The sequence below is a fragment of the Hyperolius riggenbachi genome, chromosome 3, assembly GCF_040937935.1.
Source record: "Hyperolius riggenbachi isolate aHypRig1 chromosome 3, aHypRig1.pri, whole genome shotgun sequence".
NCBI lineage: Eukaryota > Metazoa > Chordata > Amphibia > Anura > Hyperoliidae > Hyperolius > Hyperolius riggenbachi.
The window spans coordinates 75,578,435-75,709,211 of NC_090648.1; the positions used below are offsets into that span (position 1 = coordinate 75,578,435).

Sequence of the window (130,777 nt, forward strand, 5' to 3'; positions counted from 1 at the left end):
GAAGAGGCTATAGATCCAACTGGAAACTTTGATTTTTCTATGATCCCAGCTTATATAGCATCGGTCAAGGAAGCAATCTCATGGGAAGAGTCTGAAGATACAGCAGTTACAGTGGGCAAATATTATCCTCATTTGCAAAAAGTGGGCCCATCTTTTCCCATGATGCCTGAAATTAAGAGTTTAATGTTTGAAGAATGGGAAAAGACAGAGAATAAACAAAGTCTCAATAATAAGTTATCAAAAATGTATCCTCTTCCGGAGGAAGACACGAAATCTTTAAACAACGCTCCTCTTGTGGACTCTTCACTGTCGGATTTAATAAAACATGTTACCTTACCCATGGATGATCCTGTGGCATTTAAAGATCCCCTTGATAGAAGAATTGACTCAGATTTAAAGTGACTCTGTAACAAAAATTACAACGTTTTTTCTACCATCCTACAAGTTCCTAAACTTATTCTAATGTGTTGTGGCTTACTGCAGCACTTTATACTATCACTGTCTCTGTAATAAATCAATGTATCTTTCCTCTGTCAGACTTGTCGGCCTGTGTCTGGAAGGCTGCCAAGTTCTTCAGTGTTGAACTGTTCCTCTATGCACACTCCAGTGTGTGTTTTATTTACATAAGCCAGCAGCTTCTCTGCTATCTTATCAGTTATAGAAGAGAGCTGGATAAAAATCCTCTTCTGGAGGCTGTGAAAGGAGCTGGTCTGTCACATACTGAGGAATTAACGACATAGGCAGAGCTGTCTGCAGGAAGCCTGTAATGTTCAGTGCATGAGAGAAGCTGGGGACAGAAGGTAAACACACACAAGTGATCTCTTGAGATTCAGAAGTAAGGCTGTATACAGCCTGCTTGTGTATGGATGTATTTTCTATGTGTGGACATGCTGTACATCAACCTACTTCCTGTTTTGGTGGCCATTTTGTTTGTTTATAAACAAACTTTTTAAAACAGTTTTTGACTACTTTTAATGCGCCGGGGAGCGGTGAAATTGTGACAGAGGGTAATAGGAGATGTCCCCTAACGCACTGGTATGTTTACTTTTGTGCGATTTTAACAATACAGATTCTCTTTAAAGAAGCTATATCTTCTTGCAGGTGGTTCAGCAAAGCCTGCTATAGCACTAACATCCATTGCAAGAGCTGTTAAGAGCTGGACTGCTAATATTGAAGACGCTATAAAAGCTAAAGTGGATCCTGATCAGATTATCTCGGCCCTAGATGATTTAAGAATTACGACAGACTTTATGAGTGAAGCCGCCATTGATACGGTTAGACTAGCGTCTAGGTCAATTCTTACTTCTGTTACCGCAAGAAGATCCCTCTGGCTGAAGCACTGGTCAGCAGATATTTCTTCCAAACAGAATTGGGTGAAAATACCTTATGATGACAAACTATTATTCGGTGAGAAGATGGATGCAGCTATTCGCAAAAAAACAGGAGGAAAGTCAGGTATGTTGCCTCAAGATCGAAAGTTCAGAAAACAAAACTTCACTCAGAGGACGCAGCAATCAAGCAATTTCAGAGATGCTAGAGCCTATCGGCCAGGACGCCAGTACCGAAAAAATTGGAAGAGCTCACAGTCTACTTTGGCAAAGTCAGTCAAGGCAGCTTCCACTGCCTCTCAGTCACAACAAAGGTCCTTTTGAGGCGTTGTCCACTCATGTCGGTCAGGTGGGGGCGAGGTTAGCTCAAAGATACCAAAGCCAGAACCAAAAAGAATATTTCTTTTCCAGTATGTGAAAACTTTAGTGGAACAGAGGGTCGTGGAAGCAGTTCCCTCGAAACAGCAATATCAGGGAGTCTATTCTCCCATTTTTCTAGTAAGAAAGAAGACAGGGGACTGGAGACCAGTCATAGATTTGAAAAAATTGAATCATCATATTCTACTAGAAAAATTCAAAATGGATTCCTTACATTCCATAATATCATCCATTCAACCAAACGACTTTATGATATCCATAGACCTCAAGGACGCTTATCTCCATATCCCAATACACAGACAATTTCGAAAATTTCTCAGGTTTCATTTTGCGGACATCCATTTCCAATTCACAGCCCTACCTTTTGGTCTTTCCACATCTCCCCGTACCTTCACAAAGGTGCTTCAAGAAACTATTGTAATCCTGAGAAAGGCCCATATAAAAATGTATCATTATCTGGACGATATATTGATACTGGCACAGTCAGAAATTGTTCTACTTTGTCACAGAGATCAAGCCCTAAATCTTCTTCAAGACATGGGATGGATAATCAACTGGAACAAGAGTCTTTTAGTTCCGGTCAGATCTATGGTCTACTTAGGAGCACAATTCAACACAATACTGAACACAGTATCCCTGACTCAGGAGAAAGTACTCAAGATAAAAACTTTTGTTTCAACGATATTAGATCACGCTTATGTCTCGGCCAGGACTTGTTTAAGATTGATAGGCTTGATGACATCATCAATTCCCATGGTGAAGTGGAGTCACTGGCACAGTCGTCAGTTTCAGCTAAACTTCCTCCAGCAATGGAACAAAACGTCATATACTCAGCTAATATTGATTCCCGACAAAGTCAAGAACGATCTGCAATGGTGGATGTCCTCAAAGAATCTTCTGAACTGCCACTCTCTCTTGGAACCAACTTGGTTGATAGTGACAACGGATGCCAGCAAAACAGGTTGGGGATCCCATTTCAACAATCTGTCAGCTTAGGGCAGATGGTCCAGTTACCAGTCTCGAGACTCATCAAACCTTTTAGAACTTCGAGCTATTAATTTAGCCCTTCAAGCTTTTGCTCCACATCTCCAGAAAAAATCAGTGTGGATACAATCGGACAATCAAACGGCAGTGTCGTACATCAGACGCCAGAGAGGTACACACAGTTCTCTTCTGATGGAGGAACTGAATATGATAATGAGATGGGTAGAAGTCAATCTTCAAGATTTAAAGGCAACGTATATTCCAGGGGTTCGAAATCTAACAGCAGATTTCCTTTCCAGACATCCGATGAACAACAACGAGTGGTCTTTGAATCCACAGGCGTTCAATCTGATCACCAAACGGTATGGAAAGCCAATTCTGGATCTGTTTGCCTCACAGGAGAACAACAAAACCAGCAGGTTTTATTCCAGATACCGGAACGGAGGCAGTGGATGCTCTGATACAGCCTTGGCTGCAGGGCCTTCTATATGCCTTTCCTCCAGTACCTCTCATCCACAAATTTCTTCGCAAGCTAGGGAAGGAAAAAGCAACAGTGATTGCCCTGATTCCTTACTGGCCCAAAAGGGTTTGGTTCCCTCTCTTACTCCAGATGACTGTAGGATTTCCGTGGTTGCTGCCACTGTCTCAGGATCTCTTATGTCAGAGACAAATCTACCATCCACATCCAGAGAAGCTTCATTTGAAAGTTTGGCTGCTGAGAGGTCGAGATTAGTACAATTAGGTTGTTCGGAATCCGTGATCAATACATTATTAAAGTCAAGAAAATTGTCAACTAACTCAGCCTATTCTGGAGTCTGGAAAAAGTTTGAAGATTTCGCAATTGCCACACAATTTAATCCATCTACTCCTTCAGTGGTGAATATTCTAAGTTTTTTGCAAGCCGGTTTAGAATTAGGCTTAGGTTATAATACTCTGAAGTCACAGATATCTGCCTCATCAGTGTCCACAGGAGTCAGGTGGTCGCAATACCCTTTAGTCCAGCAATTCCTGAAAGCAAGTCTGAAGTTGCGTCCTCCTAAAAAGACGTTGTTCCCAAAGTGGGATTTGACCATTGTATTAGATTTTCTATCTACAGACACCTTTGCAAACTCCTCGACTTGTACTGTGTGGAATATTACGCATAAAACTGTGTTCCTGGTGGCAATTACGTCAGCAGCAAGAGTGTCTGAAATGTAAGATGTAAGGAGCCTTTTTTGACTTTGTTTGAAGATAGAGTCCTGTTGCATCCTATGGCACGTTTTCTGCCGAAAGCGGTCACTACATTCCACATCATTTCAGAGTGGACTTTACCTTCTATTCCAAGGAATCAGCAGTCACAAGATCCTAATCCTCTAGATCTGGTCGCGGTGATTAAAACTTACCTGGAAGCTACAAAATCCTTTAGGAAAACAGATCATTTGTTTGTACTTCCTTCTGGAGCAAAAAAAGGACAAGCAGCCTCAGCAAGAACAATTGCTACCTGGATTAACCACCCTGGCGTTCTATTAAGATCGCCAGGGCAGCTGCGGGGGGGTTTTTTTAAAATAAAAAAAAAACTATTTCATGCAGCCAACTGAAAGTTGGCTGCATGAAAGCCCACTAGAGGGCGCTCCGGAGGCGTTCTTCCGATCGCCTCCGGCGCCCAGAATAAACAAGGAAGGCCGCAATGAGCGGCCTTCCTTGTTTTGCTTAGATCGTCGCCATAGCGACGAGCGGAGTGACGTCATGGACGTCAGCCGACGTCCTGACGTCAGACGCCTCTGATCCAGCCCTTAGCGCTGGCCGGAACTTTTTGTTCCGGCTACGCTGGGCTCAGGCGGCTGGGGGGACCCTCTTTCGCCGCTGCTCGCGGCGGATCGCCGCAGAGCGGCGGCGATCGGGCAGCACACGCGGCTGGCAAAGTGCCGACTGCGTGTGCTGCTCTTTATTTGAAGAAAATCGGCCCAGCAGGGCCTGAGCGGCAGCCTCCGGCGGTGATGGACGAGCTGAGCTCGTCCATACCGCCCGGCTGGTTAAAAAGACTATTCAAAGGGCTTACAAGGCTAGTGGCTATGTTGTGCCCGAATGCACTACTGCCCATTCTACTAGAGGCATTGCCTCTTCATGGGCTTCCTTTGCGTGTGTCTCGGCGGCTACAATATGTAGAACTGCAAATTGGTCATCAAAACACACGTTTATAGACCATTACCGAGTTGACCCAACAGTATTGTCTTCTGCTACTTTTGCAAAGTCTGTTATTGTATCTGCTACTAATGAATAAGTAAAGTGTGTTTCCCTCCCTTGCAAATTGTGGCGAGTTATTTCCCAATTAGTATGCTGCCATGATGGCACCTGGAAATTAGGAAAATGTAATACTCACCTTCGTTAATTTTCCTTTCCTGGTGCCTATTCATGGCAGCATAGGGCATTTCCCTCCCATTTTTTCCTTCGGGAGGACGATATATACTATAAGATTAAAGGGGGACACACGCTAAGACAGCTATATAGTTAATCTGTCCTATGGGGTAAGGGGGCGGGGCTTACCCCAATTAGTATGCTGCCATGAATAGGCACCAGAAAAGGAAAATTACCGAAGGTGAGTATTAAATTTTCCCAATTTAGGAATTTAGGAATTTAGTAGGAGGAGTTAAAGTTAGGCACCTCCATGGGAAGGTTAGGGTTAGATATTAGGTGAAGGGGTTAAGGTTAGACACTTTAACCAGAGGGTTAAGGTTAGGATAGGTGCAGGGTAGGCCAACAGTTTAGTAATAGAGTCTTATCTAATGCGGTGCTCATGTACTCAAAAATCTTATTTATTGAATTATTGATAATATTATTTAAAGGGAAGGTTCAGGGACTGTTTTAAAAAAATAAAAATCCGCATCCACTTACCTGGGGCTTCCTCCAGCCCGTGGCAGGCAGGAGGTGCCCTCGGCGCCGCTCCGCAGGCTCCCGGTGGTCTCCGGTGGCCGACCCGGCGGCCAGGTCGGGCTTCTTCTGCGTACTACGCAGTACAGCCCGGAGGACGTCCGATGACGTCAGCGCGCCGCCGTGAGGCGCATTTTGGAACGCAGAAGAAGCCCGACCTGGCCGCCGGCCTGGCCAGGTCGGGTCGGCCACCGGAGACCATCGGGAGCCTGCGGAGCGGCGCCGAGGGCACCTCCTGCCTGCCATGGGCTGGAGGAAGCCCCAGGTAAGTGGATGCGGATTTTTATTTTTTTTCAACAGTCCTTGAACCTTCCCTTTAAGAACCAAAAGTTGAGACTGTGTATTTAAAATGACCCTTAGCAGAATGAAAAAAATGCCATACTGAACTTACCTGGGGCTTCTTACAGCCCCCCATAGTCAGTGAGGTCCCTTGGCCTCCTCTGGGCTCCCTCCATTCTCCTGCCTGTGGCTTCGTTAGCGTGTGACTTGGTCAGGAGTCGTGCGCATCTGCGTATGCCCGGCCATCTCAGCCGTGCGCCCATCACTGTGAGTGTTCTGTGCATGTGTGGTTCTCGAAACAAATGAACCACTCGTGTGCAGAATGTGAGTGGTACAGGACTGAGACGGGCGTGTGGACAGGCCGCACATGAGCAGTTGCGCACGACTCCCGATCAGTCGCACGCTAACGGAGCTGCCAGCGGGAGAACGGAAGGAGCCCAAAGGAAGCAAAGGTACCTCACGGACTACGGGGGGCTGGAGGAAGCCCCGGGTAAGTTCAGTTTGGCATTTTTTACTTCTGCTAAGGGTCCCTTTAAAGGGGGCGCCACATGTATTAAAACTTTATGGGTAAAGGATTGTCATATTTTATTTTTAATATGGCTTCAGAGCAGCTATAAAGATTGCTGAGTATGTTTGTACTGGTGTGAAAGGCATCCAGCAATGGATATAATATCTAGACTCCAGCAATGCTGCGCAGCCATAATGTAGCCCATTGTGATTCATTCATTACTGCTTCCTTCCTATAGAGAGGTGTTGGAAACTTTTCCTGTCAGCAGTTTGTTCAACTGAAAACTGCCTTGTAAAAAATGGCACGCTATCTTAATAACGCCTTTCTATGAGCGTAGTGGTGAAGTCAATGGGAAGCACTCTTATCCCTTTACAGGCGCAGTGCAGTATGGAAGGCTCTCTGGGGAACTGCTGGCAGGAAAAGCTTTCATAACATTACAATATATTATCGCCACCCCTCTTTCCTGTTTTACTGCTTTGACTGATGTCTGTCGCCCAATGCATCTCCTGTTTCCTATGCAGAATTATGACATACACACTTATATTACATAACTGGAACTCGTTCCTCTTTGTAAACCTTGACAGTGTGCTCTGCTGTGAGGTACACTTGACAATTGTCCTGGCCAAGGCAGGTGCTTCCATACGGGCAAACTGGTCAATTGTCTAGGGCCTCAGAGCCTGTGGGGGCCCCCATGCCTCCCCTGAGTGTCTCCTTACTGAATCGCTTTGGGAGTGGGGGATGAGGCACATACCAAATGTCACCTTTACAGGGGTGTCACCTTGGGGTTCATGAAGTGTGCACAGCAGAGCATCATATCTCACCTGCCCAGCCAGTTCACTGCTGAGGACATTTTTCCATCTCCATGGCTCCCTGCAGTGGCTTCTGTGTCCTTGTGACCCTTTGGCTTGTTAGGTCAGTGTATACATGCCTGCAGGGAACAGAGAAGAGGCCCTAGTGGTGAGACACAGGAGGCTGAAACGTGCTAAGAAAAGAAGAATGAGAAGACAACACAGTGTAGGACAGTTAAAGGAGTACTGTAGGGGGTAGGGGGGAAAACAGTTGAACTTACCTGGGGCTTCTAAGGGTCCTCCGCAGATGTCCTGTGCCTGCACAGCCACTCACCGATTCCCCCAGTCACCGCCTCTGGTTCACTTCCAGAATTTGCGACTTTAAAGTCGGAAAACCACTGTGCCTGTGTGGCCGTGTCCTCGCTCCCGCTGATGTCACCAGGAGCATACTGCACAGGCGCAGACTGTACTGGGCACAGGACGTCTGCAGAGGAACGTTAGAAGCCCCAGGTAAGTAACACTTTTTCCCCCTACCGACCAGTACTCCTTTAAGTTATGATGCTCTCCTGTGCACTCTACATTGTTGGGGAGGGGGAGACCAAGACTACTCCAATACCCCCATCTGGCAGGGTATGGGGTGGAGTGGGGATAGAAAGGCCACCTAACACCTCTATATGGGGGTACAAAGTCCTTCTAATACTGCTCTTTGGGGTGTTGGAAAGGTACCGTGTTCATTTTCAGTTAAATCCTGCTCTGGCCACTTGCTGCACTTTAGCTGAAAATGTCCACTTGATACACTTTAGGGAAGGGGGAGGATTTTTACTCCTGAAAGTCCGAGCTGATTTGTTGATCATTTTCAGAAATATATAAAGGTGCCTATTAATGATCCAATTTCCCGGATAATGGATAGTCCAATGGAGGGGAAAATGATACGCAATCCAATCAGACCAAAACAATTGTTCTGAAATTTGGATAGATGGTACCTTGATCTGATCAATGGTATGGCCGATCATTCGGAAGATTGTACCATAAGGCCCAGTTAACATGGGCTTTCTGCAGCCCCAAGTTTAGCCGATGCTAAACGATTTTATGCAAATGAGCAAAGAAGCACTTGGCATCAGTTCCCATAGTTCAGGGGGACATACCGTGTTTCCCCGAAGGTAGGACATCCCCTTAAAGTAAGACCTATCCCATATTTTGAGCATGCACGAAATATAAGCCCTAGCCCTAAAATAAGCCCTAATGGCTGTGGAAGTCCCGTCCATCTGCCCTCCTCCTTCCCCCACGGCCACTTTACCTCTTGATGACCCCCTCCTTCAGAAAGACGCATCCCCGCTGTCCACTGTCCGACATACCAGTAATTCAATTTAATTCAGAAGATAAAGTAGCGGTGGGGGAATCAGCAGTTTACCGCTGATCTGCGGCTTGAATTACCGGTATGTCGGGAAGTGTAGAACGAGGATGCGTCTTTATGGAGGAGGGGGGCATCAGAAGGTAAACTGGCGGTGGGGAAATGGGGATCTTGCTACCCAAAATATTTAAGACCTCCCCGAAAATAAGACCTAGCACATATTTTGGATGAGAAATTAATATAAGACTGCATCTTATTTTCGGGGAAACACGGTAGAAGTGCTGCGCTCAGCCGAACCTGAATGTTGTACGTAACACCCAGGATAAACTGAGACGATGGGTGTTGACAGGATTGAACACAGCATTTATGTGAACTCAATGGACAGCACTTGAACAACATCTTTAGTCCTGTCAGGTGATCTCTGCCAGAATGTATGGTTATAGAGAGTTCTGAAGCCAGTGCAAAAATATGTCTGTTCTACCAGAATGGGGGGAGAATTCCACATAGATAATAAGCCTAGGCTAAACATTACTGGGAGGGCGGAACTACATTCAATATATAGCAATATATAGATATAGGAAGTGTTTCTGAAAATTACTGTGAAAGTAGGTATCCTAAATAATTTACTGCATTCTCCTATGTCGGTGTATGAATTCAGCTCTTTACCAGAAGGTACTGACAGAGAAGGTCCGGCCATTGGTTGATGATCTGAAGTTCAAGCACATCTGGATTATGTAACAAAAATATGATCTTAAAAATTAAGTGCAGCAAAAAATTGGTCGTCAGGCTGATAACCATCATATGAGGAGTTCACAAGGCTGGGCAAATACACAGTGCAAAATGTAAAGGGTCCTGGGCTCAAAAGTCACAGAAAGTCAGTGGCTAACACAACATCCCAAAATAAACAAGATTGTTGGTGCCACATATCCAACAGGCATGTGGGTTAAATTCCTCTGCCAGCATCAAGGCCAATTTCCTAGAGGGGTCCCAACTCTAGGCGAGGGGCTTAACCTCTTTGGTTTGCGGTTATGACGATTCAGGCTTGGGGGGGGGGGGCGGGGGAAACAAGCCAGGAGCGTTAACCCCGATCATATTTTGTGGTAGAAGCTGGCAGAACTGTGCAGAGCATAGTGCATTTTCACTCACCTCCTGGGGGATCCAGATGCCGGCAGCCATTCTCCTTCCTATCCTCCGAGTCTCTGCATGCCTCAGGTGAGATCGCCATTTGCCGTCATGACGACAGTCTGCGATTTCACTACAGGGTTACAGCGCTGCCCGAAGGGCAGAGGGAAAACTGCAGCATTGGATCCCAGAGAGGTGAGTGAGTGCTGGGGCTGCTGCAGATCTCTGTGCGGTGTGATTTTTTTACCAGTTTTAGGGACTAAAACAATATTTTGTCAGAACTGAAATAAACCAGTTGCTGTCAGTTATATATCAGCAGCTGTCAGTTACAACTGAATGTGCAAGGTAATGTCCATGTTTCCTTATGGCTCAAGTGGGTGATATTACAGTTTGCTGACCAGGAAGCTGTTATGGGCTAATGGCCATTTTTAAAATGGAGGACGGAGAATCCCATTGATCACAGTGGACAAATGGGACGCAGGAGAGGAGAAAGAGATTGAGGAGTAGACTACACAGGAGGTAAGTATGACCTGTGTATGGCTATTTTGACTTTTTATTTTCAGTTCAGGTTCTCTTTAAATTGTGCTCAGTAAAACTAGTGCACCTGAATATGCCTGGGGAGAGGAAAAAAACTCAAAAATAAGGTTTTAGAGTTCCTAGTCCAAGCCCTGACTTCCATTCCATTAAGACGTTGTGGCTAGACCTTAAATAAGCAGTTTCGAGTTGTAGACCCTACAGTGTGGTTGAATTCTGAAGAAAAAAAAAATAACCCTCAATAATGCCAGAAACCGATTTCCTGTTTCAGAAGCATCTGACTGCACTTGTTGCTGCCAAAGGTAGTATTCATTTGGAGGTTTGGAGAAATATTTCACAGGGTTTTTGTGGATGTTGGTCAACTTTTTTCGTTCACTAAATCTAATGATTATTTAAAAATGTTGCATTGTGCTCACTTAGGTTATCTTTTGTATTGTGCTCTATTTATTGTATTTATTTTTGGGGTGGGATCAGAAGGACAAATAGATTTTCAGAAGACTGTATATAGAAGTGATTATTATGAGCACAGGACCATAGAGAGCTAATACTGTAATTGAGGGAGGGCCCTTCGGGCCCCTCTGGCCCAAGAGCCTCGATGCGGTGGCTACCTCTGCACCCCCTATTGCTACGCCCTTGCAGAAGACACTTGGTAGCCAGCAACCAGAAGATACACAGGGCTGACAGCCAGATGACACTTGGTGGCCGACAGCCAGAAGACACTTGGTGGCCGACAGCCAGATGACACTTGGTGGCCGACAGCCAGAAGACACTTGGTGGCCGACAGCCAGAAGACACACAGGGCTGACAGCCAGATGACACTTGGTGGCTAGCAACCAGAAGACACACAGGGCTGACAGCCAGAAGACACTTGGTGGCCAGCAACCAGAAGACACACGGGGCTGACAGCCAGATGACACTTGGTGGCCGACAGCCAGAAGACACTTGGTGGCCGACAGCCAGATGACACTTGGTGGCCGACAACCAGAAGACACTTGGTGGCCGACAGCCAGAAGACACTTGGTGGCCGACAGCCAGATGACACTTGGTGGCCGACAGCCAGAAGACACTTGGTGGCCAGCAACCAGAAGACACACAGGGCTGACAGCCAGAAGACACTTGGTGGGCAGCAACCAGAAGACATTTGGTGGTCGACAGCCAGAAGATACATGGTGGGTGGTGGCAAGCAGCCAGAAAGCGCTTAGTGACCAGTGAACTGCATATGGGAGGCTCAGCTGCCTGACAAGCTTGCAACTCTGTGTGAAAGAGGCCTTAATCAGTTCCTTTTTTTTTGCCCCACAACTTGCAAAGAGACTATTATTTTTGTTTAATTCAGCAGAAGAATGACTGTCTGGGGAACAATTTGATTTGGAAAGATCACTCCCACTTCATCATCACAAGAATATGTGACTGTGGTCATTCCCTCCCACTGATCATGCTGAAAGATGGTCATGCACATCAGGACATCAACCTCTGGGAAATTAACAGTGAACTGAGCTGTGGTTTACATAGACCTTCTTGAAAACCAGGGAATTATTATCACAACACACCCAAAGTTACAGATTGCTCAGCAACCTCATGGTGAACCAGAACTCCTAGGAGTACCACTGCTGAATATGCCATGCACTGGTGAGCATCAACCAATCCAAAACCGTCTGCATGCATGTTGGATTATTGTGGCTCTGTACAATTAACAAGCTGACACATCATTGCATTCCAGGGGTGCTGAAGGTGTGTTTAGCTTTCAGGAACATCAAAGGATGATTTGCATACTCAGCAGTGATGCATTGTGGGACACCTCATATGCTCACACCAACCTAAATAATCATAAACTCTTTTAGTTTGCGACCACGTTCCCATTCATACACAAGTGTATGATCTGTTTCAGCTTACTGCACATGCGTGGCATTACTCACACAGGCACAGTCCGGCCACACCCATGCATGGTGGGACAGCCACCACAACATTTATGACAAGCTCTTGTCGGATATGTTCAGAGGGTCTGTGTGATGATTTGCTCAGCTGCCTGTGCAGGCAGGCAGCCTTTTGACCATTGTTTAGGTTTGCATGCTGCAGGACTCTGGAAAGAAGAGCTTCTGTCAGTTTTGCAGCTTGTGCTTGCAGAGGAATTTGCATACGTTGTCATGCAAATTGCCTGGCCACATTTATTGGAGGCGTGTACTATAAGTACTATGTCTTTCTCACAATGCTTCGCTGGTCATAAGGATTTCGTCCTATGTAACACTCCTGGTGGGGTGTCAGCCTTACTCTCTGTTTGAAGATCAGCTTAGAGTAATTCCTGGAAACTGTGCTAGGCAGATTTCCCTAGTGCAGTTAGGATTGTTTATCTGTTTTGTTTGTCTGTTGCAATTGTCCTGTCCCAGCGGTGGTCGATAGGAAGTCGTTCTGATCTCTGTTCTTGGAGCATAGCTGGTGCAGCGGTTGCTACCAGTTATCTCTTCTGTTCTGCCTCTCTGGATCGCGCTAGCCACTTTTCGCTAGCGCTGTGGATCCTTCTGTTCTGTCTCCTGGGATCGCGCTAGCCACTTTTCGCTAGCGCTGTGGATCCTTCTGTTCTATCTCCTGGGATCGCGCTAGCCACTTTTCGCTAGTGCTGTGGATCCTTCTGTTCTGCTACTCTGTACCTGGATCGCGCTAGCCACTTTTCGCTAGTGCTGTGGATCCTATCTCTCGCTTGTCCCTGTTTTCATGTGTCTGTCTTGTCTGCTACGACCGCTTGCTGGAGGCTCAGTGAGGTGACCGTTAAGCAAGCGTTCGCGTCCTCTGTTTCATGTTTGTCTGTCGATGGTTAGTTAGGCGTGCTTGTCTCTATTGTGCTTATCACGCGGAGACCGCGCATAACCGCGTGCACTGTTGCGAATGAGTGCGGTGTTCGCGGTTAGCTAGCGTTTGTTATTATCCACATCTTCTCATTGTATTATTTGCTGTGCCTTTGCTACCCTCGTATTCTATTCTGATCTGCCTTGTGTCACGTCTGGCGATCGCACCTCTCGCGATCGCGTTCCTATTTCATATCTGCTGTTGTGTGTGCGCGGTCGCGGGGTGGCGACTGGATTGGCGCACACACATACAACCTGTCCCTTTGCTCGTTCTCATTCGCAATCGCCTCTCTTGCGATTGCGTTCTGCACTTCGTACAATTCCTGTCTGGCATTTGTGGAGGTACAGAGGATTGGTTCCTCTGCACTCCCCAGCGCCATCTGCCGACAGGAATTTCCCTCTACAGGTGCGTAGCATCTTTTGCTGGGTGCCTGCAATTACACGCTTGTGGAGGATTTCCGCCGTGTCAGCGCACGCGTTGTGCGCTGATCACGGAGAAAGTTCCACAAACGTTACAGTATGACCAGCCCAACCCAAAACCCCAGTGTAGACGGAATTTCTGATTTGTACAATTTTGTCGAGTTTGGGTCCTGTGTCTTTAAGAGCTTTAAAAGGCTAAATTCAGAGACCAAGACGGAATTTCTTTTTGAATGCGTGAGGTTTTGTCTGAATCCCACCTTTCAGATTTCTGATCCGTCCACGTCGGCTCTTCTTTTTGCCTATGTGCTCTTAAAAGACAATTTGTTCACCTGGGCATATGATCTGTTAAAAATCAATTCCTGGAATGATAATCTGTATCAGTTTCTTGCAGTGATATTCTCTCACTGGTTTAAACTGCCTGGCTTGCCATCTGCTCTGATTGAGTGTGTAGCTGCTGATAGGTCAGCTGATCTTTCCCTTCCATGCAAAACCTTTCAGTATGACAATCAGTTCAATGTGTCTGTTGCCACTTCAGGTTTTAAACAGCAGACATGCAAAGTTGCAAAAAAGGGAAAAACTAAAAAGCGCAAGCATCTGAATAAAACACTCCCTAATGATGTGTATGATGATGTTGCTCAATCTCCAGGTTTTTTGCCCCAATCCAAAGCTTATGTGGATCCTGCTGTAGGTAGGATCGCACACTATATTAAAGCAGTTAAAAAATCTGTTCTTGTTCCTGAACTCCACCCCTATGGAGATTATCTGGATACTGGCCTGTTTGAACCCCCATTTGCTTCCTGGGATGTTGGGGCCTTGCTGGAGGAATTCGATTTTGATTGGAAAGCCTTTTGCGATTTTTACATCGCAAAAAGCGAAGATGTCTTGAATGCTTGTCTTGATTCTATGTACCTTCTGATTGATTCCGATGAATGTGACAAGGATGATGTGGATCTGGTGATCTATGTATGGCAAACGATTTTGGATGAGTTGCACACACACCAACCAATTGATTCCAATAAAGAGACATCGTTGTCGGATGATTGTTCCTGCCTTTCTGGGGTAAAGCATGAGAGTCTTGACTTTGTGCAACCTGAAATGAATGAGTATGCCGCTGTGGTTGATTCCTGTGCGAATCCTGAAGGATTCTCTCCTGACAGTGTGCAGTTTGAATCTGTGCGATCTGATGCCTGTTTCTCGGATGTTCCTGCAGATTGTGATCGGCATGAGTCTGCCGGTTTCCTCAAGGATGTGTGGGATCCTTTGTCATTTAGAAACAGATCTTTGAGATCTTCCGTCTGTGACCCTGCTATGGGGAAAGTTTCTCGACTGTGCAGCGTCAAAAGTAAAATTAATATGCCTAATAAAGTTTATCCTGTTGATGTCGCTATTTCTTCTGCAAATGATTCCCTGTCTCACCCTGTTCTCACCTGTAAGGGCCCGTTGCCTGGAGACAGTTGCTCCAGTGTTTCGGTCCTAGATGCCTTGCAGTCTGCTCCGCAGATCGCGGAGGTTTGCGCTATGGAAGCATCCGTTTCACAACCTAAAGTGAATTTTGATTCGCAGGTTTTGCGTTCTGATTCCTCGGATTCGACATTGTTAGCCGAATCTAAGAGTGAGACAGCGCTTCGGTTTTGCGAATCTGATGCTGAACCTTCTTTGCCTTATTCAGAGATGCTTTCTCTGAGCCTGCCCTGTACCATGAATAACAAAATGATGTCCAATCACACTGACATTTGGGAGTCCCTTTCTTGCTTTGAAGAAAGTTCTGACTCTCCACCCTGTACTCTGGATGAGTCAATATTGCCTTGTAGAATATCTCCTGCCCTGCCCCTAGAGGCTCGTCTAGGTATTGCTGCTATTTTTACCTGTCTTTCTGCAGTTTTGGAGTTGCAAGCTAGTTTGACTGCTACGCAGAATTCTGGGTGCAGCGAGATTAAAGTTAGGGAGTCAGTGTGTGGTCCAGTGAATATTCCTGTACGTTCCACTCATGATGATGAAATTCAGTCTCAGTTTATGGTGGAACCTTCCCTGGGACATCTGCCCTGTTCTCAAAATAAAGTTCCAGTTTTGCCTTGTAACATGGATAGTACAGAATCCTTCTTAGAAAACTTGAAAAATGATGTTCCTGAGGTTTTGTTTGATGTTCTGGAGGTCTCCGAGTTCCTCCCAAAGGGTGCAGAACTTGTAGGAGATGTCTCCTGCCCCCCAAGTCCTTCTGAGGTGTTATCCTCTTCCGTAGGCATTGCTGCCTTGCTGGCTACCTTTTCAGCTCTGATGGAGCTTCACTCATATGTAGTCAATGATGATATAATTGTCACAGAAATTTCTGAATTTGTATCCGAGTCTTCTTTTGAAAGTCCAGTGCCTGTGACCTCCACTCATGATGATTCTCTGTCCGGTACTGGTTTTGGTCTTGTCGTGCCGGACTCTGAGGTTGGCAGTTCCCCGACATGTCCTGAGGTTTCTCCTGTGCTGGTGTACCCCAGTGTGCTCTGTGACCCAGAAAGCCCAAGTGTGCCTCGGTTACCAGCGTACTCAGATGCTTCCTCGGTGGAGACATGCTCTGATATGGCCTGCCTGCTTGCATGCCCAGAAGTGGTCCCTGAAAGTCTTGATCTTGATGGGTGTCCTCGTAATTCTGAATCCGGAATTGTCATTGGTTCCATGGGGGTTCTTGGTAATTCTCCATGTGAGCCTGGTGATTGTTCTGCCCTCTTGGGATCTCTGTGGAGCTTCAAAAGGTTCTGGGAGATTCCGGGAGAAATTTTGCTTGGTACCCTGGATAAGATCAACGGTGGCTTTTTGTTGTAAGGGACACTTCGAACAGGTATTGTGGCAGGTTTGGTATTTTCGGACGCTCCTTGGAAGGTGGTGGGTATTGTCTGGAGGGTGTCGATGGCTTCTTCTCTGGCGTTCACAGTCCTGATGGGTGTTATACTGAGACTGGTAGTACTGATGGGCATGTTTCGGTGGCTTCTGTTTCCGATGAGGTCGGTTTCGGGTGGACTGACTCTGGAATTGAACCTTGTCGGGCTGCCCCGACCTTCATGAGTCTTTAGTTTGAGTCTGTTGCTAATAGCAGTTTTCAGGGTCATCTGGAATTCGACCCTGGAGGGGGGGGGGGGGGTACTGTGATGATTTGCTCAGCTGCCTGTGCAGGCAGGCAGCCTTTTGACCATTGTGTAGGTTTGCATGCTGCAGGACTCTGGAAAGAAGAGCTTCTGTCAGTTTTGCAGCTTGTGCTTGCAGAGGAATTTGCATACGTTGTCATGCAAATTGCCTGGCCACATTCATTGGAGGCGTGTACTATAAGTACTATGTCTTTCCCACAATGCTTCGCTGGTCATAAGGATTTCGTCCTATGTAACACTCCTGGTGGGGTGTCAGCCTTACTCTCTGTTTGAAGATCAGCTTAGAGTAATTCCTGGAAACTGTGCTAGGCAGATTTCCCTAGTGCAGTTAGGATTGTTTATCTGTTTTGTTTGTCTGTTGCGATTGTCCTGTCCCAGCGGTGGTCGATAGGAAGTCGTTCTGATCTCTGTTCTTGGAGCATAGCTGGTGCAGCGGTTGCTACCAGCTATCTCTTCTGCTCTGCCTCTCTGGATCGCGCTAGCCACTTTTCGCTAGCGCTGTGGATCCTTCTGTTCTGTCTCCTGGGATCGCGCTAGCCACTTTTCGCTAGCGCTGTGGATCCTTCTGTTCTATCTCCTGGGATCGCGCTAGCCACTTTTAGCTAGTGCTGTGGATCCTTCTGTTCTGCTACTCTGTACCTGGATCGCGCTAGCCACTTTTCGCTAGTGCTGTGGATCCTATCTCTCGCTTGTCCCTGTTTTCGTGTGTCTGTCTTGTCTGCTACGACCGCTTGCTGGAGGCTCAGTGAGGTAACCGTTAAGCAAGCGTTCGCGTCCTCTGTTTCATGTTTGTCTGTCGATGGTTAGTTAGGCGTGCTTGTCTCTATTGTGCTTATCACGTGGAGACCGCGCATAACCGCGTGAACTGTTGCGAATGAGTGCGGTGTTCGCAGTTAGCTAGCGTTTGTTATTTTCCGCATCTTCTCATTGTATTATTTGCTGTGCCTTTGCTACCCTGGTATTCTATTCTGATCTGCCTTGTGTCACGTCTGGCGATCGCACCTCTCGCGATCGCGTTCCTATTTCATATCTGCTGTTGTGTGTGCGCGGTCGCAGGGTGGCGACTGGATTGGCGCACACACATACAACCTGTCCCTTTGCTCGTTCTCATTTGCAATCGCCTCTCTTGCGATTGCATTCTGCGCTTCGTACAATTCCTGTCTGGCATTTGTGGAGGTACAGAGAATTGGTTCCTCTGCACTCCCCAGCGCCATCTGCCGACAGGAATTTCCCTCTACAGGTGCGTAGCATCTTTTGCTGGGTGCCTGCAATCACACGCTTGTGGAGGATTTCCGCCGTGTCAGCGCACGCGTTGTGCGCTGATCACGGAGAAAGTTCCACAAACGTTACAGTCTGTTTCCATGGTAATGCGCAATATACCACACAATACCAAAGCAAAACACGCATTTCTGCGGTAATGGCATTGGCGCTACCGGGTCACCAGGTGGTGCTCCACCATCTGTAGTAACAGTAAAATTGCTGTGTTGTCCCTGCGCATGACAACTTTACACAGTTTACTGCATCTGGCTGCTTGGCCATTGTTTTATTTACTTTTCTCTTGACTTTTCTCCCAGGAGATACTCATCTTCTTTACAAAATAACTTTTTGGGTCTTGATAACTGAAATAATAGTAAAAGGTAGGTATAAAGGTACATCAAATCCACCTCGAGAATTTTCTTGCTGTCTGGGGACTTAAAGTACACATGAACTGAAAAAAAAAGTGCTTGTTTACAGACAGGCCCGGTTCTAGAATTTTTGCTGCCTGAAGCAATACAAGTGTGTGTGCAAATCCGGACAGGAGAGGAGAGGCACACATTAGCAGATAGCAAACAAATGCTTTCAACAGTGGGGGGGAGGGGGGGGAGATAGGACACTGTGCTTAAAATAGTATAGAAAAGTCCCAGTTCTTCACAAATCTTCACACCTTTCCCTGGATAAATATGGGCAGAGATAAGGGGGGGGGGGGGGGGTATGGCGGCTTTTATAGCTATTAGAAACCAGGAAGAACTGCAGGAAAATAAATGGCGCTTGGTTTCCTTTGAGACCTGATTTTTGCACTAGGACAATGCGTTTCACAGCATAAAGGCTACTTCATCAGGTCAGTAGAGTGCCTGCACCAGTATTAGTGAAGCCTTAGATTTAACATAGATCTTACTGTGTCAGGGCAAATTTAATTCACTCATTTTGAGTGTCTCCTACCTCGCATGTTTCAGTCAGTTACCCTAATAAGAGTTATATTGTAAGTTTATGGTTTTTTATAAAGCACTACAAGCATTTTGTCTGGAACGGCAACCAGTGAAATCCTCATGAGGCTGAGTGGGGACTGTTCTACCCCACATGCACAGAGAGTGGTTGCTGGACTAGCAACAAAGACTTGTGAGTATCCTAATATCTTATTACCTTCCTAACCCACTTAACCCTACTACACCAGAATCTACACCATGAGGAGGTGGACTAGTCCAAAACCTGCCAGATCTGTCCGATTTTAACTGCCTTCTGCAAGTGACAGCAACCTAGGTAAAAAGTAATTTAGATTGCATTTTGCTCAGGGAGAAATTTACATTTTATACCATATGTACTGTATGTATTTTACCATTTTTTTCGTGATAGCTGTCTGGTGTGCCAAGACGGACTATTTCTTCCTCAAAGAGGGTCTTATATGCCAAATGCAGTGAGCCCCCAACTTACGAATGCCCACCTATACGCAGGGACGGTTATAGCTACAATGGGGCTCTGGGGCAAAAGGAACTTGGGGGCCCTTCTAGCACAGCTCCACCCCCCACAGCAAATTCACCACCCTTGGCCCCCGAGCTGGATGCCATGCCCCAATCCACCCCACCTTCCAGTCACATAATATCATTATGTGTCCATCATATGTCCTCAAATGCATTATTCCTCTTCTCTTTTACCCTACAAATGCAGAGTATACACATAGTAGTCTTATCTAATGCAGGCAGGAGACAGGAGGCAGCACCGAGCTCTATGCTCTGGACTTCATTTCTACCTCATTCCCTGCAGGCATGAATAGAGGGACACGTTGGGGGGCCCCTACAAGCTCTGGGGCCCTGGGGCAATTGCTCCCTTTGCCTCTATGGAAGTGCCGGCCCTGCCTATACAAACCACTGACCTGCCGTGATGTCGGGGACTCCCTACGTTGTCCCTCTACCCCTTGTGTCCCCTCTGCTCTGCGTGTATAGTTACAAGCAGCAGTAGCACCGGCTCTCCTGATCCATCGGCTCCAGCAGCGATTACAGACCTCTCCTCTCCCACACTGCTCCTCTAGTGCTGGCATCTACTGATAATGCGATCAGCAGAAGTCGGCACTAGGGAAGCTGTGAGGGAGAGGAGAGGTCTGGGAAGAGACACAAGGGGCAGCGGAGGGCACACATGGGGGACAGAAAGAAACACATTGGGGACAGAAGGACACACATGGGGGACAGATTTATTTATTTATTTATTGTATTTATAAAGCGCCAACATATTACGCAGCGCTGACAGATAGACACACATGGGGACACATGAGGTACATGGGGGACACGGTAATAATTGGGGGAGAACATCTACAAGATGCTCCTGGACCAAGGACATACCAGTTCTAGTATATTATTTATTTTCTCTCTGTTTTTTGTCCTCTAAACGTAGGTATGGCTTATACGGTACATAGATGACATTCTCTGATATGGTGAGTTGACGGCCTCCTAAAGCCAAGCACCCACTTTACCGTCATTGATGGTGTACCACAAATCCACTGTCTATATATCAGTGGAGGCGAACTACAAATACTTGCATGCCTTTACCCATGGCGCTCGCTGGAAATCCTAGTATCTCAGCAGCTGGAGGTTTCCGGGTTACCAGTCCTTGCTTTATAGCGAAACCACAAAGAGCTTAAATAAGTCCCAGATGTTAGAGAAGAGCCATGATAGTGGGGAGTCACTCAGTGTTATTGAAAGTGAAATCAGCTCTTCCCAGGCTACTCAAATTAGATCAGACTGAAGGGGCCGTTTGGACAGGAAATTCCTCAGCAGATGTCTGTGTGTAATGCAGCGGCGGAAGAAATGCCTTATACAGTAAAGAGCAGACAGATCTTCTTCATACAGTCGCTGTTTCCGCCCTCACTGGAGCTCTCACCATGGAACTGGCAATGCGGCACCTCTGCCTGTTCCTGCACCTATGCGGCTTTCTTTATACAGGTGGGATGAATTATACATGCATTATTGCTCTATGCTTTGTAGTTGATGCTGTGGCTGGAAGTTCTGGGACTGGAGGTGCTTGTGGGGGGTGATGGGGCTGCCAGCAGAGAGAGATGCATCAGGATGCAGGGAGCCCATCTACAACTATTCTAGTTATGACAGAGCTGAGTCTCCCACTGAATTCTAATGTTTTTGAGATATCAGAGGATTGCTGGAGTGGGGCTCTTGGCACTGTCAGTCCCGCCTTCTGCTGCTCTCTCTGCATTTTATGTACTTTTTTATGTTTTTTGTTAACACTTTTAAAATTTTTTTTAGCTAATCATAAGATATTATACACGTCTTTACTGAAAAACTTACAAGTATCCAAAGAAGGTCCACACAGGTCCGCACACCACTTTAACACAAACGTTTTACTAATTCTTCTTAAGTTGGCCACACACCATACAATTTCTTAAATATCTTTTCAATTCAAGAATTGCAATCAATTTTTCTGGCTGATTGTAACATTCCAAAAATCTGACCAATGTACCACACACGTGTACACTCGCGTTCAATTTTTTTTCCTAATTATGAAAAAAATGATTGAAAACCCAGAAAAAATTGCTTAGGTCTGCACATCAAGAAATTGTCAATCTACCACACACCATTCAATTTTCATACAAATTGGTCAGAAAAATCCAACACTTCTGATCTTCTTTTATCGAAGGAAAATGGGAAATTCAATCAGATTTCTCAAACGAATGAAAAAAAAAGATTTTGATTTTTTGGGGACAACCGATTGTTTTTATCAAATTGCCGTAAAATTGGATCATTTTATTGTATAGCATGTAGCCACCTTTAGAATACTTGGATATACAGTGGTGTAGTGGTTAGTGCTCTTGCCTTGCTGTGCTGGAATCCCAGTTTGAATCCCAGCCAGGGCACTATCTGCATGGAGTTTGTATGCTCTCCCCGTGTCTCTGTGTGTTTCCTCTGGGCACTCAAGTTTCCTCCCGTATCTCTAAAACATGCAGATAAGTTAATTGGCGTCCCCCTAAATTGGCCCTAGACTATGATACATGCACAATATAGACATATGACTATGGTAGGGATTAGATTGTGAGCTCCTCTGAGGGGCAGTTACATGAAAATATACTCTGTACAGCACTGCAGAAGATGTTGGAGCTACTGTATATAAATACTAAAAGATAATTACTATTTACTGAAGAACTCACATCAGTCACTGTGCCCCAGAAGAGCTGTCAGTCTTCCGCTCCTTCCACAGGCTACATCCAGCCTGACTCGGAAAACTCTTTTTCTGAGGTTTCTCACAGAAGATGTTTTCTCACCTCTTGTAAAGTGTACCCGAGGTGACATTTGACATGTTGAGATCAGCATGTGTATGTACAACAGGAAGCCTATTAATAAATAGCCTGTGTTTCTTTTTATTCTTTTTCTGTCTGAAAGAGTGAAACTAACTTCAGGCATGCAAGTGACAGCTTCTCTCTTCTTGGATCTTTGTGGACTATAGTAACCATCACTAAATCACTGATAAGGAATTACAGCCATAAAACCTTTTCCTGCAGAGAACAACTTTTAATAACAGGGTATAGATAAAAATGGTCAATAGTTCATGTATTTTAGCTCTGGGACAATTAATAGACTGGCATTGAGCAGAGAGAATAAAACATAAAATAAAACATTGAAACTACTTTGTAAAAGTTTAAACATAAAATAAAACCATGGGATATGTAAAGCAAAATAAACACTCATTTTTAGGAGTAGGATAGATAGTTTATTTTTTACCTTGGGCTCACTTTAAATATGAACTTTTCAGCATCTAGCAAGCGAAAGAGTACTGAAGAGGGGCTCAAACCTATTGCTTGACCCACTGAGTTGTGCTCCCATTTTTGCCTGAGGAAGCTGGGTCACGCCCGCGAAACGCGTTGCATTTGTGGAGTTGAATAAATTATTTGTAATTTCTGTTTTATCAAGACTCAAGTTAGTTTTCTTTTTTTGTAAGAGGGAGGTGAGTCCACCTTAACATCCCCCTCTGCTTTTAAGCGGTTTTTAAAACGTTTTACTCTACTCTGGCGCCTCTGTATACTGAGGTTTTACTGAAGAGGGGGCTGGGAAAAAAGGGCGCAGGCAGCTATTGGACAAAAAGGGCACCACCATTCACTCCCATAATAATTATCGTTTAATGGGCGCCGAACAGGAAAAAAGGGCGCCGGAGATAAATAACGTTTTACAAACGGCGCCCGGAGATTTTTAATGTTTTATAACTGTGCTTGTAATGATTTACGTTTAGAAAATGCACCCGTGACGAAGAACTTTTATAAAAATATTAAACATATTTAACCTATTTAACTAAAACATTATTTAACATTTTATTCCTAAGAGCCAGTTCAGACTGTCAGCGTTTGTAGAACGCGTATAAATTAAAAAAGACGCAAGTTGAAAAACACCTGCGTTTTTCTTGCGTTCAAACGGGTTTTCTATTTGCGTTTTGCACACACACGTGACCCAGGAAAAAAAAAAGAATTATGGGAACCGCAGATAGGATGCATGTGTTCCCCATCAGGTCCGCTCTATGACAAGAGCGGTGATTGGTTCTTTTTTAGTCCAGGGGTGGGATTGGATCATGCCTATGGGTGTGGGTATATAAGAGACACTTCGTGTTGATATTGTTGTCAGACAGTCATCACTTGATAAAGGAGCTGCGCTCCAAAACGTTGTGTATACATGACTGAAGCTGAATAAATATTAAAGAGCATATGAAGACGGTGCTGACTGCTTTTCTTCACTGTTGACAGGATTGGTTATCCTTACAGCCTGGCACGTCACCTGTAATTGTCGGGGTGCATAACTACACTTGAACATATGGGAACCGCAGAGGGAAACGTACGCTAAAAACGCAATAGTACGCGTTTTTGATACGCGTCCATAGACTTTCATTGCGTCCGTTTCTATGCATGACGCACAGAACTGCGTGCAGCAATCCGGATGAGAAACGTTAATAGCCGTTTCTATGTGGAAAGTCTGCCTGTACGCAATCTGGAAAAACGGCTAAGAACGCACATAGTCTGAACAGGCCCTTACTGTTTGTAAAACATTATTATTCACAAAATAAAGCGATCACTAAGGGGGGTGGCTAGGGTTAGGCACCACCAGGGGGGTCTTAGGTTTAGGCACCACTAGAGGGGGTCTTAGGTTTAGCCACCACCAGGGGAGTCTTAGGTTTAGGCACCACCCCCTGTCTTAGGTTTAGGCACCACCAGGGGGGTCTTAGGTTTAGGCACCACCAGGGGGGTCTTAGGTTTAGGCACCACCAGGGGGGTCTAGGGGTTAGGGATAGGTACAGGGAGGGTTCAGTGTGAGAGTAGGGTTAGGTATAGTTTTAGTAAAATTTTAGTAATACTTACTGTTTTACAGCACTTATTACGAACGTAATTATATCATCATTTGGCTAGTGTTGGCTCTGCCCACTTTTCCTAACCCTAACACACAATTACTTAATGACCAAGTATGTGAGCTTTGCGGTCTTTGGCATCAATAATTTGCAATGAAATAAAATTAATCTGATTGAAAGTAGCTCCACCCCTTTTCTGAATTTGAACCCAAATCACCCAATGGCCAACTGTACCAGGTACAGGTGATTAACAGTGCAATAATGGCAGCAATTAAATATTCCCCTTACAAATCAATAGGTGGATTGTGATTGGCTTTTATAGGCTTCACCCACTTTTCTGAATATTAATCTCAGTCACCCAGTGACCAACTGTGCAAAGTTTGAGAACCCTACCATTAATAGTGAGGAAGGGCTGCAGTTTACATTTTCCCAGTAAAATTTGTATTTGTCTCCGCCCACTTATAACTCGGCGTTGCCCGCTTATGTATTTGGCTGGTGTTGGCTGTGCCCACTTTTCTAACCCTCACACACAATAAATCAATTACTCAATTACCAAGTTTGTGAGCTTTGCAGTGTTTGGCATCAATAATTTGAATTGGAATGAAACAAATATAATTGGCTGTTTGTGGCTCCACCCCCTTTCTGAAATTGAACCCTAGTCACCCAATGATCAACTGTAGCAGGTTTGAGGCTTGTGCCATTAACAGTGCAAGCATGGCAGCAATGTAAATATTCCCCTTGAAAATCAATAGGTTAATTTTGATTGGCTTTTATAGACTCCACCCACTTTTCTGAATATTAATCCCAGTCACCCAGTAACCAACTGTGCAAAGTTTGAGAACCCTACCATTTATAGTGTAAGAATGGCTGCTGTTTACATTTTCCCAGTAAAATATGTATTTGTCTCCGCCCACTTATGACCCGGCGTTGCCCGCTTATGTATTTGACTGGTGTTGGCTGTGCCCACTTTTCTAACCCTCACACACAATTAATCAATAACTCAATTACCAAGTTTGTGAGCTTTGCGGTGTTTGGCATCAATAATGTGCATTGAAATGAAACAAATTTAATTGGCTGTTTGTGGCTCCACCCCCTTTCTGAAATTAAACCCTAGTCACCCAATGATCAACTGTACCAGGTTTGAGGCTTGTGCCATTAACAGTGCAAGATTGGCAGCAATGTAAATATTCCCCTTGAAAATCAATAGGTTAATTTTGATTGGCTTTTATAGACTCGACCCACCGTTCTGAATATTAATCCCAGTCACCCAGCGACCAACTGTGCAAAGTTTGAGAACCCTGCCATTAACAGTGTAAGAATGGCTGCTGTTTACATTTTCCAGTGAAATTTGTATTTGTCTCCACCCCCTTTTTGGTTATGGGAATAAAAAGTATCCTATACTTTATTCCAGGTAATGTACTATGTGTGTGCCAAATTTCATTCAAATCCGTTCAGCCATTTTTGTGTGATCGAGTAACAAACATCCAAACATCCAAACATCTAAACATCCAAACATCCGAACTTTCCCATTTATTATATTAGTAGGATTATAAACAATATTTTCAGATTTTATTATAAGAAGAAACCATAAATGAAGGTTCATCACAATAATATACAATTATAACGATTAAACATGTATTATCGTTTTTTTTAATAAACGTAATTATAAGTTTCACTTTTGAAACAGAGAAGATGAATGTTTTCACTATTGCCCATTTCATACACATTATTTAATGATTTATAGATTTGTAAAACATTATTTGTACACTAAATACAAAACAATATTATCATTTACACCCCGCGCCCTTTTTTCCCCGACGCCCTTTTTGTACGTACGCACTGAAGAGTACTGAAATGTAAATCAGAAAAGTAACATCAAACTTAAAACTCTACAGCTTTTTGTATATATGTTTTAATAGAACATTATATTAATTATGCATAGCAAAAATATTTTAGTGAAGTAAGTAAAATTATAGTTTTTTTCAAAATAAAAAGGAAACTATCAGATCCATCAAACATTCCCTAGTGATGCTCATAAGCGGCCGGTTTCGACTTCGAGTGGTTTCGAGTACGACTTCATGCGTAATTTCAACCGTAATTGCAAATTACAAATCGAATCACCATTTTCATTCGAATTCCATTACGAGTCGGAATAACACGTTGTAGCCATAATTATGAGTCGAAATTACGGCTATATAAATAATTTGTGGTTAATAACAAATAGCAAAGCCTCGATACGTGCTAAAAACACCAAATGTGCAGGGTATGTTAAGGAGGAGAGGGGAAAGAAGAGGAAAAACATTTCTGAAAATGGCCTTGTAGTTTTTTAGAAAATTGATGTTAAAGTTAGAGGAAAAAAGTTGCTATTTAAAGGGACTCCGAGCTCATATTAAAATAGAAAATGGTACTCACCTGGGGCTTTCTACAGCCCAGTGTAGTTAGGGACATCCCACGGCGGCCTCCTGGCTCTTCTCCCATCACCTCTTCCGAAATCACTAGCCGGGCGACACTGGCCCCGAGTGTTGGGCTCCTCTTCCTTAATCGACATGCCTGACGTCACCACGCCGGCCGCCTTGCGTCATCACGGCGGCCGGCGTGACACTACGGCACATGCGCGGTTTAATCGTCCCTTTAAATGCAGTAAATTGTTAGATAATGTATCAACATGTACATAAATTCATGTTTTCTTAAATATATTCAGAGTGTGGAAAATTAAAAAAAAAATTATGTGAGGGCCCCCCTCCCTCCTTTCACCCATTGTCCCCCATGCAGGCTGGGATAGCCAGAATGTGGAGCCCCAGCTGCGTGGGGCTTCCCACGCCGAGCTATACTAGCCCATATGGTCGATGGTATAATATTAACCAAAAGGGTATCTCAGCGCGCTCCACACTCTATCACTGAACCTGTATCCCCCTGTGGGTATGCTGCAAAGGTTCATATATCACAACCAACATAAAATTTAGAAATTGAATCAGAGTAAACCTGTGCTGCCTCACAGTCCACTAGACACAAAAGCGTCCCAAATTGCATAAACTTGTTTCACTTCCGTTTTCAGTCCAATGCACCTCAAAGAAAGACAAAGGGAAAATTTCATCGCATAGACTATAAGTCCAGAATATCGTCCACCAACGATCACCGTGTTATGTTTAGTGGGGACCACCACCTTCTCATAATCGTGCCCCCACCACCTCTAAGGACCGTGCTCACCTTGTATCCCGGCTGCCCAGGCCACAGACAGCAACAAAAGCCTATGTGCACGGTCTTGGTATACCCAGAGATTCTTCCACTGGCACTGTCGGCCCCTCCACACCATTCAAAGACAGCCACTGGAACTGAATGATAAACATGAGAAGAATCAAGCAAGTCAGATAAAAAAGACATGCTCGATACTTCTAATGTTTTTCATAATACAGTGATCATTTCTGGCATTGGGATCCCTCCAGATAAATATTTTTTAAAGCAGCCTACGCGATGATTTGTTTTTTGTCTTTTAATCTTGTATGAGGCATATTGCAAGAAATAAGGAGCGAGAAGTCCTATGGTTGTTGGAGTCTCATGCTGTTTCAGCTGTCTGTGGGGTCTAGGCAGCCATAATTAGAGGTGAGAGTGGTTCGCAGAGGTGGTGGAACACAAAGTGGTTATACTTTAAAGGACATCACACGGGCCATAGTTGGTGGAAGATATTCTGGCCTTATAGTCTATGTGATCAAATTTTCCCTTTGTGTTTCTTTGAGGTGCATTGGACTCTGAAGACGGAAGTGGAAGGAAACTTGCAAGTTTATGCAATTTGGGATGCTTTTGTGTCTAGTGGATTGTGAAGCAGCACAGGTTTACTCTCAGGGGCGTAGCAATAGGGGGTGCAGAGGTTGCGACCGCATCGGGGCCCTTGGGCCAGAGGGGCCCTGAGGGGCCCTTGCTCAACTGCAGAATTAGCTCTCTATTGGTCCTGTTCTCATAATAATCACTTCTATAGATACTTTGAATAGTGGTAATCATTAACAAGCTGTTTCCCATCCCCTTCTTGCACCTCTGACACTGTAGTTGCCATTGGCAGGTTTTGGTGCGCTGTATCAATTGCTCTGTATAGAGTGCTTGGGGGGGCCCCATTGTAAAACTTGCATCGGGGCCCACAGCTCCTTAGCTACGCCACTGTTTACTCTAGTCGATGGTATGGGTCGGCTCTAAAGGAGGGGGGCGTCCAAGCCTTCCCCTCCCTCCCGGAGCCCTTGTCCAATCCATGGACAAGGGGCTCTTCCTCTTCCCCAATCCCCAACTCCGATGCCCCATAAGGAGGTAGGGGTCGATGATGCCCTGGGAAGGAGGGGGGGGGTCATGGTGGGGTCATGGTGACATCTGGGAGTCTCCTTTAAGAAGGGGGGAAGAGGACCAGGAGGGCTGGTATAGTTCAGGGTGCTAAGCCCCACGCGGGCTCGGGAGGGGGGACCCCACGTCATTTTTGTTTTATTTGCCCACACTATGGACATATATATATATATATATATATATATATATATATATATATATATATATATATATATATATATATATATATATGAAAAAATGAATACATTTAAGTATAAAATTGCATTTCCTTGGTTACGAATGAGGCTTGCAATTACGGCTAGCACTCTGGAATTATGGTCTGAATGCAGATACAATTGTGGCTGCATTCGAAACTGCCATTTGTAATTGTGGCAGATAACAAATAACAATTTTGACACACACGCAAAGCAGCTAATATTTGTGGAGTAAAGACTTTTCATTGTATGCTGTACAAGAGTTCAGGTCCACTTTAAGAAATTTAACCATGTGATGATTGCTATTAGGATCTGTAGTTCTGCTGTACTTCACAGTAACCAGCTGGTCAGGAAGGTGGACCATGAATAAGGTTTGGCAGTAGGCCAGCGGATTACTCATTCTGAGACTGTAACATATCAGGAACTCAGAAGGTGGTTTCCTAATTTGTCAACAGCTCCCCCACCTTCCCCCTGTGACCAGCAGTGCACCGTGGGGGGCAGGGGGCGGTGCAGACTTCCAAGAGCTGCAACATACAGAGAGGGGCCATGTCTGGGGAAACAATTCTACAGTGAAATTTGTATGTCTCTAAATAAATAATCTTTTTAGTCTTTCCACAATAAATCAATAAAATAAAATTAGCTGGAAAAAAATGCTATACATTCCCTGTATGCATTCTTTATTGAACAAATTAACAAGCTAATTGGTGAATTGCTATATTTGACGGCAAGACAAATTTAAAGGACAACTGAAGCGAGAAGAATATGGAAGCTGCCAATATTTATTTCCTTTTAAATAATATTATTATTATTATTATTTATTGTATTTATAAAGCGCCAACATATTACGCAGCGCTGAACATTAATTTAGGTTACAGACAATATTTAGGGGTGACATACAGCAATATGACAATACAGGAATACAAGAAAACCAGATCACACAGCACAGTATTAGTACAAGGTAATGCTTAGTCACTGGATGAAGCATGGAGATTAGGCAAGTTAGGTTCACTCAAATGCATGGCATGGGTTCACAGTAATGGAGGTGCCAGATCAGGTAGGACACAAAAGGAGGAGGACCCTGCCCAAAGGCTTACAATCTAGAGGGAGAGGTAAGGACACGAAGGGTAGGGGACCAGAGTTCAGCTGTAGGTTTAGAGCACTTGTGAGGGGTAATAGGCCAGAGTGAAAAGGTGAGTTTTGAGGGCTTTCTTAAAGATGTTGAAGGAGGGGGCTGCCCTAATGGGTGGAGGTAGGGAGTTCCATAGTGTTGGAGCAGCTCTTGAGAAGTCCTGGAGGCGTGCATGGGACTGGGTGATGCGGGGGGCGGTTAGGCGAAGTTCATTGGAAGAGCGGAGTGAGCGGCTAGGTGTGTACCTCTGAGTAAGATCGGAAATGTAGGTTGGACAGGTTTTGTGGACAGATTTGTAGGTCAGACACAGTATCTTGAATCTGATTCTGGACTGGATAGGAAGCCAGTGGAGGGATTCTAGGAGGGGATCTGCCATGGTGGAGCGATGGGAGCAGTGGATAATTCTGGCTGCCGCATTCATGATGGACTGCAGTGGGGCTGTTCGGGTCATAGGGAGACCAGACAGCAGGGCATTGCAGTAGTCAAGGTGGGAAATTATGAGGGCATGGATGAGGAGTTTGGTGGTGGCAGAGGTCAGGAAAGGGCGAATCTTACAGATGTTACGAAGGTGGAAGTTGCAGGACTTTGTGAGGTTTTGGATGTGGGAAGTGAAGGAGAGTGCGGAGTCCAGGGTGACACCCAGACAGCGGGCTTGAGAGGTAGGGCGAATGGTAGTGTGGTTAACAGTGACATGCACATCTGGGAGGTTCGTGGATGGCCGGGGTGGGAAGATCATAAATTCCGTTTTGTCTAGATTTAGTTTCAGGAACCTAGCAGACATCCAGGAGGAGATGGCGGATAGGCAGGAGGAGACCTTGTCCATGGTAGTGGTGGATATGTCAGGGGTGTGGAGGTAGATCTGGGTGTCATCTGCAGACAGATGGTAGTTAAAACCCATGGAGGAGATAACCTTGCCAATGGAGGATGTGTATAGGGTGAACAGTAGGGGGCCAAGGACCGAACCTTGGGGGACTCCCACCGAGAGGTGGTTGGGGGTGGACGAGGACTCAATGAAGGTGGTCGTGAAGGAGCGGTTGGAGAGGTAGGATGAAAGCCAGGACAGGGCGAGATCGTGAATGCCCAAGGACTGGAGGGACTGGAGGAGTAGGGGATGATCTACTGTGTCAAAAGCTGCTGACAGGTCAAGGAGGAGGAGAATGGAGTATTTACCTTCAGCTTTAGCTAAGGCAAGGTCGTTGACCACTTTGGTGAGAGCAGTTTCGGTTGAGTGGGCAGGCCGAAATCCAGATTGGAGTGGGTCTAGCAGTGAGTTAGCATTGAGGTACTGGGTCAGGCGTTTGTGAACCAGACGCTCAAGGAGTTTTGAGGCAAAGGGGAGGAGGGAGATAGGACGGTAGTTGGAGGGTAGCGAGGGGTCGAGTGAGGGTTTCTTGAGCAGGGGTAGTACCATGGCCTGCTTGAAGTCTGTGGGGAAGGTGCCTGTGGATAGGGAGAGGTTGAACAGGGTAGTGAGGACTGGGGCCAATTCCGTGAAGTGAGGCTGGAGTAAATCTGAAGGGATGGGGTCAAGGGGGGAAGTAGTGGTATGGGAAGTCTGCAGTAGGTGGTTGACTTCCTCGGTGGTAGTAGGAGTGAAGGATGTGAGGGGAGGATAGGGTGGAGGAGGAGCTGGTTGGGAGGGGGTGGGAGGTGAAGATTGGAGATTGGATATTTCCTGGCGGATGGAGACAATTTTGTTGGTGAAGTGGGTGGCTAAATCTGTGGCAGAGAGGGAGGAAACGGAGGGTGGGGGGGGGGGGTGTGGGTTTAAGCAGGGAGTTGAAGGTGGCAAAAAGACGAGCAGTTGCCTGCCAGCCCTGCTGATCTATTTGGCTGCAGTAATGTCTAAATCACACCAGAAACAAGCATGCAGCTAATCTTGTTGGATCTGACAATAATGTCAGAAACACATGATCTGCATATGCTTGTTCAGGGTCGATGGCTGAAAGTATTAGAGGCAGAGGATCAGCAGGACAGCCAGGCAACTGGTATTGCTTAAAAGGAAATACATATGGAAGCCACCATATCCCTCTCACTTCAGGTGTCCTTTAAAGTACCCCTGAACTGAGTTAAATAAAATGACTGAAGACCATGGAGGGCAAGATTACCTTTGAAGTGTCCTGATGCTGCTCGTTGTCCTCAGGGTCCCCCCGGCTCCCAGATGGTTTTCACGTTTGATGGAATCCTCCAGTCGAATATGAAAACCGGGAAGCTCCCCCAAGCTTGAAGCTCATGCTGCGCACTTCAGAATAGCTTTGTGTGCAGGAATGGATTAAGATGTAATGGCAAGATAGTTGATCTGGGCCCCCCTTGTAGTCATTTTTGGTAAGCTGAAGTGGAGAGCGTTTGAAGAAGGTAGCTGGTGGGCCTCTTGACAACCACTAGGCCCCAGGCACCCACCTAGGTTGCTTGGTGGATGATCCTGCTCTGTCTGCGCCGCTCAGAGGAACTTCCATGTGGCGTGGGAGCTAAGGGGACCGGGAAAGAGGGTTAACCCCCTAGGTGGTCAGTGAGCAGAGGCAACACACTTCTACAAAGACAATCTAGTCCCTACCCATGGGTTCCAGTGCCGGGGTCCTTTGACTTTGAGCTATTATTGTGAAATGAAGGAGGTCTCCAAAGAACCTCATTCTAGTTCATTACAAACAATCTGAGTGCAAGCATATGACCTTCCACTAATGCTGGGTACACCCATTGTGACTTCCCGCTCGATCCGCGGGATCGACCAGGATCGATTCGATTATTTCCGACATGTTCGATCGGGTTTTGATCAATACAGCCGCCGATTTTACTTATCATGCAAAATCGACGGCTGTATCGATCGAAACCCGATCGAACATGGATAATGGAAATAATCGATCGATCCGCGAAATCGCAACGTTTGTACCCAGCATAACAGATTGGCTGCAGTGACTCCAGGAACACCTGACTGACTGAACCATTGTAGAAATAATCATGTACACCACTAGATACTACATGGACAAATCCTGCTAATTTGCATAAGTCTCCTGGCAGTCCAATGAGCAGTGCCAAACACTGCCGGATAAATTGGGAGTTTAATGATGCATGAAGGCTACGGTCTGCCTGGAATGGGTGTGAACATTCCTATAATAACAAAACCGGAATTCCAAATGCACATCAAGTTCTGTTATCTTGGTATACTAATCTTTTTATCTGTGCTGTGTTTCTCCTGAGCCTCTCAGTAACCACAGGGTGTTAATCTACACCCTTATGAGAAATGCAGTCATACATGAGGGTGTAGCTCTTTTTCCTGGGATAGGAGTTCTGCCACTGAGCTCTTTATAACCTGGTGAGCAGCACAGTGGTGTAGTGGTTAGTGCTTTTGCCTTGCAGCCAGGGTTGCCACCTCATCCCTTTGAATACCGACACATCTAAGTTATACAGGGTCTGGGGCTACTCACACATAATCAGTGTCTAAACTGCATCTAACTAACCACAAGGCATGTATAATTCATATGCGACAATATTTAAAGGGATGAGGTGGCAACCCTGCTTGCAGTACTGGGTTCTCAGTTCAAATCCCAGCCAGGGTAATATCTGCATGGAGTCTGTATGTTTTCCGTGTCTGTGTAGGTTTCCTCCAGGCATTGTGGTTTCCCCCCACATCCCGAAAACAGAACAGAACTTCAGAAAATGCAATTGGCTTCCCCCTAAATTGGCCCTAGACTACAATACATACACTACACCATTTTTCTCCGAGGCCCGGGGGGGGGGGGAGGTGCGGGTTATTGCGCGCGCGACCTAGTGGACAGTGTCGTGCGCAGCGGGTTACGGGGGGGAGGGGCTGGGGTGCCGCAGCATAGCTAGCATTGTTGCCTCAGTATAGGGAGTTTAGTTGCCCCAGTATGGCTAGTATAGTTACCCCAGTGTAGCTAGTATAGTGCCCCAGTATAGCTAGTATTGTGACCAGTATAGCTAGTATAGTCCCAGTATGGGTCGGTAGTGCCCCAGCATGGCTAGTATAGTGCCCCAGCATGGCTAGTATAGTGCCCCAGCATGGCTAGTATAGTGCCCCAGCATGGCTAGTATAGTGCCCAGCATGGCTAGTATAGTGCCCAGCATGGCTAGTATAGTGCCCAGCATGGCTAGTATAGTGCCCAGCATGGCTAGTATAGTGCCCAGCTATAGCTAGTATAGTGCCAGCATGGCTAGTATAGTGCCCAGCATGGCTAGTATAGTGCCCAGCATGGCTAGTATAGTGCCCAGCTATAGCTAGTATAGTGCCCAGCATGGCTTGTATAGTGCCCAGCATGGCTAGTATAGTGCCCAGCTATGGCTAGTATAGTGCCCAGCTATGGCTAGTATAGTGCCCAGCTATGGCTAGTATAGTGCCCAGCATGGCTAGTATAGTGCCCAGCTATAGCTAGTATAGTGCCCCAGCATGGCTAGTATAGTGCCCAGTATCTGTAGGTGGTGCCGCCGCTTCTGTTACCTTATGTGCGGGCGGGCGGCCGCTTCCGGATTCCCCCATGTGCCGCTCTCCTTCATGCATGATGAAGTACTATCTCCTCCTATAACAGCAGCGCGTCTTGCGTCTGCTGTAAGGAGGGAAGGAGGCGGGGCAGCGGCTTCCTGTAGCGGCGATATGCATCGCCGCTACCATGGGAACCGCTGCCCCGCCTCCTTCCCTCCTTACAGCAGACGCAAGACGCGCTGCTGTTATAGGAGGAGATAGTACTGCATGAATGAGAGCGTCGCATGGGGAATCCGGAAGCGGCCGCCCGCTCATAAAGTAACAGAAGCGGCGGCCGCAGGTGGGAGGGGCAAGATGACAGACCCGCCGCGGCCCAGCTGGAAACTGCCAACGGACCGGCAGTGGGCCGCGGCCCGGTGGTTGGGGATCCCTGCACTACACCATATAGACATATAACTATGGTAGGGGACTAGATTGTGAGCCCCTCTGAGGGACAGTTAGTGACAAGACAATATACTCTGTACAGCTCTGTGGAAGGTGGCGGTGGTATATAAATACTCAATAATAATAAAAATAATAGTAACCTGGTGAGTGCTGGAATCCAGTCAGGGCAGCTCCCAGTAACAGACTGCCTTGATGGTTACTTTAGCTATCAGGAGGCAAATAGCAGGAGTGGGTTTAGGGGCAATGGGGCCCTCACGTATTAGCATTGTATTTACATTCTGCATAGACACAGTATTTGCCGTTACCAGTCAGATTGTTACTCAATGGACCAGTGGTGTAGCAATAGGGGAGTGCAGAGGCTGCAGCTGCACAGGGGCCGCTAAACCTGTGGTGCCCACATGAGGCCCTCCTCCAGTTACTGCATTAGCTTATGTGCTTTAAATAGTGGTAATCATTAAAGGGGCACTATGGCGAAAAATTGTAAAATGTAAAATATGTGCAAACCTAGACAAATAAGAAGTATATTTTTTCCAGAGTAAAATGAGCCATAAATTACTTTTCTCCTATGTTGCTGTCACTTACAGTAGGTAGTAGAAATCTGACAGAAGTGACAGGTTTTGGACTAGTCCATCTCTCCATAAGGGACTCTCAGCAAGGCGTTTATTCTTTATAAAGATATTCCCTAAAAAGGTTTTAAACAATGATGCTGGCCATCTTCCCCGCTTGCTACACAGTTTTTGGGCAGTTGGACAGAGCAACTGCCATTTACTAAGTGCTTTTGAAAATAAATAAATCCCTGAGAATCCACTATGAAGAGATGGACTAGTCCAAAACCTGTCACTTCTGTCAGATTTCTACTACCTACTGTAAGTGACAGTAACATAGGAGAAAAGTAATTTATGGCTCATTTTACTCTGGAAAAAAAGTACTTGCACATCTTTTAAATTTATAATATATACATAGTGCCCCTTTAACAAATAATTGTTTTTTCTCTGCTCATATCTATCTTACATGGATTGTTTTATGTGATTATTCTACATATTGTGCTGGAAAAGGGGCCCACTGTAGCATTTGCATAGGGGCCCATGGCTCTGTAGCTATGTCACTGCAATGGACTTATTGTTGAGGTGAGGACTGAATGCATCGTGTAGCTGCAGCCAGCAACAGGCAGACATCCGGGCACATTGCCCAAGGTCATTACAACAGATCTTTGGTCCCCTTCGTGAAACAGTGTTAAAGAGAACCTGAACTGAAAATAAAAAGTCAAATCAACCATACACAGGTCATACTTGCCTCCTGTGTAGTCTACTCCTCAATCTCTTTCTGCTCTCCTGCGTCCCATTTGTCCACTATGATCAATGGAATTCTCCGTCCTCCATTTTAAAAATGGCCATTACCCCCTAACAGCTTTCTGATCAGCACACTGTTAAACTGTAATATCGCCCACTTGAGCCATAGGGAAACATGGACATTACCTTGCACATTCAGTTGTAACTGACAGCTGCTGATGCTGATATATAACTGACAGCAACTGGTATATTCCAGTTCTGACAAAATATTGTCAGAACTAGAAGGGATCACTGTAAGAAGAAAATAGTGAGCTTCTGAGAGGAACTGACGGTGAGGGTAGTATGTAATATTCATTTGCAGCTACGTCATGTGTTTATTTTAAATAATTTTACTCACTTCAGGTTCCCTTTAAGAAATCAAAAACCAGAAACTCAACTAAGGAGAAGGAAGGATCTGGGACCTATAGAGCCGTCCTGTTCCTCCTATGGTCCCCGCGTTCCACCGCTGTCTCTCCCATTAGCAGTCTCTGACTGATAGGCCGGAGACTGCTCACTTCCGCCTCTGCTAGAGGCTTCTGCAATCTACAGGAGCCCGAGTGCTGTTAAAGTCGGCAGCTCCAAACGGCGCAAGCGCGGGACACTTTTCGCGCACTGCACATGCACAGAGTGGCCGTCTTCAGGAGCACTCAGGGTCCTGAAGATTGCGGAGGATTTCCGCAGTGTCAGTGCACGTCTTGTGCGCTGATCACGGAGAGAATTCCACAATTGTTACATTGACGAAACCTCTCGCAGTCAGGGATGCTAATGGGAGAGCCAGTGCTGGAACGGGGGCTGTAGGAGGAAAGGGAAGGCTCTATAGGACCCAGAGCCTTCCCCCTCCTTAGGTGAGGATCTGTTTTTTGTTTTTATTCAGGCTTCAGACTCACTTTAAAGCAAACCTGAACTGAGAATGAAAAAAAAGTAAACATGCATACCTCCTACTTATCTCCCGTGCAGTCTACTCATCAATTTCTCTCTCCTCTCCTGTTTCCTGTTTGTCCTCTGTGATCAGTGGAATTCTCGGTCCTCCATTTTGAAAATGGCCAACAGCTTCTCTGGGTCAGCACACTGCTAAACTGTAACATCGCCTACTTGAGCCATAGGGAAACACGGACATTACCTTGCTCATCAGCTGTCCTTTCAGTTATAATTGACAGCAACTGATATATAACTGACAGCAACTGATATATTTCAGTTCTGGCAAAATATTGTCAGAACTGGAAGGAATGCTTGTTAGAAGAAAATTGTGAGCTTCTGGGAGGAACTGATGGTGAGGAAAGTATGTAATATTCTTTTTCAGGTACATCATGTGTTTATTTTAAAGAGAACCCGAGGTGGGTTTCTGACATCAATATTAGGACACAGAGGCACATTCTGCATACAATGCTCAGCCTCTGTGTCCTTACAGTGTGCCCCCAGTCCCCTCTGTGCTCTGCTGTCCCCCAATATAAAAACCACCAGGCTAGCGACACGCAGATTGTCGCTAGCCAGCTGTTTTACCTAAAGCTTCCTCCAATCGGCTTATGGAGGTGGGGCGGGAAGGGACACAGGCGGGGAGCGGCGCTATAGAGGAGGCGGGGGAGCGGCAGTGAGTGGCAGCCTGAATGTAAAGCCAACTAGCAACAATCTGCATGTCGCTAGTGATAGTATGCAGAATGTGCTCTGTGTCCTAATATTGATTAATATTGATTGCAGAAACCCACCTTGGGTTCCCTTTAAATAATTTTGCTCAGGTCAGGTTCACTTTAATTTTTTTTTTTTGGGGGGGGGGGGTTTCTGTATGCATACCTAACTGTTTCAAAAAGGCTGTCAGGTAGGAGTGGGAAGCTCAGTACCTGTACCTATGTACTGATTTCCTCATTCCTAAACTGAACTCCATCCATCATATTGGTTACAAAGACAGGGAGTTACATGGTGAATGAACACAGAAAAGATAAAAAGGCAGTGTACACATTACAGTCACCCCCTACTCCCCCCTTGCTTCTCGGCCCCATGGCTGCTCCCATTGTTGCTGTTACACCCCTATGCAAACCAAATGCTTTGATCCCGAAGGCTGTTTTTATTTGTTGTACTACTCAAACTAGTAAAGCCAAAAGTTCAGAGCGACAGTCAGCAGACAGTTTGAACTGCAAGAGATGGGTCATATTATTCCAAATAACTAAACTGGACTCATTATGACCCAACCATGACACCAAAATAAGGAGCATACTGTCTAAAGAAGCTTGTTAGAGCACTTGGGGCCTGATTGATATACAGGGATCACCAGCACTGAGGACTAGCAATAGTCTAATGCATGAGCATTCATTTAATTCTAATCATAAAAAAGTGCCAAGTGAAAATGATCTTTCCCTGCAATACAAAAACAACTCAATTGAATGTCTGTTTACTGTTTCGACATTATTTGTAATCATCCAGTTAGTGAATTTAAAGTGTACCAGAGACGAGTTAAAAGTATACATACCTGGAGCTTCCTCGAGCCCCATCGGCACGGATTGCTCCCACTCCGCCATCCTCAGTCTTCTCCAGCTCTGGTACCGGGTCCCGTAACTTTGGCCAGTCGCGGCCAGTCTGAGCGTGTGCAGTAGTATTCTCCTTCGGAGAGAGACAGAGGGAGCGCACTGCGCTTGCTCAGACTGGCTGCGACTGGCTGAGGTTACGGGACCCGGTACCGGTGATACAGAAGGTGGAGGACGGCGGCGTGGGAGCGATCCGTGCGGATAGGGATGGAGGAAGCCCAAGGCATGTATAAAGCTTTTAACTTAACTCGTCTCTGGTTTACTTTAAGTGTGCGAGGTATTGGCCTTTAGGCTAGTTATACACCAGGACGTTGCGTTTAGGGGACGTTATAGGGCACATAACATGCCCCTAACGCAACGCCTGGTGCTCTCTGGTGTGGACGTCGGAGTGAGCCGCGTTGTGCAGCTCACTCTGGCATCCGTGATGCCGTGATGCGTACTCTTGGACGCATGCGGCATCACGTGGTCCCGCCCGGCCAATCGCCGCACAGAGTGGCCGCTCCAGGAAGTAAACACTGCACGTCACTGAGTGCAGTGAATACTAATTAGCCATGTGCCCGGCCGCTCTCCCCTCCTCCCCAACATGACTGAGCATGTGCAAACAGTCTAACGCAGCTTAGCCGCGGAGAACGCACAGCATGCAGCACTTTGCTGCGTTACAATGTAACGCAACGTGGGCAGTGTGAACAGCCCACTTGTGTTACATTGCTGTGCGTTGGGGGAGCGTTACAGGCTGCACTAAAGTGCACCTGTAACGTCCCTGTGTGCAAGAAGCCTTAATCAATTAACTTTTTCTCCAGAGCTTTCTTCTAGGTGCTTTTTAATTCTACTCGTTATCAATAAAATGCCTTTTAAGCCAACGGCAAGAAAATATTCAAAATAATTTTCTGACAGTATTTTTTTAACCTCTTCCTGTCCACTTAACGTAGTATGGTGGCGGGACAGCGGCTCTCTCAGGTCTAAGCGACGCCATATGGCGCCATCTCGCGAGGAGCAAGATTTGACGGGAGCTCACATTTACACAAGCCCTAGCTCCTGTTACTGTAAACAGCGGGCCCCAGCGATCAACCTGCCAGCTGCTAATCAGGGCTGGCAAGCTGTTTTTTCCATAATATATAATTAAAGTATTCATATAGCGCTGACATCTTACGCAGCGCTGTACAGAGTATAGTCTTGTCATTTAACTGTCCCTCGGAGTGGCTCACAATCTAATACCTGCCATAGACATATGTCTATGTATGTATAGTGTAGTGCATGTATCGTAGTGTAGGGCCAATTTAGGGAGGAGAGGGGATACAAAAACTTTTTTTTGCAAAAAAAGAGAAGAAAAGGAGGTAAAATTCATTTGGGAGCTAAGCTAAGTTGTTGGGAGCTAAGTTGTGAAGTGCCGAATTGTAAACAATGGCCTGTCGCTGGGGGTTATAAATCTCTGGGGCTCAAGTGGTTAACTATTTTTCAGGAGAAGATAAAAATAATCTCCTAAATAAGTATATTGTTTTATAAAAATAATGAGGGCAGGTGAGCACTAAACTTAAAGGATACCCGAAGTGACGTGACATGATGAGATAGACATGGGTATGTACAGTGCCTAACACACAAATAACTATGCTGTGTTCCTTTTTTTCGGTCTCAGCCTTAAATATCAGGTATGTAAGTGGCTGACTCAGTCCTGACTCAGACAGGAAGTGACTACAGTGTAACCCTTATTGATAAGAAATTCCCTTTTTTTATCTCATTCTTGCTCTCAGAAGCCATTTTCTGCTAGGGTTTTATAGTTGGAATTTCTTATCAGTGAGGGTCACACTGTAGTCACTTCCTGTCTGAGTCAGGGCTGAGTCAGCCACTTACATACCTGATATTTAACTATTTCAGGCAGAGAAAGAAAAAAAGCAACACAGCATAGTTATTTGTGTGCTAGGCACTGTGCATACAACTGTCTATCTCATCATGTCACATGTCACTTTGGGTATCCTTTAACTAATAAGTCATTTTAACAGCCATTTCTGCATATTTTTTTATTTTTATAATGTTATTTTTCATATGTTTCTAATATTTTTAATATTTATTGTTCTTATTATTATTATTGATTTATAAATAGCCAACGTATTCCGTGGCGCTGTACAAAGTGAGAGACAAACATGGGGTACAAAATAATACAGACAATGGTAAACACCACCACTGGTAACAAAATACAGAATCAGTAATCACAGTGACGAAAGTAGCATGATGAATAAATACAAAAAATCTATAACAAATTCCAAGAAACGAAAGGTGAGAGAGCCCTGCCCTTGTGAGCTTACAATCTAAATATTTAAAATTAAAAAAGGAAAACATGCACTTGTCTGTACAGCCCCCCTGAACTCTTTTTCCAATGGACAACAATCATGAAACTATTGTATGCCTCTGTACATGAGAAGGACCTGATTGTTTTTCCTTATGCTTTTTATGAGCATTTTTTTTTACTTTTTCACTGCTAAATCTGTCTGTTTTCACAGGCATTTTTAGTAAAGTCACCTGAAACCGCATGGACCAGGATGACAGAGACTGCCACCTTAACTATATTCTCATGGTTAAGGAGCCTCTGGTCATCTGTGAACAGAAGGAGAGGGGGGTGCTGCCCAGGGGCGTGGCTAGCTCCAAAGATCAGTGGCACGTGCCCCGGATCTATTCTGGGGTGCCCCGGATGTCCCCCAGGCAGAGTTAGCTGTGGTTCCTCAATGTCAGGCATGCTGGGAGCTGTGGTGCATCAATCCGGGGTATGCTGGGTGCTGTGGTGCCTCTATGTGGGCATACTGGGTGCTGTGGTGCCTTTATGGGGGTATGCAGGGAGCTGTGGTTCTTCTCTGGGGGCATGCTGGGAGTTGTGGTGCCTTAATAGGTGGCCCGTGATAGCATGGGAGGAGGTCCACTAGAAGGTCAGGGAATGCTATACGGGCACTGCCAGACAACCTGGCAGCAGGCAACCTGCCCAGCAGAAAGCCAGACCAGCCAGCAGCACAGAAGCGAGGTAACTATGTCTAGTTATGTTTAAGTGACACTGCCTATTTAAGTGATATGCTGCTTTATTTTATTTTATGTATTAATGGAGAGGGGGCATCATCCAACATTTTAATGGGCAGACCTACTTACACTGCTGTTAAGTTCATGTAAATTTGGCTCCACCCATTACTGCACCCACATTCTGGGGTATGGTCACACCTATTTTTGGCTGGAGTGCCCAAAAGTGCCCAGGATCTAGGATCCTAGCAATGCCCCTGGTGCTGCCAATTTGTTGTATTCAGTAATCACAGATGCAGAATAGCTGGAACTAGGTTTATTCACAAGCTTCAGCAGCTCTCAACATAATGCAGTACTTTCCTCCAAGTCTCCAGCATGCATAACACAGGAACCAGCAATCTTCTGCAACAGTCTAGAGCAAGGGTGTCAAACTCAAATACAAAGTGGGCTGAAATCGAACACCGGGACCTAGACATGGGCCTAGATGTCTACTGCTCACCCTCCTCCCGTATAAATCTCCCAGGTGACTAATGGTCCCCTCCAACCCCTATACAGTTCCCTGATGTCTAGTGGTCCTCCATCCCTAGGCATTTACTGCCAATATAGCTACCCCGGTGGTCTAGAGTGGGCCAAACATAATGTAAAGTGGGGAAATTTAATGGTTTCGAGGGTCAGATTCGACCCGCGGGACGGAGTGTGATATTTATGGTCTAGAACAGGGCTCCCCAACCCCCCCCCCCCCCCCCCGGCCACCGGAAATGGTGACACAGGAGGACGCACCGGTGGACAGGTTAGAATGCTGCTGCATTGGTCATCCTGAGATTGGCTGCATTGGTCATCCTGAGATTGGCTGCATTGGTCATCCTGAGATCGAACACTGCCACTCGAGCAAAATATACTGTCTGGTGCAATCAACCAAAAACAACCAGAAAGATCAGTTTTGGACAAAAATGGATCAGCATCATTTGCTGCATCGGTTTCTAGCAGACTCATTCAAATGGTCGGCTGTAGATTGACTAAAAAAATCCATTAGTGTATGGCTACCTTTAGAAACCGAATTATGCCTTGCATGTTTTTTTGCCTCTCCCCACACATAAATATGCATTCGATGTGATGGCCAATGTAAATTATTGTGTGGGTTAACATCGAATGTGTTTATCACATGAAGAAAATAAACCTTCTTCAAAAAGGGGATACCCCTACAAGGAACTTTATAGACCCCATGGTGGTGCTGTGAACCATAGAAGGCACACATTGCCCAAAAAAAAGAAGAATCTTCTTATTTTTGGGCAACATGTGCCTTTTATGGTCCATGGTATAACCATGGGGGGTCTATGAAATTCCTTGTAGCGGTATCCCATTTTTTCAAAAGTGAAATAGCAGAGAAATGTGTCAGACTTCATTCTGATTGAATTTCGGCTGAAATGTCCTCACATAAATTACCAGGGCATTACACAATGTAATACACAGAGATCTGAGTCTTGTGTTCTGCATGGAACTTGATGAAAACATTTGTTACTTACAAGACTCAAAACTAGACGGGCTTCTTCTTTCTATTCCTAGTCTATAAATGGAAGAATCAGATGGGTATGGCTGACTTAGAAAGTTCTTCTTTCAGTTTCATGTTTGTATCTATAGCAGGGGTGTAACAATAGGGGATGGAGCCCTTGCACCCATGGAGGGGGGGGCCCAGGGCCCCTCTAGGGTCCGCTCATGGCTGTTTTGGGGGGCTCTCCTCTCAGCGTGCTCCCCTCCTGCATCAATCACTGGCGGTAGCAGAGGCAGCAGCAATACATACCTCCATTCACCGCGGAGGTCTCCGATTTCTAAGTGCTTCACGCTACTTCCTGTTAAACAGGAAGTAGCGTGAAGCACTTAGAGATCGGAGACCTCTGCGGTGGATGGAGGTATGTATCCTGCCTGCCGCCGCTGCTGCCAGTGATAGATGCTGGAGGGGAGCGCTGAGAGGATAGTCTGAGGTGAGGGGGGGGGGCAGGGAACTGTCCCCCCTCCCCGCCGATGTGCAGTGCTTTCCCCTTATGCTGCGACCCCTCCTACCCCCCAAAACTGCCCTGAGCGGGCACCCAGGGGAGCATCCAAATTCTTGCAGGGGCCCAGTGACTTCTAGTTACTCCCCTGATCTATAGTTAGAAATTATTATTGACTAGCTGGTGGCCCGCTATGCTTTGTGAGACAGGAGTGCACCATCCAATCACAAGACAAGCTTTTCTCCTGGTGGACTCAAGCATCACAGCTGCAGCCTTAGAGTGCACTCCGTGGTCAGTCAGGATCTTTAGGGAGCCTTGCCCAAAGACTCTTACTAATTTTTATACTGGCTTGAGCCTGTAATGATCGCTGCTGCAGCAGGTGTTGCTGGAAATAGTAGTGCTGCAGCTCAGGCAGTTCTGATATCTTTCCATGCAAGCTGCATAGCTTTGTCTGTCTTTCCCTGCTGTCAGCTTGTGACTGATTATCATTCACCTGTGTGGGAATCTGCATGTCTGCTCCCATTGGATGACCTCAGTATAAAGATCTGCTTCCTGCAGGGTTTCCTTGGGTTTTCATAGCTTCAGTTTAAGCCTGTCTTGCTGTCGCTTCGCCCCTGATCGTGTTTCTTGTTCTAAAGATACTTTGCTGGTTTTGCATCATATATTGGTTCATTGCCAATATATATGCATACCAGCACGTTTATTATTTTCCTTGTATTCGTGTTACGTTGATACATCAGTGTCGCTGATATATACGTACACGAACTGTTTATATCCTGTGTTCAGTTAGTCAGTTTTCCAGCACGTTTTGGTAGTTTGCGCGTACCGTGATCACCCGTGCTGAGGTAGTTACCCTGCTCCTGGTTCTGTTTGTGGATTGCGTTCATCTCTGCGAAGAGATAACGAATCCTTCTGAATCCTGTTCTGTTTGTGGATTGCGTTCATCTCTGCGAAGAGATATCGAATCCTTCTGAATCCTGTTCCTGGTCCTGTTTGTGGATTGCGTTCATCTCTGCGAAGAGATAGCGAATCCTTCTGAGTCCTGTTCCCTGTATTACTCCAGTCTTAGTCAGCGTTCCTGCTTATGTCATATATCGGTTCATTGCCGATATATACAGATGTTAGTCAGACGTTACAAATAGTTTCATTGATAGCTGTAATTGTAATACGCTAGGAAAACATACTTATTGTATATTTGTCTGTGTTACGTTCATCTATCTTGATCCTGCTATTTCCTGACTATCCTGTCCTGTCTTTGTGAGGCACGCCATCGCCGCAACGCATTGGCTGCCTCATTCCAGTCTGTGTTATTGTGGACGCTTGCTGTCACTAAGTAGTGGCTAGTTAAGCAAGCGTTCATTCTGTTTACCTGTCCTGATCTCCTCAGTTCTGGTTTATGCGCTCAGCGCTACTTTGCGCTGAGACGTTATAACGAAAGCATTGTTTGTGGCTGTCAGATCTGCACCGGCTCTGTGCGCCACAATCTCCTATTGGAGTCAGTCCTCCCCTCCACTATACTAGGGATAGCCTGTTTCCTTGTGCTAGTGTGTGTACCTCCTTCACGTCAGCTCATGCGTTGCATGCTGACTGTGGAGAATACACCACCAAGCTTAACATTATGAAAACCCCATTACCAATCCCCATTGTGGGGGGGATTCCCAGAAAGTATGACACTGTTAATTATGGTTCCTGTTCCTTTAAGAAATTTGAAGAACTTAGCTCTGAAACAGAAAATGAGTTTTTCTCTGAATGTGCCAGGTTCCTGGCCAATCCTGATCTCCAAGCGACTCCTGTTTCAACCTGGGCACTCCAACTAAGTTATATTTTGTTTAAAGGGGAATTATTCCAGTGGGCATTTGATGTTCTCAATCATTCCGATTTGAAAGAGAGACCGCTGGAATTTCTAGCGTTTGTGATCCATAACTGGTTGCGCATAGATCCATTGCCTTTTCCTCTTAATGAACTCCTGGCAGCAGGCCAATCAGCTACTCCTTCAATTGCTTGCAAAAATGTTCAGCAAGCAGAAAGTGTTACTGATAATTTTCCTGCAGCCTTGAATAAATCACCAAAAACAGCAGGGTCTAAGGCAAAACGCAAACGTTCTAAGAAACGTGTCCGATCTGCAGAGTCGTTATCCTTAGCGACTGAGACCTATAATGAGATTCTGCCATTAACGGATAATGAAATGCAATTGTCTTTCAGGGGAGTTAAATGGACTTATGAAACTACTAATGAACTTTCCTCCCTGGCTAGGGAAAATAAAGATTTTTGTTTAAAAGAATTATCTGAGTATGATTATGAGGAGATATTACAGAGTATTGAACAAATCAACTTATTTGTGAAGCAAGGAAAGTTTGCATACACTACAGTTCAGCACTTGCTACAGGTATTGGAGATTCTTAGGAATAAGGAATCTGCCAATCACCTGCTAATTAACCCAATATATGTCCCTGCTACAATCATATCTGCAAACCATGATCTGCCTGTTAAGTATGCTTGGAATCCTCCATTTGAGAAAGGAGAGATGGAAGCTCTGGTCAATGAATGGAAGAATGATTCAAGTTCATTTTGTCAATTTTACAGTGCAAAAAGTGAATTAGTATTGAATGCATGCATTAAGTCTGCCTATAACCTAATAAAAACTGGTGTGTGTGGGTATGACTTTGTGGCTCCATTGATTGATGTGTGGGAACTGATTTTGGATGATTTTTATGTGACTCCGAATTCGCAAATTTGGCGTTCTGACCCGCCTGCTTCAGCACCTTTGGCTGATTCAGCAAGTGATTCGGAGCTCTTTTTGTGTGAAATTGAAGTTCCTGCAATTCCACCCTGTACCATGGATAACTCAGTGTTACTTACCAGTAAAACAGAAGCCACTGATACATTCTTAACCTTGCCCTGCGCAAATTTCTCAGCAGAGAATCCAGAGGTCCTGCTGACTTCCGAGTCCAGCCTAGCCAGTACTCATGACTCTTTGTTCAGTGAAACAGACACCAGAAAAATCTTGCCTGCCTCTGCAAACACTTCTGCAGAAATTACCTGTGTTAATCAAGTTCAACTCCTGTCTGATCCAGCAGATGCCAATAGATGCACTACATCAGTTTCCGAGTCCCAGCAATCCTGTCTAGAAACCTCAGAACCCCAGCATCTGAATTTTCCAATTTTACAAATGAATGGTGATTCAGATGCGCAAACATTGTGTCTTGATCTTCCTGTTTCTACACCTCGCTCTAGTTTCGTGAATAGCTCAGAGCATCTGCTATGTGAACCTGAAATCGCAGAATTATTACCTTGTTCAGAAAATATTCCAGTAAATTTTCCCTGTATCGTAAATAGCGCAGAGCATCTGCTATGTGAACCTGAAATCGCAGAATTATTACCTTGTTCAGAAAATGTTCCAATAAATTTGCCCTGTACCATGAATTGTGCAGTAGATCTCTCCAATGAAACTCAGGTCACAGAATCATTATGCTGTCCAGCAGGTGCTTCCATGGTTTTGCCCTGCAATATGGACTGTTCAGTGATCCTGTCCAGTGAAGCTGTGGTCGCAGAGTCTTATGCTTCACCCAGTACTTTGGATACTTCAAACCCTCTAGCAGAGGAGTCTGAGGCACTGCTTACCTCAGTTGGTGTTGCAGTAATATTCACTTGTCTAGCAGCTGTTTTGGAATTACAGTCTGCTCTAATAAAACTTGATGAATTTCTGCCCAGCAAAGCAGAAGCCATTGAAATATTGTCCTCGTCAGCAAGTGTGTTAGATACCTTGCCCTGTACACAGTCTGATTTAACCAATGTTGTTGAGTCCCTCTCCAGTGTTGTAACAGCCGAGGAACTCCAGCCCTGTCCTCTGAATGTTTCAGAAGTCTTGCCCTGTAACATGGATAATTCTGATTCTCTGGTCAAAATAATAGAAATCTCAGAATTTCAGTCCGGTCTGATGAGTGTTCCTGAAACCCAGCCCTGTATCCTGAAAGATTCTGGTTCTCTGGCCGCTGTGGCAGAGGTTCCAGAGTCCCCTTCCTGTCCAGGGAATTCCTCAGTTTTGCCTAGTCCAGTGGGGGCTGCTGCAATACTGACTTGTTCTGCAGCGCCTCATGAGCTCCAATCCAGTGTATTAGATGAGTCTCTGTCCAGTCCAGAGGTAGTTGTGGAGTCCCTATCTGGTTCAGTGCATACATCAGAAGATTTGTCCTGTCTTGTTAGTGCCCCTGAATCTGATTTGTTACTGACTTTGCTGGAATCAGCGACATCTAAGTCTGATCCTGCATTCTCGTGTAAAAGTCCAGTAGTTGCGAAGTCTAGTCATGATGATTTTTTTTTGGCCAGTCCTGGTTTTGGTCCTGTCTTGGCTGACCCTAAGGCTCACAGTTCCTTGACATACCCAGAGGTTTCTCTTGTGCCAGTGTGCCCAGATGTTCTTTGTGTGCCAGAATGCCCAAGTGTGTCTAAGGTGTTAGCGTGCTCTGATGCTTCCTTAGTGGGAACATGTTCTGATGTTGCCAGTCTGCCTGCATGCCCAGAGATGGTTCTGGTCCCTGAAAGCCCTGATCTTGATGTTTGTCCTTGTGGCCCTGACTCAGGAATTGCCCTAGGTTCCATAGGGGTTCTTGATAGTTCTCCATGTGAGCCTAAGGGGCGTTCTGACCTATGGGGATCTCTTTGGAGCTTCAAGGTGTTCTGGGAGGTCTCTGAGAAAACTTGTCCTGGTGCCTTGGACTGGTTCAACAGTGGGTTTTGTGTTGGTAAAGACAGTCCCGGTGGGCATTGCAAAGGCTTTGGCGTTTTTGAACGGTTCCTGGAAGGCGGTGGGTATCGCTCAGGGAGTTTCGGAGGGCTTTATTCTGGAAATCATGGTTCTGATGGGTGTCACACTGGGGCTTGTAGTACTGATGGGCATGGTTCTGTAGGTTCTGGTTCTGATGGGTCCAGTCTTGTGGGGACTGATTCTGGAATTCGGTCTTGCCGGGCTGTCCCGGTCATCATGAATTATCAGTCAGACTGTTTTGTTGGGAATTTCAGTTTTGAAAAGCGTCTGGAATCCGCTTTTAAGGGCGGGGGTACTGTAATGATCGCTGCTGCAGCAGGTGTTGCTGGAAATAGTAGTGCTGCAGCTCAGGCAGTTCTGATATCTTTCCATGCAAGCTGCATAGCTTTGTCTGTCTTTCCCTGCTGTCAGCTTGTGACTGATTATCATTCACCTGTGTGGGAATCTGCATGTCTGCTCCCATTGGATGACCTCAGTATAAAGATCTGCTTCCTGCAGGGTTTCCTTGGGTTTTCATAGCTTCAGTTTAAGCCTGTCTTGCTGTCGCTTCGGCCCCCGATCGTGTTTCTTGTTCTAAAGATACTTTGCTGGTTTTGCATCATATATTGGTTCATTGCCAATATATATGCATACCAGCACGTTTATTATTTTCCTTGTATTCGTGTTACGTTGATACATCAGTGTCGCTGATATATACGTACACGAACTGTTTATATCCTGTGTTCAGTTAGTCAGTTTTCCAGCACGTTTTGGTAGTTTGCGCGTACCGTGATCACCCGTGCTGAGGTAGTTACCCTGCTCCTGGTTCTGTTTGTGGATTGCGTTCATCTCTGCGAAGAGATAACGAATCCTTCTGAATCCTGTTCTGTTTGTGGATTGTGTTCATCTCTGCGAAGAGATATCGAATCCTTCTGAATCCTGTTCCTGGTCCTGTTTGTGGATTGCGTTCATCTCTGCGAAGAGATAGCGAATCCTTCTGAGTCCTGTTCCCTGTATTACTCCAGTCTTAGTCAGCGTTCCTGCTTATGTCATATATCGGTTCATTGCCGATATATACATATGTTAGTCAGACGTTACAAATAGTTTCATTGATAGCTGTAATTGTAATACGCTAGGAAAACATACTTATTGTATATTTGTCTGTGTTACGTTCATCTATCTTGATCCTGCTATTTCCTGACTATCCTGTCCTGTCTTTGTGAGGCACGCCATCGCCGCAACGCATTGGCTGCCTCATTCCAGTCTGTGTTATTGTGGACGCTTGCTGTCACTAAGTAGTGGCTAGTTAAGCACGCGTTCATTCTGTTTACCTGTCCTGATCTCCTCAGTTCTGGTTTATGCGCTCAGCGCTACTTTGCGCTGAGACGTTATAACGAAAGCATTGTTTGTGGCTGTCAGATCTGCACCGGCTCTGTGCGCCACAATCTCCTATTGGAGTCAGTCCTCCCCTCCACTATACTAGGGATAGCCTCTTTCCTTGTGCTAGTGTGTGTACCTCCTTCACGTCAGCTCATGCGTTGCATGCTGACTGTGGAGAATACACCACCAAGCCTTACAGAGCCAGAATCAGAACCCTGGTGAAGGGCTCAAATCCTTCATCAAAAGTAACAGCCTTACCCTAATTAGCACCCAGGGCAATTACAGAAGGGTGAGAGGGTGGACTGACACACTCACACATAAAGCTGACACCTTGGAAATTATTATTATTATAGATAACTAGCTATTTAGACCACCTGTTAAATAATGGACGCTAGGGCTGTGACACGACCACAGTGTGCACGTGACGTGCGCACACCCGGCTGCGCTCCCCAACGGCTACACGTGCACATTAGGTAAAAACACACGAACACAGGAATAGGATGATGACACGGGGACAGAGGGGTTTTGTTATATATGATACTGAAGTAGCTGAGGCAAAATAGGAAGAATCCTGGTCCTGCTTAACCTCCTATGTTCCTGACTCAAGCTTGAGGTAAAAAAAGGATGCTGGGAGCGGTAATCCAAGGCCTGGGTCAGGGTAGCCGCCGGGAGGTGCAGAGAGAGCAGCGGTGCGTTGTGTATAGCTCACCTCCCTGGGATCTGGATGCTCGCTGCCCAACTTCTTCCAGTCCTCAGAAGCTCTCAAGCCCTTGGGTAAAATTGCCGTTTGTCACATGACAACAGACAGCCAAGCCATCTCACCATAGGGCAAAAACAGAAACAGAAACCGAGAGCCTCAATGGTGTAGTACGTACTACTCAGGAATGAAAAAAAGTGGTGACTGAAATATACTCACAAAGATGGATCATCATACAGGCGACCACTAAAAATACAGATGGGGATCAAAATCCTATCCCTCCACCAAGGGTGGACAATATAGGACATCGAGTTCGATGGCACAGAGGCGCCATTTAGAATAAAATGTATGCACCTAGAGCCTCCGGTTACACTGGACAAACAAATGCTCCACAACATTGCCCAAGGTAGTGGGTACGCCTCCGAAACGCGTCGCATGTGGAGTTATTGTAGTGGTTTTTTTTTCACAAATAAAGAAATGCTGTTTGAAATTACACATGTGGTGTATTGACTGTTGGAGGTAAGTCCACCACTATCTCCACTTTTAAATGGAATTTAGATGTTTTTATTCTGATTGGCGCCTCTGTACCATCGATCTGCATCACTATAAGGGTAGAGTGCAACTCGAAGGACAGGAGGGAGAATTGCGTAATTCGGCCGCCATAAAAATTTGCTCAACATTTTCCACGACATTATCCTGCCCAGGTTTGTGATTGTTGGACATTGAGGGGTTGACTGAAAACCGTACCTCATGAATTATTTCATGCTACTTACTAACTCAAAATGAATCTGTCGTAACTCATAATTTACATCGGCTTATCTCTCCTTGGCCCCATTCAATCAACTTTTCTCCTGAGATTTCTTCAAGAAGATAAGTTTTTATCTTAGCTAAAAAAAATATATATTTTTAGATAAGATAAAAACTTAGCCTCCTGACAATTTAAAAAGTACTTAAAGGTAAATAAAGAAGTAATATCAAACATAATTTAAAGAGAATCTGTACTCTAAAATTCTTACAATAAAAAGCATACCATTCTATTCATTATATTCTCCTGGGCCCCTCTTTGCCATTTCCGCCGCTCCTCACCACGATCCTGGCTTGCCAGTTTTAGGCAGTGTTTACAAACAAAAAACATGGCCGCTAACCAGGAAGTGATGTTTGTGTGTATATCTATCTATCTATGTAACGATAGGTGTTAGTAAATAACAGAGTTCTAATTATTTGGTGATCTGCAGTATCACCAATAATGCAGATACTATATCTGATTATATGGTGATCTGCAGAATCACCAATAATAAAAATATAGCAAACACTAAGGTAAAAACGTGACCTTAGTCACCACGTAATTGCACTGAGTGTAGTGCTTGGTGCAAACAGGAATTTACTGATAGTATCTCAGCAGTAAGCTCACCAGCGGAGCTGGAGGTTACAGATAGCTGCATGGAGAACACCTCACCAGTGACAAGGGCTCACTAGTGAGAGAGAGAGTGGTCAGACAGATCGAGTTGGCAACAGACGGTCAGATAAGGTACAAAATCGACAGACAGAATCAGAGTTAGGTTCAGGCAAAAAGGGTCGGTAACAAGATCAGAAGGTCAAAGGTACAGAATCGATAAGCAAAGAATGGTCAGGACAGGCAAGAGTCATACACAGGTAATATCACAATAATCAGTTATTATTACAGCTATCAAAGAGTCTGAGCACTAACACGAGGTATTCGCAACAGCAGACAAGTTGCGAGTGAAAGTCCAGTGCTTAAGAAGCCAAGGTGACCATGCGGCACGCCCCCCGATGCCCAGCCATCCGGAGCGGTGGTCGCGTCCTATGACGTGACGCGACCCGCGGGTCAGGTGATGCGCCTCTTCGCCACATAAAGGTCGCATCGATGAGCGCGCGCACACGCTAAAGCGACATTGTGGGCAACAGAAAGACCTGTCCTCGGCGTGCTAGACGCCCGAGGTATGGGAGTACCGCTAGGCAGGGAGGCAGAGGCAGCTGCAGTAGCAGTACAGTTCGCCGCAGCTGCCCTATTGATATTTATTACAATCTATCTATCTATCTATCTATCTATCTATCTATCTAGCTATCTAGCTATCTAGCTATCTATATATATCATGTTACAGTATACTACAAGTCTTTATTACATAGTTCTGCACTCCAGTCTCTCACAGTTCTCAGCGTGTGACAGCCTGACAGGCTCAGAGAAGCTCTGTCTGTGACTCATACACACAGCATACAGAGCCTGCAGGGGACGTGTATAACATCTCCCTATCACAACAGAGAGCACATTCCTAGCTGCCTCCACAAAGCCTGACAAGGAAAAGAAGATTAGATAATTTACAGAGATATTACAGAGACAGTGCAACTAGAAAAGGCTGCAGTAAGACAGACCACATTAGGACAGGTATAGTAACTTATAGAAGAAATAAGGCTGAAAATTTTGTTACAGTCTCTTTAAGTAATTTCTTGCTTGTTTTAGCATAAAAGAGGTTTTAAAATATGTTTTACTGATAAGATGTGAAAACTTATCCTGTGAGAAGAGAAATATTAATTGTCACAGGAGCCCTGTTGGTCAGACCGCAAATGGCCTTCCAAACGGTGCCAGCGCACGGATCGTGCGAACTCTGGTCGCAGTCAATGCGCAGGAACCGTTGGGACAAACCGCAGACAAACCAGAAGGGAGCCTGTGAGATATGGGTAATTACAACCCACACACGATTCCAGGGTATCTGCCACCACCACTGGTATGGGCCAGTGGACCCGATTTACTGACTGACTGGTCCTGCGAATAAAAATGGTTAAAACACGCTGTATTCTGTCTAGCCAACAACAACAATAGTAACGTCTCTTCAGAGGTCTGGTTCAGTGGTGTGCGTGCTGAATAGTAGGGAAGCTAGAACAACAACTGACGATAGCGTCGGTTTATTGGAAGCAATATAAATAATTAATATATACAGACAATTATTAAAATCAACAATTATTAACACAGTAATAGCCAGTATAAAAAATAAAAGGGAGAAAATACTTAGGGTTTGTGGAAATATGTCCTTTTGTGGGAAAATCATCAAGTCCAAGCAAAACGGTTTCAAGTTCTCAAAGTTCTTTGTTCCAGAGTAAAGTTCAGCAAGATTTAAAATCCAAACAAAATGGAGGATGTCCTTTGTTTCAATTCAGACAAGATGGCCACCACTCGTTCCTCACGGTGGCCGGGTGTTCAGGAAGATGGGAAATAGAGGAACAATTTGCCCGGGCAGCAGATTCACTTTTAATGGAGCTGAGTTCAAAGGCGGGCTTCCAGAGTCAGCCCCCAGGCCGGACTATGGTAATCACATCTGGGGCAGGGGCCTCCACAAGCCACATAATCCTGACATTTCTCTAGACCGACCTACGTGGCCGGCACACAAATAATAATTACATATTATCGATCCCTAGAACCTACCGATTAATATGATATCAGACATGGCTAGTGCAGCGGATCAGGTTCCTGAGAAGATTCATACCTGGGTTGTAGGGGCCCCGGGCCCCTCTCGACTGGTATCAAGAGATTCAGCATGACCCTACGGATCCAATGATACCGCTCTCATAACTACCCTATTTATTGTATTCTGTAAATGGGCAAAAGATTATATAGTACATTCATTTCTTCCTGGTAAGGCTGGAGCCAGGGTGTCTGGTATCCAGCTGTGCCTAGCTTCCAGGGATCCCTCTGTATGAAAAGGACCACCAAATGGAGGTAATTGAGACAAACATCCTCTTGGACACAGGCCTGGCCCAGGCTCATTAGCATATCAAAAGAGCCATCCTGCAGTTAAGCTGATGCTATCTCTCTGCTGAGAAAAGACTCAGCTGCTCCTACACAATCAATCCATTCTAGTGATCTGAAGCGCAATCGATGCAGAGAATCGAGTGCGATCGCGTTTTCTTCACGGGCGGTTCCAGGACGCGTCTGCGGCCCCGCAACCGTCCGTGACAGCCCCCCCTCTTGTCTGTGGCTTAGCCACACACCCGCAAGATGTGTGGCGGCGCCGCTAACCTGGCGGACGGGTCTCGGGTTGCCGGTACGGCGGGGAACCCGTTGGAGCCAGCGGCTCGGTTCCCCTGGACAGGTCGCGGTCGGCTACACTCAGGCTTGACCCGAATTGGACCAATCCGGGCAGGGCATTTGCGCCACTGCGTTCGGATGGGGCGTCTGCCAGGACTGCTGACAAGTTACGGGCAGTGGTTTGGGTAGGTCAGCAGCCAGCCCACGCAGGGGTTCCCTGCGAAGCGGCTGTGGACCTAAGGGAACCCCGTGGGAATCCCTGGACCTCCCCCGCTCCTGACAGACGGCACATGCTTTGCAGTATTTGGCTACATCCCTGTTCATCCCGGGCCAATAAAACTGTTTCCGAATACAGGCAAGTGTCTTGCGGACACCCGAGTGCCCTGTCAGAGGATTAGCATGTGCGGATTTCAGCACATGTCCCCTGAACGCACTCCGGACCACAAGCCATTTGGTATTCGCATGTGATCCACCGGTAGGGGGATGTACAGACTCGCTGTACAGTCTCCCACCTTCCCAGTACACCTTGAAAGCGGCCCCGTCTGCAAGGGACTCAGAGGCTTGCTGCCTGAGCACCTCCAGGCTTGGGTCGCTTTGTAGTGCTGCTGTGAGGACGCTGTCAGTTTCAGCCAACTTGCTCATGTCACACGAGGCCAGTGGCTGAAAGGTCTCATCCCTGCGGTCAGAGGAGGGGGAGGAGGCCGGAACCCCCTCCACTGGTTCTGAGCTCGGGTTCTGAGCGGTACAGCTGCGCGGTACTGCTAGCACAGGTACACCTTCAGAAGGGCACAGACGGGCATTACTCAAATCATCGTTGCATGCATTAATGACATTGACGGGTATAGACATTTTTTCATTACAGACAGGTTGTACAGTAAACTCAGGTACAGTTACATCATCATCACAACAGACAGTCTGTACATCAAACTCAGGTGCCTTTGAAGCAGGCACTATTGAACCAGGTACCCTTGAACTGGGCACATTCAACCCACCTCCCCCTGGTGCTCCCCCCAAGTGTATAAAGTACCTGGTGGTGGGTGGAGAGTCCGTCTCCTTCCGTGAGCGACAAGGCGGTTGTGGCAGGTTCGTAGTAGGACACAAGCTTGCCCAAATCAGTCCCCAGCAACACAGGGACTGGGAGATCCTTCACAACCCCAACAACCCTTTCTTGGACCCCTCCTCCCCAATCCAGCTTCACTCTCGCGTGGGCTATGTGAAAAAGGGTGCCCTCTACTCCAGTAAGGGCAAGGGATCGGCGGGAGCTGATGCTCTCCTTTGGCACAAGGTGTGAGTGAACTAACGTGATGTCAGCTCCGGTGTCCCGGAATCCGGTGACAACTTTGTCGTTCACTCTAACAAGTTGCTGCTGGTCGGTTTGGTTGCGGATTTCCCTTCCGCGGGCAAACAGGACAAAATCTGATGATCCAGGCTGTGGTTCGCTGGCTGGTTGCCTCTGCGGTGGGTGAGATACAGGTGCTGCAGGTGCTGGTGGTGTCTGTCTCCACTCCGGACAGTCGAATTTCATGTGTCCGGGCTGGCGGCAGTAGTGACAGGTGACCTCTCCAGGGGCTGCAGGCCTGGGTGCAGCAGCTGCGCTGAGTGGCCTCGGTGGCTGATGGCTCACCGGGGCAGGAGAGTCTGCCAGAGTATTGGACTGACCTCCCCTCCAGCTGGATGGTGCGGTTCTGCGTGCATCGGACACCAGGGTAGTTGCAAAGGTCTCAGCGAGGTCTGCAGCAAAGGTCCCAACCGCTGCCTAACACTGTCACAGGAGCCCTGGTGGTCAGACCGCAAATGGCCTTCCAAACGGTGCCAGCGCACGGATCGTGCGAACTCTGGTCGCAGTCAATGCGCAGGAACCGATGGGACAAACCGCAGACAAACCAGAAGGGAGCCTGTGAGATATGGGTAATTACAACCCACACACGATTCCAGGGTATCTGCCACCACCACTGGTATGGGCCAGTGGACCCGATTTACTGACTGACTGGTCCTGCGAATAAAAACGGTTAAAACACGCTGTATTATGTCTAGCCAACAACAACAATAGTAACGTCTCTTCAGAGGTCTGGTTCAGTGGTGTGCGTGCTGAATAGTAGGGAAGCTAGAACAACAACTGACGATAGCGTCGGTTTATTGGAAGCAATATAAATAATTAATATATACAGACAATTATTAAAATCAACAATTATTAAAACAGTAATAGCCAGTATAAAAAATAAAAGGGAGAAAATACTTAGGGTTTGTGGAAATATGTCCTTTTGTGGGAAAATCATCAAGTCCAAGCAAAACGGTTTCAAGTTCTCAAAGTTCTTTGTTCCAGAGTAAAGTTCAGCAAGATTTAAAATCCAAACAAAATGGAGGATGTCCTTTGTTTCAATTCAGACAAGATGGCCACCACTCGTTCCTCACGGTGGCCGGGTGTTCAGGAAGATGGGAAATGGAGGAACAATTTGCCCGGGCAGCTCATTCACTTTTAATGGAGCTGAGTTCAGAGGCGGGCTTCCAGAGTCGGCCCCCAGGCCGGACTATGGTAATCACATCTGGGGCAGGGGCCTCCACAAGCCACATAATCCTGACATTTCTCTAGACCGACCTACGTGGCCGGCACACAAATAATAATTACATATTATCGATCCCTAGAACCTACCGATTAATATGATATCAGACATGGCTAGTGCAGCGGATCAGGTTCCTGAGAAGATTCATACCTGGGTTGTAGGGGCCCCGGGCCCCTCTCGACTGGTATCAAGAGATTCAGCATGACCCTACGGATCCAATGATACCGCTCTCATAACTACCCTATTTATTGTATTCTGTAAATGGGCAAAAGATTATATAGTACATTCATTTCTTCCTGGTAAGGCTGGAGCCAGGGTGTCTGGTATCCAGCTGTACCTAGCTTCCTGGGATCCCCCTGTATGAAAAGGACCACCAAATGGAGGTAATTGAGACAAACATCCTCTTGGACACAGGCCTGGCCCAGGCTCATTAGCATATCAACAGAGCCATCCGGCAGTTAAGCTGATGCCATCTCTCTGCTGAGAAAAGACTCAGCTGCTCCTACACAATCAATCCATTCTAGTGATCTGAAGCGCAATCGATGCAGAGAATCGAGTGCGATCGCGTTTTCTTCACGGGCGGTTCCAGGACGCGTCTGCGGCCCCGCAACCGTCCGTGACATTAATTAGATCAGAGGCCCATGTTTGTTTACCTAACTGTAAGGATCCGCTCAGCTGGCTGCACAGGCAGACAGCTGTTTGACCATTCCTTGTGTCTGAGGGATGCAGGTCTCTGGATAAAAGTCCTGGCTTTGACTTGCAAGTTCCAGACCTGCTCTGCTGCTGAGGGATTTGCATACATTGGTTATGCAAATCATCTAGCTGCTGGCAGTATAAAGGTTGGGATCACCCACAATCCTTGGCTGGTCATTCCTTCAGGGTTTGTTGTAAACACTCCTAGAGTGTCAGCCATGCTATTTCTTGTTAAAGTTATCTTAGAGTAATTCTTGGAACTGTACTAGGCAGTTCCTAGTGCAGTTAGATTGCATATCTGTTTTGTCTGTCTGTTGCGATTGTCCTGTCCCAGCGGTGGTCGACAGTAAATCGTTCTGTTTGTCTGGGTGCTAACCGGGTCAGCGGTTGCTACCGGTAGCCCCTTCTGATCTGTCTTGCCTGGATCGCACAAGCCTTGCGCTAGTGCTGTGGATCCTTCTGTTCTGTTTTCCTGGATCACACTAGCCTCTAGCGGTAGTGCTGTAGATCCTTCTGATCTGTCTTGCCTGGATCGCACTGGCCTTGCGCTAGTGCTGTGGATCCTTCTGTTCTGTTTTCCTGGATCGCACTAGCCTTGTGCAAGTGCTGTGGATCCTTCTGTTCTGTTTTCTTGGAGTATAGCTGGAGCAGTGGTTGCTACCTGCTATCTCATCTGCCTATCTTGCTTGGATCGCACTAGCCCCTAGCGGTAGCGGCTGTGGATCCTTCCTAGCTTATTCCTGTTTTCCGTTTGTCTGTCTTGTCTGATACGAACGGTTGCTGTAGGCTCGGTGGGCTAACTGTTAAGCAAGCGCTCGCGTTCTCTGTTTCGTGTTTGTCTGTCGGTGGTTAGTTAGGCGTGCTTTTCTCTGTTGTGCTTAACACGAGGAGACCTCGCTGTAAATGCGTTCGCTGTTGCGAATGAGTGCGGTGTTCGCGTTTAGTTAGCGTTTGTTATTTTCCTTATCTTCTCATTGTATGATTTGCTGTGCCTTTGCTACTCTCGTCCTCTGTCTTCCTTAAGCCTTGTGTCACCTCTAGCAATCGCCTCTCTCGCGATTGCGTTCCTACTTTGTTTCTGCTGATGTGTGTTCACTGTCGCTGGGTCGCGACTAGATTGGTGAACACACATTCATCCTGTACCTGTGCTCTTTCTCTTTAAGGGCTGTTCAGGCCCGCATTGTCTTGATCTGTACAATCCCCATCTGGCATATGTGGCCGTGCAGCGGTTGTACTCGTCTGCACTCCACAGCACCATCTGCCAGTGGGAATTGCACTCTACTGGTGCTTGCACCAAAGCTGGGTTCCCCCCTTCATACGCTTGTGGAGGTTTTCTGCCGTGTCAGCGCACGCCTGGTGCGCTGATCACAGCGATTATTCCGCAAACGTTACACTAACTAATTAGCTCTTCTTCTTTGTTGTCATTTTAGCCTTCCCATAACCAACATTTAGAAACCATCAGCAATACTGTGCGCATTGCCTTTTCAAGGGAAATTTCAACACATTGTCAAGATACAAAAGCAAACACAAACATTTCTCAACACTTTCCACAAAATCATCCTGCTGACTGTGACTTTATGACTAATGGATCACAGTACACAAAATGAAAGAGATCATGAGATAAAGGAACTACGGTGGGATCCGAATGTTTGTTAATCGTCAGGATTTTCCTGTATAAATCGTTGGTTGTTACAATATAAAATGTCAGTTAAATATAGCATATAGGAGACCCACACAGTGATATTTGAGACGTAAAATGAAGTTTATTGGATTTACAGAAAGTGTTCAATAATTGTTTAAACACAGTTAGGCAGGTGCATAAATTTGGGCACTGTTGTCATTTTATTGATTCCAAAACCTTTAGAACTAATTATTAAAACTCAAATTGGCTTGGTAAGCTCAGTGGCGTACGTACAAAAAGGGCGCCTGGACAAAAAGGGCGCGGGGTGTAAACGCTAATTAACAATTAATTTTTATAAAAATAGTGTGCTATATTTCGTTTACAAATAATGTTTAACAAATTTATAAATCATTAAATAATGTTTATGAAATCGGAAATTGTGAAAACGTTAATCTTCCCTGTTTCAAAAGTTAAACTTATAATTACGTTTATTAAAAAAACAATAATATATGTTTAATTGTTATAATTGTATATTATTGTGAATAACCTTCATTTATGGTTTGTTCTTATAATAAAATCTGAAAATATTCTTTATAACGATGATATAAATATAACTACGTTCATAATAAGTGTTGTAAAACATTAGTAATTATTACTAAAATTTTACTAAAACTATACCTAAGCCTACTCTTACACAGAACCCTCCCTGTACCTATCCCTAACCCCTAGACCCCCCTGTTGGTGCCTAAACCTAAGACCCCCCGGTTGGTGCCTAAACCTAAGACCCCCCTGTTGGTGCCTAAACCTAAGACCCCCCGGTTGGTGCCTAAACCTAAGACCCCCCTGTTGGTGCCTAAACCTAAGACCCCCCTGTTGGTGCCTAAACCTAAGACCCCCCCTGTTGGTGCCTAAGTAACCCTCCCTGTACCTACCCCTAACCCCTAGACCCCCCTGTTGGTGCCTAAACCTAAGACCCCCCTGTTGGTGCCTAAACCTAAGACCCCCCTGTTGGTGCCTAAACCTAAGACCCCCCTGTTGGTGCCTAAGTAACCCTCCCTGTACCTACCCCTAACCCCTAGACCCCCCTGTTGGTGCCTAAACCTAAGACCCCCCTGTTGGTGCCTAAACCTAAGACCCCCCTGTTGGTGCCTAAACCTAAGACCCCCCTGTTGGTGCCTAAACCTAAGACTGCCTAAACCTAAGACCCCCCTGGTGGTGCCCAAACCTTAGACCCCCCTGTTGGTGCCTAAACCTAAGACCCCCCTGTTGGTGCCTAAACCTAAGACCCCCCTGTTGGTGCCTAAACCTAAGACCCCCCCTGTTGGTGCCTAAACCTAAGACCCCCCCCCTGTTGGTGCCTAAGTAACCCTCCCCGTACCTACCCCTAACCCCTAGACCCCCCTGTTGGTGCCTAAACCTAAGACCCCCCTGTTGGTGCCTAAACCTAAGACCCCCCTGTTGGTGCCTAAACCTAAGACCCCCCTGGTGGTGCCTAAACCTAAGACCCCCCTGTTGGTGCCTAAACCTAAGACCCCCCTGTTGGTGCCTAAACCTAAGACCCCCCTGTTGGTGCCTAAACCTAAGACCTCCCTGTTGGTGCCTAAACCTAAGACCCCCCCCTGTTGGTGCCTAAGTAACCCTCCCTGTACCTACCCCTAACCCCTAGACCCCCCTGTTGGTGCCTAAACCTAAGACCCCCCTGGTGGTGCCTAAACCTAAGACCCCCCTGTTGGTGCCTAAACTTAAGACCCCCCTGGTGGTGCCTAAACCTAAGACCCCCCTTTATTATGTGGATAATAATGTTTTACTAATTGTGGATGCAAAAAATATTTAGCAATTTACGTTACGTACTGATCGCTTTATTTTGTGAATAATAATGTTTTAGAAACAGTAAGGGATAAAACTTTAAATAATGTTTTAATTAGTTAAATAAGATAAATATGTTTAGTACTTTTATAAATGTTATTCGGCACAGGTGCATTTTATAAACGTAAATCACCATAAGCACACTTATAAATCATTAAAAATCTCCTGGCGCCGTTTGTAAACGTTATTTATGTCCTGCGCCCTTTTCTCCGGCTCGGCGCCCATTAAACGTTATTTATTATGAGAGTGAATGGCGGCGCCCTTTTTGTCCACTAGCGGCCTGCGCCCTTTTTTCCCGCTTCTAGCTCAGTGACCCCCAACCTACATACACAGGTGAGTGGAATCCATGCGTCCTCAACTTTGACAAGATTACCAGTCCCTGCACTGGCCACATGACCCCACAGCATGATGGAACCACCACCATATCTTACTGTAGGTAGCAGGTGCTTTTCTTGGAATGCTGTGTTCTTTTTCCTTCATACATAACGCCCCTTGTTATTCCCAAATAACTCAATTTTAGTTTCATCAGTCCACAGCATCTTATTCCAAAATGAAGCTGGCTTGTCCAAATGTGCTTTAGCATACCTTAAAGACTCAGTTTGTGCTGTGGGCGGAGAAAGGCTTCCTCTGCACCACTCTCGCTTACAGCATCTCCTTGTGTAAAGTGCACGGAATGGTTGAACGATGCACAGTGACTCCAAATGCAGCAAGATGATGTTGTAGGTCTTTGGTGCTGGTCTGTGTGTTGACTCTGACTGTTCTCACCATTCGTCGCTTCAGTTTATCCAAGATTTTTCTTGGTCTGACACTTCGAGCCTTATCTTGAACTGAGGCTGTGATCTTCCATTTCCTCAATATGTTCTTAACTTTGGAAACAGACACCTGAAATCTCTGAGACAGCTTTTAGTTTATTTCCCCTAAACCATGATGGTGAACAATCTTTGTCTTCAGGTCATTTGAGAGTTGTTTTGAGACCCCCATGTTGCCACTCTTTAGAGAAAATTAAAATAGGAGGGAAACTTACAATTGACCCCCTTAAATAAACTTTTTCATAATGTTTCACATGGATTCACCTGTGTATGTAGGTCAGGGGTTACTGAGCTTACCAAGCTTACCAAGCCATTTTGCGTTCCAATAATTAGTTCTAAAGGTTTTGGAATCAATAAAATGACAAATTTATGCACCTGCCTAATTTTATTTAAACAATTATTGCACACTCTGTAAATCCAATAAACTTCATTTCACTTCTCAAATATCACTGTGTTTGTCTCCTATATGATATATTTAACTGACATTTTTTATCGTAACAACCAACGATTTATACAGGAAAATCATGACGATTAACAAGGTTTGCCCAAACATTCGCATCCCACTGTATTAAGTTTCACAACACAGAACTTTTCAGTCCTCTCTTTGCTAATAAAATAGTAACTTTTTGTAGCCAATATTACAACTGTAAGAGAGTTTTATAATAATAACATGAAGAGCTGTAGTCCTGGCCACAGAGAGTCAATGTCTCAGCAGCACAGAGAGGAGCTGGTCACTAGCTGGAGAACACCCGCTCTGCTGTCAGCTCCATGTTTTCTAGAGGGTTTTCTGGGTCACATGATTGACTTTTCCAAAAAGCAATTTCCCTGGAATGATTGCACCATTGTGTGAGTGAGGCCCTTCTTCCATCACTGAGGAAGCACGCAATTGCGGAATGCACGAGTGAAAGTGCAGCGGGTGGTTGGTAGTGTGCGGCTCAGCTTCTCCCTGGGTAAGTGGCGCTCTGGTGACTCATTCGTGCATCTAAATCTTTTTGACACTCCTCTCTTATTTTGCGTTACGGTCAGGCTGAGCAATATTGACAGGCTGTATGTAGTGAGTTTTGACTATATACTGTATTTACTGAGTGTTGATTGGGCATTAGCGGTCTGTCACCAGGTTTATTGACTTATATTATTATCATTGAACTTGCACAGTGAGAAACATGGCAGCGCTTTCAAACAAAACTTATACCTGAATGATTTATCTGCATTGATGTGCAGAGCTCCAGAAACTGGACTACATCACACACCTAGCACTCACTACAGGCAAAAAGGGGGGGGGGGGGGGTGAACTTATACCTGAGTGATTTATCTGCATTGATGTGCAGACCCCAACAACTGGACTACATCACACACCTAGCACTCACTACAGGCGAAAAGGGGGGGTGAACTTATACCTAAGTGATTTATCTGCATTGATGTGCGGACCCCAACAACAGGACTACATCACACTCCTAGCACTCACTACAGGCGAAAAGGGGGGGGGGTGAACTTATACCTGAATGATTTATCTGCATTGATGTGCGGACCCCAACAACTGGACTACATCACACACCCAGCACTCACTACAGGCAAAAAGGGGGGGGTGAACTTATACCTGAATAATTTATCTGCATTGATGTGCGGACCCCAACAACAGGACTACATCACACTCCTAGCACTCACTACAGGCGAAAAGGGGGGTGAACTTATACCTGAATGATTTATCTGCATTGATGTGCAGAGCCTAATTCCGGAGGGGCTTTGCATTGCCTCTGTAGCCTTGCAGTTCGGATGCATTCTTGAGCCCGGTCACTTATCTGTCTGTTTTATATTATTATCAATTGATTGTATCACATATTGTCGCATTCTATTACCATCTGCTACTCCAGTGTTTTTAACACCACCTCCAGCCATAGTATAATGCCCTATTCAGCTTTACTAAGCATAAAATAACTGGGAAGCTGGATTAGGACATTAATCAATCACCAGCCCCGTAATTATCTTAAAAACCAAAACTACAGTTCAGTTATTGGATTCTTACTGCAGTATGTTTAAAGTGGGATAAAACTCTGACATATCATTCAATGAAAATGTGTTTTTTCCCTCCACTTTTCCTTACCCATTCAGTTATCATATTTGCTTCTGTGCACAAGTAATATTGTCCACAAATTAGAAATTCCCAAAGTACAGTTTATCTGCTCTGCACACTGTCATTGCACTTTATTGCAAGGCTGCTGTATTTATATATTAAAATCTATCTAATGATCACTTCTTAGCTCTTTCTGCTTCTTGGCTCAGTACAGCTTAGTTTCAATGTTTACTAAATGTATCTGACAAAGGAATGTAAACAAAAGATAACATTATCACCTTTTTGGTGCTGCCCACTGAAGCAAGGAGCTTTCCACTGAAGAACAAAGTTCTGTGTTTAACTGTTTGAATGCTGCTCTGCTAGAATTTTTTTTGTGTGTGTGGTGGTAGATTTTATGCTATAAATAATCTTTTAGTGCAAAGAGTAAATTGACTTTTTCACCTTGTGTATTTTTGTATGATTGCAGGCCGGGCCCAGGAGTGCCAGGTGCAGGTCGCCAGGGAACAGGAATTTGTGCCATTCGGCGAATGGGTTCTACTGAACTGCACTTACACCTGCTCAAGGCCCGGATGGGAGTCCAGACTACAGAAGAGGAACACTCAGTATGGAAGCAACTGGGTGTCAACTGAAGTCCTGGTGAATGACTGGGAGACATCAGGTATTGTTTGCCTGGCAGATAACGATGACGGGACATTACAGAAATCCACTGTGACGGTGGAAGCCTATGGTAAGTGGTGTCATGTTTATCTACTCACTATACGCCCTCCTGATTATAATTCCTTACACAGAATTAGACCAGATTATCACTATATCCGTCAGCACTATTTAAAATGGAACTCCGGGTAAAATACTAAATAATACAATACAATAACATGTGTTTCTCCCACTCAAAGTGCATAGATACCGTATGTCTCAGATCAATACAGGGTTGCAGGCTGGACTGTGTTACAGGGAAATAGTCAGATGTTTATAAATGCCACACTTACCAGGTGACTTTTCAGTTTGGACTAAAATGCTTTTTAGGGATGGAGATGTCCTGATTAGGTGGCATTGAGTTCCAAAGTGTAGGGGCAGCATGGCTGAAAGCTCTGTCTACAGAAGTTTTGAGGCGGACTCTGGGGGTGACCCATTTATTAGATCCTTTTGATAACTAAGATTGTGTGTGTGTGTGTTTGGGAAGGGGGGGGGGTGGGTGATGCAGTTGCAACAAGTTCTTCAGGTACCCAGGGCCCAGATTGCGCAAGATTGTGCAAGGATTTGAATGTCAATAAGATAATCTTAAAGTGGACCCATATTAAAGATATAAGATTTCAGAAATAAAATCTATTTTCTAAATTATAATAATAAACAGCAACCTTTTTTCAGCTGCATGATGACAAATATAAGATATTTTACATTTATTGGAGGAACCCCTCCCTTCCTTTCGTATTGATGAATACGGCAGACTGGTGGAGGAGATAAAAAACAAAAACAAAACACAGGCTGCTACTGATGATGTCACAGGGGAGGTGATCTCAGCTTGTCTGAGATTTCACATAGACCAGGGGTGACCATTAGGTAGATCGCGATCTACCGGTAGATCGCAAAGGCCTTTATGGTAGATCCCGACCCCACTACATTTTCAATTCTGTATATACATGTGTGCTCCTAAAATTGTACATAGGTAGATCACTTTGACTTGCTAATTTTTAAAAGTAGCTCACAAGCCGAAAAAGTGTGGGCACCTCTGACATAGATGATGCCCCTGTGAGGGAGGGTAGCTGATGACAAACACACCCATGATCTAAAACCTCCTACTAAGCTTAGAAGTAATGGCTGCCACCTGTATAACCCTAGTTATGAAAAGAGAAGGGTGAAAAGCATGAACTGAAATGCTCATAGGCCTAAAGGAGTGTTTATTTATCTTTGTATGTGTCAGAGTGGTGCAACTAAATATTTTGAATTAAAAAAAATGTTTGGTTTTGGGTCCGCTTTAAACAGAACTTTACCTAAGATAGTAATAGTAGTAGTAGTAAAGGGAAAAATGAGTCAATACTTTGCAACGTGAGAAGTTAAAAATAGAAGTTAGATCAAGAAATGACTGATATTCGCCATGCAATTCATTCCTGTTGCTTGATCCAATGTGATCTTGTGAGTAATCATCCTTACTACTGACAGACAAGAAAGAAAAAAAACAGTACCAATTGGGATTATCAGTTAACCTCCTTGCCGGTTATCCCGAGCTCAGCTCGGGGTAACCTGCGCAGGAGGATTTCTCAGGCCCCACTGGGACGATTTGCATAATTTTTTCCCCTACACACAGCTAGCACTTTGCTAGCTGCATGTAGTACGTGATCGCCGCCGCTACCCGCCGATTCGCCGCTACGCGCCGAGCCGCCCCCACCCCCCCGCCCCAGACCCCTGCGCAGCCTGGCCAATCAGTGCCAGGCAGCGCTGAGGGGTGGATCGGGATTCCCTATGACGCCCCGTCGCCATGGTGACTGGGGAAGCCCTGCAGGAAATCCCGTTCTGAACGAGATTTCCTGCTTACTCTGATCGCCGGAGCCGATCGGAGTGGGTGGGGGGATGCCGCCGCTCAGCGAGCCCTGGGCTCGCTACATGATTTAAAAAATTAATAAATAAAAAACAAGTGCTGCGCTGCCTCCTTGCCGGCGGGAATTAGACCGGCAAGGAGGTTAAAGAGGAACTTCAGCCTAAACAAACATACTGTCATTAAAGGCCCATACACACGTCGGATTTTTCCGAACGACGGGTCGTTTGAACGTCCCGTCGTTCAGTCGTCCGCACGCCAAATCGGGAGCAGGGAGCATGAGACACAGTTCCAACTGTCCTGTGTCCTGAGCACCTTGCTAGGCAACGTGAATAACCACATAGGAAATCCCATCATGCTTTGCACAGCATCAGGGAAAAAAAGCCTGGAAAGTTTTATTTGATGGGTGGAGCTTAGCTAAAAATGCAGCTAAAAATGATGCTTTGGTAAGAAAAACAAAGTTCTGATGCTGTGAAACTGTTAAAGAAACACCAGGCCTTTCAGTTCTGCTGAGTAGATTTTTAGTCCGGAGGTTCACTTTAACACACCCACTAACAATGTGATAGGCTAAAAGGTATATATATATATATATATATATATATATATATATATATATATATATATATATACAGGGGCGTTTCTAGGGTCCTTGGAGATCAGTGGCACCTGTGGGCACCAGCGGCAAAAAATGGGCGTGGCCATGAGGTGAGTGGGCGTGGCCATGGGTGGGGCCAAATGTACATGAACTTAGCAGCGGTGTAAGCTACGGATAACGGGCCTGCCCATCGAAATATTGGACGGAGCCCCCTGTCTTTTATTTAGATCATTTACAATCAGTATAGGCATAGATCAAAGATGTATACGCACATACAATTTTGATTGGTCAATCACTGACCCCCAATTTTCCCACCCCCGTGCAGTAAGTGGGCCAACAGACAATGAATTTTATGAACAGAGCTAAAATTGGCTAATCAAAATTGTATGTGTGTACCAGGCTTTACAGCTAATACTGTACATACTGAAAGTAGCAGGGATCAGCATACAATACAGCTGGTTTACAATCAATAAAGGCACAGAGTAACACCTTACACTGTACACACTGGAGGTAAATCAGCACACAGTGCAAGCACTAGAGAACAGTGTATACTGTACATACTGTAGGCAGCAGAATTCAGCACACTGCAGCTAGCGTGCCAAAAATATGACGATCACGTTGTGCGGCGTGCTTATCGCGCCGCACCAAAAAATTGGTGGGCCATGGACCAGAATATAGGTGTGGTAACGGGTGGAGACAAATTTACATGAACCTAGCAATGGTGGGACATCAGATTAGGACAGTGGTGGCGAACCTTTTGGAGGCCGAGTGCCCAAACTGCAACCCAAAAGTCACTTATCTATCGCAAAGTGGCAACAGCAATTTAAACTAAATACTGTACAAACGTTTTAACTCATACATGAACATTATGGAAAATCCAAGTTGAAAATAAACTGTGAAGATAAACAATTTCATCCATCCTACTCCTAAAAAATGTATTCAATTTTTTAGAACCTCCCAGTTTTATTTTCTGTTTTAAAACGCTAAAAAAGTAGGTTTAATGCTATTGTCTCATATGATAAGGATTCAGCTTTTCCCATAGTCTCGCAGTTAGCAATCATGTGACCCCCAACAAGACATATTCAGCAATCATGAGGCCCCCAACAAATCATGAGGCCCCCAACAAGACAAATTCAGCAATCATGAGGCCTCCAACAAATCATGAGGCCCCCAACAAGACAAATTCAGCAATCATGAGGCCCCCAACAAGACAAATTCAGCAATCATGAGGCCCCCAACAAATCATGAGGCCCCCAACAAGACAAATTCAGCAATCATGAGGCCCCCAACAAGACAAATTCAGCAGTCATGAGGCACATAAATAGACAGCATTTCACATAAATAGGCAGAATGCCCCCTTAATATGGTAGCCCCCCAAGTTAGGTAGTGAGTGACAGGGACCCCCAGGTTAGCTAGTGAGTGACAGGCGCCTCCAGTTAGGTAGTGAGTGACAGGGACCCCGATAGTGAGTGACAGGGAGCACCTTTAGGTAGTGAGTGAGTGCCAGGGGAGCCCCTTTAGGCAGTGAGTGAGTGACAGGAAGCCCCTTTAGGCAGTGAGTGCGTGCCAGGGAGCCCCTTTAGGCAGTGAGTGCGTGCCAGGGAGCCCCTTTAGGGAGTGAGTGACAGGGAGCCCCTTTAGGGAGTGTGTGAGTGACAGGGAGCCCCTTTAGGGAGTGAGTGAGTGACAGGGAGCCCCTTTAGGGAGTGAGTGAGTGACAGGGAGCCCCTTTAGGGAGTGAGTGAGTGACAGGGAGCCCCTTTAGGGAGTGAGTGCGTGCCAGGGAGCCCCTTTAGTGAGTGAGTGAGTGACAGGGAGCCCCTTTAGGGAGTGAGTGACAGGGAGCCCCTTTAGGGAGTGAGTGAGTGCCAGGGAGCCCCTTTGGGGAGTGAGTGAGTGCCAGGGGAGCCCCTTTAGGGAGTGAGTGAGTGACAGGGAGCCCCTTTAGGGAGTGAGTGAGTTTAAGGGAGCCCCTTTAGGGAGTGAGTGAGTGACAGGGAGCCCCTTTAGGGAGTGAGTGAGTGACAGGGAGCCCCTTTAGGTAGTGAGTGAGTGCCAGGGAGCCCCTTTAGTGAGTGAGTGAGTGCCAGGGAGCCCCTTTAACGAGTGAGTGAGTGACAGGGAGCCCCTTTAGGGAGTGAGTGAGTGACAGGGAGCCCCTTTAGGCAGTGAGTGAGTGACAGGGAGCCCCTTTAGTGAGTGAGTGAGTGACAGGGAGCCCCTTTAGGGAGTGAGTGAGTGACAGGGAGCCCCTTTAGTGAGTGAGTGAGTGACAGGGAGGCCCCCCCTCTAGCCGCCGCCGCCGCCGCTTCCCCCCTACCTCTCAGCAGACCTCAGGATCAGCGGCGACCCGACCAGATGTTCGAGCGGGCGCTGGACGCACCCGCTCGATATGCGGAAGTGATGTCACTTCCGCATATCATTGCGGGCGCTTGGGCCTAGCGCCCGCACGATTGGTCGCCGGCTCGCCGCCTGATCCTGAGGTCTGAGACTGTCAGTGACGCGGCGGCTGGAGGGAGCCGCTGAGTCTGACAGAGGGGGCGGCCGGGCGGAGATCCGTGGCACCCCAGGACAGATTGGGGGCACGTGCCCCCCTAAAACAGGGCTAGCGACGCCCCTGTATATATATATATATATATTTACTAAAAGTATACAATTCTACCTATACAGGCCATGTGTTCTCTGAAAGGGTGTTGCTAGCCCCAAAGATCAGTGGCACGTGCCCTGGATCTATTCTGGGGTGCCCCGGATGTCCTCCAGGCAGAGTCAGCTGTGGTTCCTCAATGACGGGCATGCTGGGAGCTGTGGTGCATCAATCAGGGATATGCTGGGAGCTGTGGTGCATCAATTAGGGGTATGCTGGGTGCTGTGGTGCATCAATCAGGGGTATGCTGGGAGCTGTGGTGCATCAATCAGGGGTATGCTGGGTGCTGTGGTGCCTCTATTTGGGCATACTGGGTGCTGTGGTGTCATGCTGGGCACTGTGATGCCTTTATTGGGGCCTGCAGGGATCTGTGGTTCTTCTATGGGGGCATTCTGGGAGTTGTGGTGCCTCATTGAAAGGCCAGTGGGAGCATGGGAAGGGTTCCACTAAAGGGTCAGGGAATGCTATGGGGGGACTGACAGATAACCTGGGGACAGGCCAGTCCATCCAGCAGGAAGCCAGACCAGCCAGCACAGAAGTCAGGTCACTCTGCCTAGTTGTGTTTTAATGACACTGTCTATTTATGTGATATGCTGTATTTTTGGGTTATTTTTGTATTAATGGAGAGGGGGCGTCATCCAACATTTTGCTGGGCAGGCCTAATTAGACCGCTGTAAAGTTCATGTAAATGTGGCTCCACCCATGACCACACCCATACTCTGGTGCATGGCCACACCCATTTTCTGGCTGAAGTGCCCAATGGTCCCCCGGATCTCTTAGGATCCTATCAACACCCCAAGTTCTCTGTAAGTTACTGGTAATCTTAAGCTGGCCATACACTGATCAATATTTTCTATGCATATCTGGACGATTTGATCATTTTCTGCAAGAGATCCACGATTGATTGATTTTCGGGCAAAATCAATTCATTCGGTCGTTTGCAATGGTTGGAAGATATTGCTCAGTGGTTGGTCAGGAGCACAGCAATCCTCACTATAATGTTATATGAGTCCAGCAAGGGCCTCAATCTTCTGCTACCTAAAAGAAGATGATTGCTCGGGGGGGGGGGGGGGGGATGGGGGGGTGTTCTGATGGGGGCTCTGTATAGCTCCCACAGTGTGATGTCATGACCATGGTTCCAACAGCTTGCTGTCTGTGAACCTCGTTGCATTGTGGGAAATAACAGCTTTTTCCAACTGCCAAGCAAGCAATATCTACCTCTATGCATAGAACTCTCAGTAACGAACACTCCATACAGATCACCTGGCAGAAGATGTCACCACCAGTGCTAAATTGCAGAGTGTAAATCAGGGAGAGGAAAGACTGACTAAATAATATATAAATGGATATTGTAAAAAAAAAAAAAAAAAAATCAACTTTAGCCATTATTTTCACTATAGTTCTTCTTTAACCCATTCGCGTTCCGTCGTTTTCACTTGAGCAATGTTCACCTCCCATTGATTAGCCTATAACTTTATCACTACTTATCACAATGAACTGATCTATATCTTGTTTTTTCCGCCACCAATTAGGCTTTCTTTGGGGGGTACATTTTGCTAAGAGCCACTTTACTGTAAATGTATTTTAACAGGAAGAATAAGAAAAAAATGGAAAAAAAATCATTATTTCTCAGTTTTCAGCCATTATAGTTTTAAAATACTACATGCTTCCATAATTAAAACTCACGTATTGTATTTGCCCATATGTCCCGGTTATTACACCGTTAAAATTACATCCCTATCACAATGTATGGCGTATGGTGGAAATAAAGGTGCATTTTTTCCGTTTTCCATCTATCACTATTTACAAGTTTAAAATAAAAAAATTATAGAAATATTTCATCTTTACATTGATATTTAAAAAGTTTAGACCCTTTGGTAAATATTTACATGTTTTTGTTTTTTGTTTATTATAATGTTTATTTTTTTATATTATACATTTTATTTGGGTATTTTTGGGAGGGTGGGATGTAAACAATAGTTTTATAATGTAAATGTGTGTTTAGTTTTATTTTTTTTACTTTTAGTTGTAGTTTTACTTTTTGGCCACAAGATGGCGGCCATGAGTTTGTTTACATGACGTCACTCTAAGCGTAACATACGCTTAGAGAGACGCATGGGGGAGGCAACAGCCAGAAAAAGCGCAGCTTCCGAGGGAAGCTGTCGCTTTTTCAGCGGGGGAGAGGAATCAGTGATCGGGCACCATAGCCCGATTCACTGATTGCCTGGCTAACGAACTGCGGGCCGGGAGCACGCGTGCACGCGCGTGATCGGCCGCGGGAGCGCGCATGGTTCCTGGACGTAGAAACTACATCCAGGAACTAAAATAGGTTAAGGGATACCGGAAGTGACATGATGAGATAGACGTGTATGTACAGTGCCTAGCACACAAATAACTATGCTGTGTTCCTTTTTTTCTTTCTCTGCCTGAAAGAGTTAAATATCAGGTATGTAAGTGGCTGACTCAGTCCTGACTCAGATAGGAAGTGACTACAGTGTGACCCTCACTGATAAGAAATTCCAACTATAAAACACTTTCCTAGCAGAAAATGGCCTCTGAGAGCAAGAAAGAGATAAAAAGGGGAATTTCTTATCAGTGAGGGTCACACTGTAGTCACTTCCTGTCTGAGTCAGGACCTGATATTTAGCTCTTTCAGGCAGAGAAAGAAAGAAAGGAACACAGCATAGTTATTTGTGTGCTGTGCACTGTACATACCCATGTCTATCTCATCTTGTCACATGTCACTTCGGACATCCTTTAATAAATTATGGCCATCAGAGTGCTACATCAGAATTCTACAAACCAATATAGGTGGATGCCCTGCACTTTGAAATTGATGGAGCAGCTGTGCAGAGTGGTAAAACATGTGAGCGGGAAGGGATGGACATGTGACCTAGCAGACCGTTCTGGATAATTCTCACTTATGAGACCACTAGGTAGCAATGGCTGGTCAGACAGTTCTCCAGTGGGACATACAGGTGTCAGCAATATTCTGGGGCCATAAACACACTGAAAACGCATACACAGATGGCTCTGCTAATTTTACAGACATGCTTTGAAGGCTTTGATGTACGCTTATAAACCAGAAGTCACAAGGCTGCGGCTCTCACATGCAAATATCTCTTCTGCCTCCAATATTTCATAGAAAAAAGGTTCTCTACAGTCTCAAAATTGTTAGAGAAAAATTAAAGTATTTACTTTTTTTCCCCCAAATGCCTGGCTGTATGACTGTCTTTTTGTAGACGCAAAGGAATTATTTATTACTATTATTGATTTATAAAGTGGCAACATATCCCATGGTGCTGTATAAAGTAAGAAACAAACATGGGGTACATAATAATATAGACACGGGTATACACCAAATATAGACACTGGTACAAAATACGGAATTGGTAAGAAGTGAGTGAATAAACTAACATGATGAATTAAATGTATAAAAAGTGCAAGAAACAAAAGGGATGTGAGAGCCCTGCCCTTGCAAGCTTACAATCTAAAGGAATACGGGGAAAGGGGGGGGGGGGGGGGGCATTAGGTGGAGTAGTATACAGGATTTATACCTAGAGGCAGTGTATGTTTTAGGTTACAGCAGAGTCACCGTTATCCAGAATCCAAGCAACCGGAGGTCTCAACTAACCGGCATGCCTGATAATGGGGACCTTTTTTAGGGGTTTGGAGGAGTTTAAAATACTCACCGAGCCTCCAGCAATGTCTTGTAGTCTATTGTGAAAACAGGTATATGGAAAAAACGGTATCTCAGGTCTATGATTACCTGTACACTGGCCGGTGCCTAGCCTCAGCTGGACTTCTCATACAGCTCATGCAACATCAAAATCAAAAAAGAGACGGCACACCACTGGCTCTGCAAAACTTGCTGTGTATTAAGCGAACAAACACTACATGTTACGGATCAGCGATCCTTCATCAGGTGTATAACAGCAGTAAAATGTGTAAAAACCAGTATAAATACACAATCAAGTGTGGATAGCCACACCCTTAACAGCTCCACCCACATAACATTAACCCCTTAGTCCATAGTGCACAATTTAATACTGTGGTTTAGCACAAGTGTGAACACAAACGGTCATATGGCACTCCAAATTGGCTACCAAATAAAACATCAATATGAAACTGACCATGCTTATGGCACTTCCTCTCAAGGACTGCCACAGAACAACCTGTGAAAAAAACATGGGATTAAAACGTATGCATAAACCAGCCACATGTTATATTATTGACAACAAGCTAAAAGGAATATACTGTAACAGCACATCCTATATGACACATGTTACAAGAAACATTTTAGAGGCAGTCTTTCATTCATGCCTCTGGGGGTTACCACATCCATATCATAGATCCACCTCGCTTCCCTTTGTTTTAGTAATTTCTCAGAGTTTCCCCCTCTCTTGGGTATGGCTAAAGCCTCTAACAGACACCACCTTAATTGTGCAGCGTTGTGGCCTGCTGCAAAAAAGTGTCTGGCCACTGAAGTGTCATAACTTTTCCGCTCTCCTTCCGCATATCTAGTGATGGCTCTTTTGTGCTCTTGTATGTGGTCCTGACTGTTCTGGTGGTTTCCCCTACATACATGAGTCCGCACGGGCACTTCAGCCCGTACACTACCCATGTAGTGGAACAGTAATGCCTACCCTTGATGGGGACGTCACGGCCTGTGTGCGGGTGTCCAATTCTGTCACCCTTAATGATGCCACTGCACACATTGCAGTTTAGGCATGGGTAAGTCCCCGCCCTCCCTGTTGTTATGTTGGTATCATTGGGGGCAGTGTCAGTGCGTCTCACCCTGTCGTATACAGTCCTGCCTCTTCTTATAGAAAAAAGGGGTTCATCGCAAAACAAAGAGCCTAACTCCCCATCATTCCTCAACATTGGCCAGAACCTCCGTACAGTCTTCTTAATCAACTCAGTGTTTTTGCCCAAATTAATGACAAAAGGGACACCTTTCTGATGTTTAGTGTGAACAGTGCTTTCTAGCAGAGCAGACCTGCTTATTTCTCCAACTTCCTTGTTGACCACTGCAAGTTGGTGTGGATTATACCCTTTCTGTACAAATTTTGAGGTCAACACTTGACCAGCATTGGAGTAATCTTCATCTTTAGTGCAAATACGTCTGGCCCTGAGGAACTGCCCCCTTGGTATGGCTTTTACCACATGTCTGGGATGGTGACTATCAGAACGCAATAAATTATTGCGGTCTGTAGGCTTTCGAAACAACTTAGTAACAAATCGACGATTGGAAATTCTAAGAGACACAGCCAAAAAATGTATAGCGTCCCTAGACACCTCAAGGGAAAATTTAATTGTAGGATGAACCGCGTTAGCCTCACTCACCATCTCATGGAGCAGTTCCTCAGGGCCCCTCCATAGGAGTAGTACATCATCAACGAAACGGAAATATTGATATATATATCCACTGAATTTTGGATTGCATAAAAACATGGTGCGCTCCAATGATTCCATGAATATATTAGCAAGCAGTTATTTGAATGAGGGTTTTAAACAGCTACAGAACGAAACGCATTATACTAAATGTGACAGCGATCCAACCCCAACAGTAAAAGCAAAAGTGGACTTACTATTGTCCACAGCTGTTGAGGATGGAGTGATTGATAATAAGCTGGCTAAGGGTTTGACAGTAGAACATCCCAGTATACCTTTGCTATACCTGTTACCTAAAATTCACAAACAGCTCGTAGACCCCCCTGGACGACCCATTGTGTTCAGTAGGGGGTCTGCGTTATATCCACTAGCAGGTTTTTTGGATACTCATTTACAAACGGTGGTCAGTTCATTCCCCCACTGCCTAAAAGATACCACTGATCTATTGGTGAGATTTGAGGCCTTACATGAGGTGCCAACTGACATCATTTTTTGCAGCCTAGACATTCAGAGCCTCTTTACGGCAATACCACAGGATGAGGCTATTGCTGTCATTGAGGACAGGTTACTTGAGTCCAGTCTCTCTAATGGGATGGTATATTTTTTGCTTGATTGTTTGGAACTTATCCTCAAATCTAATTACTTTAAATTACACAATGATTTTTACATACAACGCCAAAGGGCAAGCATGGGATCCCCGGCTGCTCCCTCTATTGCTAAAATATTCGTGGAATCATTGGAGCGCACCATGTTTTTATGCAATCCAAAATTCAGTGGATATATATATCAATATTTCCGTTTCGTTGATGATGTACTACTCCTATGGAGGGGCCCTGAGGAACTGCTCCATGAGATGGTGAGTGAGGCTAACGCAGTTCATCCTACGATTAAATTTTCCCTTGAGGTGTCTAGGGACGCTATAACATTTTTTGGATGTGTCTCTTAGAATTTCCAATCGTCGATTTGTTACTAAGTTGTTTCGAAAGCCTACAGACCGCAATAATTTATTGCGTTCTGATAGTCACCATCCCAGACATGTGGTAAAAGCCATACCAAGGGGGCAGTTCCTCAGGGCCAGACGTATTTGCACTAAAGATGAAGATTACTCCAATGCTGGTCAAGTGTTGACCTCAAAATTTGTACAGAAAGGGTATAATCCACACCAACTTGCAGTGGTCAACAAGGAAGTTGGAGAAATAAGCAGGTCTGCTCTGCTAGAAAGCACTGTTCACACTAAACATCAGAAAGGTGTCCCTTTTGTCATTAATTTGGGCAAAAACACTGAGTTGATTAAGAAGACTGTACGGAGGTTCTGGCCAATGTTGAGGAATGATGGGGAGTTAGGCTCTTTGTTTTGCGATGAACCCCTTTTTTCTATAAGAAGAGGCAGGACTGTATACGACAGGGTGAGACGCACTGACACTGCCCCCAATGATACCAACATAACAACAGGGAGGGCGGGGACTTACCCATGCCTAAACTGCAATGTGTGCAGTGGCATCATTAAGGGTGACAGAATTGGACACCCGCACACAGGCCGTGACGTCCCCATCAAGGGTAGGCATTACTGTTCCACTACATGGGTAGTGTACGGGCTGAAGTGCCCGTGCGGACTCATGTATGTAGGGGAAACCACCAGAACAGTCAGGACCCGCATACAAGAGCACAAAAGAGCCATCACCAGATATGCGGAAGGAGAGCGGAAAAGTTATGACACTTCAGTGGCCAGACACTTTTTTGCAGCAGGCCACAACGCTGCACAATTAAGGTGGTGTGTGTTAGAGGCTTTAGCCATACCCAAGAGAGGGGGAAACTCTGAGAAATTACTAAAACAAAGGGAAGCGAGGTGGATCTATGATATGGATGTGGTAACCCCCAGAGGCATGAATGAAAGACTGCCTCTAAAATGTTTCTTGTAACATGTGTCATATATGATGTGCTGTTACAGTATATTCCTTTTAGCTTGTTGTCAGTAATATAACATGTGGCTGGTTTATGCATACGTTTTTATCCCATGTTTTTTTCACAGGTTGTTCTGTGGCAGTCCTTGAGAGGAAGTGCCATAAGCATGGTCAGTTTCATATTGATGTTTTATTTGGTAGCCAATTTGGAGTGCCATATGACCGTTTGTGTTCACACTTGTGCTAAACCACAGTATTAAATTGTGCACTATGGACTAAGGGGTTAATGTTATGTGGGTGGAGCTGTTAAGGGTGTGGCTATCCACACTTGATTGTGTATTTATACTGGTTTTTACACATTTTACTGCTGTTATACACCTGATGAAGGATCGCTGATCCGTAACATGTAGTGTTTGTTCGCTTAATACACAGCAAGTTTTGCAGAGCCAGTGGTGTGCCGTCTCTTTTTTGATTTTGATGTCTTGTAGTCTCCCTGCAGCTCCTAGTGGCTTTCCGGTGCAGTGCAATGAAGCCTATGTGTCACCTGACCCAATGTGGGTCAGGTGACCCGCCAGCTTACGTGCATGGAGGATGCCTGAAAGCCAGCAGGAGCCCGCTAGGAGCTGCAGGGAGACTATAGCACATCCCTGTAGGCTTGGTGAGTATTTCTCGGGGGGGTTGTGCTTTTTTTGGCCAGCAAGCACGTGTCCAGCATCAGGCGATCCCTGCCGAGGACTGGGCTGCATCTAGTAAGGAGTAAAAATTGGCCAGAGCTTGAAGGGGAGATGCCCTATTGCGTATTCATCTTTTATCTCTCCAAACTGATGCATTATGGGAGTAACTTTTTACTTGTCGTGTGAAGCTGAATTCTTGCTAATACCATCTGCCTAAGGGAGGTAAAATTATACTTGGCTTAACTTTTTCTTTTGGACGAGGGCACTACAAAAAACTGGTAATGGTTCTCTGTGACTTAACTGGGTGCCCTGTAACACCCCTTACTCACAAGTACTCCCATAGAGCGACACAGTCATGAAAATACTTTTATGGAATTTTTTTTGAGCATAGTAAAATTGTTTTTTTTTTTTAGATGTGCAGGCCCACTCTTGAAAGGTAAAAAAAAATAAATGAATAAAAAATGCAACGCTTATGGCCATATTTTTATTACACCGCACAAATCATTCTTCATGATATGACCCTGCGCCGTGGTGAGGCGACAAGGTCATATGCATAAGCCCACCCCTGTTCAGTGACTGCTGGGCAGGAAGTACGCCAAAGGTATTCCTGTCGGACTGCGCATGCGCACTGTGATGCACCATGCTCTGGCGCTTACACTTACTGCGTTGCCCATAGACTTCCCTCACCCTAAGCACTGTGCGTTTAGCGTGGTGGCTGCAGTACTGCGCTACAGCCCTTGCGTCGGATTGGATACTTCTGGTGCACTGCATCAGACTGCATTAGGTGTGAAAGTCTCCATAGACTCTTGTGGCCCCTTGCGGTCAGCCTAGGTTCACACTTGGTCCGGAAACGTATCCGTGGCTCCGTTTTTTGGCCGATCCGTGGCTCCATTTTTTGGCCCGGATCAAAAATGAAGCCATGGATAACAGTGTTAAAAATAGCAGCTCTCTTCACTTGGATCAGTCTGTGATCAGGAGGACCCGTTTTCAAAACCCGAACAGACGGTCCGGATTTGCAAAATTTTCACTGACCCCGGATACACGGAGGGGTAGTGAAAATGAATGGGAAAACGGATCCCCCTCTACACAGGCAGTTTTGGACACAGAAACGGATCAGTTTCTGTGTCACAGCCTGTGGGTGAGAGGGGTCCGGAAGCCAGAACGAGGGTGGCAGCGGGCAGCGGGGTTGTCCTTCCCCGCTCCCTCTCCAGCTAGTTTCAAATGTAACAATCATTTAAAATCAGTATAACGTAGCAGGCGGCGAGTGGGGAACTTACTTTCTTGCATCCCACTGCCTGCCGCGTCACTTCCTGTAATGCCGCCCTCTGTTGTTCATTGGACGGCATTGCAGGAAGTGATGTGGTGAGCGGTGGAGCACAAGGAAGTAAGTTCCCTGCTCGCTGCCTGCTATATTATATTGATTTTAAATGATTTTTAAATTATTGAAACTAGCTGGAGGGGGAGCGGGGAAGGAGGGACCCAGGTGAGGGACAGGGGGGGACCGACCCCCCTCCCCACCATTTCCCCCGCTGCCCCCCTTCCTGTCTGCTCTCTTCCAGCATGGCCACCCCCCACCCACGGCCAGGGCTGGGGACGTTTCCACAGACTGGAAACGTCCCTGGAAAAAAAAAGGCCTTTTCTCTCAAAACAGAGAAAAAAAAGATGGTTTACAAAAACGGATTCATTTTAAAAGGATCCATTCTGCAGGGGACAAGTGTGGACCTAGCCTAAAATAAGGCAATGCACCACAAAACCAGTCAATGGTAGAGCAGGCCCACCATTTGAAAAAACGTGGGTGCTCGACAAAGTGGCCAGGCAATACAAGTAACAAAGTTTGTCAGCACACCACTTTCGCAAGTTAAAGCACACTTTTATTGTGCCCAATCCACAAGTAGTCCAACTACTACTGGATTTGTAGATTGGGCACAATATAGAGGAAACCCACATTAAAAATGCATGCCAAAAATGTGTCTCATTAAAAAAAAAAAAAACTTAAATTTTACCTCTTCTTTATACATTTAAAAGTTTAACAGAGGCTTTTTACCCTACTTTCTACGCCTGCCCCACAGCAAAAATTTCAGGCAGATAAGGGCTGATGTAATTATTATATTGCACACACCCCATGCTTTCATCAGCATGGGGTGGGGGACATAGGACACTATGCTTCAAAGAATTGAAGAGTAGTCACAGATGCTATCTTCACACCTCCCCCTGGACAATTAACGGGCAGCTAGAAGGGGAGGGGTGAACATGGCAGCTCCTATAGCTATTAGAAACCAAGAAAAAACAAGTGTCGCTGAATGCATTTGTATGCCCAGCTATAGTGATACCGGTAATTGTTCTAGAGCTGTCTGTATGTTTAAGTGAACTTCAAAAGTCCATAAAAGATTAGACTGGAATCACAGACTCTCCCGATGTGCTTGTCCCCATTACCCTTACTGAATTAATTGCAAAACTTCCAAGAAACGGCCAGCACATCTAAAAAGTATGTTCAAAAAAGATCCTTAAAAGTCCTTCTTTTTACCAAAGGTTTCTAAAGGCCATAAATGGCACAAGTAAGCAGAGTCTCGTAAAGAAAAAATAAAGTATAATAGTTCTTTTTATGGAGCAGTGGATCAGCTGTTAGTAACGGCTATTATGCTTTCTTTTGTTTATGAGACTTCAGTCGCTTGTGCTATTTATAGCCTTTGGAAAAAAAACTTTTTGTCATGGAAAGACTTTTATGGAATTTGTTTGACTATAACAAAAATATTTTTTTGATGTGCAAGCCCATTCTTGGAATTTTTTTTTAATTAAAATGCAATGTGGCAAAAGAAAATGCAGAGGTAATCCCCACTTCCTGCAGATTTTGAATGTAGAATATAAAATACAGCACAGAAGAACTCAACTGGTGGTCATGTGATGGCCACAAACCAGTTTCTCCCACACCTCTTCTGGCATTGGAGGTATGAGTATAGGAATAGCCTTCTAATAACCTCTATGAAGCCATATGGGCAAGTCAGGGACATCCATGTGCGATTATTGGAGGTGTTGGAAAAGGACAAGAAAGCTTTTGAACTTAAAGGACCTCTATCGTGAAAATCTTAAAATATAAAATATATGTAAACATATACAATTAAGAAGTGAGTTTCTTCCAGAGTAAAATGAGCCATAAATTACTTTTCCCCTATCTTGCTGTCACTTACAGTAGGTAGTAGAAATCTGACAGAACCAACAGGTTTTGGACTAGTCCATCACATCATGGGGGGTTCACATGGATTTTCTTATTTTCAAAATGCACTTCGTGAATGGCAGTTGCTCCGTCCAACTGCCAAAAAAAGTGTACGGTGAGCAGGGAGGATGGCCAGCATCTTTATATAAATCTTTTCCAGGGAGTGTCTTTATAAAGAATAAAGGCCATGCTGAGAATCCCCTATGGAGAGATGGACTAGCCCAAAACCTGTCGGTAATGTCAGATTTCTACTACCTACTGTAAATACCAGCAACATAGGAGAAAAGTAATTTTTGGCTCATTTTACTCTGGAAAAAAACATACTTTTTATTTGTATGTGTTTTAAATTTTAAGATTTTCGCGACAATTTCTCTTTAAAGGCAACTGTAACCTCTTAAAACAAGTTAGATACCTAAAAGAAGGAAAGGCTCTGGATCCCTTAGAGCCTTCCTGTTCCACTCTGTATTCCTTTGTTCCACCGCAGGGCCCCCATTCAAATCTCCCACTAGCTGCATCTTCTGGGCTCCTCGGAAGTATTCAAGTCTACAAGTACTTCCGAAGACATGTGGCTCCGTACTGAGCGCATGTCCTGTGGCCTTGAGAGTAGACCCAAAGACCTCTTCGTCATTAAAGTCAGAGGCTGGAATGGGGGCCTGGCAGTGGAATGAGATACCATAGAGCCTTCCATCCTCTTAGGTGAGTATCCATCTTCTTTTTTGGGGGGGAGGGGGTGGTTACAGTTGTCCTTTAAGATTAAAGAATGGAAAAGTAATTTTTGAAGTTAACATTTAGTTTTGAACTTGGTACATAATTTAAAGTTACCACATGCTTTTCTTCTGGGAATTCAGCTTTTAGGCTCCCTGCACACTGCATGCGATTCCGATTTTTAATCGTTTTTTACATGTGATTCCGATTTCGATTTTTAATTGAAAATAATTGGAATCGAAATTGCAAATCGGATTTGCAGTGTGCAGGGAGCCTAAATCAGTTCTGAACATGGATAGTAAAAAATAAGCCGCTGTATTTTGATATCTCACTGTACATGTATGTAGTAAGGAATTAATTAAAAGTTAAGTGCATTCATGTATTTTAGCTCTACCGGTAAAAGTGACTATTGACATAGATGAGGAACTGGAGGAAGGACCGATACACGAAGTCACCTGCACTGTGTACGATGTGGCTCCTGTGGACAAACTCAAGATTAGCGCAATGAAAGGCTCGAGAGTCATCGACTTTGCAACATACGAAGCAGACACAAGAAGAGGCAAAAACACTCTGGCTGAGTCCTTATCTTTCACAGTAAGCCGCAGAGACAATTTACAGGACTTCTACTGTCAGGCCACTCTAGAGCTGGAGACAGTGGAGGACAACATAGTGCAATCCGACAGCATCAGTGTGAAGACATACGGTGAGTACAACTAAAGTATTGTTTCTCATATCTATTATATGGCATAAACTTAGGAAAGTTAGTGACACCAGGCAGAGGTGAAAGCAAGGTCATCATAAAAGGGGATGCAGTTCTATTCAGCCTCGGGTTATTTTGGTGCAAGCGTTGACCTCTTATCAGTTGCACAGATGTCTGCCGTCTGAATGTCAGCAGGTCAATATTACAAATTATGGGAATTAATGAGACCAGGGGAGGTTTGGGTTGAGGGGCTTAAGGCTGAGAGTCCCGAGTTATCTTAAAGTGATCCTGAACTGAAGCTCAGGATCAACATCAGATACTTACCTTAAAGGGAACATAAAGCATTTTAAAAAAGCAAGTTTAACTTACCTGGGGCTTCTACCAGCCCCCTGCAGCCGCCCTGTGCCGGCACCGTGACAAACCAATCTTCCAGTCCCCCGTTGCGGCTCAGTTTAACTTCTGCCGACTGGCCGCGTGTCCTCATTCGTGCACCAGTCGGCAAGAGAGCGTCCTAGGCAGGCTTAGTACGAGGTTTTCTCTTACTGCGCCTTCACAGGATGCTCTCACCGATGAGAGCGTGAACAAGTACGCGCATGGCGAGGGCCAAGTAGTCGCAGATCAGTCGGCAGAAACAAAACTGGGCCTCAGGGGGAACAGGAGGATCGGTTTGGAATGGCACATGCACAGGATGCCACAGGTCAGTTAAACTTGCTTTTTTTTATAATGCTTTAGGTTCCCTTTAAGAGAGGGAAGCCTCAGGATTCCCTTTAAGAGAGGGAAGCCCTGCAGCTGGATCCAGAGAAGACTGGAAGCAAGCTGTAGTACAGTACCCAGCACATTTAACCCATGAAAAGCATACCTTGTCTACCACTTTGCTTGTGCACACAATTTATATACACTTTTCAACCTTGATTGCTAGTAGAACCCACCTGGTTCAGTTTTGAGTTTAGTTGAGCTATGGTGATAGTAAGACAGTAAGAGATGAATTTTGTCTTTTACCACCATACCCACTGATGGCCATGGTGTACGTAAAGGGAAGTGAGCACTATTTAAAACAAAAACAAAAAAAACCTTGTCAAACAAACTTCCCCTTAAGGGAGATTTGTAATCTCTGTGGGCCTTTGGGCGTGCAGCAGGTATTTAATTACCTATGTGGATGCCTCCATTTTCTACCCAATAATAATGTTTTCAAATAAGAGCTAGAAATGATTAATATAGTATAAAAAATTGAAAAAATACACCTTTATTTCCAAATAAAATATGGTCACCATACATTGTACTAGAAACATAATTTATATGTTGTAATAACTAGGACAAATTAGCAAATAAAATATGTAGGTTTTATTAACAGTATAACCTTCTAATTTTCAAACTATAATGGCTAAAAACTGAGACATAGTGACTTTTTTCAATTTTTTTCTAATTCCCTTTAAAATGCATAGAAAATAATTCTTTATAAAACAATTCTTAGCAAAAAGTACCACCCAAAGAAAGCCTAGTTTGTCCCACAAAAGTAATATAGAGATCATTTGGTGTGATAAGTAGCAATAAAATTATTGGTGAATGAATGGAAGGAGTGAAAATTGTGAAAATTCCTCTGGTTTTTAACTGGAAATAGCCTGTGGTAGGGAAGTGGTTAAAATGAGGCTCTTGAAAGATTCTCTGATGGAGGTCAACGCCTAAATCTAATGTGCAGAGTATCTGAAGTTATGAAGAGAGGAAAATCAGCCTAAACGCAATAAATAGCAGAATTCTAAATGAACGTCTGTATACAGACTTCTGTATTCGTTTTGAAAGGATGACCACCTTAACAACGTAATTATGCTTGAAAAGATATTTATTCAGTATAACATGACTAGGGATGGGTCAATGAGATGCAAATCAATTCAAGTATGAATTAATTATGCATATTTTGTATGTAGTTACATTAGGTTTAATGTCGTTTCACTCCTGCTGGTAGATGTCCATATGAAAAAGTACCCCACAGCCCTGAAAAGTACAGCAAGAACAAAAAACACTAGGGGGAAGTCCCTGCCCTTTCAAGCTTACAATCTAGAGGGGATAAAACTTAAAGATGTCTTCTTTGTGTACGAAAACTGCAGCTGTTATGATAGAAAGAAGCACAACATTGGATGTAATGTACAGGAATGTTGAAGAAATTATAGCTAGGCGTATATTGAAAAAGGGCGCATGGAAAAAAGGGCGCGGGATGTAGCCGAATTTATAAGGTATAATGTAAAACAATGTTTTCCCTTAGTTGCGTTGTAAACGAAAATATAGTGCTGTATCGCTGTAATGAGCGTATATTAAACGACAAAATACCGTCTATAACAACAACCGTATTCTGTAGTAAAACGTCAAATCACGTGTATAACATAAAGGTATTGTTGAATGAAACGTGAAATAGCGTGTATAACAACAAGCGGATAGTGTATTAAAACTTCAAATAGCGTCTATAATAAAAACGATATTTGCACTGCTATTAAGCATAGTAATAGAATAGTAGATTTTAAAGGTATTTCACAGCAATTATACCAAACTGTAAGCTCACACAGATCTCTCCTTCTCCCTATCCCTAACACCTAGACCCCCCCTTTGTATTAATACACATAATGTAATAAATTGTATATATTACCCACTTAACATCTCAGTCGTTTTCAGCTTATGCATCCAAGCAATGTTCACCTCCCATTCATTAGCCTATAACTTTATCACTACTTATCACAATGAACTGATCTATATCTTGTTTTTTCCGCCACAAATTAGGCTTTCTTTGGGGGGTACATTTTGCTAAGAGCCACTTTACTGTAAATGCATTTTAACAGGAAGAATAAGAAAAAAAATGAAAAAATTCATTATTTGTCAGTTTTCGGCCATTATAGTTTTAAAATAATACATGCCTCCATAATTAAAACCCACGTATTGTTATTGCCCATTTGTCACGGTTATTTCACCATTTAAATTATGTCCCTATCACAATGTATCGCGACAATATTTTATTTGGAAATAAAAGAGCATTTTTTCCGTTTTGCATACATCACTATTTACAAGCTTATAAAAAAAAAATAGAGAGAAATATTTCATCTTTACATAGATATTTAAAAAGTTTAGACCCTTAGGTAAATATTTATGTGTTTTTTTTTATAGTAATGTTTTTTTTTGTTTTTTTTTATTAAACATTTTATGTGGGCATTTTTGGGAGGGTGGGTTTTAAAAGTGTTTTATTTGGGGAAATATAGATGTATTGTAATGTTTTTGGGCATTTACTTGTAGTTTTACTTTTTGGCCACAAGATGGCAATCTCGATTTTTTTTACATGACGTCACTCTAAGCGTACAATGTACGCTTAGAGGGACACAGCTTCAGAAAGAGCGAAGCTTCCGAGAGAAGCTGTCGCTTTTTCAGCGGGGGAGAGGAATCAATGATCGGGCTCCCTAGCCCGATACATTGATTCCGTGGCTACCGACTCCGCGGCCGGGAGTGCGCGTGCACGCGCGCGATCGGCCGCGGGAGCGCGCCTGTCCTCCTTGACGTTTTTATATACGTCAAGGAGGACAAAGTGGTTACACATATTGTGCTGTAACTTTATCTAACCTTACTCTCATACACAGCCCTCCCTGTACCTATCCCTAACCCCTAGACCCCCCTGGTGGTGCCTAACTCTAACCACCCCCCTCGTGGTGCCTAAACCTATGACCCCCCTGGTGGTGCCTAAACCTAAGGCCCCCCCTGGTGGTGCCTAAAACTAACCCCCCTGCTGGTGCCTAAACCTATGACCGCCCCTGGTGGTGCCTTAAACTAACTAACCCCCTGGTGGTGCCTAAACCTAAGACCCCCCTGCTGGTGCCTAAACCTAAGACTTCCCTGGTGGTGCCTAAACCTAAGACCCCCTAGTGGTGCCTAAACCTAAGACCCCCCTGCTGGTGCCTAAACCTAAAACCCCCCTGCTGGTGCCTAAACCTAAGACCACCCTGATGGTGCCTAAAACTAACCAGGGGGTGGTGTCTAAACCTAAGACCCCCCTGGTGGCGCCTAACCCTAATCACCCCATAGTGCTGTATATTGCACTGTAACTATACATAACCCTCCCTATACCTATCCCTAACCCCTAGACCCCCCTGGTAGTGCCTAACGCTAACCAATAATTTGTATATTTGTAATACATTAAATAGTCTTAAAATTACGTATATAATATTCATATTATAAATACATAAAATGATATATCACGTAAGCATTAAAAAAAATCTTAAAATAATAGTAATATTAAAAACGATATTTTACTAACTATAATCAACGCATTATAAGTGTAAAAAACGTTAATACCAAGTACGTACCAAACGGTATTTATACATTGGTATGAGGTTCAAAACGGTATTTATACATTGGGTATTTAAGCATTATATGTATGTAAACGACTTTTAAATGTTAAAAGTAGTGTAAACGAACATTTACTTGTTACAGTCCTGTAAGCGCTTCTATAAACGAAATTTAAAAACTAAAAAATAAGTATAACACAACATCAAAACGAACTTGTAAACGAACTTGTACACGATATTTCTTATAAACCTTAATCTGTTAATAGTAGTGTAAACGAACATTTACTTGTAACAGTCCTGTAAGCGAAATTTAAAAACGGAAAATTAAGTTATAGCTCCTATAAGCGAGATTTAAAAACGAAAAAATAAGTATAACACACAGTCAAAACGATCTTGTAAACAATGTTTGTTATAACCTTTTTGTATAAACGAAAACTTTTGATAAAACGTTCCTTGTAACCGCTATTTCTCGGGCGCCTTTTTTTCCTGTGGGGCGCCCAATAGCCAATATTTTGTATTGCAGTCTATGGCGGCGCCCTTTTAGTCCACTACAGCTGTGCGCCCTTTTTTCCCTGCCCCATAGCTAGACCCACGGAATTCCTCATCAAATAATGAAATCAATATTTATATATTGCAGACTTGCAATTAGTATAGTCCTATGAGTTAGTTGGTAGGGCTTCTTTCCTGTAGCTTAAAGAGAATCTGTATTGTTAAAATCGCACAAAAGTAAACATACCAGTGCGTTAGGGGACATCTCCTATTACCCTCTGTCACAATTTCGCCGCTCCTCGCCGCATTAAAAGTGGTTAAAAACAGTTTTAAAAAGTTTGTTTATAAACAAACAAAATGGCCACCAAAACAGGAAGTAGGTTGATGTACAGTATGTCCACACATAGAAAATACATTCATACACAAGCAGGCTGTATACACCTTTCCTTTTGAATCTCAAGAGATCATTTGTGTGTTTCTTTCCCCCTGCAGCTATCTTCCACTGAAGTGTCAGGCTGTTTCTTCCTGCAGAGTGCAGACAGCTCTGACTGTATGTAATTCCTCAGTATGTGAAAGCCCAGCCAGCTCAGAGGAGGATTTATCCAGCTTATAAAAGATAAGAGAGAAGAGAGAAGCTGCTCTAATCTAAATAATACACAGGCAGTGTGCAGAGAGGGGCCTGGAGGAGGGAGATGCATCACAGAACCACAACACTGAAGAACTTGGCAGCCTTCCAGACACAGGCTGACAAGTCTGACAAGAGAGAGATAAGTTGATTTATTACAGAGATGGTGATAGTAGAACGTGCTGCAGTAAGCCAGAACACCTTAGAATAGCTTTTGGAACTTGTAGGATGATAAAAAACAGGATGCAATTTTTGTTACGGAGTCTCTTTAAACTAAATGCCATTTAACCTTGGGTTTTTCTCATGTATCTCTTGATCTGCTGATATTGTCAACTGATATTGTCAACTTACTGCTGCTTCTGTTCTGTACACTTATGTTATACATACCTAATACTTCCTATTCTGCTATGTCTGACACAATAACGTTTTGTACTGTTTTGCATAAGATTCATTAAACTTTAATAGTGACATGAATATTTATTGTTTGGCTTCTTTATTAAATCTATACTTTTGAAACCTTATTTGTTTCAATTTATTCCTCAGCTCAGCCGGCTGTTCCATCCATCTCAGTCACACCTGACGTTGTCAAAGAAGGTGAATCCTTAACCTTAAGATGTCAGTCGGATGGATTACCTGAACCAGAATACAGCTGGGATGTTCCCCTCAGAGCTAATGTGACTTACTCACAAGATAGAAGTGAAGTCATCATACCCAAAACCACTTCGGCCCACAACGGCACTTACACGTGTATGGCCAAGAACCAATATGGACGAACTCGGGCACAAGAGACCATAAACATTCATGAACAACCACATGGTGAGTGGTGGCATGAACAATCTCTTCTGCAATGTCACGGCATAGCCAGGTGGTGTGAGTCAATGAGGGGGGGGGGGGATATTTTTGGTGTAAATACACTGAGAACTTGAGTCCAAAATGGCTTCACTGTGGTTGGTGAACCAAGTCACCAATGAATGAATACTAATGAAATTAGTATTTAGGGTAAGGTTCGGAGTAAGTCTACATGTCTTAAAAATGTATTTGTTTCAATTTGTTCCTCAGCTCCTCCAAAGGTTCCCCACATCTCAGCCACACCTGGTGTTGTTGTTAAAGAAGGCGAATACTTAACTTTAACCTGTGGGTCGGACGGAATCCCGGAACCAGAATACACATGGGCTCTTCCAGCCAGTGCTCAAGTGACTTTCTCAAAGGATAAAAGTCAAGTCATCGTACCCAAAACCACTTCGGCCCACAAGGGGACTTATGAGTGTGTGGCCAAAAACCAATATGGACGAACTCAGGCTCAAGAGACCATACAGATTATAGGAAAATCAAATGGTAAGCAGTGGTCTGAATTAGCTCTTCTGCTATGTCCATAATATCTTGCGTTTCAGAGTTGCCACAATGCTTAATGAAGTAGTCGGCCATTGTTGCATTGGGTAAAAAATGGGGAGCATTCCCCTGAAGGTAAGCATTGCTTGTAGGTAAACCTCGGCAGTTGCCTAGGGCCTGGAGAGAGTCTAGGGGCCTGGTGAATGCTAGACCCCACTAAATCTAACTAAAAAAAGCCAGGTGACCATCACCAGTAAAACTGCTATCTTGCCTAGGGCCCCATTTCATCTTACTCTTTTTCTGCTTGTCACTATTCCCCCCCCCCCTTAATCCTTCCACCCTCCACCCACCCCCCCCCCCCCATCCCGCCCCGATGGCCCACACTATTTACAAACTTCCCTTAGGGGCGGTTCATTTTATATATTTTATAAAATCAGTGCTCAGGTTTGCTTTAAGTCCTGTAATTTGAAAGGTGAGGACTCCATGGATCTGACTTGTTTTTACGCACATCTGACAGATGCTCCATTGCATCAAGATTTGGGGAATTTGGACAACATGATTCATAAGACCAGACCGACCATCATAATAAAATACACATTTATTGCATCGGATACAAAGAACAGCAGAGTGTATTGATGATGTGAATTGGTTGCTACTGCTCTGGGTACATTTGGAAAAGTGTGATCACAATTTGCAGCAAATAGTGATAACTGGAGACCTAATCGTGAAAAAAAGTATGCGTTGGTGAAAGAATGCACAATATGCACATCATGTGTACACAGCAAACTAGTACCACCATAAATGTCAAACACCAAATCCAAAAAAATACAAAGCCATAACTCCGAACTGTCACTTTTTTGGAGGGACTGTCCCTCTTTGGGAGCCCTGTCCCTCTGCTCTGTCCCTCTTTCTTCCTCATTTGTCCCTCTTTCAGGACTTTGTCCCTCTTTCTATGTATATACTGTATATATATATATATATATATATATATATATATATATATATATATATATATATATATATATATATATATGTTTCTACAAAAAAATGTGTTTGACTCTAAACTTTATTCTTATCCTTTAAATTGATATGTTACTAATTTTAAAATGTTAATATGAAGGAAAATTAACCAGGATAGGGAGGACGGACCAGTGTGCTTTGAAATATAAAACAACATATTTTTCTTATGAAATCTTTTTGGTATGCGTGACTAGGGGTGTTCTGAGGGCTTGATCAGGTGTGTGGCAGGGGCATGGTTTAAAGGATTTATCAGGCAAAAATAGCCCAAATGGGCTTTACTCACCTGGGGCTTTCTCCAGCCCCTTGCAGCCAACTGTCCCACGGCGACCGATCCGCTCCCCGCCACTGTCCAGTGTCCATATTCAGGCCGACCACGGGGTCGGCCTTACTGCGGCTGCACTAAGCGCCGCTGTAAATCACGGCCACGTCGGCCGAGGCAAACTGTGCAGGTGCAGTAGTTCTGCACCTGCGCAGTTAGCCGCAGCCCACGTGGCCGTGATTGACAGCAGCGCTTTGCGCAGCTGCAGTAAGGCCGACCCCGTGGTCGGAAGACCTGCACAGCGGCGGGCCCCAGGTGAGTAAAGCCCATTTGGTCTATTTTTGCCTGATAACTCCTTTAAGTGTCCCTCTTTCTCGTCTCAAAAAGTTGGGAGTTATGCAAAGCACAATATAATATATTTACAACCAGGCAAAGTACAAATATCAGCAGGCGAGTCAGGAAAATAAATCAGGTCAAAGTCTGGTAGGCAGAGAGACAGGGAACAGGAAAGGACCGAGAACTCAGTAACACCAGGTCGTTCCAAATACTTTGGCAGATTGGGGAGGGTAAAGTCCAGTACGCACACTAGATGAAACTAGAATCCAGATTGTGTCCCTCTTGGCTGCTCAGCCAACGATCCACCATGGCCAAGAACAATGTTCACTCCACTTACCCCGCCCACCTCATGATGTCACGTCCACACGCTCTGCCCCCTGCATAGAAATAGATCACTGTCAGCCTGCAGACAGTGCATGTGTGCATGTGACAATGCATCTGTCAGCCTCGACCCAACCCTGTTGCACTAAGGATTGAGTACCGATCTCTGACGAACAAGGCAGTCCTTAAAAATGCACCAGTAAGACACAATTAGCATAATTCATGATAAGTACAGTCTGCCATGTTTGCTGTCAGACTAAATTACAGTATGTGTGATTTAATATACAGTGGGGTGCGAAAGTTTGGGCAACCTTGTTAATCTTCATGATTTTCCTGTATAAATTGTTGGTTCTTTTAATAAAAACTGTCAGTTAAATATATCATATAGGAGACACACACAGTGATATTTGAGAAGGGAAATAAAGTTTATTGGATTTACAGAAAGTGCACAATAATTGTTTAAATAAAATTAGGCAGGTGCATAAATGTGGTCACTGTTGTCATTTTGTTGATTCCAAAACCTTTAGAACTAATTACTGGAACTCAAATTGGCTTGGTAAGCTCAGTGACCCCTGACCTACATACACAGGTGAATCCAATTGTGAGAAAGAGTATTTAAGGGGGTAAATTGTAAGTTTGCCTCCTCTTTGAATTTTCTCTGAAGAGTAGCAACGTGGGGGTCTCAAAATAACTCTCAAATGACCTGAAGACAAAGATTGTTCACCATCATGGTTCATGGGAAGAATACAGAAAGCTGTCTCAGAGATTTCAGCTGTCTGTTTCCACAGTTAAGAACATATTGAGGAAATGGAAGGCCACAGGCTATATAAATAATATATATATATTATATATATATTTTTATACATGTATAATGTATAATGTAATATATTTATTATATAATTATTCTTATAAATTATCTAACTCTGTATGATTTCTAAAATCCTGGGTGATATTACAACCACCCAAGTTGAAAGGGCTCCATTTGTCACCTAAAATGCTACTGTGTAGAGCAAACTCGCCAGGTCTTTGTTGGCGATAACAACATGTTAATTATCGCTTCCTTCCTCCCCCTTTTTTTTTAATGAATACACTTCATTCAGTTTACCGACACAAACAACGTTTTCATTACCGCACTATTACCGCACGGTAAAACATGCGTAAAACATGCGTTAAATGTTATGAATCCACTATCAACAACATACCATGCGGTAATTTACTGCTTGGGCGATAACGCTTGCGGTAATGCTTTATGAATCGAGGCCATTGTGTCTCAAGCAGAGAGAAATAAAAAAAGGGGATGCATGGCAGTGACTCCAAGACAGATAACTAGAGATTAAGGATCGTGGGGGGGGGGGAGGCTGGGGCGCCTCTTAGTAGCAATCAGTGTATGACAGCTGGGGTGGGAGGGATGGAGGGGCGCACTTTGATTTCTCAGCCTTGGGTGCTGGAGGACCTTGTCCCGGCTTTATTCCCAAATACACCACATTCAGTATAGAAAATGATGAAGCTTGTGCAATGGCAAACTGTCCAGCAAATGACCAGGTTTCAACCCGAATAGGGAACATCCCTCTTAATTTGCATAATAGGGGTTTAACAGTAGTCCCCACTACCCCTGTGACCTGCTCTTCCCCCCATTCCACATTCTTCCCTCCAGCGCACCCTCAATATATAGAGCAGCACAGTCGAGCCACATATTATACATAACATTTACATAATATTTACCTGCTCCAGTGCCGGTCAGGATTTCCCCTATCTTCCATTCAGCCACATGCTGTGCTGCACACCTGTGTCCCGCTCTCCATCCATGTCACGTGACCTGAAAGCTGGAGGCAGTTATGCAGGGAAGAAAAGAGGGGTTGCAACCCAGCCCTGGAGTAGGCAAACATTGCACTGCTCCGGTACACAACTCTGCAATATGGGGACAGGGTGCCTGGAGGGGCTTGGGGGATGTGGGGTGGAGTTGCCACCTACTCTCAAGTGGGGTTATATGTACTAGTAGCCAGACCCATTATAAAGGTGGAATCATCAATCAAAAAGAGCTGGCACATCAAAAGTGAATCTTTATTAGTTCCATATAAAACATTTAGCCAACGTTTTGGAGCCACGTAGGGCCCCTTTGTCAAGGCACAATTTGCTTGAGGGCAAGAATATGTCTGTCACTGTACACAAGCTTCTGTAGGGTTAATGGGAGAAGACTCCCCTAGACACTCGCGCACAGCGATGTGTACTCAGCCGGTGGCAGCAGCCATGTGGAGGGAGCAATAAGATTTTCAAAGGGGGCTTGCGTTTGTAGTTATGCCCGTTGTATAAAGTTGCAGAAGAGTGACAAAAAATAACCAGCATAACGTTTCGGACCAAACTCCCCTTCCTCAGACTGGCCTGAAATGTAGCACCGGTCCTTTTTTCTTACTTTGCTGCAGCGTCATGCAATACAAATGGATTCCCCTATCTCAGTTTTACCCTGGTTACCTGCTGGTCTGCTTGATGGTTTTCAGGTTGAGATGGATTGCCCTTTAAGACTGGAGCAGCTCTCCTTGGTGCTAAGCAATTCATTTTAGGCCTGAAACCCACTACAAATAGCTAATCATAATCGCTAGCGTTTTTAAAGAGTAACTGTTAGGCTAGAAATGTAAAATTAAATCTCTATTCTCCTGTGTTAAACAGTTAGGAAGGTAGCCAAAAAGGCAATACTGAAGTTAAAAATCAATCTTACTTTTTGTGGGCTGAATAATAATCTTCATTTTCCCCAAGCTCCTAAGGACGACGCAAGCCGCACATAAGAAGTTGCAGAGCATGCTGGAAGGTGTTTTTTTTCTCTCTGCTTAGCTCCGTTCCTCCCCTTCATTTCCCTATTCCTCCCTAATTCATTGCTGCAGCCTGATTGGCTGCTTCCTCTATCCCTCCCGGTTTCCCCACCACGCTTCTGTCCATCTCTTATTGATCCTCCTAGGGTTGCCAGGCATGCAGGGCTGGATTTGTTAGAAGACCCCCAGATGTCCGCAGCTGCCCCTTTACAATCTGCCTGGCTTTGAAGCAGCAGGGTCACTCAGCCGCAGCCCGCACCCCTCCCACCGGGAGATCAGACCAGATGCTGTCCCCTGTCCGCTCTCTCCCACCCCCTCCACCCCCCAGCAAGAGCCTGTGCGATTATCTTCTCCTCCCATAGACAGGTGTGGGTGTCTTCCCCCCCAGGCCCCCACCCCCGGGCAGAAACAGGTGCGGATGTCTTCTCACCTGAAAAAGTAAACACTGAGAGAGAGGCCGGAGAGTGCATCTCCAGCTTCCAGCGCCGCCACCGCAGTTTCCTCTGTCAGTCGCCGCCGTGCATCTCTCTCTCTCCTGCTGGCGTCCCTCACATGTGACTCGCTGGAAAGTTACCGGCGAGTCACATGATAGGAATCACCAGCAGGAGAGAGAGAGAAGCACGGCTGACAGAGGAAACTGCGGTGGCGGCGCTGGAAGCTGGAGATGCACTCTTCGGCCTCTCTCTCTCTCTCTCAGTGTTTGCTTTTACAGGTAAGAAGACATCCGCACCTGTTTCTGCCCGGGGGTGGGGGCCTGGGGGGGAAGGCACCCACACCTGTTTATGGGGGAGAAGATAATCGCACAGGCTCTTGGCGGGGGTGGGGGGGGAAGAGCTGACAGGGGACAGCATCTGGTCTGCGGTTGAGTGACCCTGCTGCTTCCAAGCCAGGCAGATTGTAAAGGGGCAGCTGCGGACATCTGGGGGTCTTCTAACAAGTCAATATAATCTGTATATTTACAGCATCTGACAGCCTGTACTGAAGGGGCGGGTGACTTCAGCTTGGTGGGAGTGTCCGAGGGCTGGGAGTTGGGAGGGCTAATGCATACTAAATCAGGGGGATGAGTGGAAGCAGGGTAAGGGAGGATATTACATCACGACTGGCTTCAGACACAGACAGTCAAAGATGAAACCTGTCAGGAACTGTTGCACCTTCAACCGATACCTGTCAGGAACTGTCAGAAACATAAATCTCTGTATATACTATATAAAAATCACTAAAATCAAAACGTGGACAGTGTAATGCATATGTTATGTAAGTACAGCCAGTATTTATCTACTGATATATGTGTTTCTTTTCTCTGAGACCTTATACCTAACAGCTCCTCTTTAATGAGTGTTTTGTAGGTGATTTCATGAGCGTTTTCTGGCGATTTTGGTAGCGATTTTAAAAAGTGTAAGCATTTAGCCAGCGATTGTGTAGCTATTAGCGTTTTTAATTCTGATTGGTCCTTTCAATTAGTTTGAATTTTTTTACAGTGTGCAGTAATTTAAAAACGCTAGCAAAATCCCTCTGTGTAGGCTTTGACGAGCGATTACGTCAGCGTTTATATACTTTACATTGCCAAAACGCTAATGCTAAAAATGCTTCATGTCCTGCGATTGCGATTTTGGAAATCGCAATCGCTCCTTCCATTAACATTAGCTGAGCGTTTTACGGAAATCACTAGCGTTTTTAATCGCTCCCTAAACGCTCAAAAAAAATCGCTCCAGTGGGTTCCAGCCCTTACTGTCTTTACAAATAGGCTTCATCAACATGTGTGCCCAACTGAGCTAAGCATACACAGCTACTGAGAGTAATGCACTGCCACCTGATGTCTGGATGTGGAATTGTAGTTAAAGAGAACCCGAGGTGGGTTTGAAGAATGTTATCTGTATACAGAGGCTGGATCTGCCTATACAGCCCAGCCTCTGTTGCTATCCCAAACCCCCCTAAGCTCCCCCTGCACTCTGCAATCCCTCACAAATCACAGCCACGCTGCTGACAAACAGCTTGTCAGAGCTGGCTGTGTTTATCTCTATAATGTCAGTCTGCTGCTCTCCCCACCTCCTGCAGAACTCCAGTCCCCGCCTGCATCCCTTCCCTCCCTGCTGATTGGAGGGAAGGGACGGGGGCAGGGACCCAAGATATGCAGGAGGTGGGGGAGCAGCTGAGACTGACACTACAGATGTAAACACAGCCTCAGAGCACGGCTGTGATTTATGAGGGATTGCAGAGTGCAGGGGGACCTTAGTGGGGTTTGGGATAGCAACAGAGGCTGGGCTGTATAGGCAGATCCAGCCTCTGTATGCAGATAACATTTTTTAAACACACCTCGGGTTCTCTTTAATATAATATCCATGAAAATAATAATAATAATTTGTCATTGCTTTTTTGTCTCTGCAGGTGTAGGCGTTGCTAAGCCAACAGCACTCCTCCTTTCTTCTGTCTTGACGGCCATTTTGTTTTTCTTTTGAGGCCCAGAAACTACCTCAGCAGCAAGTAAAGGATTAAGAAATTCTACCAAAGAAATATTATTTCTTCTGAGCAGATGAATCTATTTAAATGGAAAGTAAAAATGTCTTTGTTAATGTGGGAGAGGGGAATATTCTGTACATGCTGGACATAATTTCATGTCACCCCTGGACTAACTTATGTAAACATGAAGAGTCTGGGAACTCTGTCTGCTTGCTCTGCTTACATGATGTCTTGTCCTCCATCATGGCCTTGGCCCCGCCCACTAGTGTGGCATCCCGCCCACATTTCTACCACTCACAGGCTTTCCTTACTTTATCGTTATCTAGGAGAAGATCATATTTTCACAGCTCTTGAAGCATGACAGAAAGATCTTGGTTGGAAGAGAAGAGTTTATGGATGAGAAAGCTAAGAACGTTGGCAGCTCTGCTTGGTGTTGATCTTGGCATGACTGCTTATTAGCACTGTGACTAAAAACCAATGAAGCACTGTAACACAAATATAGAACAATTATGCGTTTATGATTCCTGTATAGTATTCTGTATATCTTCTATTCTATGATCCGTTCTATCTGGACGGATATATAAGTCCAGATAGACTGTGCTGCAGCTGCTGCACGCGATCACGCACTCTCTTGCTGCCTGCCGCTATCCCCCCGTTCAGTGAATGGGAATATAGTTCCCATTCACTGATCTAAGTTCCCCGCAGAAAAAACGACGGTCTCTTATCAGAGGCCGCTATATTTCTGCCCACAAAAAAAGTTTCCCGTCTTCTTTCTAGTTCCTGGATGCAAGATTGTTTGCATCCAGGACTTTTTGACTATGGCCATCTTGTGGCCAATTAGTACACCCACATACATTTTTTTATTAAGTAATTACATTACAATGCATTTAAAATTAGCTGTTTATCTCCTGCACCAAAAATTACCCAAATAAATGTTTTAATTAAAAAAATAAATAAAAAAAAGCACAATTAAAAAAAAACCATAAATAGTTACCTAAGGGTCTGAACTTTTTAAATATGCATGTCAAGAGAGTAGATTATATTTTTTTAAATTATAAGCTTGTAAATAGTGGTGGACGCAAATTTAAAAAATGCACCTTTATTTTGAAATAAAATATTGGCCCCATACATTGGCGACATAATTTAAATGGTGTAACAACCGGGACAAATGGGCAAATAAAATACATGAGTTTTAATTACGGTAGCATGTATTAATTTCAAACTATAATTGCCAAAAACTGAGAAATAATGAATTTTTTCCATTTCTTTCTTAATCTTCCTGTTAAAACGGATTTAGAAAAAAATATTCTTAGCAAAATGTACCACCCAAAGAAAGCCTAATTAGTGGCAGAAAGAAAAAGATATAGATTGATTAATTGTGATAAGTAGTGATAAAGTTATTGGCGAATGAATGGGAGGTAAACGTTGCTCGGATGCATACGATTTTCGACACTGTAGGTTGAAGTGGTTAAAAACTCATTCCAAGGGTGTTAGACCTGCGGGTACGATATCGATGGGCTAAGGCTGTACAGCTGACGACGCTTTCTGTTGTAATGTGGGGAGAAGGAAGCCGATGGAACGGGACAGACGTGCTGTCACGTGGCAGTTGGGACAAGTGGCACTGGCAATAACAAAGTATCGGCCATCACTTGACATTGGAGCTGCTGTACTCATGCCAGATTATCGGCTGAGGCAGTCATCATCAACAGCCTCAGACAATTTTAGTTTAGCGTGTGTATGGGGCTCTAGAGAGTTACACCACCCCACTGCTCACCAACCTGAAACTATCTCTGCCCCCCTTTCACCCAGATTGCTTAATTTATTGTCTGGCACCCAAAGTAACCCTCTCACACCCAGAACCAAACTTGCAGTCGCTAAATTCCTGGGTGCCACATTGGCTATTACCACGGTCCAAATCGGCTGCACTTAAAGAGGAACTCCAGTGAAAGTAATGTAGTAAAAAAGTGCTTCATTTTTTACCATAATTATGTATAAATGATTTAGTCAGCGTTTGCTCATTGTAAAATCTTTCCTCTCCCCAATTTACATTCTGACATTTATTAAATGGTGACATTTTTACTGTGGGCAGGTTATGTAGCTGCTCCTAGCTGTTTTGGCTGTTAGAGACAGCTGTAAACAGCTAATTCCTGTCTGTGAACATTGTTACATTGTGGCAGTTTGCCCAGAGTACCGCGGTACTCAGAGCTTCTTGTGGGAGGGGTTTCAGCACAAAATCAGTCATACAGCGCCCCCTGGTGGTCTGTTTGTGAAAATCATTATATTTCTCATGTAAAAGGGGGTATCAGCTACTGATTGGGATAAAGTTCAATTCAAGTTGGAGTTTCTCTTTAAAGCTCTATTGGCAGGTAGGAAACCAAAACTTCTAGTTACTGATTACAGTAATTAACCACCTGACAGTTAACTGCTTAGCAGTTACTGGCTTTGGCAGGCTAAATATTTAGACCTCCCTGATTGAGTCACTGGAACTTTGCACATTGGAAGAATTTTGTGTTCAACACTACTGAGTGGTCTAGTTACAGAGTACAAAAAAATAAATCTTCACTGATAATGAATAAACAAGTACTCGACAATAATTATCAAGTTATCCAGATCACCTATGATAATCCAGTCAGTGGTGAGGAGGTTAGAGGTCCAGTCAAAGCAAGACCACTGACTTTACCCAGATAGCAACATGAAGGAAATGATGGTCCCAACACACAATAGCGTTCAGGAGAACATCCAAGAGACCAAGGCCCATATTCAATTAACCTTTTCTCCTGAGATTTCTCCAAGGTGGTATTTTCGCAACCTGTCATAAAACACCTTTTAAGCTACCAGCAAACAAGAAAATACTCAAAATAAATTAAATAGCACCTTTTTCACCATCTTTTGGGTACTTTTTCAATTGTAAAATGTTGAAAAGTTAGTTTAAAAAGAAGATGAAAATTATCTCCTAGGAGATAACTCAGGAGAAAAAGTTAATTGCATTTAGGCCCCAGACTTGTACTTCTGGCTGGTAAAGTAACATCACCACCTACTGCGGTACCATAGGGTAGATCTGGGACCAGAATCCCACATAGACAACAGCCTAGTGGGCCTCACTGCAAATGGAAGTAGAGACTATTAATTAAATAGGAGGATTACACACGGAAGAGGGAAGCTGTTGTTCTAGGGAGGAGGATTATTGAGTATGGAACGTGATGTACAAAGAAGAAGGTAACTGGTGCACATGGATGGAGAATACATGGAAGTGGTAGAGGAGAGGTCAGGGGCAACCAAAGCAAGTTCACATAGGTGGGAAGAAGGTATAAATTCGCGTACGTACAAAAAGGGCGCCTGGACAAAAAGGGCGCGGGGTGTAAACTCTAAATAATAATTAATCATTAATAGGGTTTATAAAAATAGTGTGCTATATTTCGTTTACAAATAAAGTTTAACAAAATTATAAATCATTAAATAATGTTTATAAAATCGGAAATTGTAAAAAAGTTAATCTTCCCTATTTGTAAAGTTAAACTTATAATTACGTTTATTAAAAAAACAATAATATATGTTTAATTGTTATAATTGTATATTATTGTGAATAACCTTCATTTATGGTTTGTTCTTATAATAAAATCTGAAAATATTCTTTATAACGATGATATAAATATAAGTACGTTCGTAATAAGTGTTGTAAAACATTAGTAATTATTACTAAAATTTTACTAAAACTATACCTAAGCCTACTCCTACACAGAACCCTCCCTGTACCTATCCCTAACCCCTAGACCCCCCTGTTGGTGCCTAAACCTAAGCCCCCCCTTTTGGTGCCTAAACCTAAGACCCCCCTGTTGGTGCCTAAACCTAAGCCCCCCCCTGTTGGTGCCTAAGTAACCCTCCCTGTACCTACCCCTAACCCCTAGACCCCCCTGTTGGTGCCTAAACCTAAGACCCCCCTGTTGGTGCCTAAACCTAAGACGCCCCTGGTGGTGCCTAAACCTAAGACCCCCCTGTTGGTGCCTAAACCTAAGACCCCCCTGTTGGTGCCTAAACCTAAGACCCCCCTGTTGGTGCCTAAACCTAAGACCCCCCTGTTGATGCCTAAACCTAAGACCCCCCCCTGGTGGTGCCTAAACCTAAGACCCCCCTGTTAGTGCCTAAACCTAAGACCCCCCTGTTGGTGCCTAAACCTAAGACCCCCCTTTATTATGTGGATAATAATGTTTTACTAATTATGGATGCAAAAAAATATTTTGCAATTTACGTAACGTACTGATCGCTTTATTTTGTGAATAATAATGTTTTTTATTATGTGGATAATAATGTTTTACAAATTGTGACTCCAAAAAATATATTCCAATTTACATTATGTACTGATCGCTTTATTTTGTGAATAATGTTTTAAAAACAGTAAGGGATAAAACTTTAAATAAAAAAATATATTGCAATTTACATTACGTACTGATCGCTTTATTTTGTTAATAATGTTTTAAAAACAGTAAGGGATAAAACTTTAAATAATGTTTAAATTATTTAAATAAGATAAATATATTTAGTATTTTCATAAACGTTATTCGGCACGGGTGCATTTTATAAACGTAAATCAACACAAGCTCAGTTATAAATCATTAAACAGCTCCGGGCGCCGTTTGTAAACTTTATTTAGCTCCGGGCGCCGTTTGTAAACTTTATTTAGCTCCGGCGCCCTTTTTTCCTGCTCGGCGCCCATTAAACGTTATTTATTATGGGAGTGAATGGCGGCGCCCTTTTTGTCCACTAGCGGCCTGCGCCCTTTTTTCCCAGCTCCATAAATTCAGCCTCTGAAACAGAAGCATAACTATGCTGCTGCCTGCACCACCTAATGCAGGCAGCAGCACAATGCTGTGAGCTTATGGTGTCTCAGCTTGTGCCTGTCCCCAAACACTGCACTGGCCCTGGTCTGAGGGGGATTCTGGGCAGCTGTAATATCCCCCTAAACTTGCCTATGCTTACCATTTACATTAAATGCTTTCTGCAAAATCGTGAGAGCGTTGCTGGCATTGCACAATTTTATTTCCTGCTCTGTGCAGCCGGTTACTTATATGGGAAGTTGGGAAACTGGGGGGTGCGTTGCGCACCAGGCAGAGTCGCGTCACTACGCTGAGGCAAAGTGGTGCATATGAACTTGTTTACAATTGTTTTTTAAAAACACAGCTGACTGCAAACTTCCATGGAGATGTCATTTCAAATAAAACAGTTTGAGTAGTTATGGTGTATGTCATATTGTTTTTTTTTCTTTTATAATAAACAAAGAGATGTGCTTTTGTTTACACCTCAGATAATAGTTCAAGTGTGAAAGTGCTTAGAGGACAAATGAAGTGAGAGGAATATGGAGGCTGACATACAGTATTTATTTCCTTTTAAACAAAGATGAATGTTGGCCACATGCGTTTGTAATTATGCTCTTTTATTTAAAGGGTACCTGTAGCGCAGCAGCGAGCCTGCCTGCACATGCTCAGTAAGCAGGAGCCAGGGTGCTACTGCACATGCACAGAAAGGCTCATGCTGCTACTGCGCCGCCATGAGGCAGAGAGAGGAGCTACAAAGTTCTGATGTAGACAGGGGCCACTCTCAGCAACAGAGGGGCTTTTGACCACCAAAGGAAGTCTCAATAAGATCACAAGGCTTTCCTCTATTAAAGGTAATTTTATTTAAAGCCCCAACTTCGGCTCAGGTTTGCTTTAAGAAATACTGTTCTGAAACATTGCCGATTGATGTCTGTTACTCTTTAGCCTCTTAAAATTTCAGGATGTGAATTTCACGTTCTAATTGGCAATCCTGTGCATTCCAGGACGCGAAATTCACGTCCTGCAGTTAAATTGCCGCTGAATGCCTGTGCACGTGCATGCGTGCTCCTACTCATTACATAGTTACATAGTTATAGTATGGTTGAAAAAAGATATACGTCCATCGAGTTCAACCAGTATAAAGTACAACACCAGCCTGCTCCCTCACATATCCCTGTTGATCCAGAAGAAGGCGAACAAACCCTTATAAGGCATGGTCCAATTAGCCCCAAAAGGGAAAAATTCCTTCCCGACTCCAGATGGCAATCAGATAAAATCCCTGGATCAACATCATTAGGCATTACCTAGTAATTGTAGCCATGGATGTCTTTCAACGCAAGGAAAGCATCTAAGCCCCCTTTAAATGCAGGTATAGAGTTTGCCATAACGACTTCCTGTGGCAATGCATTCCACATCTTAATCACTCTTACTGTAAAGAACCCTTTCCTAAATAAATGGCTAAAACGTTTTTCCTCCATGCACAGATCATGTCCTCTAGTCCTTTGAGAAGGCCTAGGGACAAAAAGCTCATCCGCCAAGCTTTTATATTGCCATCTGATGTATTTATACATGTTAATTAGATCCCCTCTAAGGCGTCTATTCTCTAGACTAAATAAACCCAGTTTATCTAACCTTTCTTGATAAGTGAGACCTTCCATCCCACGTATCAATTTTGTTGCTCCTCTCTGCACCTGCTCTAAAACTGCAATATCTTTTTTGTAATGTGGTGCCCAGAACTGAATTCCATATTCCAGATGTGGCCTTACTACAGACATGTATGCATGCGTTCACGTGCTCGCACTTGCATTCATTTAACTGAATATTCATGAAGACAAGAGGAAAAAATGTTCAGTTAAGTAAAGAAAAAAAAAAGTACTAAAGTGACAGTGTCCCCCTTAAATAAAAAAGCGTTTCTCTCCCACCTCCCCCACGTAAAATATTAACTTCTACCTAACTAATTAACCCCTTGTGTCACCTATACTTAGCCCTAAGATTAGTGGACACCTGTTTTGGCTGCCACCAGGATCGATCGGACGCAATAGCTAGGGCGACAGCTCCAGGACCCAACACCATACAGATACATTGCTGTGCTGTTGCCTAGCAATGTATCTGTACAGCACTGAGGTCCCCAAACCGTGCGCCATAATGATCGGATCCAATCGCTACAGACACACAAGTTGGTAATAATGTTACGCCACATTCCCAGCCAGTGATGAAATATGGCATGAAGGGTATCTTTTTAACCGGGAAAAGACAAATATTTTGAGATGTTTTATAACTGTGGCACTTGTCATGTGAAATTTGTGAAGTGTGAAATATGAAAAAAAAATTGTATTTTCTGCACTTTCGCCTATTTTTTTCCTATAAATTGCTGGAAAAAATGTAATAATTCTTGAAAACAAATTATACCCAAAGAAAGCCTAGACTGTCCTGAAAAAATACATGAGTATGACTTTGATGGCATAAGTAATAAAAAAAAAGTTATTGCTGTGTAAATAGTGACAGCTGAAATGCCAAAATGGTAAAGAATCTTAAAGAGAACCTGTAACAAAAAAAAAAAAAACACATCCCCTGGGGGGTACTCACTTTGGGAGGGGGAAGCCTCAGAGTCTCAATGAGGCTTCCCCCTCCGCTGTAGCTGCAGGCAATCCAGCGCTGGCTCCTCCGAAGTGTCCCGGAATCCTCCCTCAACAATCCTTATAAGCACTGATAAGCGCTGATTTATTTACCTTCCCTGGCTCCAGCGGGGGGCTCTGTTGCTCTCCGCACGGAGATAGGCGAAAATAGCACCTGCGCAGTAGAGAGGCCCAACAGCGATCGGCTATTTCCACCTATCTCCGAGCAGAGAGCCGATACTGTGCCTGCGCTGGAGCCGGGAAGGTAAATATTTACATCCCTGCTGTTCAGGGAGCTTTTTCACCACCGCCGTGGGACCGAGGAGGACAAGCGAAGCCTCAATAGGATCCGGAGGCTTCCCCCACCTGAGGTGAGTACCCCCCAGGGGAACTTTTTCTCATTACAGGTTTTCTTAAAGGGAAAGTGGTTATGTAAGAATTACAGATTGCCCAGCAAGCGCATGGTGAAACAGAATGCCTAGGAGTGTGTATGGGGCTGTAAGAGACCAAAAAGCCCTCTTATGCCTCGTTCACATTACACGTGTTGCCATCCGTATCTCGACAACACGTGCGGGAGGCAGACATACATAGACTGATGTTCTCACTGCATGCATTCAGTACTAATGCGGTGCGCGAATGCATGCTGCACGCAGGGCCGGCCCTAGACTTTTTGCCGCCTGAGGCAAATTTAGAAAAAATTGCCGCCCCCGCCCCACTCCCCGGTGGAGGGGTAGCGGGCAGGACGGGGGTATTAGGCCTAGCGGTGGGGGGGTCGGACCCCCCCCCCTCCCTCGCCTGGGTCCCCCGATCTGCGCTCCCCTTCAGCTTTAAATAGTTAAGAAGCAGCCCATAGTAAGAGGCACGGGCGGGGATCACTCACCTCTTCCGCGTTCCAGCGTGCGCTCCACTGACGTCGCTTCCTGCAACGCCGCCCACTATATTGTAAGTGGACGGCGTTGCAGGAAGTGACGTCAGAGGAGCGCACGCTGGAACGCAGAAAAGGTGAGTCTTCCCCGCCCGTGCCTCTTACTATGGGCTGCTTCTTAACTATTTAAAGCTGGAGGGGAGCGCAGATCGGGGGACCCAGGCGAGGGAGCCCCGTCCTGCCCTCTACCCCTCCAGCTTGGCGGCCGCCCCCCCCCCCCCCCCGCACCCACGGACGGGCGGGTGCCGCCCCTAGAAGTATGCCGCCTGAGGCAAAAGTTTCACCCCACCTCATGAGCGGGCCGGCCCTGGCTGCACGCATTTTTTCCCAAAATGCGCAGCTGACCCATTCACTTTCAGGGATTGGGATCAGCCACGCAACACATGCAAGCGCAGATGGCGTGCCTTCCGTACTCGTTGCGTTCCTATTGCACGACCATATGCATTTGATAATGTGAACGAGGCCTTACTATAATGCTATGCAAAGCAGAAGGTATTTGTGGTAATTCAGTTTGGAGTGAGTATATGAGGTGTCCCACAATGCATCTCTGCTGAATATGCAAATCATCCCGTTGTTGTCCCTGATAGCTAAACACACCTCCAGAACAACATGCATTCAAACCACACTGGTACTTTCTATCTTGATTTATTTTCCTTCATATTAACATCTGAAAATGATAAATGTATATAATTTAAAGAATAGGAATAAAGTTTACAGTCAATAAACACATGTTTCAGTAGAAAAAGACTTTTTATTATGTATTAAAATAAATCTGCACATCAGTCCTGAAAGAGGGACACATAAGGAAGAAAGAGGGACAGAGGGACAGGGTTCCCAAAGAGGGACTGTCCCTCCTAAAGAGGGACTGTTTGGAGGATTTGAAAAGTGACAATAACTCTGCAGTAATAGCAGCATTTTCCCAGTGATCAGATGATCGGCAACTTTATTATTAAGCACCTTTCTTGAGTTCCTGGGTATAGGTTCACTTTAATATTACAGTGAGTGTTTTGATACAGCCATTTCTTCTAGAGACTTCCCCTCCTCCTTGCGAAATACAACACACAATTATGTGGAAGGACTGGTATTTCCCCGCCTCTCTGTGGAGAAAGGAAGCACAGATAAGTTTCATTTCACAGTCACAACATTGTTATCGAGAATGGCAGCAGCTGCGATACAGCAGGAGCTGAAATGCTCTGTATGCTTTAACACTTACTCTGACCCCACCACATTGCCCTGTGGACATACCTTCTGCAAGCAATGTATCCAGAAGACCTTTCAGAACAGCTGTCAACGGTGTTGTCCAGAATGCAGAGGCAGACTTCCTCCAAACCTGGAGCTCCAAAGAAACACAAAAATGTGCAGCATCTTGGAGCACCTGACTTCCACCAAAACAAAGTCAGAGGGCCTTAAAAATGGATGTGCCTACTGTGAAGGTCTGGCTGAAAAACTGTGCCTGGACTGCGAGTCACCACTTTGCAAAGAACACCTGAAGAAGCACAGAGATTCTACACAGCACATTTTTACCGACCTCAACACCCCTCTCCAGAGCAGAAAATGTCCAGTCCACCAGGAACTCTTCAAGTTCTTCTGCACAGAAGATAAAACCACGATCTGTGCATCCTGCGGTCTTGTTGGAGGTCACAAACTACATGCAATTGAAAAGATATCCGACCTCTCCAATAAGGAGAAATCTGTGCTTAAAGTTCTAGAAGAAAAGCTGACCAGAAAGAAGACTGAAACAGAAAGAATGGTCGCCCTGGTAAGGAGCCACAAAGAAAATATCGTTGCAAGAACCGAGGGCTTGCGAAACCTGGTCACTGGGCTGATCGGAGACATGAAAAAAGAGTTAGAAGCTGTGGAGCACCAGACCTTGTGCAAAATCACCACTCAAGAAGAAGAAATAGTTGATCAAGCATTTCTAGTTATTAAAATCCTGGAAAGACAGATGTCAGAACTCAACATTCAGATAAAAGAGATCCAAAACCTGTGCAACTCCACAGATCCGCTCACAATTCTAGAAAGAAAGTCCTCAAACGTTGAGAAAGCAAACGCTTTAATAATCGCAGAAGACAACCTGTCCGTCAGAGAACTGGATATCGGGATGATTTTGGTCAGCTTACAGTCCACTCTCCGCACGTTTACAAAAATCTTGCCATCACTCCTAAACAAACGTGGATTCACCACTCAAGATGTCACCTCGCAGCTGCTTCCTATAAACCAAATCACCAAAAACATACCACCACATTCAGTACTTACTTTGGAAGGCCAGAACCTTGATGGCCCTCAAACAGCAGTCTGTGCATCAACATTGTCTTCAGGTCAGCATTACTGGGAAGTGGAAATTAGTGACGAGCCTGGGTGGGCTGTGGGCGTGTCCTATCACAAAGAACGTTATGAAGGACTTGGATATGACCCAGACTCTTGGTGTTTCCAGTTGGCAGATGACATGCAATACAAAGCTGTACATGACAGTCAGGAGGTGACGGTGGGGACAGATGCTCCTGTAAAAGTCTTGGCGGTGTACGTGGATTATGAAAGCGGCAACGTGTCTTTTTACCAGTTGTCCGATTCCATAAAACACCTGTGCTCGATGCATGCCAAGTTCAGCCATCCCCTCCATGTTGTCACACATGTGCAGCACGGAGGCTGGATACGGATAAAGAAATAAGCTGGCTATGGACAATCCATGCAATAGCCAACCACCTTGAAGGGAACCAAGCACCACTTTTGTTTCCTGGTTTCTAATAGCTATAGGAGTTGCCATGTTCCCCCTCCCCTTCCAGCTGCCCATTATTTATCCAGGGGAAGGTTTGAAGATAGCATCTGTGACTTCTATAAGCTCTTTGAAGCACAGTGTCTAATCTACACCCCCCTCTCCCCCAATCAAAAGCTTTTTGTTTGCTCTCTGCTAATTTGTGCCATAAAATAACTACATCAGTCCTTATCAGCCTGAAATCTCTGGGGTCGGGCAGACCTCGGAAGTAGGCTAATAAACCCTCTGCTAAACTTTTAAATGTAAAAAGAAGAGGTAAAATGTATTTTTTTAATTAAAGAACCCCATTGTTGGCATGCATATTAAATGTGCTATTGAGATGCCCTGGGTGCTAAAAATGCTGCTTGGTTTACTATAAGGGCATTACAGCTCATGACTATCACTGAGTAAGTGATAGAAATGGCCAATGAGATTACAGTAACTCTGGCTAGCATGCAAATGTGTGCATATTGTAGGCAGTTTGGCTTTGAACCAGTCCAGATAGTAAGGAATGGTATTCATTTAGCCTAGTTCCCAGCTGCATAGAATATGCATTCAATTTGCATATAGACTGTAATATCTCATTGAACGTCCCTACTGAGCAATGAACGAAGTGTGCATGTGTGTGTTCATTGCTATGGAAGAGGAACCGAGGATGATAAAGGAATCTCACTTAAAAGCACAGATCTAATAATAGAATCTAATTATTTAGTAACCAGAGAATTGGAAAGATACCTTTTGGGTGAAGGGAGGTTTCTGCAACTAAAATTCATGTCTTATGATCACGTGACCAAATGTCCTGAGTGAGCTCAAGTGCGTACACATATTCAATTTTTATTGGCCACTGGGTGCCTAATTTTACCACTTCCATGTAGTGTGAGAGCTTAGCTACACAATTTGTTCAAAATTCTGTTCTCAACGTCTGTTGGTATACTACATAGAAATGGTAAAAATTGGCCAATCAAAATTGGATGTCTGCACACACCCTTAAAGTGACCACAGACACTGCAATTTTTAGCAAACAATCTTATTTTTAATACGATCATTCAGATCGAAAGAAAAGACCCCATTTGGTCCAAAGGACGAGCATACCTATGAAAAATCCATCATCCCCATCAATCAAATGATCACTATTGTGATCATTTAGGATCAATAGGGCCCGCCAGCTTCTATGTTGCCTTTTAATCTGATCTGAATAATCTGATCGAAAATCTGATCGTTCATTCAAGATTGTACCATTGATGGGCATCTTTAGGCCTCTTTCACACTATACGCGAAAACATGGATGCTTTTTGACTGATCAGTTGTTTCATAGCATTACATTGTAAAAAAGCTTTCAGTTAAAACGCATACAATGTGAACTGAGCCATAGGGAAACCTGGACATTACCTTCACCTGGGCTGCACATCACACATCTTCCGTGCGAAAGTACTGCGAGATAAGCTAGTCGCGCCACCCACGGTACTCCAGTAGCGTGACCGTTACCATAGTAACAGGTGTGCTACTAGAATACCACGGCTTGCGCTACTAGTTTATCTCGTAGTACTTACGCAGGGAAGAAACAGTAATATTGCCATGTGCTGTGTGTGTATGGTAATATTACTGATGTTTCATGAATGAACCCCTTTGTGTTTTGCTTATGTTGTCTGCAGGGAGCTCACTTTCTAATAATCAATTATCAAGTATAATGGGCTTTGGGTTAAGGGGGTTGTAATTTTGTGGCCAGGTACTGCTGTTGTCTATCGTTGTCTTTTCAGGTGAGAAGAACCTGTTGTTAAGGGAAATGTCCAGTGTGCTGGTTGTCAGGCAGAAGTCTTAAGCAGGCAAACCACACAAGACCAAGAGCTCAAAATACTGCACCAGACCATTGAAGGCTTATCAGTATAAATCACTTTTGTTAACCCATCAATTCACATAAAAACATCAACTGATTAGCCTTCTATGGTCTGGTGCGGTATTTTGACCTCTTCGTCTTCAGATTTGGTTTATATAGTGTACTGTACTGTACAGGTCATTATGTACAACCATGGTATTTTGAATGTGTACCTGGGTTTAAAGTGAATGGGAACCACATTTTAAAAAAAAATGAAGCAAACACTTACCGGTACCTAAGGAGAGGGAAAGCTCTGGGTCGTATAGAGCCTTCCGTCTCCTCTCTCTGGGCTCTCTATCCTGTGCTGGCTCCCACCCGTTTCAATCCCCCGCCGAAAGGGTACTTGGAAGTGTTCGGGAGCCGTGTCCTCCTGAAGACGTGCGGCTCCATCCTGCACAGGCGTGATCGTGCAAGAGAGCGTGCTTGTGCAGGCGCAGTACAGGGCCGCCCTTCTTCAGGAACACTCAGGCTCCCTGAAGACTTCCGAAGCCTCCTGCGGCCGGGTAAAGCAGTATTTGACTAATTTAGTCAAATACTGTTACCGGGCGAGCCAGCACAGGAACAAGGGGACCAGAAGAGGAGCGGGAAGGCTCTATAGGACCCAGAGCCTATCCTCTCCTTGGGTAGGTATCTGTTTCATTTTTTTTAAATGCAGTTCCCATTCACTTTAAAGAGGAACTGTAAACAAGGATTGAACTTCATCCCAATTAGTAGCTGATATCCCCTTTCCCATGAGGAATCTTTTCCTTTTCTCAAATAGATCAGAGACCTCTATATAGCTGATATTGTGGTGAAACTCCTCCCACAGTGTGATGTCGTGACCATGGTCCTGACAGTCCTGACTGCGAACCTTGTTGCATTGGGGGAAATAATGTCTGTTTACAACTGCCAAGCAAGCAGTTTGCGGAATGTTCGATTACTGAGAATTCTATGCACAGACATCACCTGGCAGGACTAAGGATGTCGCCACCTGCAATCATTTTCAGAATTCTGAATTCAGGGTGCGAAAAGATTTTACAATGGGGAAACTCTAAACTCTAGATAAAAACATTTATAAGTATTGTAAAAAATAAATAAAAAGTAAGCAATTTTATTCATTACGTTATTTTACGACAGTTCTAATATTATGTTTAATATGATGGTGCGTATCCAAATTTTGTTGCATTTAGTCTTGGTTGGAAATTCCCTATAGATCGACTTTGCTGATTATGAAAGAATATATACAAAAATAAATATTATTTGTTGATTATCAGCTGACCAAACTTGTTTAAATGTCATATCTGTCGACTTGACGCAGCCCGTTATAATTTGATGGTTTTATTTGTGATCATTCTGGTTGGTTTTTAAAATGTAAACCCCAATAAAGGGCAACGGTCATTTTTATCTCACTTCTATTGTCCAAGTGTTTTATTCATTTTTAACCAAAATTATGGCTTGTTTGTTTTGGGGGTGGGTATGTTGGCCTGTGCAGCACTATGTACACGTGCTATATTCTTGTATGAGAGAGTCCTTATGGGCCCTTTTCCACTAGCGGCGTTTGCGATGCTGAATCGCAAAATCGCAAACCGCTAGCGATTTTGAAATCGCTACGGTTTTCTTTTTAACATAGGAATCGCGGTAGGTAATTTCCACTACCGCGATTCGTTTTTGACTCAAACGCGATCGCACCGCGGAGCGATCTTTGCCGCGATTTTGCTATGCAGTGCATTGCATAGCAAAATCGTGAACGCAATCGCCGGGAAGTTTCCTGCACTTGCGATTCAGCAATCGCTAGCGTTTAGCGCGAACGCTAGCGATTGCTAGTGGAAAAGGGCCCTAACAGTTGTCTTGGCCAAATGACATCTAGCACGTGCACCTAGATCTAGCATGTGTACACCAAGATTTTGTTCATGCAGACAGCTGAACTACATAGTTCACCTGGGGACTGACCCCCCAGTTGTTGCAGTAATAGGCTGCTGAATGGAATCATTCACACAAGCAGTTGAAGCTGGCAAATAACTGGCAGCAAAATATCACATGGTTGAAAACCACCGTGCCTCATGTTCAGGCATGCATGTAATAAAGACGACAGGAAATTTTGGCGCCGGACAAAACTGAAAAACTGCTTACTCTGCTCCTGCAAATGTCCTGGTGGCGTTACTATTCCCCCTCCAGGCCACCATGGACTGAGGGAAGACGGATTTCAGCTGCCAGCTATTGCTGGCCGGCCGAATGATGCTGTTTTTAATAGTAGTGTTGCTCTCCACAGCCTCGTGATCAAGGGTAACCCGTGATCACAAGCTGTTTTTCCTGATCACAAGGTCGGATTTCGAATTCGTGATCGCCTCTCGATCACGGATTTAGTTCCGAATGCACTTGTGATCGTGGTCCAAATCCGGCTGGTGATCACGGATTTGGCCTTACATGATATAAACACCATTTGCAGAATATCTTAAGTAGAACAGTGGGAATAAGGGGAATGTTTTATTTTTTTTTTTCAAAAAGACCTTATAGTTTTTGAGAAAATCACCTTTTCACCTACCCCAGCACGAGTATCTACGTCCCTGTATTTACATAAATATAAACAAATACAAACACTTGGTTCTGTTTCTATTTTTAGAACACACTAACTCTGTATCTCCATCTTGTGGCCAAAAAGTAAAACCACATCCAAATACCCTATTATACACCTTCCCATAGAAAAATTAAATACATTTTCATTATTTTTAAAAACCCTTCGAGGTGAAATGGTTTTAAAGTTCCAAAGGAAAAAAATAGTATTATAATAGTAATAGAATATTATATAGTATTATAATATAATAGCATAGTGCTCCACTGAAAAGCAAGCATCAAACGCTAAGTGATTAGCGTCTGACGCTTGCTTTTCAGTGGAGTGCAGACACTAGAATGGAGGAGGTGGGGAAGTGTGCGTACTTCTGCCCGTAATTATGCACCCGGCAGAAGCAAAGACTATCTGAGTTAAAGGTCAGCCAAGTCGCCAGGACACCGGGAGGTATAGGAGATCGGTGGCTGACTGGGGGAAACAAGAGGCACAGTAAGTATCCACTTTTAACCCCCTAAGCCAGTGATGGCTAACCTTGGCACTCCAACTATGGTGGAACTACAAGTCCCATGAGGCATTGCAATACTCTGTCAGCTCTAAGCATAACTCGGGGAGGCAGAGGCATGATGGGATTTGCAGTATTGTCACAGCTGGAGTGCCAAGGTTAGCCATCACTGCCCTAAGCACTGCATCCAACATTTTAAAAGCACACTAAGAACAGCAACAACCAAAAAACATTGTCTGTACTTATGTCCAAATCCAGAGTTGGAGGAAAATCATTTATCCACATTTCACCTTGTTTAACACAGGACTCAACTTCCAATCTCCGGGAACCTGTTTGTAAGTAGTGGAATGCCTGTGCATGTACAGTATGTGTGTTTTTTCATGATTTCACATTTAAGGTATAAAAAATAAAGGAGGAAAAGAGTACATTCCCCCCAGGACATCGTTGTATCCTGCCAAGGTTTAAAGCATTCATTCACAAGCCGTCTGCACCTTTGCTGGGAATGCACAGCTAGAGACTGTGGTAAAAGGGTGTGTTCACAGAGTACACAACCAAGATTAATAAACAGAAGTGTGGCTTCTCTAGACTTCCTTCAGACATGCTTACATTAAGGCCTCTTTTCCATGGACAGTTGATAGGCAGTGAAATGCCTCTCAAACTCTCACAACTGCTCACTGCTCCCTGGGCCGCCACCAGAAATTTTGGGGCCCCTCACACATCATCAGGCCTGCCCCCCCCCCGGGCCCACCCACTGGTTGCTGTGCCCACCCACTAGACACCCTACCTCTGTGTCCGTGCGTGAAGTTCACTGCGCGAAAAATGTGCATGGTTGCGACACTGAAGAAAGCGGCATGCACAGCATGATGTGGCAAAAAAGTGGGTGTGGCCATGGCATGTTGTGGGTGGGGCCAAATACTAGCAAAATACAGGTAGTCCCCAGTTAACAAATGAGATGGGGACTTGTAGGTCTGTTCTTATCCTTAATCCGTTCTCTTTTGTCCCCCTCTTTTCTTCCTGTGTCTCTTTTGTCCCCCTCTGTCTCACCTCAGTTTGTGCCTCTTTTTTGTCCCTCTGTGTGAACTCATGTTCCAGTCTCATCTCTTTTCTTCCTGTGCCTCTTTTGTTCGCCTCTGTTCCCCCTGTGCCTTTTATCCCCCTGTGTTACCTCTTGTCCCCTTCTGTCTCAGCTCGTCCCCCTGCCCTAGCCAGGTATAGGTGCCCTCCATATATGTAGCAAGGTATAGGTTGCAACCAGTATAAGTAGCCAGCTATAGGTGGAGCCCCAGTATAGGTAGCCTGGTGTAGATGCCCCCAGTATAGGTAGCCTGGTATAGCTGGTGCCAGAGTGTAGGCCAGGAAGATACAGGTGCCCCAGTATAGGTATTCAACTATAGGTGGTGCCTCGGTATAGGTAGCTTGGTATAGTTGCCCCCAGTATAGGTAGCCTGTTATGGGTGGTGCACCAGTATAGGTTAGCCAGGTACAGGTGCCCCTAGTATAGGTCGCAAGCTATAGGCACCCCAGTATTAGTAGCCAAGTATAGGTGGTGTCCCAGTATAGGTAGCCAGGTACAGGTGGTGCCCTCAGTAAAGGTAGCCAAGTATAGGTGGTGCCCCAGTATAGGTAGCCAGGTATAGGTGGTGCCCCAGTATACGTAGCTAGGTATAGGAGGTCCCAGCCCCAGTATAGGTAGCCAGGTGCAGGTGGTTGCCCAGTATAGGTAGCCTGTATCCAGATATAGGTGGTGCCACAATATAGAAAGTTCGCTGTACCGGGCGCACTCATCTGCTTCCCACTTTCAAGCGCTGATGTCACTCTTCTCTTAAAGGAATACTATCGATGTATGCATTTATTTTTAAATGCTGTATGTTGTAGCACACATTAGGGCAAGTACTAGGAGCAATTTGATTCCTCACACAGCTGTTCCTCTCAGCTGTAAAATCCTCCGTCGTCAGTGTTGGATACAAAATGTATCTAAATACTGACGGCTCCCAGAGGGCTAGACCATATCTCTGCACAGGGGAGTTGCTATCAACTCCTCAGTTTATAGTTTAATTATCACCTTGCTGAAAGAATGTTATTGATATGGTGGTAAGGGGTTAAAGATTCTAGCAATGTGTGTTTATTATCTTTGATTCTCTTGACTGATAAAGATACTAATAATGCTAATTGTAGACAGTGGTCTGCCCCTCTCAGCAGCTTGTAAAGTGGATGCAGCCTGGAGTGAATCACCTCAAGCAGGCAGCCAGTCTGAGTGTAAACACAGACTCGTGGTATAGCTAGTTATATTCCAGCAATATTACAGCTCATTTAGTTACCTGTTACCACCTCAGATCAGCCTATTTCTCCTCATGTCTGCTGCATGCTGTGAGTGACACAGTGAAATATATTTGTGAGCTGTGTGACAGAGTAACCAAGCAGCTCAGGGTGACCCAAACTACTATAAGCTGTGTGAGAAATGAATTTTTAAGCAAGGATAGTGAGAGAGAGACTTGGGTGAATAAATAAAGTGCCCCTAGCACTAGTGGTAATGTGTACACTAATATAGAGTATTAAAAAAAAGTCGTTTCAATCGATAGTATTCCTTTAATGCTGGAACGCGGTTTGCTGGTTAGTGAGCCACAGGCCTGCAGCCAACACATGCGGCCCTTCAAGCAATTTGGGGGGGGGCCTGGGCCCCCAGAAGCCCGGGGCCCCTCACTGCAGTGTCAGCTGTCCCCCCTGATGGCTGCCTTGCTGCTCCCTGATAACTGCTTGCTGCTCACACACTGTAGATGCCTGGAGAGCGTGTATAACAGGTCAAACCAACCTGTAACTGAAGCCGGTGCCTTGTCCCAGCTCCCACGGCTTTAGGTAATACCCAGACAAACACAAGAGACGGCACACCACTGGCTGCAAACAATTTTGCTGTATTGGATCAAGTACACTACATGTTACGGATCTTTACATCCTTCCTCAGGTGTCAAACAGCAAATGAAACATACACCATTATATATCATCAGGTGAGCAACCACACCCATCATGGCTAACTCCACCCTCCCCCATAATCACCAATGTCCATCCCTCACAGAAATCTTTGCGGTCATTTGGCACTCCCACAGGCTACCACTGATACATAGAACAAACTGACCGTCATTCAGGCACTTCCAACGATGGACTGCCACTACTCCACCTAAAAAATGACATGCAATAAAAAGATAACATGTATAGACTGGCAACATTATATCAGCATCTTAGAATTATGCAATGTACAAACATCTTATGTAAAAAACATCTTTTATAAAAAACATTTGAGAGGTAACCTCTCATTCATACCTCTCGGGGCTACTACATCCAACATGTGTATCCATCTGGATTCTTTTTGTTTTAGTAATTTCTCTAGATCACTCCCTCTATTCGATGGATTTAATGCCTCCAGAACACACCATCCACCACCAAATTGTATTGTAAGCCCACAGATCAGACAGTTGCGACATGATAGCCATCATAATTGCCATGTAGTCAAGGCTATACCGAGGGGGCAGTTCCTTAGGGCCAGACGTATCTGCACTAATATTGATGACTATGATCGGGCTAGCCAGTCCATTTGCACTAAGTTCAAACAGAAAGGGTATGAGGTCTCTAAAATCGAAAGGATCAGACAGGGGGTGCGAGCCATTGATAGGTTTACCTTATTACCTAGATCTCCCAGAGAGAGCAGTTCCAAGGGAATACCATTAGTCACCAATTTGGGGAAAAATACCAGATTAATTAAAGAGTCCATACGTAGATTTTGGCCCCTGTTAAGTACTGACAAAGAGATTGGGACACTATTTAAAGAGGAGCCCTTATTTTCGATTAGGAGGGGTAGGACCATTCAGGACGGCGTTAGACATACGGACACCGCCCCCAGGACAGAAGAGTTGAGCACAGGTAAAGCAGGGACACATCCGTGTCTCAATTGTAATGTATGCAGTGGCATCATTAAGGGGGAGGCGGTGTGTCACCCACACACTGGGCGCAAAATAACCATCAAAGGTAGACATTATTGTTGTACACCTTGGGCTATCTATGGGCTTAAATGTCCATGCGGGCTAATGTATGTGGGTGAGACCACGAGAGCAGTGAGGACCAGGATACAGGAGCATAAGAGGGCTATCAGCAAATATGCTGAAGGTGAGCGAAAAAGTTATGACACATCGGTGGCAAGACACTTTGCTGCTATGGGACACAGCGCAGCACAGCTGAGATGGTGTGTTCTGGAGGCATTAAATCCATCGAATAGAGGGAGTGATCTAGAGAAATTACTAAAACAAAAAGAATCCAGATGGATACACATGTTGGATGTAGTAGCCCCGAGAGGTATGAATGAGAGGTTACCTCTCAAATGTTTTTTATAAAAGATGTTTTTTACATAAGATGTTTGTACATTGCATAATTCTAAGATGCTGATATAATGTTGCCAGTCTATACATGTTATCTTTTTATTGCATGTCATTTTTTAGGTGGAGTAGTGGCAGTCCATCGTTGGAAGTGCCTGAATGACGGTCAGTTTGTTCTATGTATCAGTGGTAGCCTGTGGGAGTGCCAAATGACCGCAAAGATTTCTGTGAGGGATGGACATTGGTGATTATGGGGGAGGGTGGAGTTAGCCATGATGGGTGTGGTTGCTCACCTGATGATATATAATGGTGTATGTTTCATTTGCTGTTTGACACCTGAGGAAGGATGTAAAGATCCGTAACATGTAGTGTACTTGATCCAATACAGCAAAATTGTTTGCAGCCAGTGGTGTGCCGTCTCTTGTGTTTAACTGCTTGCTGCTGCCTGATAACTACTCACTGCTGCCTGGTAACTGCTTGATGAGCACAGTTCAACTGTCTGTGGAAAAGAGGCCAAACTGTAGCAAACATCCTTGCTTGTGGGGATGGTCAATGAGATGCAAATAATTTTGAGTTGATGCAAGATTATGCAAAATGTGTATGACAATTTATGCAACTTGAAAATGGACTAATCAAACACTGCTGAGGTAAAACTGGATCAATCCATTTTCAAGCTGCATAAATGTGCATACAAAATTAGCATAATCCTGCATCAACTTGAATTATTTGCATCTCATCTATCCTCCCTACTTGCCAGAACCATTTTGCTGTTCTGTTCTAATTAATACATCTGAATGACACAGTATTTATATTTGCAAAAAAACTCTCTGTACCTCCTTCTTATGTTCAAATGTTTATAAGCTGTGTGTACCAACATCTGGTCAGTATACAGGAATAGAGTCTGAAGAAGGATTCTTTTACATTGCAAATCTCAGTTCCTATTTTGAGATTTTCACTGCATGCTAGCAACACAAGAAGTACAACATAGAAAAAAAAAACACATGTAGGACTTTTTTTTTTTTAATCACATCAAAATAGGAATCGCATGTAGCGTTGGTGCTGGTTCACACTGCAAGGGCTTTTTCTAAGCACTTGTGATTTAAAAAGCTCTTGCTAATGTAATGCTAGGAGTTTATTCATAACATCTGTAAGAGTCGCCCTTTCCTGACCTCTGCCACCACCAAACTCTTCATCCATGCCCTCATAATTTCCCGCCTCGACTACTGCAATGCCCTTCTGTCCGGTCTCCCTACGACCCGAATAGCCCCACTGCAGTCCATCATGAATGCGGCAGACAGAATTATCCACTCCTCCCATCGCTCCACCAGGGCGGCTGTCCTCCGTGAATCCCTCCACTGGCTTCCTATCCAGTCCAGAATCAGATTCAAGATATTGTGTCTGACCTACAAATCTGGCCACAAAACCTGTCCAACCTACATTTCCAATCTTGTCCCCTGCATCACCCAGTCCCATGCATGCCTCCAGGACTTCTTAAGAGCTGCTCCAACACTATGGAACTCCCTACCTCCACCCATTAGGGCAGCCCCCTCCTTCAACACCTTCAAGAAGGCCCTCAAAACTCACCTTTTTCACTCTGGCTTACCACCCCTCATAATTGCTCTAAACCCGCAGCTGAACTCTGGTCCCTTACCTCTTGTTTCCCTACCTCTCCCTCTAGATTGTAAGCCTTTGGGCAGGGTCCTCCTCCTTGTGTGTCCTACCTGATCTGGCACCTCCATTACTGTGAACCCATGCTATGCATTTGAGTGATCCTAACTTGCCTAATCTCCATGCTCCATCCAGTGACTGACTAAGCATTACCTTATGGCCATACTGTGCTGTGAGATCTGGGTTTTTTTTTGTATTCCTGTATTATCATATTGCTGTATGTCACCCCTAAATATTGTCTGTAACCTAAACTAATGTCCAGCGCTGCGTAATATGTTGGCACTTTATAAATACAATAAATAAATAATTTATTCTCACTTGAGCCTTGTCCCCCAATACTGCATTAGCAAGAGCTTTTCAAACCACAAGCGCTTAAAAAGCACTGGCAGTGAACCAAGAGCCCGAAGGCCGATTAGCTGAAAGATTACTCATTTTATTTGAAGTTGGCCAATAAATGGTGTATGCATGTTGGGTTGATGTGGCTCTGTAAAATTTAAAGCAATGGGTTTGCTATACACCAGCGGTTCTGGATGCTAGCGTGGCTTCAGGGGCATAAAGAGATAATTTGCATATTCATTAGTGGTGCATTGTGGGTAACCACAGATGTTCATTTAAAGCTGAATTATTGCAAATAACTTCTGTTTTAAAGGAAATGCCAGGCAAACTAAAGTAGGCAAGTTCTACTTACCTGGGGCTTCCTCCAGCCCCTTGCAGCCGACATGTCCCTCGCCGCAGCTCTGCTCCCAGCCCGGGGTCCCCGCCGGTGTAGAGGCTGACGTCGAGGTCGTCCTCTACTGCGTTTGCGCGAGAGCCACTGTCTTCACTCCACTGATTCACTTGCACGTGGGCTGGAGTGTTCTGAACAGGCGCAAAACTACCAAGCCTGCGCAGAATACTCCAGCTCATGTGCGAGTGATTGACAGCGGTCGGCCTCTGCACCGGCAGAGACCCCGGGCTTGTGGCTGGGAGCAGGGCTGCGGCGGGTGACATGTCGGCTGCAAGGGGCTGGAGGAAGCCCCGGTTAAGTAAAGCTTGCCTACATTAATTTGCCTGACATTTCCTTTAATGCTGGGAATACACAGCTCGATTCTGAGTCATTTATATGGCTCGATAGATAATTTCCAACACGTCCTAATGCTTTGCTGCTCGATTTAGCATTGAGCACAATGGAGAAAGGTAAGTAAAACGAGCGGAAGAGAATCGCCTGCAGAATCGAGCAGGGAATCGATCGAGCAGGAGAATCAAGCTGCAAAACCGAGCAGTGTATGCCCAGCATAAGGTGGCAAAACACACCAATAAATGGTATCATCCTGATTCAAAACTTCCTGCTAATATAAACTGTGGTGGATCACTGCATAATGTTATCCATCAGAGCTTTGAAACAGGATGATACAATTTATTGGCTGACTTTAAAAGGTCCAAAGAGTTAAGCCTTCAGTCTGAGGAAGGTATTACTATATAATGAAAGCTTACTCTTTGAATCTTTTAAAGCCAGCCAATAAATGGTAACATCCTGATCCAAAACTTTCCATCAGTAGAAATAAAAACACTCGCTTTTAGAAGAGTTAAGAGCTTAAGAGATCTTGCTGGGGATAGAGAACGTTCACTTCCTGCCTCGAGCCAATCACGCGAACAACAAAGACATGAGCATTTGGGGCTGTTCCATCAGTCGCTGGCCTATGGCCATGCTTGGAAGGAAACGCAACTGGAATCATTTGACATGTCTACAAAATCACAGTTGCTGCAGGCCGACATACCAAAAAGTAAAGTGATTTTACATTACACATTTGTAGCAAAAACTTGTACAGGAGACGAAAAAGGAGAGCCCACATGTTGTAATTCAGGCGTTGAGTAGTTAAAGTGAAAAAAAAATATACTCACAAACAAGGGTTACCAATCAGGTAACCACTGTATATTTAGGTGGGGAGATTAGATCTGACCCCACTCAGGTTAACCTCCTGGGCGATAATCCCGAGCTGAGCTCGGGGTAAGCCGCCGCAGAGGATTTCTCAGCCCCTGGTGGGCCGATTTCCATACTTCTTGCTTTGTTACACTTTTAGCACTTAGCACTTGTAGCACTTTGCTAGCTGCGTGTACAAGCCGATCGCCGCCGCTCCGCGGCAATTTGCCGTTACCCGCCGCGTTAGAGCCCCCCCCGAGACCCTGTGCGCAGCCTGGCCAATCACCACCAGGCTGCGCTAAGGGGTGGATCGGGACTCCGCCAGACGCCATGACGTGGATGACGTCATCCCGATCGTTGCCATGGCGATGGGGAACGGGACGGGATTTCCTGTTTGCTCTGATCTGACGGGATTTCCTGTTTGCTCTGATCGCCGGAGGCGATCGGAAGGGGTGGGGGGATGCCGCTGCACAGCAGCTATCATGTAGCTAGCGCTAGGCTAGCTACATGATTAAAATATATATATATTGCTGCATCGCCTCCCTGGCGATTTTATTGTATCACCAGGGAGGTTAAGAAATCACTCTCTGTATATAGGAAAAAAGCAGGGTTGCACACCTCCACCAAGGGTGGACTATATTATGAACTATAGTAGAAACTGAGTGCAAAATATATTTAAAAAAATTAAAAAAAAAGTTTACAAAAAGAGGAAGGAGTGGTGGACTTACCTCAAACAATTATGTTGATTTTTGTCAACAAGTAGCTTTATTCAAATACTCCACAGTGCAACACGTTTCACATGTACAATTTTGCTTCATCAGGCAGTAACTGGAGCAATCATATGTCAGTCTGGAATCCAAGTCCACCACTACCTCCTCTTTTAAATGTTTTTTAATATATTTTACACTTGACTGGTGCTTCTGTTCCTACTTACGACTCATTTTTAGTAAAAGCATAGTAAACAACATGCAATAAAATCAGCCTGTGAACACACAGAGCAATGCTTCCAACTAATACCAAGGGGAAGATTTGATTGTCTTGACTGAACCTACCTGTGATCTTCTACTTCAACGGGAACAACAAAATCGGGGCATGCACACACTCAAGCTCCAGATGAGGCAGTATTTACATACATTAACACTAAATATTAACTATGCATGTAAACATTTTCTTAAAGCTTTGTAGTTTCTGCAAAATAAAAACAGCTGCAGGAGTAATCCATAGATCCTCAGTGACTGAAAGCTGCCTGCTTACACTGAGTCAGCTTGAAACACTGGCCCCTTTGGTCACATGGAACATGCAGGAGTGATTGCGCTCTCAGCTGAAGTCCCGCCTCTCTGCAGATTCATAACCTATCATAGCTTCAGACTGAATAGGACATGAGGCGTTAGAAGGCAGGCAGCGTTTTCTAAGGACCTGAGAACTGATGCAGAACATATATTCCTTTCTTTTTTGTGAACAGATCAATTTTGAATAAATGTTCTAGAAAACCGTGGCTAAACTTGGGCTTAAAGGGAAGGTTCAGGGAAACCTGTAAAAAAATAAAAATCCCTATCCACTTACCTGGGGCTTCCTCCAGCCCGTGGCAGGCAGGAGGTGCCCTCGCCGCCGCTCCGCAGGCTCCCGGTGGCCGACCCGACCTGCCCAGGCCGGCTGCCAGGTCGGGCTCTTCTGCGCTCCAAGGACGGGCTCTTCTGCGTCCCACGCGGGCGCGCTGACGTCATCGGACGTCCTCCGGGCTGTACTGCGCATGCGCAGAACTACTGCGCCTGCGCAGTACAGCCCGGAGGACGTCCGATGACGTCAGCGCGCCCGCGTGGGACGCAGAAGAGCCCGTCCTTGGAGCGCAGAAGAGCCCGACCTGGCAGCCGGCCTGGCCAGGTCGGGTCGGCCACCGAAGACGACCGGAAGCCTCTGGAGCGGCGGCGAGGGCACCTCCTGCCTGCCACGGGCTGGAGGAAGCCCCAGGTAAGTGGATAGGGATTTTTATTTTTTTACAGGTTTCCCTGAACCTTTCCTTTAAAGAGTCTGAAGCAATATTAAAAATGGCTTTTTAGCTAATATTTAGTAGCGGCATAAGAGGGGTCTTTACCCCTTAAACCCGCCCCCCCCCCCCCCCCCCCGCTACCTCCGGGGAGCGCTTCCGTGTGAGGCAGGCCTATGCGCTGCAGCCCTGCCTCACACACGTCTATCAGCGGCGGATCTCCGCCTCTCCCCCGCCCCTCTCAGTCTGCCTTCGCTAAGAGGGGCAGGGGAGAGGCGAAGATCCGCTGCTGACAGACGCGTGTGAGATTTAACACACACAAGCAATAGAACACAGCAGTACATGCATCCAGCTACATTTGAAATTGGTCAGCAGGTGCTCGTCAGCCAATCAGGATGCACTGTCATACACCCTTTACCTGCCATACCACATCTAGCAGCCATTAGCATTCAGGTGGGAGGCTTCAGTTGGACGCCATCGCAAGTTTGCGTCGCTAGCAGGACCGCCCCGTGCAGGCATCCCTCCCACAGGGGTCCCTCCCTAACCGCTCACCTGTCCGCCATGTCCTAGAGCTGAAAGAAAAAGTTTAAAAACACACGATTGGTTCACACGATGGCCAGGGGCCCCGGACCCCTCTCACTGGCTGGGGCCCCAAGGCCAACACGCGATACCTGGAGGGGAGTGCAGACGCGTGTGAGGCAGGGCTGCAGCTCATAGCTCTGCCTCACACGGAAGCGCACAGGGGCAGCAAAATCCACAACCAAGAAAGTCGTGGATTTTGCAGGGGGGATTTGGGGGGTAAAGACCCCTCGTTATGCTGCGGGACAGCGGCATTTTAGCAGGGGCAAACATGCCCCTGCTGAATATAAGGTAAAACGCCATTTTTAATATGGCTTCAGACTCTCTTTAAAGGACACCTAAACAGAGAGGGATATTATAGCTGCCTTATTTATTTCCTTCTACCAGTCTTGCTGATCTTTCATGCATCAGTAGTGTCTATATTACATGCCTGAAACAAGCATGCAGGGGGGAGCCTTGTCTTGCACCCCTCCCTCTCCAAACACCCCCCCCCCCCTTCCCACTGGCGTGCCACCTGCCGCTAATTCACAGACCTCAAATCAGTGGGGATCAGAAGACAAGGAAGACAGCACATGGTGCACGCGGAGGACTACAAATATGGAAGTGCCGTCACGGGCCACTTCCGCATTTAAAGATCACAGCGCAACTGCCATGCGCCTCTCCTGTCTTCTGATCACTGCTGATCCAGGGCCGGGCCGAGGCATAGGCTGGAGAGGCTCCAGCCTCAGGGCGCAGTGTAGGAGGGGGCGCACAATTCATTCAGCTGTCATTCCTAATTGTGTTTGTAATTGTGTTTCAGAAAGAAATAAGAAAAGGGGATACATAGCAGTGACTGCAAGTCAGATAACTAGATATTAAGGTATTGGGGAGGTTGTGGGCCCTGTGGCGCCTCTAAGTCTAATAGCAATCAGTGAGTGACAGCTGGAGTGGAGGGATGGAGGGGCGCACTTTGGTGTCTCAGCCTTGGGTGCTGGAGGACCTTGTCCCGCCTCTGTGCTGATCTGTGAATTAGTGGCAGGCAGTGCAGCAGGGGAGGGAGGCTACCTGTACAGAGTGGAGGGAGTTATATCTTAGTAGAGGCTACCTGTCCTGGGGGGGGGGGGGGGGGGGAGACTACCTATACTGAGACAAGAGCGGTTACCTATACTGAGGGCAGGCGGGGCACCTAAGCTGAGTGGAGGCGTACAAGAGGAATCGGCGCAGGAGACTTGGGCGCAGGATAAAGCCGGTATTTGGCTGATCCTGCTGCTGCACACGTCCCAGCCCTATTAAATACTATTCCCCCTCCAGGCCGCCATGGATGGTAGGGAATGAAATAATTCGGCTTCCAGCAATTGCTGGAGGCCAATTATAGTGTTTTATAAGTAACTTCAGCTCAGTCTTCTGACGGCGCTGAAGTTACTCACTGCTGCGCCCAAGTCTCCTGCGCTGGAATGAAAGTGTTCGGAGTGGAGGGAAGATACCTTTTGGGGGCTACCTATACTGACAAGACAGACTACATATGCTGAGGAGAGTAAAGGCTACCTAGCCAAGGGGGCTACATTGGATACCTATACTTAAAGAGAAACTCCAACCAAGAATTTAACTTTATCCCAATCAGTAGCTGATACCCCCTTTTACATGAGAAATCTATTGCTTTTCACAAACAGACCATCAGGGGGCGCTGTATGATTGATATTGTGGTGAAACCCCTCCCACAAGAAGCTCTGAGGACCGCGGTACTTTTGACAGTTTGCCATAATGTAACAATGTTCACAGACAGGAGAAAGCGGTTTACAGCTGTCTCTAACAGCCAAAACAGCTAGGAGCAGCTACATAACCTGCCACAGTAAAAATGTCACCATGTAATAAATGTCAGAATGTAAATCGGGGAGTCTAAAGATTTTACAATGAGCAAACACTGACTAAATCATTTATACATAATTATTGTAAAAATGAAGCACTTTTTTTATTACATTATTTTCACTGGAGTTCCTCTTTAAACATTGGATCCCCTCAAGGCTGTGTCTTGTCACCATTTCTGTTCTCTCTATACACAAATAACTGCATATCCACAGAGGACTCTGTCAAAATCATCAAATTTGCGGACAACACCACAATTATTGGCCTTGTTAGTGAGAACGATGAACAGGCTTACCGCAAGGAGGTGGACAGAATCTGCAATTGGTGCAGTGAGAATGGACTGGTTCTTAACACTGCGAAAACAGTGGAGATAGTCATTGATTTCAGGAAGCATGCCAGTATTCCTCCCCAGATATATATTGAGAGCACCAAGGTCGCTAGGGTTCCCAGCGTCCGTCTCCTGGGTACAACCATCTCTGATGACCTGACCTGGAGGGCAAACACTACCGCAACCCAGAGGAAGGCGCAACAAAGACTCTTCTTCCTTCGCCAACTAAAAAAGTTCGGTATGGCCCACCGGTGGTCCTACACTGCTACAATCGAGTCAGTCCTCTGCTCATCCATCCTGGTCTGGTTCGCTAGCTGCACCGCCAGCGACAGATTTAAACTCCAGAGGGTCATCAGCTCAGCGGAGAGGATTATTGGAAAACCCCTCCACCCTCTAGATCTCATCTACAACACCAGACTGCATAATAGAGCATTGAAAATTGTGGGCGACCCCTCTCACCCTGGTCACAGTTCTTTCAGCCGACAAACTGGGCCAGAGGTTCCGGTCCATCCCTGCCAAGACTACCAGGCGCATGAACACTTTTTTCACACAGCCGTTAGACTCTTGAACTCTTCCCATTCCTCTGACCCCCCCCCACCATGCTGCCATCTACGGACTAATACCTGACTTCAGCTGCGGCCGCTCTTGCTTACTGCTTTGCCTGGTTGTACTAGAATCACTATCCTCTGCTACACACTGTTATTCCTGATAGACCCACAATTGCGCTACTGCAAATGTTGTATTACTCCTGTTCTGTTGCATCGCTCGTGTTCTGTTGTACTACTCTGTATCATCTTGTATGTTGTATTATTACTATCTCTGTGCCAATCAATGTGCCAAAACCAATTCCGGGCACGGTCCAACCGTGCTTGGCGAAATGAATTCTGATTCTAAAGGAAGGGATTATCTATCTAGGGGGCTACCTATGCTGGTTACAGAGGAATGGAACATTAATACCTTGGTGTTATTGTCGCAGCATTTGCCATTTTGGTGGGCCATGATAACTAAATGTTTTGCTAATAAATGAACCAAAAGAAACACCATGACCAATGGAAGGGACTAGATTGTGAGCTCCTTTGAGGGAGTGTTAGTGACAAGACAATATACTCTGTACTTCGCTGCGGAAGATGTCGGTGCTATATAAATACTAAATATTAATAACATATGTTCAGCCTAGCGTAATATGCACGACGAAGATAGGTCTAACCGGTTACATTACAACTCATGTAAAACTGGCTGAAGAATGCAACTTGCTGTAAGTGGATCCCTTTCCTTTTACAGTGTATGTGCAGGTTTTCAAAACATTCTACCTCTGTACACCTCCCCCTCTGCTTAAAACAACTGCAGGTTGTTTAACCAATTTCGCTTCAAAGTAAAAGTGTATACAACGTTCGGTCATCACTACACCAGCCATTTAGTCACTAAAAGTAAATCCGCAACTCTCAAAAGAATCGCAAACCACAACTGCTGCAGAGGTCCCACCTCCAAAAGCCTGCCTACAGTGCAGGAGGCTGGCGGTTGCGGTATGCTTGCGCAGCTGTGTAATTGCTGTGAAGAATTACAGCTCTCGTTTAGTATTAAAGATACGTTGTTACACATTGGGGTCGATTCATAAAGCATTACCGCATTCGGTAATGCAGAAAACCGCTGACTTTACTGTCACTTACAGTAAGTAGTAGACATTATAGACAGATTTTGGGCTAGTCCATCTCTTTATGGGGGATTCTCAGCATGACCTTTAATCTTTATAAAGACATCCCCTGCAAATGATTAATACAAAGATGCTGGACAGCCTCCCTGCACACTATTTAGCTACTTTAAAAAAATAAAGAATACTAACTGTAGAGAACGCTTTGTGGACCTCTAACAAAAAAGAAGAACTAATAAGGAACCTGACATTGATCACAGGTGCAAAAATGTCAATTCGTAAAGCAGACAACAAGCAGTAATGGCACGAAGCCTTACCGTCTGCTTTGAAGTGGTGAAAAGAATGCAGAGTCTGTACTGGGAGCCGTGACTCACAAGCAAAAGCAGAGGCAGCTGTGACTGACAGGAGCAGGGAGCCAATAGAAACAGCCCCTGTCTCCTGCAAGGCTGAATGTTGGAATCTTCCTTCCCTGGTGGGACAAGCTTTTAAACCCCCCCCCCCCCCCCCAGGCAGCAGCAGAGGGAGACGGAACAAAAAAGGCATCCCCTGAATACCGTAGGCTGTGTGTCTGGTTTAACCTCTTGGGTTCCTGTTAGAAGCTAGTGGGGAAAATCCCCCAAGCAGGACATGTGTGTAGTTTTCTTGAAGGTTAATCTAAGTTGTCGCAATTAAATAGAGTGTTAAGAAAGACTAATATACAGATTCAGAGCAAGCAGAGGCAGTATAACAAAACGTACATCTAAAGGGATGTCTGGGATGCCTCACAATGCCTGAACATTACATAAAGGAACATGCACACCAGACAAAAGATGCTTTTAAATGCAATGCTTATTATTGAAGTAAACAACTTGTACAAAAACCCCGATAAACGGGCAGGATACAAACATATACATATTAGCACAATTTTAACTAAACAATGAGCAATGACATAATGTTACAATATCCTGACAAACACAGAGATGGAGGAGAGTCAGAATTTACCCAACAGCAGCGCTGTTTCGAGGCAATTTGAGCCTCTTGATCACGGGCAATAAAAGTCCAAACAGGCAAACAGCAGATAGGCAACAGATGCGCCGCCCTGCATGATCGCATCTGTTGCCTATCTGCTGTTTGCCTGTTTGGACTCTTATTGCCCGTGATCAAGAGGCTCAAATTGCCTCGAAACAGCGCTGCTGTTGGGTAAATTCTGACTCTCCTCCATCTCTGTGTTTGTCAGGATATTGTAACATTGTGTCATTGCTCATTGTTTAGTTAAAATTGTGCTAATATGTATATGTTTGTATCCTGCCCGTTTATCTGGGTTTTTGTACAAGTTGTTTACTTCAATAATAAGCATTGCATTTAAAAGCATCTTTTGTCTGGTGTGCATGTTCCTTTATGTAATGTTCATGTGTTTTTATAACATTGCACCCTGCGTGATTATGCATTGGTTTGTATAGCCTGTTGGTCTATTTATATGGGTGTGCAGACCCTAATGTACATATGCCTCACAATGCCCTCACAGTGTTACCGCAAAGGTTTTTGTCAAAGGGCTTTGGTAATTTACCGCACTTCTATCGCACCTGTGAAAATTTTTATGAATTACCACACAAAAGTCTAAAATACCGAATGCGGTATTTTCCCAACAAGATTTTTCTTTCGCACAGCCTTTTATGAATTGACCCCATTTCAACATGGGTCGGCACCTGCTGGAAGATAAAGAAACTATAGGAACAGTATACTGTATAGTTTGGCGTACAAGAACCAATTAATATCTGCATCACTGGTTCAGGTCCTATTCAAAAGCCCTCACAAAGCAGGAAATAAACACATTCAGCCATCCCTTTCACCCCTCCCCCACCCCCTTTGGTATCTGGCCATTGCAGTAAAACTAATTTATTACACAGTATAAATATATATAAGTCCGTAGGCCAGAAACAGCGTAAAATGGCGCAGGGAAATCTGGGTTCACCATACACCGCCATAGGCTGTAATGTGAATTACAGGCTATAGCGGCACTCAGACAGTAATTTGGCGCTGTCAAAAGACGGAGCCCAAATTATTTTAACATCTTAGAAGCAAGCCGCCGCATTAAAATGTCCTGCTGGAGCCTCTAAATGGCTCCAGGACGTTTTAATACATCGTTCGACCCCACTGTGTGCCCACCTGCCGCTCATACCCATCGGGACACAGAGATCCATGGTTAGGGAAGGGAAACAGGCATTCTCCTAACCAATGGCAATGCCTGGAATGAATAGACATGACACCGATCAGGAGCCATGTCCATTCATAATAAAGGAAGTAGCAAGAGGATAGTAAACTGTAAAAAAACAAAAACACATCCTGGTAAACCAGGTTACTGCTTGCAGCACCATCTAGTGGCGACAAAATAACATTACACACATTCATAATTAAAAATCAAAAAATGAATCCCTTCCACTTCCAAAAGTCCCCCCCACCCCAACAACAACAACAAAAAATACATAAAATAAATAGTTGCCTTAGGGACTTTTGTTTAATATGTATTTTATGAGGGTATATTACTACACAAGAGCTTGTGATTGTGGACCGGACACAAAAAACTAAAACATACAAATTAAACCTATATTTCCAAATAAAATATTGGCACCATACATTGTGATAGGGACGTAATTTAAATGGTGTAATTACCAGGACAAATAAAATACGTGGGTTTTAATTATGGTAGCATGTTTTATTTTAAAACTATAATGGCTGAAAATAATGTTTTTTTGGTTTTTTTTGTATTATTCCTGTAATAATGCATTTAGAATAAAATAATTAGCAAAATGTACTACCCAAAGAAAGCATAATCGGTGGCTAAGAAAACAAGATAATTTTATTGTGATAAATATTAAAAAAATGATTGGTGAATAAAAGGGTGGACATCTGAAATGTGAAAATTGTTCTGGTCCGTTAAGGGTAAAAACCCCTTGGGGGTGAAGTGGTTAAATACAGCAGAATTTGGCCGCCAGCAATAGCTGGCAGACGAATACCGTAACTTCTTTTCCAAGTCCATGGCAGCCTAGAGGTGGAATAGTAATTAATGCCCCCGATACCTTTGCAGGAACAGAGTGAGAAATTTTTCAGCTTTACCCTGCGCCCAAATCTCCCAGCACTGTTTTTGCATGTATGCCTGCAGTTGGAATGCATATCTATCAGCTGATGGTACACCATTACATGTTTACTTGATTTTGCTTTCTAGTGATATTACAGGCTAAAACTGAAAATAAAGATAGATCCCCAATGTTGTTTTTTATTTAAAATAATTGATCATATCAATTGTAATATCGATCCTAATTTTGTTAAAAAAAACAAAGAGAAAAAAAATCGAAAGCTAATTAAATAGTGTATGGCCAGCTATTTCTCACCACTTCCTGCCGGGGGGGGGGGGGGGGGGCAGGAGGACTGCAGTACATTAGCATCTCCAGCGCAGTCGTTATCATCTCAGTGTAATAGTCCAGTGGCTGGTGAGTATAATGTTTCCTCTGACACAGGAGACCTGGGTTCAAATCTCGGTTCTTTCTGTTCAATAAGCCAGCACCTATTCAGTAAAAAGACCTTGGGAAAGACTCACTAACATTGCTACTGCCTAATGAATCAGGGCTGGTGCACAACAGAGCAGTTCTGGAGCGTTTTTAAAAACGCTAGCTGTTTGAAAAAAGCTTGGATAGTGTATTTCAATAGGCTTGTGCACACCAGAGCAGTTTGTTTTTTGCACAAACGCAAACTCGGGGGCTGCAGCATTTTTTAGATTTCTGAGGCGTTTTTGCCTCAATGTTAAGTATAGGAAAGTGGAAAACCGCTCAGAAAAACGCTAGATCAGAACGGTTTTCCAGGCGTTTTTGTTACAGAAGCTGTTCAGTAACAGCTTTACTGTAACAATATATGAAATCTACTACACAAAAACGCTCCAAAAAACGCTAGGCATGTTTAGAAATCCTCTCTAAGCATGCCTAGAATCGCTCTGAAATTCCGCTTCAATAACATCTAGCGTTAGCAGATCTGCTAGAGGTTTTTGGTGCGCACTGGGCCTCAGTAGTATTGTGCGGGTCCTAATTGCTGTAGCTCTGGCAATTTGAGTCCACCATGAGAAAAGCACAGTATAAATGTTCAGTGTCTTGTCTTATTTAGTAGGGAAGCAGAGGTAGTAC

At 44.8% G+C, this 130,777-nt stretch overlaps 2 protein-coding genes across 2 annotated transcripts; both read left to right on the top strand.

Moving 5' to 3' along the window:
• Positions 1 to 20,675: 20,675 nt before the first annotated feature.
• On the top strand, positions 20,676 to 101,526 carry LOC137562748 (vascular cell adhesion protein 1-like). The gene is made up of 6 exons (XM_068274396.1): positions 20,676 to 20,757; positions 64,453 to 64,713; positions 82,029 to 82,343; positions 88,314 to 88,586; positions 88,830 to 89,105; positions 96,225 to 101,526. Exons 1-6 carry the CDS (start codon positions 20,697 to 20,699, stop codon positions 96,293 to 96,295), a joined length of 1,257 nt encoding a protein of 418 aa, XP_068130497.1. The 5' UTR covers positions 20,676 to 20,696; the 3' UTR covers positions 96,296 to 101,526.
• Positions 101,527 to 105,800: 4,274 nt separating this feature from the next.
• On the top strand, positions 105,801 to 107,312 carry LOC137562167 (E3 ubiquitin-protein ligase TRIM7-like). The gene has a single exon (XM_068273500.1). It carries the CDS (start codon positions 105,801 to 105,803, stop codon positions 107,310 to 107,312), a length of 1,512 nt encoding a protein of 503 aa, XP_068129601.1.
• Positions 107,313 to 130,777: the final 23,465 nt, after the last annotated feature.

Excerpts from the sequence above, each read along its gene's own strand:
- LOC137562748 (XM_068274396.1), top strand. The coding sequence starts at position 20,697 with ATGGAACTGGCAATGCGGCACCTCTGCCTGTTCCTGCACCTATGCGGC. Across the intron at positions 64,714-82,028 it reads TGTGACGGTGGAAGCCTATG|CTCTACCGGTAAAAGTGACT; the intron begins GTAAGTGGTGTC and ends CATGTATTTTAG. Across the intron at positions 89,106-96,224 it reads GATTATAGGAAAATCAAATG|GTGTAGGCGTTGCTAAGCCA; the intron begins GTAAGCAGTGGT and ends TTGTCTCTGCAG.
- LOC137562167 (XM_068273500.1), top strand. The coding sequence starts at position 105,801 with ATGGCAGCAGCTGCGATACAGCAGGAGCTGAAATGCTCTGTATGCTTT.